This window comes from Taudactylus pleione, unplaced genomic scaffold (assembly GCF_031769625.1).
Source record: "Taudactylus pleione unplaced genomic scaffold, aTauple2 ptg000707l, whole genome shotgun sequence".
Taxonomy (NCBI): Eukaryota; Metazoa; Chordata; class Amphibia; order Anura; family Myobatrachidae; genus Taudactylus; species Taudactylus pleione.
The window spans coordinates 16,405,308-16,512,392 of NW_028285109.1; the positions used below are offsets into that span (position 1 = coordinate 16,405,308).

The 107,085-nt window shown below is 45.0% G+C and overlaps 2 protein-coding genes across 4 annotated transcripts; one reads left to right on the forward strand and one right to left on the reverse strand.

Annotated features, from left to right (window-relative positions):
* Nucleotides 1-20,881: 20,881 nt before the first annotated feature.
* On the reverse strand, nucleotides 20,882-33,421 carry EXD2 (exonuclease 3'-5' domain containing 2). 3 transcript variants are annotated; one of them, XR_015872503.1, is made up of 10 exons: nucleotides 33,337-33,421; nucleotides 32,300-32,645; nucleotides 29,732-29,988; nucleotides 25,902-26,028; nucleotides 24,741-25,018; nucleotides 24,273-24,379; nucleotides 23,935-24,070; nucleotides 23,486-23,842; nucleotides 21,689-22,103; nucleotides 20,882-21,256 (listed from the first exon to the last, which is right to left on the reverse strand). XR_015872503.1 is itself a non-coding variant. In XM_088456609.1 (10 exons), the coding sequence occupies exons 2-10, from the start codon at nucleotides 32,630-32,632 to the stop codon at nucleotides 21,213-21,215; spliced, it is 1,806 nt and encodes a 601-aa protein (XP_088312735.1). In that variant the 5' UTR covers nucleotides 32,633-32,645; nucleotides 33,337-33,421; the 3' UTR covers nucleotides 20,882-21,212. The 3 variants fall into 3 exon arrangements, 2 of the variants coding, with proteins under 2 accessions (XP_088312735.1, XP_088312734.1); XM_088456609.1 differs by having other exon boundaries at nucleotides 21,937-22,103; XM_088456608.1 differs by having other exon boundaries at nucleotides 20,882-22,103.
* A 6,514-nt stretch (nucleotides 33,422-39,935) lies between these two features.
* On the forward strand, nucleotides 39,936-96,374 carry DCAF5 (DDB1 and CUL4 associated factor 5). Its single transcript, XM_088456571.1, has 9 exons — nucleotides 39,936-40,317; nucleotides 65,425-65,568; nucleotides 69,230-69,266; nucleotides 69,339-69,478; nucleotides 72,715-72,844; nucleotides 88,107-88,320; nucleotides 91,034-91,100; nucleotides 92,510-92,637; nucleotides 94,177-96,374. The coding sequence occupies exons 1-9, from the start codon at nucleotides 40,110-40,112 to the stop codon at nucleotides 95,887-95,889; spliced, it is 2,781 nt and encodes a 926-aa protein (XP_088312697.1). The 5' UTR covers nucleotides 39,936-40,109; the 3' UTR covers nucleotides 95,890-96,374.
* Nucleotides 96,375-107,085: the final 10,711 nt, after the last annotated feature.

The window sequence follows — 107,085 nt, forward strand, 5'->3', positions numbered from 1 at the left end:
CCCTTCAATTTTGTCTTCATCAAGTGAAATGCATGCTCAATCGGATTCAGGTCAGGGGATTGACTTGGCCATTGCATAACATTCCACTTTTTAGCCTTAAAAAACTTTGGTTGCTTTTGCAGTATGCTTCGGGTCACTGTCCATCTGCACTGTGAAGAGCCGTCCAATGAGTTCTGAAGCATTTGACTGAATATGAGCATATAATATTGCCTGAAACACTTCAGAATTCATTCTGCTGCTTTTGTCAGCAGTCACATCATCAATAAATACAAGGGAACCAGTTCCATTGGCAGCCATACATGCCCACGCCATGACACTACCACCACAATGCTTCACTGATGAGGTGGTATGTTTTGGATCATGAGCAGTTCCTTTCCTTCTCCATACTCTTCTCTTTCCATCACTCTGGTACAAGTTGATCTTTGTCTCATCTGTCCATAGGATGTTGTTCTAGAACTGTAATGGCTTTTTTAGATGTTGTTTGGCAAACTGTAATCTGGTCTTCCTGTTTTTGAGGCTCACCAATGGTTTACATCTTGTGGTGAACCCTCTATATTCACTCTTGTGAAGTCTTCTCTTGATTGTTGACTTTGACACATATACACCTACCTCCTGGACAGTGTCATTGATTTGGCCAACTGTTGTGAAGGGGTTTTACTTCACCAGGGAAGCAGCCCAGTATCTCTAATACCCTGCGAGTGTCTTCACTGCATCTGCGATTAAAATAATACTCTGGGGGGCGTGGCTTAGCAGGCTATGGAGAAGGACGCATGCCGTGGGAGCTCCTAACTGGCGTCCCACTGTATTCTAGCCAGCACTTCACGGTAGTTACCGGGTGACCCTCACAGAATTCTACATGGGCGCCTCCAGAGTGGTGCTGCATCCAGAGGTGCGGTCTGCAGAGCTGCATAAGCGCCCCCAGTGCTCTCGCGGGTTGTGGCCTCACTTCCCTTTGTAAGCAGGGACCTCTAGTTGATGGAGCCGCTGCCGGGGATACCCACGACTGGGAGAAGGGACCATGCTGTCTCACATTGGGAGCTGCTTCCCCCTCACCTCTGTGCTCATATTAGGCTGCGTAATCTGATTTGCTACAGGGTCAGGCTGCCGCTGATAGAGAACAGCTTCTTTGACCTTCCAGTCTTCTGGTGCTTGGCGGCCATCTTTTCTGGGAGGCGCCCAGACGCAGCAGGAGCTGGGAGAGCTGCTAGAAGAGCTCTAACAAGAGCTGAAATGTTTTCATCTAGTCTGCACTGGATATCAATAGCCTATTCTACACATATTTCTAATGGGCAGTGGTGATTTCAGAAGAATAAAAGTGGTTTCATCATCCTTACCACTTACTTGCATATATTTTCTATATTATTTATATTGAATCACTCTGGTGTCTGCTCCTGTTTTACCAAAGACTCAAATACTGCATGCCCTGGCATTGTGAGCAGTCTACACGTTAAACTTAATGTTGGGATTGATCCTGATTCTCCGTAATCAACTTCTCAATTTCACTGATGATGCTCTGGCTCCCTCCTGCGGAGGTTTGCTGCAATTTCCCTTTCTATTTACTGGCTCAGTTTTTATGGGATGCCTCAATAGGTGTGTATCCCTCCCAGACATGTTTTGGATCCCCTGATAAGAAAATGCCTGTTATGCCATGAACACATTGTGTAGAGGAACCTGACATATGACACCTACCCTTTTCTAGGCCAATATATGTTAATTTCTGTGGAATATATTAAGACATCACTTCATGGGGAGATGCAGTACTGCTAAGAAATCTTCTGCCACTCCAGCTAAATCATCTCAAACTGTGACATTTAATACTTTGTTCGGGGCTACATCAGTTTCTACACCTGAGTCTGTTAGCCAGAGATCCCCATCCATGGCCTTCGGCAGCTCTGAACATGTAGCGACACCTGACCCTTGGCCTCGCCTCGCCTATCTCCGTCTTCCCAGAATGTGGGATCGGAAGTCAATGAGATATTGTCACATCTACGTTTTTTACCGACACGACAGGATATCCAGCAGGACTTGCAACTTATGGACCAGCGTCTGCAGGAAACAGTCAAGAATCATATTGCAACAATTCAAGCAGATCTCACGCATGTCGCTGACCAAGTTGAGTCACTGGAAAACCACACGGAGATGGACAGTAAATTTGTGGACTTAGATGCTGCTTATCACCGCCAGTCTAGACTACTGATTGACATGCAGTGCCGGCTAGATGATATAGACAACAAGGGGCGCAGAAACAATCTCAGGGTCTGATTGGCGCTCTAACTAAGATCTTTAATAAGCTACTGAAGGCAGCTCCAGATTCACAGATTCGGTTTGACTGAGCTCATCGGGCATTGCGACCTAAGAGTTTGCCTTCGGAAAGGTTGCGGGACATTATATGTCGTCTTCCAAAGAAGAAATTCTAAAAAAGGGTCGATTGGCTGAGGGGATATAATTTGATGGCCATCAGATACAGGTCTTTCAGGACTTATCCTGACATACGCTGCAGCAGAGACATCTACTTCGGCCTCTTCTCGATGAACTAAGGAAGCGGAACATTAGGTTTCATTGGGGGTTTCCTCTCAGCATCCAGGTAGTCCATGAGGAGGCTTTATGTGTTCTCAAAGAATATGAAAATGTGCCGATGTTTTGTTCCACACAGGGTCTACCAACAGTCTCCTTGCCAAACTGATTAGACCCTTCGGAGCTGTCTATCCCTGCTACTGCCCGGGAGGAGGTGTGACAGAAGGTCAACAATTCTAGACGCAGAACACGTCACACACCTGCAGTTGAATCACCGGCTGTATCATGAACTCTGTTATCTCTGTCTGGTGTACATACCATCTTAAGTAAATCAGTTTTAACTTGTGTGCTATTTCTATGCTGTTTCTCTCTCATTTTTACATTAACGATTATTGCTGATGTCGTTAACATTTATTGTATTGATTGAATATTATTTTATAGTCAGACTAGGGTAGGATTTTTTTTATTTATTTACATTTTTTCTTCATTTATTCTCTAGGTTTTCCTTCTTATACATACTCTTAGGAACACTATATTTTCCACAGAAGACGTATATCTGTATGTTCAGTTTGTTTCTGTTAAGTTTAATTTAGGCTATTATGATTATTAGAGATGTATCCCATGTCACGATGGGTTCTACTATAGGTGTCATGTACACTATTACCCTCAAACACCCCGCTCTCTGCTCTGTATATGTTGACTGTAATCCCTTTTGGGCTTTTCACAGCTTCTAATGCAGAGATTTCATATTATTTGGTTATCCATTTTTAATTTCTGATGTTTTTGCTCAGTTCTCTGAGCACTCTGAGCCTGATTCAGAGACGGACGCTTTAAAAGGGCTCTCGCTCTGAATCAGGGCGTTTTTTTTTTTTTGAGCGGCCAGGTTGATGGTCGCGATGGTCAAGACCATCGGGACCATCGGGCTTGCGATGAGACCCATGTGGTAGGGTCTCGTGGCCGCAAGCCCCAGAGAGCTTCTGGCTCTAACAGAGCAGGAAGCTCTCTCACTGACATCACTGGTGATGTCAGTGGGGCCGCCCACAAACTGCAGGCGTTTGCTTGGGAACGCCTCCATTTGTGAAGCCACCCCCCGGCCACGCCTACCAAATGGGGCGAGCTGTCAATCACCATCGACAGCTCGCCCCCTTTGGTGCGAGACCTGGAGCGACGGAGCACCCATGGGCACACATCGACCCGGTTGCGAGCGCTCAGCGCTTGTGACCGGGTCTGAATCAGGCCCTCTGTTTGTTCTGTTGTTTTTTCTGTTTGTATCCCCTTGTTTTTCCCTATCTCCCCCTCCTTTTTCCCTTTTATTACAGTTGACAGACGATTAGTTATTGGCAGAATGGGTATGAGCTTCATGAAGATCTGTACACCACCAGGTTTGTTTCATTTTCTTTAAATATGGTGATGTTATCTGTATTCTCCAATAACATTAAGGGGTCTATTTACTAAGCAGTGTTAGGAGACTGAGTGAAAAGTGATAAGCTGCCAGCCAGTCAGCTTCCAACTGTCATTTTTCAAACACAGCCTGTGAGATGACAGTTGGGAGCTGACTGGCTGGCACCTTATCACTTACTTATCACTTTTCACTGTCTCTTATCACTGCTTAGTACATAGACCCCTAAGGGTCTTAGGGGTCTATTTACTAAGCAGTGTTAGGAAACAGAGTGAAAAGTGATAAGGTGCCAGCCAATAAGCTCCCAACTGCCATCTCACAGGTTGTGTTTGAAGAAATGACAGTTGGGAGCAGATTGGCTGGCACCTTATCACTTTTCACTCTATCTCCTAACACTGCTTAGTAAATAGACCCTTTAGGGCCTCATTTATCAACGAGTTTATCACTCAAAACTAGTGATAAATATCACTTTTTATGATAAATGGTGCTCAGCCAATCAGCTCCCAACTGTCAACTGTTAGAAAAATGACAGTTGGCAGCTGATTGGCTGAGCCCCATTTATCATAAAAAGTGATATTTATCACTAGTTGTTGATAAATGAGGCTGTCAATATCCTGGAGAAACGGACTAGACTTCTCCATTTGCTTCATGTAGATAAGGTAGACATTGCATTTCTACAGGAAACGCATTTTAGGAGCGATACCACCCCTAAAATACCATCCCGTGATTTTCATTTTGGCTACTTTAAGCACTACTCTGCCACCAGGGCTAGGCGGGTGGCCATTTGTTCTCTAACAATTTGAGATTGTCAGATGTTCAGGAGGTACCTATAGGGGATGGTAGAGGACTTCTTCTTAAGACCACAATAGCTGGACAGCAATACACTTTAGCGAATCTCTATTTACCTAACACAGGACAATAATTATACCTTCTATTCCCTACCCCATAGGTCATACTCCCGTATTGATTATTTTTTTGTTTGCCATTCACATCTTGAATTATTGGCAGATGCTACTGTTGGCCAGATTATGGGCTCGGACCACGCCCCCATTACCTTATAGTTATGACCTAGCTGCTCTCCACCACGCCACTGGCGTTGGGTGTTCAACAAACAGTTCCTAAGAGATATCAATTGTAGAACACAAATCAAAACATTTCTTCCAACGTAACTGATGATGTTTCTCCGATATCGATATGGGAGGCTCACAAATGTGTCATCAGGGGAAAGTGTATGCAATTGGGATCTTTCCTAAAAAAAACCCAGAAAACTGAATGTAGAGATATGTGACTCTCAAAGATGAAGAATTTGGAATGGGCCCAAAAGAATATATTGGCCTCATATGTGTTTGTGGAATTATAAAAAACGAGGGAGGCACCTAATACTTTGTTATTTGAAGGGGTTAGGAAAGTGTACGGACATTTTAGATATAAATACTATCAGTGGGGGAATCATCCTGGGAAGTTGCTGGCAAGAGCCCTTCGTGCACAGAGGTCCCAGACCTACATATATACAGAAACTCAAGAATTCTGCTGGTGCTCTATGTGTTCTTCGGACTCGGAGATAGCAAAGATATTTCAGACATACTACTCAAATCTATATAATTTGACTCAGACATGTTCGGACTCAGATGTCGTGCGTCACGAGTCGGAGGTTCAGAGGTACTTGGATGATATAGGGTTCCCCATTCTTCCAGAGGCGACGGTTCATGCTCTGGAGCTACCTTTTACGGAGACTGAATAGTCTGAGGCTCTTAAAGTGACCCCACAATGGTAAAAGCCCGGGGCCGGATGGGTTCCCCATCGCTTAGGAAGGGGATGGGCTGCACATCCTAATATTAAACATGATAATAGGTGCTACCATTCTGATACCTGTAGATCTACAGCAAAAAAGAAAGTGGGGAGGAGCAGGTGCACACTATAAGCACTAAGAATATGAATGATCAAAATATCTATATACTGTAGACTGCAATAATTAACATGGTTTTAAATGTAAGGTTTCTTAGTACATGTGTGGCCAAAGATGTTTGCCGACCTTCCACGTCACGGCGAACCTTATATAAGTGGGTCCCTAACATCTCTAATACTGACACACTAATTAATTTATCTAGGACTTACCTATCATAGAGCCCATTAGATGTGTGTACTGCAATGCAAGGACCCATACCAGTTAAAATCACCTGGGGCAGGTAGGAAGAGTGCTAGCCCAAAGAAGGGGTCTCGCCTTCAGAATGTACCTTAAATACACACACACAGGAAAAGGGAGGGGCTGGGCTGCACATCCTAATATTAAAAATGATAATAGGTGCTACCATGCTGAGACCAGTAGTTCTACAGCATAAAATAAAGGGGGGAGGAGCAGGTGCACACTATAAGCACTAAGAATACGAATGATCAAAATATCTATAATAGACTGCAATAATTAAAATGGTTTTAAATGTAAGGTGTCTTAGTACATAATTTGGCCAAAGATGTTTGCCCACCTGCCACGTCACGGCGAACCTTATATAGGTGGGTCCCTAACATCTCTAATATTGACACACTAATTAATTTATCTAGGACTTACCTATCATAGGGCCCATTAGATGTGTGTACTGCAATGCATTATAAGAATTTCCAGGATAGGTTGGTCCCCCTTCTTCTAAGGGCTTGTAACGCCGTTTCGGAAGAGACACCGTTCTCGGTCCAGTCCCTGGGTACTCACATAACTGTCATACCTAAAGAGGCCAAATATCCTTGTTTACTGGACAGTTATAGACCTATCTCACTTTTAAATGTTGACATTAAATTGCATGCAAAACTTTTGGCTAATCGCCTTAAACAGTGGTTACCTAGTATAGTCCATTCCGATCAGGTCGGTTTTGTACCAGGGAGAGAAGCTAAGGATAATACCACTAAGGTTATAGATTTAATATCATATGCGACTACCAATAATATCCCAATGGTACTTCTCTCCACGGACGCAGAAAAGGCCTTTGATCAGGTGGACTGGGGCTTTATGTCGGCAGTGTTTAAAAGATTGGGTTTAGGGAACTTATTCCTTCGAAAAATTCTTTCACTATATAGAGCACCCTCGGCACGGGTTAGGGTTAATGGGGTCCTGTCGGATATTGTACATATTACTAATGGCACGCAACAGGGTTGTCCCCTCTCACCCTTAATTTTGGTGCTCTGCATGGAGCCATCAGGAGCAATCCCAAAATAACGGGTGTAACAGTAGGCTCTCAAGATTATCATCTTGCTCTTTTCACGGATCACTTACTAGCGGTCATAACAAATCCAGTAATGTCTCTCCCCAACCTCATGGGGGAATTTGGCCGTTTTAGCCAATTCTCAAACTTTAAAATTAATTATAACAAGTCCACAGCTCTGAATATTACTGCCTCTCTGGTGACCGTTTTGGCACTCCTGTCCTCATTCCCTTTCTCTTGGCATCCCACCCATCTGAAATATCTAGGTACAGTATATTGATACCACGCAAGCTATCTAGATTATGTGTTTTAAATCATATTCCTCTTCTGAATAGGATACGATTAGACTTCTCACAATGGCTACCGCAGAAATTTTCCTGGTAAGGTAGAATGAATATTGTAAGATTAATGTACTTCCTAGATTACTATATTTGTTCCAAACAGTGCCTATCAATCTTCCTACCCCTTTATTTATCAACTGTTCATAATGTTATTCGAGATTTTGTGTGGAATGGCAGGAAGCCGAGATTCAAGCACCAGATATTGTTCCGACAGAAATTATTAGGGGGTAGACAACTTCCCATGGTTTTGGCATATTACCAGGCTACTGTCCTTCATAGGATAGTGGATTGGTATCGGAATGCGCAAGAGAAGTAGTGGGGTGCCATAGAATCAGCATCTACCAATTTACATTTAGATATTATTCTGTGGTGCTCCAAATTGATAAGAACACCTCATCCGACTGTGGGACCAACTCTGGCGATGTGGAGAAAGTTGAGTACGAGACCAAATGTGTCCTCTGTGATTTCTCCCCTCACCCCTATAATATTTAATCCCCTTTTCACCCCCGGCGACTCGGGGCAAGTGGCATCTCGGTGGACAGCTTTAGGTTTACACAGATTGGGCAGCTGAGTATCAGGAGGAGTAATTAAGTCCTTTGCTGTTCTATCTGAGGTTAGATTGTCTAAGCAAGACCACTGGTTCTGTCTACAAACACGTAATTCTACCTCCTCTTTGGAAGATACAGCCCAATTCGGTAGACCTCTAACCCCTTTTGAATCCATTTGTACAAGTGTTACTAACCCCAAACATGTTGTTTCCACTATTTACCAAATGATCCTGGCTAGTTCTCTTTCTGATGAGACATCCTTTCAGGTAGCGTGGGATAAGGATATGGAGACCAAAAATATTCAGATTAATTGTAATAAGGTATTTCAATATGCCAGTGCATGTTCGTCTAGTTTAGAAGTTATAGAAACACAATATAAAGTTCTAATAAGGTGGTATCGCTGTCTCCCCTTTGCTGGAGATGCAAAAAAGATAGAGGTACAATGCTCCATATCTGGCCGGATTGTCCATTGATTTCATCTTTTTGGACTGTGGTCATAACTTTGGCATTGGAGATTCTGGGTTTTTCAGTTCCCACAAGCCCTAATTTTTGGTTACTGTCAAATACTACCATTCCTCTGTGTAGGTATAAAAAAAATTCTCCTCAAACATATGAACAATGCCGCTAGAGCAGTAGATCCGCTACGCTGGCGATCTTCCCAGCTACCTACTGTTTGGGATTGGTGTCAAAGATTAGATTTTTATATGCAAATGGGTGACGTATTTCACACGGCCCCAGGGGCACAACCTGATTTCACTGCTCGGTGGTTTAGTTGCCTAGACTTTAAACTTACCTCCTCCTATAAAGCACTGATCTCACGAGGCTCAGATTGATTGACATTCCTATATTGCTTTGACAGATTTTGTTATTTTATGCCCTGTGACACCGCTGATATTTTAGATAATGCTGGGTGCCCTGCTAGTAATCACAGTATTTTCATTGTATTTCCTTTACCCCCCCTTGTAATGTTTCTAGTATGATATTTACTAAGTTTTAAAGAACTGAAGGTTCACAATTGTTATAGTATGTGACTTTATGTTTATTGTATATTTATATACTGAAGTATAATTTTTTTGTGCGGTGTGATCCTATTGGGTCCTGTTTGATTGTGCGGTCACGATATTTGCTGGAAATGTAAAAGTTATTTTGAAAAATGTAAATAAAGAATTTATATAAAATAATTCTCAATGTAACAAATAATACAGTACGCTAATCCTCTCAGGATGTCTCAGTCACGCTGGTTGGCTCACGGCCTATGGGATACACATAGTAGGTGTATGAGATAACATTAAACAAATTAGGCTTATCAGAAGAGGACTCTTTAGCCTGGAGAATGCAGGTGTAAATCGCCCTGGATGGAATATCCAAAGTTGGAAATGAATGAATACAGCAGATATAAGTTTCCATCTTGTGTATGAGGAAAAATAAATCTTTGAAAAAAAAAAATGGACAAAATCATATCATACAATAAATATATTAAAAAAGCACCAATCAGTTTTAACAATGAATCAGCAATTAGTAGTGGGTATAGCTAGTGGTGGTGGTGACCGCCAACAGCAGCATGTGTTTGTACCATACTTGCCTCATCTCCCGGAATACCAGGTGGATCTCCTGGACACCCCGGAAGAGTGGGCAAATCTCCGGTCGCTGTATTCGGTATGCAGTCAGGAAGCCGGCGGACTTCGTACCGACAGCCTACTTCCCGATGAGGGTTAAATGACAAGCATCTAAACCTAGACGCCTGTCATTTTACCGACGCCGGGAGAGCGGAATCCCGATCGAAGTGATGCCAAGCACGGACAGCCGCGGGGGTGGGTTAGGTTTAGGGCTCCCATGAGAGGATTTAGGGTTTGGCAGTTGGGAAGGTGGTGGGAGTTAGGTTTAGGCACTTAGAGGGGGGATTACAGTTAGGCACCCCTAAGGAGGGTCAGGGTTAGGGGGTGGAGGTTAGGTTAGTGAATACTCACCTGGGGGCGATCGGGATTTTCACTCATGTCAACCAGCCGCTGTTGGGATTCCAACCGCCGGACGCTTGTCCGGCGGTTGGAATCCTGACAGCGGCTGGCTGACATGGGTGAAAATCCCGATCATACCAATTCCCTGTATTCTGCCAATGTTATGCTTCCCCTTACTACCTGTTACACCTCTCCAGTCATAAGTAACAGTTTCGGGAATATATATTTGCTTTTTAAAGTTGGGGGTAATTCTCGGTGATATCTATATTATATATCTATACTTATATTTATGTGGTTAAAAAACTTATTTTTTATTTTTTTTTATAGTTGGAGGCATATGTAGGTCCAGAACCCTTATCTTCTCTTTGTTTCAGTATCCTGAAACAAGTTGTATGCTTGGTCTAAGCATTGTTGGGGTGCAAAATAGAGTTAAAGGTGCAGACTAAAGTGCACACTAATATTATTTATGGTTTAGACAAAATGGGAAGAAATAAGAAGGAAGTATCAAAAGTACATCGTTTCCATGTGTTATGATTTCTATAGTATATTTAGTTAGTTATATTGTAGGTGAAAAATGTACCGGGAAACACTTCTACAAGGGCAAAATGCAGCAATCTCCTCCAAGATGCCATTACTTTTCATCTCTCTGCTTTGTGTGTCCTGCTTGCTACTCTTGCTTCCGAAAACAAATCGATAACGTGCTTACTTTAGGATTGGCCATTGGTGATTAGCAACCATGGATGGCAACCAGTTTCACCATCGATGGGAGGCCACAGATGTTAAACAATGGCTAATCCCGGTCATGGTCTTTGAATGTGCACAGTTCAACCATTGATGGTTTCTTACTGATCGGTTAAAACCATAGATGGCAGAGATGCAGATAGTCAACCCATTGGGCCTTATTCAGAAGTGGGCACAGTGGTCATATGCACGCAAATGGACAATGTTTTTTTTCTATTTTCTACCACACATGCGTCCCGATTGTCTGCGAACAGAGAGGCAGTACAGATTCCAGTGCACGTACATAGAATTGTACAGGTAGTGTATGGGATGGTGACTGGGAGGTAGCAGGACAGTGGGAAAATCTGGCACAGGTAGAGATCTTATGGGAGTGTTGCATCTGCATCCGCCTCAGAATCAACCTCATTATCTCTCCTTCACCCACCTCTCAGCACGTTTTTTTGTTCAACTTGGCTTATTAAAAAGCTTTGCAGTTTCTAGTGATTTGTATAAACAATTACTCCTTCTGTCACTTCCAAATAGCATTCTCCCATTTTACAATCTAACCCCATCCATTGCACTCTCCTGTCTGATTCATCTATCCCTATGTAATCCCATTATCATCCCTCCATGTGCACAATAACCCACCTACTTCCACCATCTCTCTCTCCAACAGATCAGCTTAACGAAGTTCTTCTTTACCGAGTCACTCTTCCCATTTCTAGCCTGATGACAAAATCTCCTCTATTTCTGGGCCCCACATACAATACTTCTTTCCCCCACCATGTAGCTGAAATCCTCCCAACCTCATTCACATCTCTCTGCTTCTATCACCCCCTGCCCTTTTCCTCCATACTGAAACACTAGATCAGTCTGCAACAAGCTCACATTCAATCATGACACATTACTATAATCACTCGTGTCCCTTTGGCATTACTGAAATGTGGCTCTCTGCTTAGACTGCTGCTCTTAGCTATGAAGGTCTCTTTTCCAAACACACTGTTCCCTCCGCTGGTTGTCAAGGTGTAGAGAAGGCTGCACACTGTCCCTAAACTGTTATTTCGGTCGATCCCTTTTTCTCCTCCTGATGTCTATACCATCCATCACTTCTCTCCAGTTATCTATTGCCCCTCAGACAGAGTCTCTCAGTTATTTGGCAAGGTTATAGCTTGGCTCTCTTACCTCCTATCCACTGACTCTAAACTCCTTTTAATCTCAACTCAGAGGTGAAGAAAATATCTACCAACCATCATGAAGGACATTCCCTTGTGTGCTCCTGTTTCATCTACACATTCCAACTTGTTCTTGTCCCACTCTCTGACCATAACTCATTTCCTTCTGCCTCACCTGGTCTCCTGTGCCAAAATACATAAGCGCACAATACCTCTGTCACCATTGACATTAACCTCTCCTCAGGTCCCCATGACCACTGCCTTGATGCTATCCTTTACTGCACCACAACTTTACCTCACATATCCAGTCCCTTTCTTTAAGTCACTGTCTTCTTGCAAACAATGTTAGCATACATTTCTCGCTCACTCAGTACATTACCAAGACTATTGTGCTTTCACATGTTTAGTCCTGGAGAGGTATTTATTTAACAGTTTCTTATATAGCACAGCATATTCCATTGCATTTTACAATTGGAAACAACAGTAATACAACAAAACTGGGTAATAACAGACAGACAGCCATGGCCAAAAGTTGAGAATGACACAAGTATTAGTTTTCACAACGTTTGCGGCTCATTGTTTTTAGACCTCTGTCAGATGTTAGTATGGTATACTGAAGTAAAATTACAAGCAATTCATAAGTGTCAAAGGCTTTTATTGACAATTACATTAAGTTTATGGAGAGAGTCAATACTTGCAGTGTTGACCCTTCTTTTTCAAGACCTCTGACAGCATGCCAGGGCGAATTACAATCAACTTCTGGGCCACATACTGACTGATGGTTGCTCATTCTTGCCTAATCAATGCTTGGAGTTTGTCAGAATTTGTGAGTTTTTGTTTGTCCACCCAACCCTCTTGAGGACTGACCACAAGTACTCAATGGGATTAAGGTCTGTGAAGTTTCCTGGCCATGGACTTAAAATTTCAATGTTTTGTTCCCCGAGCCACTTAGTTATCACTTTTGCCTTATGGCAAGGGGCTCCATCATGCTGGAAAAGGCATTGTTTGTTACCAAACTGTTCTTGGATGGTTGGGAGAAGTTGCTCTTTTAGGATGTTTTGGTACCATTCTTTATTCATGGCTGTGTTCTTAGGCAAAATTGTGACTGAGCCCACTCCCTTGGTTGAGAAGCATTGATTAGGCGAGAATGGGCGACCATCAGTGGGTATGTGGCCCAGAAGTTGATTGTAATTCGCCCTGGCATGCTGTCAGAGGTCTTGAAAAAGAAGGGTCAACACTGCAAGTATTGACTCTTTGCATAAACTTAGTGTAATTGTCAATAAAAGCCTTTGACACTTATGAAATGTTTGTAATTTTTCTTCAGTATACCATAGTAACATCTGACAAAAAGGTCTAAAAACACTGAAGAGGGCCCTGCTCGCAAGTTTACAATCTATTCGGAATAGGCATTGATACACAAGGATAGAATGATAGAGGATGTAGATCCCGATTAATCATTTTGCAGTGAAACCCATACAAGACAGTGGTAACTTCATGAAAGGATATTCAGTTGGGGTTTTCAGTTTTGATTATGGAAAGCTGTTTTTGTGTTTTATGAGATATATTGTATGCACAATATCAACTATGCATCCAGTATTTTTCAAGACCTTACAGCCAGGAACACAACAAAACTTGATCTTCTTGTATCAGAGAAGGATGTATGACAATAAGGCAATTAGTACGATTTTTCATGAATATGTTGAGCAGTAATGCCATCGGGGCCCAGTGGAATCAATATTTAAGCAACCTCATAGCCTGTATGTTCGTTAGAGATCATAGCACCCAACATGGCAAATTATCCATACATTTAATAAATGACTAGGTAAGAGGTGGAAGTCTCTTGCCCAATTCAATGTGTTGACTGTCAGAGGAAACTTAGGAACTGTAAGCTAAAGAGTTACAAAATCCATTAAGTTTCCAGTGAACATACCTTTAGAAAAAAAAAAACGAAAAAAAAAAACACTCGTTTAGCCTTCATAAACCTGATAAAATGCTAATATCTCAATAATTGTTGCAAACAAAATGTGTTGGTGTACTTTTTTAGATTATAGCCACACAATGTAGGGAAAGAACAGAAAGCAGCCTAGGGTAGAGTAACATGCCTTAAGTGGAGAAAAATAGACATGCAGATGCTTAGTATCATCAGAGGCGGCTATTGTAAGGGGCTGATGAGTAGAAACCTAACCAGGGTTCTTGGCACACAAGGCAAAATGAAAAATGGCACCCCCCCAAAAATAGTTATTTAAAAGCATATACAATGACACTGACTTCCCCTCCAAGGATTGATGGAGTTGGGGCACTTAGACGGAGTGGAATAAGATTCTCTCAGTCCTGGACAAGTTCTGGTGTCTAATGTCTTGCAGTTGGGATATGGGTGAAACAGAGCAGGCAGCCAGTAATGAGTCTTCACAGATTAATTACTGTAGAAATGGCAGATGACTTCTCACGAGTTGAGGTAGGAGGACAACAGGCAATATAGAAAGATTTAATCAAACCAAAAAAAATTAATTTATTCCCCATTCTATCCTAGGAAAAAAAGGCCAATGTAGCTACAGGAAGGGAGGAAAAAGGAAGGTGGAGGTGCTAACAGTTAGTTGGATTGTGCCGTGTCTGCAAACCTACAATTGGGATACTGTAATTCTTGCTTTCCACTTACCACTTTTAGGTTATGACAACTACAATGGCTTGCAAAAGTATTCAAACTCCCTAACTCAAATTTATCTGTTATACAAATGGAAGATTGCTAGACCGTATTTGTATTGCAAACCAGACACACTTAAACAAATTTTAAACTACATTGTCTGCAGATTTAATTTTTTTTAGACTTAAAAATGCTTGCATAAGTATTCAACCCCATGCTGTAGAAGCTACAAGTTTACACAGATGAAATATATTGCCATCAAAATTTACTTTACATTAGCTTCTATCTGTAAATCATTAAATAGGGTTAAGGTTTGTGGATAAAATACCTCCTTATGCAAACATTGGACTTCAAACCCCAAGAAGAAAAAAAAAAAAAAAAAAAAAAACAACAGTTGTCCTGTTTGACCCACTAATTCATAAAATGTAACCTTTATAGAGTACAATTAAAATATGCAAGCTAAATCAGTGAAATATTAAAAACAACAGCAAGTGTATAAAAAGGTGAATAAAGTGATTTTAAAAAAAATTGACCCAATATGTGTTTGTTATTGTACATTAGCAGCATCTGTTTTATATTCGGTGTTGTTTGAGTTTATGCTGGTAATCCAGTTCAATACTAACATGTTAATATATTACACATAATAAAGATTGTTAATCGTACGAGGGATGGCTATAGTTTACACTTTATTGTGGCAGATTCCCCTCCAGCAATATTCTCAATATAGTGTCATATGTATAAACACCTTATTCATATTAAGATGTTATCGGAGCACAGAAGAACAATCTGATATTATAAATCAGTATACTGATTTATCATAGGTATTTGTAATCTACCAAATTCCTTCTGCTAAATCAACAGTTGATTACAGCCACAAAATAGTGTTAGGTTTCATAACATTGCAATCATTAAGCTCTTGTGGGCAGGTTAGTATTGTTTATTAATCTCAGAGGCATTGTAACTTTCTTTGTGGTTTATGGTCTGCACCTGTTCCTAAGTAAAGCTAGATACAAAGCAATAACAGTGTATCTGCCTTTACTAATACTTGTGAATGTGATATATCAACTTCCTTCTGTTGAGTTAACATTATTCTGTGGCCGTAATTAATTGCCAAGTTTTCCAGGAGCGGCAAGTCCAGGATGTGCGTTGATTGATGCAGAGTCCTGGGCTCACAAGCCGGCCACCCTGCCCAGAGGCCTGGCACAGTCCCCCATCAACCACCGATGGTGATGCCAGCCTGCAACCTGTCGCAGTGCTGGGATCACAAATGCAGCAGGTGTCATACACCTCTTGCTGCATTTGCATTATTGCAAAGACATAATTTCAAAGCTGCTTACATGCAGCTTTGCAATTGCAAATCTTGCTAAATCAGACTATGTGGTTTGTGGACTGCACCTGCTGCTTTTAAATACATCTAGTTAAAAAGCATTACCAGTGTATTGCATTATGTGGGCAGTCTGATCAGTTCTCATGGCATATACACATTAACAAATGCAGTCTCTTCATCCCTGTCACAGTATAACAGCCACCCTCTTTAGTATCATACAATCTAGATAAACAGACACATAATACACAGTAGTACCACATTGCCAACACGTGTTTCACAACATTCGCTTCCTCAGTACAAACCAGATTGCATCCTCCAATGGTCCTATATTTATCTGGCCAATTACTAGGGCCAGTGGAGGAACGCTGTTATTCTTCTTTGGCATTTTTGGTCTTACAGTTGTCAAAAGGCTGCAGCCCCTTTAAATACACACAAAAATTTGTAGTGAACACTAATGGTACACACAGTCAGATTTTTCCTTCAGATATGAACGATAACGATTTAAAAATCGTTCAGTCGTTCATATCTGAAGGAAAATCTGACATGCCTGAACGATGGACGATCAACGATGCATGTTCCCGTTTGTCAGATAACGATATCTGACATCTGATGTGTTTGCAGTCAGACTTGGACGATTCCATTCATTTTAATGCAGCCAAAAATCGTTCAATACTTTGGTAAAATCATTCATCTGACAAATCTGACCGTGTGTATTCTCCATAATACCCCTTTGCCACTAGCTCCAATAACCCGGCCACTATATGGCTGGCTTGTGATGCAGGGTGAACGGGTAACCCAGGTTGGTGCGACCCAGGTCTCGTTCTCTGCATAGGAAGAGCCAGCGCTTGGAGAGGAGATCTCCAAGCCCAGGCTCATTAAGTGTTGCTAATGGTATTCAACCAGGCATTAGTGCCGGGTAGCCTTTCTGACAGGGGTCTCAGCCAGGTCACATCCGAGATGGGGACATGATCATCCTGGGTGCAACCCCGCAAAACTAGTGGAAAAGGGGTATTAGGTGTCAAATCCAATTGGTATAATACTAAACACAGTGTTGGTCTTGTGCAAAGAACCATTATTCCAGTTTTTGCTTTTCCGCAAATTTTGAACCTGTGCAAACAGTCATACTGTGAATCTGAAGGAAAGCTGTGAAAATAAAAAAGAGCAAAGTACAATCTAAGAAAATTAAAACACAGTTCTAGACATACGTAATATAGGAAAAGACTACAAAATATCCAGGTGCTTCGATATACCAGCCAGTGAGCATTGCTGGATAAATTGAGGAATGGAAGCTACATCACCCAGGCACTCTAGACAAGGTCATCCCTCTACAACTCAACATCAGAGCAAGGAGATTTGTGATGGAAACCACAGAAGCCAGCTACTTTAAAAAAGGAGCTACAGAGTTGAGTGGCTCAGACTGAAGTGAAGGTGCAGCAATCCCCCATAAATAGAGCTTGGTATACAAATGGCCTGTATGGGTGTGGAGCTAGAAAGAAGTCATTACTGAAGAGAAATCACATCGAAGAAAGTCAGGAGTTTGACAGAAAACAGTGACCCAGCTAGAACATGGGATAAGGTTTAGTGAACAGGTGAGAAAATTTTAGCTTCAATTAAAAACACTGTGGCACAAACCAAGCAAATACCATTCCAACAGCCAAACTGCATGTGCTCCTTACCACATCAGCCAATGATTGCATTAAACGTGTCTGACTGAGCAGGAGAGGGCTGCACCACGGTCTGTGGCTTCTGCAGCAGCAGTAAGACGGGTGGCAGATGTACAGTCAGAATAAACTGGTGTAGCTGCCATTTGAAAGATTATCTTTTCAGATAAAAATTAGTGTCTTTAAATGTGTACATCTTTGGTTAAATACAGGCAAGCAGCATAACCAGCGGTGAGAACCAGGACAAGGCATAATGCTAGAGAAAAGTGGTCACAGCTCAGCTTCCCAGAAAGCAGTTTTTACAGACACATGCTGCAGTAACACTTCAATGCTAGCTCACATCCCCAGGTTTTCCATGTCTTTATAAAAAGACTGCTCAATCCAAAGTCTAAAATAACCTGGAAACCAACTTTTTGTTGGTTGCTCAATTGACGTGAAGAGTATTTGCCTCATTGAGTAGCCCAACCACATCTTCGTGGAAATTCAGGAGTATTATGTGGGAGAACGCTATTAGTTTCACCTGCCGGATTTTGCATGTTTTGGAGGCGGAAACTTATCGTGCGTGCTCCCGATTTACTCAGTATTTCGATTCAAAAACAGGTGAAAACTAGACCCAGCTCATGTGAACTAGGTGAAAAGTGCAGGTTGAATCACTCTGTACCCCAGAAAAAGATGGGTTGACTTTGGAAATTATGGTAGTTTAGTATTAGCCCTAATTGAACTAGTTGAGGTACTTAAGTGGTGGTAATTGCATGCTATGCGCGTCTAGGTAAAAGTGGTGAAGAATGGCATTTTGGGAGAAAATAAGTAGTCCCATGACATTTGGGGTGCTTGAAAATGGGTGCTAACATATTTTAGTGTCTGCAAAGTGACGTTTTAGAAAAAGTGAAATTCTTGTCATAGAAGCACCTGCAATCCCAAAAACAATTGGCCCCTTCTTAGAGCACCCCAGAAGATTATTTCAGCAGTTTTTGAAGTTGCCCCCCCACGTGTCCCAATTTTCAAAGGCTTTTTTTGGGTGTTCCAGGATTTTTATTTTTTTTTATATGTACTTTTTTGGGTGAATTGCACTTTGGGGGAAGGGATTACCAAGGGTTCTGGGTGGACGTTAGTGACATTCATCTTAGGGGTGATCCAATATATTAAATTAAAAATGTATTGATTTGGCACATGAAAGGTTATACCCAGCTTTGGGCAGGCTACACATCCACTGCTTGAATGCTACAAGTTATCTGACAGCAGATGGGCCAATGGCAGATTCACCAAATGAGTTAGTTTGTGGACTGGAGGCTTCCCTTAAAACAGTTGTCAGGGAACAGGGGTAAATTACCCCTCATGTGGTAAAAATGAAATTCCTGGGGGTAATGGACGGACAGCCAGGCATGCATACGAATCATTCTATAATATAGAATGATTCATATGCACGCCCGGCTGTGCCACAGGGTGGCTCTAAGCCGGATGCCTGCTGAGATGGTATTACCAGCGGACGCCCGGCTCCTTCACTGCAGCGCCGCGTTAGCCGGAGGCTGGAGTTCTCTTCTGAACTCCAGCTTCCAGCTCTCTCCATGCGCACTATGGGAGAGAGGTCATGACGTTTCTCCCATAGTTCCAAGGAGCAGCTGGGCAGACAGGACGGCGGCAGATGCAGGAACGGGGGATTAATGACATTTTTTTTTTTTTGGTACGAGCGACACTACAGGGGCATCATATGGGGGGGCACTACTACAGGGGCATTATATGGGGGCACTACTACACGGGCATTACTATATGATTTCTTTACTTTCAAATCAAGGGGAGGGTGGGGGTAACGTCGGCGTATCCAAATATATTTTGGGGTAAAAGGTAAAAAAGTTCCCTGACCCCTGCCTTAAAATGAATGATAATAGAACTAAGTGACACTTCTATTAGCTATGAAATAAAGTAGTAGTCTATTCTGAGGATCCTCCATCACATTTATAACAGGCTACTAAGTGTAGTCCTTTGGTGGTGGTAGGGGGTAATGTCAAACCCACCAAATTTGGCACCCCAATGCAACTGTAATAGAAGCTCTAAAAGGCAGCTTTAGGATGACAGATTATATTCCAGTGTAATGTGCTGTGATCAGCTGGTATGTGTGCACCATGCATTGGACACTAATAATTGCTTCACCACCTCAATGGGTGCAGAGAGCACACACACACACCTTATACCAGGGGTATTCAACATGCAGCCCTCCAGCTGTGGTGGATCTACACATCCCAGCATGTCCTGCCAGTTTTGCTGTTCAGCAATGCTAAAATGGAGAGCCACATGTTGAACAACCCAGTTATGTGGGGCAAATACATCTAGCCATTACCGTGTCAATTACCTTCTCTGCCAACAGCTGGGTTAGGGGTATTCAACAATGTTGAACAATCTTGATTCCCTGACCCAAAAGAGTCAGAATTGATAAATTCTCGACTTAACAAGTTGAATTTCCCCAATCGATGGCTGTAGACTGGCAGAACGATGTATCAGGGCTGTAGATGTATGTACCTTCTATGTAAAGAAGCAATGTTATTAACCTTGGATTAGGTATATCACCCCCCCCCCTAATAGTTTTTCATTCTCCAGGCACTTCCCATCATAAAATGGAGGGAGCTTTATTTATTAAAAAATTTTTAATGTCTCTCTATAAAATCAAATGTCCCGACTGATAAACGCCCAGCCCAAAACCATTGGACCTAGAAACCTGAAAATCGGGGAGTATATGCACTCCATGACATAGGTGCCCACTAAGAATGGATTTTGAGATTCGACTCCTAAAAGGTGCGTACACACTGGGCGATATTACTGAGCGATTGCACGATTTAGACATTGTAATCGCTCAGTAATCGTGCACCTCTGTTGGAAACGATCAGCGATGCGCGCTCCCGCTGGTCGTTCCTGACATTGGCCTGCATGTTTAGGCGATGGACAATCTGCCGATAAGGACATCTTGGCATGTTCAGGAATGATGGACTGTGCCTGCACTTAAAGACTGATCATTCAGTGCAGACACTACAGGTGATCAGGAACGACTACGATTTTGATGTTGTAATCGTACAGTCTTTCCTGATCGCCCAGTGTGTACGCACCTTAAGGGGGTGAAAAAGGATAAAATTTCCTCCCCTTGTGCAATGTCCTGACTGACTCATCGCGGCTGTAGCACAGTTCAGAATTCAAACACCACCTGTCATCCCAAGTGCTGCCAATCATCACTGGCAGTGTGGCTCCCCCATTTGAATAGCAAGGGAAAGGAATGTTACCTGAGAGGTGAGGAAGGGGAATGTGTTACTGTACGTGTGAGTGAAGAATTAATGTGCTACTGGCGAGATGGAAAGTGTAAATATCTAAGGTCTACCCAGGTAAAACCGTGTACAGCAGCTAGCAAGTATATAAATTACACAACATGGCATTAATATTAAACAATTTATGCTTTTGAAGGGAAAAAAAAAAAAAAGGCACAGTTCTTCAGAGTCAAATATCAGATTTCTCCACACAAATACAATAAATAGGTCACATGGGAGAACAAAAAAAAGGCAAACAAACTGATGCACATAAACAGGGAGTTCCCTTCAGGTGTCAGAAATAAAGGCACAACCAAAATTACCATAACAATGGGTGAGCACACATCCCTTAAGAGAAACTAAAGCAATGAACATAAATACATTACAATTAAAAATGTAGTTTCCTTGCGTTTGTGCTCAAATTTGCGATCTTCCATACAGTCTGCGTAGTTGCTAAAGTCAAGCCGCCATTATGTACATGTGGGGACCGCGATTCGGGATTCCTTTAAAACCAGAAAAATATATTTGATACCATGCCGAATCACAGTGCAGAAACCCAATGCACAATAATGACCTGCCCACTTAAATTTCACATCTAGGGTCCTTTGACATTAGACACTAGGTGGAAGATGTACAATCCAATAAACAAAACAAAAACAAACTGCAAATAAGCAGCACAACAGAAATATATACATATAAAATTGACACTTAATAGGCATAGTCCTCTTCATTATTGACACAATTAGACTAATGCAGCACTGGAAACAGGTTCTCAAATGCTGCAAGTAAAAAAATAGCTTTTAGTAGGTCACAATTTTAGTTGACCAAGTCAAAATAAATAGATCAATTACAGGAAAATTAAAAAAAAAAAAAAGTTAACCTTTACCCCACAAAACTGGAACAAGTGTCAAAACCAGGCATGGATTATGTCTAACCTTCCAGTATTGCTGAAGGAAGACTTCCAGCACATTCCATATTTCTTTATCTGTGACTAGCACGGCATTGTGGAGTTTGTAAAGGGAAAGCCACTTGTTGTCCATTCCTGGTCAGAACGGTTCTGGTAAAAGTTAGTATTCTTAGCAGCACTTAACACATAATCAGTCCATTGTCTTGTCTGGCTTCTCACAACAGTCTTATCCTAGCTGGATGGGTAAGTCTTTACCATACTTTTTGATCAGCTTACTGTGGTTATGGTCCACAGACCACTGCTGTGGGAGAAATTTGGGCTGCATGTTGTCCAGGAAATGTTGGCGCCATCGTTTCTCAAGTTCCATTAGGGATTTCAGTCCACCCTTTGCAGAGCACTGCACCACTTTCAGTCCATGCGGGGTATAGGTCTCGTTGCAAATTCTAAGGAAGGGGAAAAAAAAAAAACACATCTTGAACACCTTTCAGTATTAGAGGTACAAATCTAGTTTTTGCTTTCCTGCTTTCATTTTGTTTTATAGAATTAGAGGCGCATAGCCTCCAGCTGGCACCTGCATCAAATGATCTAAGAAACTTTGATTTAGTCAAATAAAATGAAATGAAAATACCACTGGAAAAAAAAAAAATAAAAAAAAATATAATATATATATATATATATATATATATAAACTCAGGAGCATATTTGAAAACCAAATGGCTTTTTGCTGCAACAACTCGCTTGAATCGAATAGGAGTAATTTGCCTCTCTAAATTGTCGTTTCCTCTCCCTTTTTGATTTAGGATTCAGTAGTAGGTTATATATAATTTAGAGAGGCAAATTACTCCTATTCGATTCAAGCGAGATGTTGCAGCAAAAAGCCATTTGGTTTTCAAATATGCTCCTGAGTTTGGGTCACGAGGCCATCAATACATGCACCCCGTTTTTTGTGAAAATATGCTAATCCATTCTCAATAGATAACGTGGCCAAGCGACGTTCATGACGTCCCCGTCCCCCCCAATGTAGGAGCGGGTTGATAAATCCAGTGGCGTAAAAATAACACGTTTGGCCACCGTAACTATAACCAACAGTAGGAGGCATCACATGGGCTAATATCATGGGCTTCCTCCCAAGAGAAGAAGTCTGCAAAGAGTAAGGCTCTAGCCGTCCTAGGAGTTTACACTGGAATTTCCTAATGAACCATAAATTATGGGAAATTGTAGCAAAGAATATCCATGTTTAAGTGCAGAGGACTAAATTAGCACCTCATTCAATTTGATTTAACCACTTGGACTTGAGCACAGACATTCTTAAAACCTGGACTGTAATGGTGTAGTTTGGGAACCCGTGACAGAGGATTCCTTTACACCAGTTTATAACATCCAGTGTCCATTACAGTAATATGGAATTAGGATTAAAGAAACAGAAGCAATGCCCATTCAGATGGTCATTCTATATGCTCAGTACAAGTCAAGTACCGTCCAGCATCTTTGCATTAATTGCAGAAGTGGTGAGAATCAGACAAAGAACACAGATGAGTCTCCGAACTTATACATAAAAAGGATTGTTAATTTCCTCAGTACCTGCCCAGACTCCGTGGAACACACATACTGAAATACAGCAGATACTGTAGTTTTGTGTACCCGTGCAGACAAATTCCTAGGTACAGGTTTGTCTGCTCAATGTATAGGCAAGCATACCATACTGTTACAGTGTAGGAAGCCTTAGAATCACAGAGCTTAGAATGCCATTAGAGATTTGCCATGTACACAGATAATGTAAAATAGACCCCTGGCTGTGGTGCAGCTTATAAGAGTTTCTCCTCACCTAGTCTCCAGTCTTGCAGCCTCCTTTAGAGTTTCTTCTGTAACTTTGTCAGTGGTGAAAAAGGTTCCGATCTCAGACAGCAGCTCCTGTCTGCGGCTTTCTGGCAGCATGGCCGCACTGAGCAAAGCTCTTGCAGCAGATCGCACCTGCCTCCTTACGGGATCCTCCAACATACGCACCCCTTCTTCACACCCAATTGGGGCAGAAAACTCAACAGCCAGTTGTTGCTTTAGGTTGCTGTCATAGTAATTAGACACAGCATGACAAGACATGCAGAGTAGCAGGACATCATGAGAGTTGTGATCCTTCATCTGTATGGGGAAATGGCGCCTGTACTCGTGGGGAACAATGTTCTTCCTGTACGGGGACAGGACGAAGTTGGGAAATTTGTTATATAGTATTTAATAGCTATTGTACCATAGATTAGACATAATAAGCTTTACACTCACCGTATATAAGACTCCCTTTTGCCACAAACCACACACAAATTTTCCTTTACAGTCAGATAATAGTCCACGTTGGACTCTGGACGACCAGAAGGCTCAAACCGCAGCCTCACAACAAATGGTTCACTGCTAATCAAATCTAAGCAAACAAGACACAAAACAAAAAAAGGTCACAAAGGACAGATTCAAGGTTAGAAGAAAATACAGGGGACATTTTTGGAAGTACTAAGAGTACATAAAATACAGAACTGGCCGATTATAGCATTCTTTGCAACAGGTTCCAAGACTAGAAAGGAGGTGAGGGGAGGTGGGAACCATAAACCAGCACACAGATCATTTACCACCAATGCCTTTGTCCAGGTACCACTGGGCCTTCCTTCTATCACAGGTGCATAGAGGCTGTCCATCAGGAGCATGCAGAAAACAGTTATCATACAGTGGTGACTTCCTGCAATGAGATGAGCATGATCGGTATTAAAGAACATCCCAACTACTATATCTCTCTCGATATCTATATACCCGTTTTGCCCTTTATTGTGACCGCTTTAGAATAGGCTATAAGTGAAGTAGCCAGCAAAGACTCATCACTTGTCTACAGCTTACCACCACCTACCCATCTGGTTACAAGCACTGAATATTTTGCCTCCCCATTTTCCACCATTCCCATTAAACTCCTCGGACTGGCATCATTAGATACATAAGCAGGTTCTGTAAAGTCTACCAGCTTTAAGTGACAGAACCCTCAATCTCTGCCCAATCACAGAAAACTCATGTTTATGAGGAGTGGGAAAGAAATAAAATAAAAATACCTTACTGAGTATCCCACGCCCAGAGGTTTCTTTTTGTTCCTGCGGGGATCCCTGCCTTCAGTGTCCTGACTGGATTGCTCACAGGGACCTTCTTTCTTCCTTTTTGGCCCCCCATTTACATTTCCATTGACACCTTTCCCTTTAAACGGAGCATCAATCAACCCTTGGCACTTTCCAAGGAAGTATTCCCAAGGAGAGGGAGACTCTGGAGAAAAGAACCCAAGCAGTTGTAGGAAAAGTGCAACAGAGACCTGGGCATCTCGGGCAGCATAAAGGACCTGGAAAACAAAGCGCTATTAATCTTACAGGCATTAGTGTAAAGTCTTCAGTAATACTTTCGTGGCTAGAAATACACACACACACACACACTTGGCTTTTACAGTGAAAATACAAGTGTACATAATAAACCAGTGTGTTTCCCAGGTCGTCTGTATAAAGCTGGCCACAAATAGTGATATTTTATCCAATCCGGCCGATTCGGACACATTGGAATGACAGATCATGTAAAATATGGCCAAATCCTGAGTAAATCGTGAGTTCCCACTCACGATCAGCGTCCCCGCTGGCCGCACATTGCACAGTCAGATCTGCCGTGCAGTAGGGCAGATCTGACAATCTAGGAGGGGGATGTACTGTGAAAGTCTGGATGCAGGAGAGATCGTATGAAGATTGGACACCAAATTGTATGGAGATCGTGTGCAGAGCTGCCGGGGAGAGTTTCAAGGGAAATCGTACACATCGGCTGATAGTGTGTAGATCGGTATGTGTGTGGCCAGCTTGAAAGTGGTAGAAGTAGTCTCTAGTTGTCGGTGCTAACAGTATATGAAGAGACATTATAACCACCTAATTGAAAACAGAATAAAATGGAGATATTTTTCTTGAGGATCATCTGACTTGCAAAGTCATAAAGAGCCATGAGCCAATACAAAAATTATTTGTGTTATCTGCTTTCCAAATACCCTCAAGTTCCTAATGGTCAGACCTAGATTCTACATTGGATGCCAATATATAAAACAGTTGCCCTCACCTAAATGCTGAAAAAATCTCTGGGTTTCTTCGAGAAACACGTCCTTTTACTGTGTGGAGCCCCATGAAAGTGCTTATAAAAAAAAGGTACACATACCAGGACATTTCTGAACCTTTTGTGCATGCAGTACCCACCTGGTCCTGTGTGAATTCTTCCGCATCCCAGTTACTACATCGAAGCTGAAACGACTTGTCCAGTGGGTGGCATAAAATGGTCTCAGACAGAGATTTAAGACTCAAATTGTTCTGAAAAATGTCTCTCCTGCATAAAGAGAATATATGCAGTGAGATTACGCCATTTAATCCCATGCATTAGGGAGTATTTTAATGTACAGATCAGTTCAAAACATCACAATCCTCAAATCTGCCGATATTACATGTACAACAAATTATGTAGTGTTATGGTGTGTACACGGTACGATATCTATGAACGATATGAATGACAACATTCAACGATATATCATTCATAGTGTTAATTTGTATGCAGCAAACTACCAACGATGCGCGTTCCCGTATTAACGATAAATTATTGTCCATACATGCAGGCCAACTCGAATAATATTGTCAACTTTACCGGTTCAGAGATATGGTAGGATGACTTCACTGAAAGATATCCATCAAGTCGTTTGTTGTACAGATCGTACAGTGTGTACGCAGCTTTACACTATGGTCACTTAAAAAAAAAATTCTAAGGTTGGCAAGACAATTTACAGAGACGCTAATATCATTAAATAATCAAATAAGAAAATGTTAGCTTTAAATTCCCATAATCCCTACTTTAGTAGCATTTACAAAAAATATAGTACATAAACTATGTACCACACTCTAACAGCAACTTTCAGATTAACCTTTAGCAGCTAGAACATGTATATGGCAGCAAGGAGGTTATAAAAGTGAGAACAAGACTAAACATAAGCTGGATTTACATCTACAGTTGTATAGTGAGGAATGTTTATATTCTCTCCAAACTACTCCACGACGACAGTCCTTACAATGGATTAACTCCCTTTTAGATAGGTAAAGGCTGGTATAATAAAAATAAAGGCCACATATAATCCCTCCCTGGAATGGTATTTAAAAAGGAGCTCCTCTTCCCCAGTGAATGAACATCCCTAGCAGTTTCCAAAACCACAACCCACATAAACCACCACAACTGAAATATGGCTGATAGTCCTAGGTGTAGATTTACTTAGAGTTAAATTTTTAAAAGCTGCAGACAATAGTAACTAATGCTAAATCAGGCTTGTTTCGCATTAAATTACTCTTTTTTTTTTTTTTTTTTTTTCAAACAGCAAAAGTATCAAACCCACCATCGGCGGCTTTGAAAATCCAATGTTTAGTAGATCAGCCGCCAGGTCAGGCACGCAGAGAGATATATGTATAAAAATTATTATATTATATAATTTTCTAAACAGAGTCCATAGAGCAGGCCTGGCCAGCAAGTGGTTCTCCTGCTGTTGTGAAACTACAAGTCCCAGCATGCTTTTCCAGCTGGTCGGTGGGAGGGTATGCTGGGACTTGCAGCTGGAAGCCAAAGGCTGGCCAGGCCTGCAGTAGAGGATAATAGATCCAACTGATAACAGAAGACGTGGATAGAGGTCCAACCTGCTCCCTTGCAAAGAGGTCCGACATAGGGATAAGCCCTTTCCACACAAGGTTGTTATCTAGTATACTGGTTTGCTTACTTCATACATTTGGAAAAAGCTTGTGTGGAAGCCGCATAACCTTAGCGAGATCAGAAGCAAACAACTGCTTAGCATTTCTGAAATTCTCAGTCCCAGATATATATAGGTGATTGCAATCAGAAGACCACATAAATACAGCTTTTTCCCCTCTGTTCACTAGCTGTGAGTAAAAGGATGGTAACAAAATAGCAGTTACTATTAAATGTTGATGCAACCTTTAGCAGAAAAGTTGGATTGGTTGGACCACTTTAGCTTCAAAAATATTTTAAATAGGGGGTCATTGCACTAAAGTGCTTGCAACAGTCCTGTAATTACCACTAGGAAAATTACTTCAGGGTCATTCATCTCAGTATCTTGAACCTTTTGTTCAAACACTGTATCCTTCAGCTCCTTAAGCACATAACAGAGGTCCAAAACAGCCACAAACTACCTGATGAAGGGGCAATTTCACTTCACTGTTAGGAAGAAGCGAATTAGTTCTTCTAAAACCAACACTGCCCCCACAAACATTCAGTGCCGATACCTTAAGTGTGGATGAAGCAAGACCATTACCAAGTCAGTCTTGTAGAAAGTGTGGAATAGTAGCTTCAGTTGGATTACTTCTGTATTCACACCATGAAAGCAGTGTCATCCAAACTCTACTACAAGGACAAGTGTATCTTTCTTGCATGAATTTATTGACACTTCTACCTCCATTGTCTCCATTCAATTTCCTGTTCAATATCCAGCCCATTAAGTGTAGCTGCTCTCTCTTTGGGTAAAAGACTGGACCCATAAATATGAACATAAGCCATGGTTATTCCTGAAGGACCTCCTAGGAACACGGGACACCTTGGCCAAAAAAGGAACTACCATCCCTTTTCTCTCCACCATTTCTTCTGTACACAAACTTATGGAGAGACATATTTGGCATTTTTACCCATTGCTTTTTGTTTCAGGAGTAGTAGCTGAAGGACAGATTTAGAGACTATTACCCTGGAAATAGTTGACTTTGGCTTATATAATGTGCCACTACTGTCTCCTTGCCAGAGACGATTCATAGCTGAAAGTGACTTTAGGTTACGCTCTGCAAAAAAGAAACAGTTTTTCCACTTCTTCCACCATTGATTTGCTTCTGGTTGTCCGAGAATATTTGATATGCTTCCCCATCAACTGTTGAACTGCTTTCCATACATCAAGATTCCAGTATGCTATATACACTGAATAGGAGGTGGGCTCCCCATAACAACACAGGAGTCTGTTGTATTAAACATTATGTACCCAAGAGATATTTCTTCTGTCAGTTTTCACCATGAGATCATTCTCGGCATTCCTTGATAAGCTGATGTGATCTAGAGAAGTCAGCTTGTGATCTCATAGCACTGGGAGTACCAACTGTTGCCCTGGCCACCACTTTTTGGGTGGAAGAGAACATAAATGGAGTTTAAGGCTGGGAAAAAAAAAAAATATGGGATTGCAATCACTAGCTGCCCAACTAGAAACATGAAGATGAGCTTAAATATAGAACATCTCAGAGGACTGGTGCGATGTGGGGAGGAAATACAGCACCTTACAGCTGTCAATACAAAATTAGTTTAAATGACTAGGTTCATAATACATAGCAGAAACACTTATTTAAAATAAAAACAAAATAAACAAACTAAGCTTCCTGCCCACCTATATGGAACGCAGCCAACTCAAAATGGCTGTCATAAAATAATAAACATTAATTTAAACTTCTCACAGAGGCACCCTTACCTATAGAGATACTTTACTTGGGAAAGGTCAGTGCAATTTAGAAATTATTCTGCTGAGATGTGCAAAGCTAGAGTTCAGCATCACATCACTCACAGGTGCTCAAACTCTAGCAAGCCAGATGCATTCATACACCCTGTTCTAACATTGGGTAGTAGCAATACAATACTTTCACCACCAGGGAATTCCAGCACCAACGTAGCAGAAACAGGCTCTTAACTAGCGATAGGATTTGGGTTTTTGTTATAGTCAACGCCAAGAGGATGTGTTGAGACAAATGACCATAAGGCTACAGAAGCACAGTGTGCTGGTCATTTGCATTTGCTTCTCCTTGCTTTGACTAAACTCAGAAGCGACCAAGAAAAAAAAAAAAAAAGTTTCATTACCTCCCATGAGTTGCGCACTGTATGATGAACAGCGACTGCATTCAAAAATGAAAATAAAAGTAGCACTACCAGTAAAACGACTGCACATCATTCTTGATACAAGCTAACGAAGCATTCTCTCCCATTCTTGTACTTTAAATTCAAAGTAACACATACATACCTATGTCTCATAGCCAGGTACCGGATATCGACGATACCTTTCACAGAAAGGCCAAAATCATTCATCAGTTTAGAGGCATCTTCCCAGCAACCCACGCCAACCTTCAGGACACTGCCGTTTGCCAGGAGTGTGAGTAAGGTCTTTGGAATGGTGCAGTTAGCAATGGCCAAATGGGGCAAACGAACCAGGACACAAAAGCCACTGTGGGAAGCCATCTGTAGCAGGGAGATAGGATTTGCTCTCCCTTCTACAGATACCTGAACAAAGAAAGAAAACAGACTTCATTATGAAAACAGACTTACATACATGCAGTAACAAGTCCATATAGCATTAAATTACTCAAAGGGCAGATTTATAAAGATAACCTTTTATTGGAAGTTCATAGAAAAAGGGGTTATTAGCTATTCTCCAAAAATCAGATTTCCCCAGGGGTACCTTTCAATTCTGTAAAAATGGTGGCAAAGTTCTATGGGGCTTTTAGTCACCCAATAGTGGCATCTAAGGATGGCGCAGTTTTATTTACCAGCCTCATTGCTGGCTTCAGGCTTTCCCACACCATCCTAACTCCAGAATTAGAGTTGTGAGCTCTCATACATGCACCTGCTGGTAGTAGTTCCATATCACATCAGCACTAGGCTAATGCAATGCAGTCAGCACAGAGGGACGAGTTATCGACACACCTCTCCAGTGACTTTAATATAGGTCAGCACTGAGCCGTCCTGCATCACTGAGTCTAGGATGGCAACAAGGATGATTAAGGTTTTCCACCCCTATGGACAGTTGGGGCCTGGAAGATGGCCGTACACAGGGCCTGATTCAGAGACGGACACCATTCCAATATATACGCAGAACGAGTGATTGTTTGCCATTGCACATGCACGAACGCCAAACTGCATGCGCAGCGAATGCATTGCAATTACTCTCGTACACAGGAACCTCTCACAAAGTGAGTGACAGGTAGGCAGCATTTGGGGGTAACAGGGGGTGGTTAGAAACACACAGGCACGTCTGACCGCTTGAACGCAGTTTCATGGATGTACATAAATTAGTCATTGTGTTCTCCTTTGCAGAATGAGAGCTATCTGCGTGTCAGGAGATCTAGAGTATTTCCGGCTGGCCAGACTTGCCTTACATGCTGCATGATTGCCCCATGTGCATCGATGGTACCGATGTTTACGCTGTTGCACGTCAGATGGATATGAGAAGGAAGCTGTGGCCGTCCTATACTCAGCTAAGCTTAGGAAGGCAGTAGCCTATTTTAGCAGCTGTGATCTGTTAAGAGGATGCAGTAGCAACTGCATTACAGTCAGTCTCTGAATCAGGCCCGCACTCCGATAGTCATATTCCAACAGCATTTACTGGCAAACCTGAAAGTAGTTCAGGTCTATATCGTACCAAACGCAGTAATATTTACAGGTAAGCACATGGATCGCAGGCACAGATAGCAGCATATGCAGGGATCCAAGGTTAATTAAAATCACACAAATTATTTTCCTTTAAAAAATTTCCCAAAAACTAAAGTCAGCTGTAGTCAGAGCAAGATCACCTAATATGCAGTCTACACTAATGTCTAGGTTCCACTGGGTACAGAGAAGCCCAGACTACTCCCACATGCTTCAGTGAGTATCTTATAAAACAAAAGCAGAGGGGGGGGGTGATACAAATCTTTTATTTAGGACTCCAATAGTACTTCACTTTTATAGTGCTAAAAATTTCCACTTAAAACTGCACTACCACAAAGTATTTTACCAAGATGCCTCGGGGGCAGCCACAAGCACTGAGAAGAAAGTTATTAAGTTGCAGCAAAGGGGGTGTGAGCAGGGCTGTAACTTGGTGTGTGTGACCTGTGCTGTTACACAGGAACCTGGGGGCTGCCCATGTGGCTTGCAGGGCCAATGCAAAGCCGCCGCAGTAATCTATTTCCCAGGGTTGGCACCCTGTTACCATGTTGGGAGTGAGCAGGAGGACTAATCACAAGCTGCAGTCTCCTGATTGTGGCTTAAGATTGGTCCTCTATAACCCTGATGCTCCAGATTTTTACCAGTACTGTAAGTGTAACCGCAGAACCCCAGCTAGGGAGAAGTACACAAAAAAAGAAACAGCTTGGTGGTAGTGCCTCTTTGGTTAATTATACATGTATAATTAACCAATTTACTAACATATAGTAATGCTGCTCACACACATGGCGATAAGCACAAGATCAGCCGATGTGTAGGATTTCCCTTGAAATTCTCCCCGGCAGCTATGCACACGATCTCCACACAATTTGGTATCCAATCATCATATGATGTCTCCTGCATCCAGACTTTCACAGTGCAGCACCTCCTAGATTGTCAGATCTGCACTACTGCACATCTGACAATGCGATGTGCAACCAGCAGGGACGCGCATCGTGACCGTCAGTGGGGACTCACAATTTACTGAGGATTTGCCCATATTTTACACGATCTGTCGTTCCAATGTGTCAGAATCGGCCAGATCGGGTAAAACATCGCTATGTGTGTGGCCAGCATAATACAACTACAGGCAGTTAGCAATCTACTGAGCAGGCCATCAAAAAACACATACCCACTCACAGTCCATGCCAAGCACCGGGAACTCATCAAGATCTTTCTTTAGTAAAGGCCAAGCCACTTCCCATTCGTCAGTCTTCGACACTATTTTGATATCGGCCTGCAGAATCTTCTCTACTGCAGAGAAATCAGGGAGTTCTACCTCTGAAGGTTTTTGGAGAACAGGGTCCCAAGTCTCAGTACTCAGCCCAGCACACAAGTCTTTGTGGTCCCCATTAGCACATAACTGCCGCCTCCGTCGATTAAGAAGTTTCCACAGAACAAGACATCCTACTGTAGTACCCACCAGAGAGGCAACGCCAAGTGTTAATCCAGTGTACCTGGGCATTCTGTTGAAACACCTATGAAACAATGAAAAACCAATTAGGCAAGGACATTTTGGGCCTGAACCAGGTTCGCTCACAGCTCAGTTTGCAGCAGCATGCAGAACGCAAATATTTTGTTAACTGAAGGCTAATGTGAATTTACAAAGTTCTCCCAGCCTGCACATCACCCACCAATCTTCTGTATGCAGTTGTCATCAATAGTGTTGGGGCTTACAGCTACCATATGCTGAAACAGCCATCCATCAGCATACAACTGTGGCTGCACATCCCCAACATTCCCAGGAGACTGTTCTTTCCCATGTGTTCATTGTTGTTACCCAATTACAACCTACAAGGGTTCATTTAGCGGCCACAAAGAAATGGCAGAGACCCATCTTACCAGTGATCTCCTAGAGATACGCAGAGATGCATATCTTCATTACAGCGCACTCAACATGCTTAAACACAATAGATGCAGCCATATACAACTCAGAATCAGGCCCTTAATCTCTTTCTGAACTATTTTATGGTGCATTGCACACTCATACTGTGCTTGTAATAGCCTAGACTGAGTTTTGTGCAGTTAAATGTGATAATGTGCATTTGTGCTGCTGCAGTTACTGACCAGTTATGACTCTGTGCATGGCAATTGCAATGCTAATGGGGAAGTGCAGAATAAGCCGTAAGCCACATAAAAGTAAAACTGAACCGCAACAAAGCCTTTTACCGAAAGCAGGGACGACAACCGATGCCTCTAGCCCAGGACTGCAATGCCGGCTGGAAGAACCTGCACTGAGACGCACGCCAGCGTTCCAGCAGCGACCACACACTTCCTGTGACGTCAACGCGTTTTTAAAGGATCAGTCGTCAGTAAACAAAGCGCGTCTGTTAACCCACACATGGCCGGACTCACAGCCCCTGCTCCAGCTTCATAACCCATGCACAAAAAGTGATGGACATTGGACAATAGTCTGTTTAAGGGTTAAAATTGAAAATAAACTATATAGGGTCCCTGATATAACCCCGCTTATTATACCTTCAACATATGCTATGTAAAAAATTTAAATATGGGGGCACATAGTGAGGTGTCAGGGAATGTGGAAGCACAGGGAATGTTGCGGCACACAGTGAGTTGTCAGGGAAGGTGGGAAAACAATGCGGTGTCAGGGAATGCAGGGGCACACAGTGCAGTGACAGGGGATGTGGGTGTACACAGTGTGGTGGCAGAGGAAGCGGGGCACATGGGGCCTGATTCAGCCGCTCGTAAGCAGCCGCTCATTCGCTCCGAGCGATGTTCGCACATCTGCGCATGCGTATGGGTTGTAATGCGCATGTGCCAACCAGTCAGTGCGGTCGGAAATCGTGTGCTCGCAAAATAGCGAATGCCTGCTAATTTGAGTGACAGAATGAGGCGTATGTGGGTGGTAACAGGGGAAGGTGCTTGAAAACGGGGAGTGGAGATCCGAACGCAGACATGCCAAACGGCCAAAACGGGCGTTTTAAGGGTGTGCATAATTAACAAAGCAGCGTCATCGACCACGTCACTTGATTGTCTTTTAGCCTGAACTGCTCGCATGATTGCGGTAGGAAAATGCTACCACAAGAATAGCGAGCAGTTCATACGCCTTTCGATGTACTCGATTAATCTAATCAATAGCGGAGATGACGTATGATGCGAGCGGCCAGGGGGCGTCTTTACAAAATAGCGAGCGCATGTTTCGTTCGCTCGTTCAGACATAGAGGCTTCAACAGACCGCAAAGAGCGAGTGCTCTATTTAAATATCCGGCCCCTTTTTCTGAACGAGCGAGCGCAAATAGCGTCCGGCTCTGAATCAGGCCCATAGTGCGGTGTCAGGGAATGCAGGGGCACACAGTGCATTGACGGGATGTGGGGGTACACAGTGTGGTTGCAGAGGAAGCGGGGCACATAGTTAGGTGTCAGGGAATGTGGGGACACAGTGCGGTGTCAGGAAAGGTAGGGGCACATAGGGCCTGATTCAGAGCCGGACGCAATTAGCGCTCGCTCGTACAGAAAAAGGGGGTGGCTATTCAAATGAACCGTTCGCTCTTTGCGGTCTGTTGCCGCCTCTCTGTCTGAACAAGCGAACAAAACATGCGGACGTTTATTTGATAAAAACGCCCCCTGGCCGCTCGCATCATACGTCATGTCCGCTATTTATTAGATTAACCGAGTACATCGAACAGCGTATGAACTGCTCGCTATTCTTGTGGTTGGTTTTTCCCTACCACTATATTGCGTGCAGTTCTGACTATAAAACAACCAAGTGACGTGGTCAATGACGCTGCTGTATTAATTATGCACACCCATAAAACGCCCGCTTTGACCTTTAAGCACGCCTGCGTTCTGATCTCCACTCCCCGTTTTCAAGCACCTTCCCCTGTTACCACCCACATACGCCTCATTCTGTCACTCAAAATAGCAGGCATTCGCTATATAGCGAACAAACGATTTTCGGCCGCACTGACTGGTTCGCGCATGCGTATTAAAAACCGTACGCATGCGCAGATGGGCGAACATCGCTCGGAACGAGCGTACTGCCGCTTACGAGCAGCTCTGAATCAGGCCCATAGTGCGGTGTCAGGGAATGCAGGGGCACAGTGCAGTGACGGGATGTGGGGATACACTGTGGTGGCAGAGGAAGCGGGGCACATAGTGAGGTGTCAGGGAATGCAGGGGCACACAGTGCAGTGACAGGGGATGTGGGGCACACAGTGCAATATCAGGGAATGTGCGAGCACATAGTGAGTTGACAGGGAATGTGGGGGCACATAGTGCAATATCAGTGAATGTGGGGCACATAGTAAAGTAAATATGGGGGCACATTGAGGTGTCAGGGAATGTGGGTCACGTAGTACAATAATAGTATGTGGGGGCACATAGAGCAGTAACAGGGACGCATAGTGCAATGACAGTGTATATGGGGGCACATATTGTAGTGACAGGGAATGTGGGGGCACATAGTGCAATATCAGGGAATGTGGGGGTGCATTGTGAGGTGTCAGGGAATGTGGGGGCACATAGTGCAATATCAGGGAATGTGGGGGTGCATTGTGAGGTGACAGGGAATGTGGGGCACACAGTGCAATATCAGGTAATGTGGAGCACATAGTGAGTTGACAGGGAATGTGGGGGCACATATTGTAGTGACAGGGAATGTGGGGGTGCATAGTGAGGTGTCAGGAAATGTGGGGGCACACAGAGCAGTAACAGGGAATTTGGGGCACATAGTATAGTAAATATGGGGGCACATTGAGGTGTCAGGGAATGTGGGTCACATAGTGCAATGATAGTATGTGGGGGCACATAGAGCAGTAACAGGGACGCACAGTGCAATGACAGTGAATATGGGGGCACATATTGTAGTGACAGGGAATGTGGGGGCACGTAGAGCAGTGTCAGGGAATGTGGGGGCACATAGTGAGGTGTCAGGGAATGTGGGGGCACGTAGAGCAGTGTCAGGGAATGTGGGGGCACATAGTGAGGTGTCAGGGAATGTGGGGGCACATAGTGAGGTGTCAGGGAATGCAGGGGCACACAGTGCAGTGACAGGGGATGTGGGGCACACAGTGCAATATCAGGGAATGTGCGAGCACATAGTGAGTTGACAGGGAATGTGGGGGCACATAGTGCAATATCAGTGAATGTGGGGCACATAGTAAAGTAAATATGGGGGCACATTGAGGTGTCAGGGAATGTGGGTCACGTAGTACAATAATAGTATGTGGGGGCACATAGAGCAGTAACAGGGACGCATAGTGCAATGACAGTGTATATGGGGGCACATATTGTAGTGACAGGGAATGTGGGGGCACATAGTGCAATATCAGGGAATGTGGGGGTGCATTGTGAGGTGACAGGGAATGTGGGGCACACAGTGCAATATCAGGTAATGTGGAGCACATAGTGAGTTGACAGGGAATGTGGGGGCACATATTGTAGTGACAGGGAATGTGGGGGTGCATAGTGAGGTGTCAGGAAATGTGGGGGCACATAGAGCAGTAACAGGGAATGTGAGGGCACATAGTGAGGTTTCAGGGAATGTGGGGGCACATAGTGAGGTGTCAGGGAATGTGGGGGCACATAGAGCAGTAACAGGGAATGTGAGGGCACATAGTGAGGTGTCAGGGAATGTGGGGGTGCATAGTGAGGTGTCAGGAAATGTGGGGGCACACAGAGCAGTAACAGGGAATTTGGGGCACATAGTATAGTAAATATGGGGGCACATTGAGGTGTCAGGGAATGTGGGTCACATAGTGCAATGATAGTATGTGGGGGCACATAGAGCAGTAACAGGGACGCACAGTGCAATGACAGTGAATATGGGGGCACATATTGTAGTGACAGGGAATGTGGGGGCACGTAGAGCAGTGTCAGGGAATGTGGGGGCACATAGTGAGGTGTCAGGGAATGTGGGGGCACATAGAGCAGTGTCAGGGAATGTGGGGGCACATAGTGAGGTGTCAGGGAATGTGGGGGCACATAGTGAGGTGTCATGGAATGTGGGGGCACATAGTGAGGTGTCAGGAAATGTGGGGGCACATAGAGCAGTAACAGGGAATGTGAGGGCACATAGTGAGGTGTCAGGGAATGTGGGGGCACATAGAGCAGTAACAGGGAATGTGAGGGCACATAGTGAGGTTTCAGGGAATGTGGGGGCACATAGTGAGGTGTCAGGGAATGTGGGGGCACATAGAGCAGTAACAGGGAATGTGAGGGCACATAGTGAGGTGTCAGGGAATGTGGGGACACATAGTGAGGTGTCAGGGAATGTGGGGGCACATAGTGAGGTGTCAGGGAATGTGGGGGCACATAGAGCAGTAACAGGGAATGTGAGGGCACATAGTGAGGTGTCAGGGAATGTGGGGGCACATAGTGAGGTGTCAGGGAATGTGGGGGCACATAGAGCAGTAACAGGGAATGTGAGGGCACATAGTGAGGTTTCAGGGAATGTGGGGGCACATAGTGAGGTGTCAGGGAATGTGGGGGCACATAGAGCAGTAACAGGGAATGTGAGGGCACATAGTGAGGTGTCAGGGAATGTGGGGACACATAGTGAGGTGTCAGGGAATGTGGGGGCACATAGTGAGGTGTCAGGGAATGTGGGGGCACATTGAGCAGTAACAGGGAATGTGGGGGCACATAGTGAGGTGTCAGGGAATGTGGGGGCACATAGTGAGGTGTCAGGGAATGTGGGGGCACATAGTGAGGTGTCAGGGAATGTGGGGGCACATAGAGCAGTAACAGGGAATGTGAGGGCACATAGTGTGGTGTCAGGGAATGTGGGGGCACATAGTGAGGTGACAGGGAATGTGAGGGCACATAGGGCGTGACTCAGTAAGGAACGTAATTCTGCTTATACGCATGCACAGCAGTTGTGAATATCAGCGGTGCTATTTAAACGTGTGCATTAACATTGCGTACGCAGCCTATATACTAGGGCAACATAGCAAAACAATCGGTAACATCGAGTAACATTGGACCCATGAGCACAGTTAAGGAAACACAGACCTCACTCAGGAATTGCTAACTTCTACACACGCTACGAGACCTCAGGCTGCATCTGCAGTGGCTAATTTATGCACGCCCCTGCAACAGCATTGAGACGCACTGGTACGCCTGCGCTGCCCGACCCCCCCCCCCCCACACTCCCCCCCGTTACCACCCACAAACGGCACTTCCTGTCTATCACTCTATAGTTTGCGTACGCAATTCTGACCGAAGCGTCTGGCTATCGCACGCGCGATGCATATGCAATGCATATTAATCGACCGATTGTGTGCATATACGCAACTGCGTTCCTTACTGAATCAGGCCCATAGTGAGGTGACAGGGAATGTGAGGGCAGATAGTACAATGTCAGGGAATGTAAAGGCACAATGAGGTGCCAGGGAATGTGGGGTACATAGTATAGTAAATGTGGGGGCACATTGAGGGGTCAGGGAATGTGGATCACGTGGTACAGGACATGGTCTGTGGGGGCACATAGTGAGGTGTCAGGGAATGTGGGGGCACATAGAGCAGTAACAGGGAATGTGAGGGCACATAGTGAGGTGTCAGGGAATGTGGGGACACATAGTGAGGTGTCAGGGAATGTGAGGGCACATAGTGAGGTGTCAGGGAATGTGGGGGCACATAGTGAGGTGTCAGGGAATGTGGGGGCACATAGAGCAGTAACAGGGAATGTGAGGGCACATAGTGTGGTGTCAGGGAATGTGGGGGCACATAGAGCAGTAACAGGGAATGTGAGGGCACATAGTGAGGTGTCAGGGAATGTGGGGGCACATAGAGCAGTAACAGGGAATGTGAGGGCACATAGTGAGGTGTCAGGGAATGTGGGGGCACATAGTGAGGTGTCAGGGAATGTGGGGGCACATAGAGCAGTAACAGGGAATGTGAGGGCACATAGTGTGGTGTCAGGGAATGTGGGGGCACATAGTGAGGTGACAGGGAATGTGAGGGCACATAGGGCGTGACTCAGTAAGGAACGTAATTCTGCTTATACGCATGCACAGCAGTTGTGAATATCAGCGGTGCTATTTAAACGTGTGCATTAACATTGCGTACGCAGCCTATATACTAGGGCAACATAGCAAAACAATCGGTAACATCGAGTAACATTGGACCCATGAGCACAGTTAAGGAAACACAGACCTCACTCAGGAATTGCTAACTTCTACACACGCTACGAGAACTCAGGCTGCATCTGCAGTGGCTAATTTATGCACGCCCCTGCAACAGCATTGAGACGCACTGGTACGCCTGCGCTGCCCGACCCCCCCCCCCACACTCCCCCCCGTTACCACCCACAAACGGCACTTCCTGTCTATCACTCTATAGTTTGCGTACGCAATTCTGACCGAAGCGTCTGGCTATCGCACGCGCGATGCATATGCAATGCATATTAATCGACCGATTGTGTGCATATACGCAACTGCGTTCCTTACTGAATCAGGCCCATAGTGAGGTGACAGGGAATGTGAGGGCACATAGTGAGGTGACAGGGAATGTGGGGGCAGATAGTACAATGTCAGGGAATGTAAAGGCACAATGAGGTGCCAGGGAATGTGGGGTACATAGTATAGTAAATGTGGGGGCACATTGAAGAGTCAGGGAATGTGGATCACGTGGTACAGGACATGGTCTGTGGGGGCACATTTAGCAGTAACAGGCACGCATAGTGCAATGACAGTGAATATGGGGGCACATCATGAGGTGCCAGGGTATGTGGGTGCATACAGTGATGCTCTCTGACAGTTCGGGCATATAGAGTTCCTGCTCTCAGTATTTGTGACTGGTCTGTGTACTGTGGTTCCTGGGGATAGTGTCAGAGGGAGGAAGCGGAGGATCAGCTGAGGGAGGAGGAGGCGGAGCTCCGTTCGGCCCCGCAAGTTGAGCCTAAACAGATCGGTGGTGTTTGTGCCTATGTCTGCATGAGGAGCCCCGGACCCCTCGGCGAGCTCGCCCAGTAAGCTGCCGCCATGAGAAGGGACAGGGGATGCGGCATGAGATCGGTGGTGGGTTTCCTATCCCGAAGGGGCCTGCACGGAGACCCCCTGCTGAAAGAGGACTTCCAGAGGAGAAGGCTGCAGGCCTGCAGGAACCTGTATAAGAAGGACCTGCTGGGCCACTTCGGCTGTGTCAATGCCATCGAGTTCTCCAACAATGGTGGTAGCATGCTGGTGTCAGGCAAGTGTCACCCGGAAATCTGTAGCAGCCCCAGGCACGCAGTTTATCTCTATCTGCCCGGCCGCACCCCGATATATAGCGCCTCCCTATTGCCACCCCGCCGTACTACCGTCATCCTGGTGCTATGCACGGCCACCGTGTCACTGTCACTTCCAGGCGAGGAAATTTGCTCCTTCCAGATAGTAACTATAGCATGCCCAGGGATGGCATTTACCTTGGAGGCCGGTGCCAAGGGGAGGGTGTTATAATCTACCTAGCAGTAAGTAAACCTATGGCAGGCAAGGCTGAGGATCAGTTTCTGCAGAACCTATCTATATGTCAGAGCTGTATCCTAGCAAAGCTTTTCAAGAGGTTCTGCAGCAGCCAGTTCCTGTAGCTTCTGCTGTTGGCTTGTGGTAGAAGTGTGGCACATGGGCCAAACACATGTTTTGAAGCCTGACATATTGGTGCTGATTCTGAGTTGCACGCAAGTCCAAATGGGGACGTATGCCACGGATATCTGCAAACTGCGCGTGCACCCTAGGAAGCAATCACAGACTGCGCATGCACCGCACTGTGCATACACACGCAGATAGAGTTTTAAGTGTGGACCGATTAGTCTGTTGGTTGACAGATCACTCTTCCCATGAAATATGCATTTCTGTGTTGCTTCCATGCGATGACATGGAACTGATCCGTGTCATGCACGCATAGGCGGACTTCCGTGCCAGTTTGTGGTCTTCCGCATAAATCAGAATCAGCATGTTTTATATCTTTACTTTCATAGGGTGCAGAGTTGTTCCTTCTGTTATATTTTTATTAGAATGAAGACAAGCTCTAAAGCAGGGATGGGGAACCTTTTTTCTGCCGAGGGCCATTTTGATATATATAACATCATTCGCGGGCGTGGTGCAGGCCATGGTCCTTCAATGTGACGTCACACGGGGCAGGGCCACAATCGCCGTTGATTACAGCAATACCCAGAGCATCCTGAGGATGCTTCGGGGAGGTGTAAGGGCCGCGTTGTACCGTCAAAATGTCCTAAGGATGCTTCTGGTGGCTCTGCTGCATAGATTCTGGCCGCAGGGTGCCATTCTGGGCACCCTGCTAGCCAGATGAGGCTAACAGAGAAAAGCTCCGAGGGCCTTATTTGGCCCCCGGGCCTGAGGTTCCCACATCCCTGCTCTAAAGCAACTACTAACTGGTCACATTGTAATTAAGCTACCTACTTGTACATTAGCAGGAACAAGCACAGTATCTTGGCATGTTATTCCAGCTTTACCTTTCACCGAAACATTTGTATACAAACATGATAATAGATGTCCTATTGTAGTAAACCCCCAAAAAATCAGTGCTTGTACAAAGAGGAGGGCGTAAAAGTGCTTGTACAATGATAGAAACTGCATTTCTTCATTTTAATCATATACGACTGCATTTCATTTTTATAAGGATAGAGGAATTCATGGCAAGTACACGAAGAACATTGGATCTGATCTTGAGTAGGAATGGTTATCGACAGTTAACAACCAATGGCTGTTGATTTTTCCATCGATTGTGGAGATCCAGTGGTTCTCCACCATCCATGGCACATAGTTTTTCACATCATGGCGATGGTTTTCTTTTTTTCTAGCGCTGGGACACAAACCCTAGCTCTGCTCCTGATGTGACACGTAAAGCCCCGCCCCCACCACTGATTTGCCCACTGCCCAATGAGTAATTGAGCAGTGATGACCATCGATGGACACTAGTTGTTTTTTTGTTTGCTTTGCTCCCAGACTCAGATTCTGCCCCTTTGTAGCGCAGACAGTTACAAGTTATTGCAGCAGATATGTTCACCTGAATCTGTTTTAACTGAAATGACGATGTTGCTACAGCTTGAAGTTATTTTGTGCAAATAGTAGCTACAACATATGTGTTTAACGATCTCAAACATATTGTGGTTATATATTGTAAAATGTTTATAAACATTGGTAAAACAGAATATGATTGCATCTTCTACAGGGTCCATAGGGACCCACAGGAATTCCAATGGGAATATTATGGTTGGAGACCAGGCACCAAACAGTTAAAGCTTCAGCTCCCAGGATGCCTTGGGTCCTCCATATATACCCCGCCCCTAGCCATAGGACTTCAGTTGTTCGATTGGTGCGGCAGGATCAAAACGCACCTTTGTAACAGGGAACTGCTCTGGCAGTCCTAAGCTTTTATTTTATGATTTATGTTATGTTTTCTGAGTTGGAAGTACTAAACATCTAAATTAAGACGCATATACTGCGACTCCATCTACCTCCGCCGGGCCACAACACCATTAACTGGGCTGGTGATTTCGGCGGGTCGGTAAGCTTGCTAGCCGCTGTGCTGCGACCTGGACTGCAACCAGATGTACGGAGATGGCAGGTAAGGCGAATCCCCGCCGCAGTCCTTTTTTCTGGTGTCAGAGACACACCAGAAGCCGCTGTTGTTACGGCCCAGGATTGTCCGCGTCCTAACTACACCACCGGGGCCGTATCATCTGACGCCGGGGATCGGCAGCAGACGCTTCTGTTGCCACAAGGCCAGCTTACCCGGCTGGTTAACGCAGCCTAGAAGAGGTAGGAGCTCCCCCGGCAGCTCCTCCCCCTACTCAGACGCAGTCCCTTCGAAGGGTTTCGCGCATCTGAGTTGCTTTGCCTACCCTCCACGTGTATATGAGGTGCTCACGGTCCACGCTCAGTGCGCCCTGTAGCTGTTGGTCTCAGGAGGGTTTGGGTCAGTCTCCCTGTATACCTCTCCCTTGGTTAAGGTATATAGTGCTCTATATCCTACCATTCCTTTGTGTCTGTGTAGTTGATTTAGAGCACGATTGTAATTTTATTACATATGCATTGTATGTGACTGTTTGCTAGCTGCTGTATTGCATACTTTTATTTCTGTCTGTCAATTATACCTATCACTGTTTTTTCTCTCCATCCTCTTGGGGTGGAGGTCTTTCTCTGAGTACTCACATTCATTAAGATTTTGTGAAGGCTGTTGCATAACATTGCGATTATTGCCTTTATTTTGAACATGTCAAAAGATAAAGGTATACAGGAGGGGGAGCACTCTGTGTTGGTTTCACGTAAATCTTGTACGGCTTATTTGTCCCCTAAGTACATTAAGGATGGTTTGTGTATTGTCTGTCGTAAAGAGCCACCAAACCAGTCCAGTTTACTTGTCCCTGGACAAGAGCCTTCTTGGGTATCCTCTTTTCCCAGGTAATGAAGCAATTTGTGGATTTTATGACTGTTTCCACTATGCCTCCTTGGATGGGGTGGCCACAGCATGCCATGTTTGCACCTCCTATGCATCCTTCCTGGAAGGATGTTTATGGCCATTGTAGTCAGAGTATGGCACCGTCTAATGTTGATAGCAGACCGGTAGTTACTAAGGCGCGAAAGCACAAGTTAGCTTTTTATCAGTCTGCTCAACATATGGACTCAGACGCATCATCAGAGGATTCCAATGATGCACAAGGTTCCTCTCCAGGGACTAGATCGGGGGAGGACGACCATACATCCACTGTGGATGTTCCTTCTTTGGTGAGGGCCGTTAAATCAATCCTAGACACTCAGGATGATGAACTAGCTCATAGTAAGAAGGCTACAGTGTTTAAACACCATCGGAAGGCGGTCAAAACAGAGTTCTCTGAATCTGAACAGCTCCCTGAGTTTATGGATGAGGCATGGGGTAACCCTGACAAACGTTTTTTTTTTTTTGTGAATAAGAGAATAACATCGTATCCTTTCCCAGCTTTTGTATGTGCTAAGCGGGAGGTACCTCCTACTGTGGATGCTCATGTAATGCATTTGATAAAAAAATGCTACATTGCCTTTTCCGTCGGCATCTTCCCTGAAGGATAAAAAGATTGAGACGTGTCTTCAAATGATTTTTTTCATCATGTGGAGCTGATACTCATCCAGCTATGGCTGGAGCCTGGGTAGCCAAAGCGGTTGAAGAATGGATAGGAGCAATGCTACCAGAGAACAGATGATGTATATCTCTCATATACGGGAATCTGCTTCCTATCTGGGAGAAGCTGCTGTAGATGCTGGAATTTTAGCTTTTAAAGCATCAGCAGCTTCAATAGTAGCACGCAGGGCCCTTTGGTTAAGATCCTGGAAAGCTGATACAGAATCAAAGAGGGCGCTAGAAGTTTTACCTTTCTATGGAAATGTACTTTTTGGAGCAGAGTTGGATAAAATAATAGCTACTGTGGCGGCTTCAAAGGCAGCAGGTCTGCCATCTACGGCACCTATAAAGTCTAGACAGGTTTCTTTTCGCTCCTTTGGTTCTCACAGACGAGCAAGGGAACAGCCTTCCTCTAAGGCGTCTGGTTTTCGCAAAATATTAAGGTGACAAACTAAGAGGTCTGGGCCGGCAAGATTTCCAGCTTCTAAGCCAGGTAACAAACCCTCTGCCTGATGGGGCGGGCTTCTTCCTGGGGGATTCCAGGGTGGGAGGCTGACTTCTTCAGTTTATGCATTATTGGCATCAAACAACAACAGATGCCTGGGTCCAAGAAGTGGTCTCTCAGGGGCAGGGCCGGATTATAGGCAGGACGACGGGCGGTCTTCCCGGGGCCCCCACGCATCCGGCCACATACCCAGAGTCCAGATGAACATTTTTTTCTCCTTTGACGGAGCCGACTTCCGCGGCTCGCGATTAAGTTCCGGGGGCATTTAAATGCAGGGGGCATTTGGCTCGCGATGATTTCTGCTGCTACCTCTGAAACCAGGAGAGGTAAGCAGCTGTATATGTGTGCGTGTATGTATACATTTATATGTATGTGTATGTGTGTGTATATAATATATATATGTATATATGTGTATCCAAAACCAGCATATGGCGGCATTCCTTTCTTGCATGGAATGCTGCTGTATGTATATGTTTGTGTATGTGTGTGTGTGTGTGTGTGTATATGTTAAAATATATGTATGCGTGCACGTAGATGTATATATGTGCGTGTGTGTGTGTATATTTGTATATATAATATATACAACTTTTAGTGATAGGGGCCCCCACATTTGTTTCCCAGGGGCCCCCAAGAACCTTAATCCAGCCCTGCTCAGGGTTATGCCCTCACTTTCAAGAGGCATCCTCCCCAGAATTTTTTTTTTTGCACAGATCCCCCGTCTGGCCTTTCAGGAAGCTATTCACTCTCTGCTACAGGTGGGGGTAATAGTCCCGGTTACTGTGTCGTAACAGGGAATGGGTTATTATTCAAATCTATTTCTGGTTCAGAAACCGAATGGGGCTTATCGCCCTATACTAAATTTGAAAACCCTCAACAGGTTTATCCATGTGTCGAAGTTTTGTATGGAAACTCTCCGATCAATTATTTTGGCAATGGAGCCGGGGGATTACATGGTTTCCCTAGACAGGATGCATATCTGCATGTTCCTATTATACCATCTCACCAGCAATTTTTTATGGTTTGCTGTCCTTCAGCAGCTTTACCAATATCGGGCTCTATCCTTTGGCCTATCTGTGGCTCCCTGGGTTTTTACCAAAATAATGGCAGTCATGACGGCCTATCTCAGGCGTCAGGGAGTCAGAATTTTGCCATATCTGTATGACATTCTGATAATGGCACAGACTCCGGTTGGTTTACAAAACCATTTTCAACTGACCATAACCTGCTTACAAAAGCACGGCTGGATCATCAATTGAAAGAAATCATCAGTTTCTCCAACGCAGCAGGTGGTACATCTAGGAGCTCTTCTGGATTCTCAGGCACAGATGGTGTTTCTGCCAGAGGGCAAGATTGTGGCCCTATCATTGCGAATACGCAAGGTGCTTCGAAAGCGAAGGGTATCCATTCTGCTAGCAATGCAGGTTCTGGGATCAATGGTATCCACCTTCGACATGGTGGGGTATGCTCTTTTCCATTCCAAGTGGAATGGACAGCATCATCGAATGAAGTTCCAGAGGATCCTTCTTACTCCAGAGGTTTGTCACTCCCTTCTGTGGTGGCTGAGAAAGGATCATCTGAATAAAGGGCACCCATTCTGGATTCCAAATTGGGTACTGCTCACCACAGATGCCAGTCTTTGTAGATGGGGAGCAGTGACAATCATCACACCTTTCAGGGAAGATGGACAAATCGGGAAAGTCATCTACCAATAAACATTCTGTTATGAATGGAGGGGTATCTCTTAAGAGCAGAGTCCAGCAACAGTCTTGGGGGCTGGTAATGCTTGGCTTGATGCGGCCGTGTAACAGCCTTGAGGGCTGGTAATGCTTGGCAAGGTGCGGCCTTAGGGCCGTGTAGCAGCCTTGAGGGCTGGTGGCATTTTAAACAAGATGTGGCCTTCGAGCCATGTAGCAGTCTGAGGGCTGGTGATGTTTGAGCAAGGTGATGCTGGAGTGCGACCTGTGCCGCCTGGTTGACACAAACAGCAGTACGCAGGATAGTGTGTACAGGAGACACTGGTGTGCGACTTGTGCCGCTGAGTTGACACAAGCAGCAGTACACTGGATTGCGTGTACAGGAGACACTGGAGTGAGAATTGTGCTGCCAAGTTGACACAAGCAACAGTACGCTGGATTGCGTAAACAGGAAACGCTGGAGTGCGCCTTTTGTCGCCGGGTTGATGCAAGCAACAGGACGCTGGGATGTGGCCCGTGCCGCCTAGATGACACAAGCGGCAGGACGTTGAAGTACGGCCCGTACCACCTAGATGATACAAACGGCAGGAGATATTCTAGACAGGCAGAGGTACTGGACACTCGACTGAACAGGAACTAACCACCAGAACTGGAAACACGTGAAACGCTATCACTGGGATCCGATCAACCTTTGGACAAGATAGAAAAAGCCACAAGAGCCAATCCGGTTAGTTCAGGAATGACAGGCAGGAGGTAGGAGGAGTTTAATGATTGATCACCCGGCGTTTGCATCTCCTAGCAACGCAGCGGCTTGTGACACATTCTAGAACTGCGAGCAGTGTACAAAGCACTTATCAGGGCACAGGACATGCTTCAGGACAAGCCGGCCCAGATCCAGTCCGGCAATGCGACAACAGTGGCCTACCATATTCATCGGGGATGCACAAGAAGTTACGCAGCCATTAAAGAGGTGACAAGGGTTATGATTTGGGAAGAATGTCATCTTCCGCCCATCTCGGCAATATTCATACCGGGAGTACTCAATTGGGAAGCAGACTTCCTAAGTCACCAGGACATACACGCTGGAGAGTGGTCTCTCCATCTGGAGTGTTTCAGCTTCTGGTAAACAAATGGGGTCTGCCAGATATAGATCTCATGGCATCACGTCACAACCACAAGGTGCCCAGGTACGGGTCCAGGGACCAATCAGGAGCCTTTGTGGATGCACTGACAGTAAGAGGGGACTTCATACTGGCGTATCTCTTTCCCCTGATTTCTCTCCTCCCAAGAGTTTTCAGGAAATTGTAGCAGGAAGGCGGAACAGTAATACTGGTGGCTCCGGCTTTTCCCAGACGTCATTGGTTCACCAACATAGAGAATCTGTCAATAGACAGTCCGTATCCTCTTCCTCTATGGCAGGATCTACTAACGCAGGGTCTTTCACGGCATCCGGATTTACCTCCTCTGGCTTTGACAACGTGGCTCTTGAATGTTCCATCTTAAGAGCAAAAGGTTTGTCCAGTTCTGTAATTCCGACAATGCTTAGGGCACGAAAGCCTGCCTCTTCCCTCATCTATTACAGGGTCTGGCATTCTTTTGGTCAGTGGGGTGCCCACAAAAAGTATGATCCTAAGGTGTTCAGGATTTCCAGGATACTGGCTTTTTTCTATGCGTGATTAGACTGTGGTCTCCGCCTGGCTATGGCAGGTTTCTGCACTGAGTCTGGTTCCAGAGGAAGATTGCCTCATTACCAGATATTAGAATTTTTTTTCAGCGAGTTCAGCCTCCTTTTGTTCCACCGGTAGCACCGTGGGATTTGTCGTTGGTTCTTAAGGGGCTACAAGCTCCCCCATTTCAACCTTTGGACTCTGTAGATTTGAAATGGTTGACAGCAAAGGCACTTTTCCTCCTTGCTATCTCTTCTGCACGCAGAGTCTCTGATTTGGCAGCGCTTTCACCAGGATAGAGCTGTTCTTTGTACTAGGAAGAGATACCTTCCTAAGGTAGTGTCTCGTTTTCATGTGAATGAAGAAATTGTTGTTCCAGCTTTTCAGGCTCCAGACCTTTCTGTAGGTGAAGCCTCCCTGGATGTAGTTCGTGCTCTCCGTATTTATGTGGAGAGTACAAACTCTGGGCCTGATTCAGACCCGCTCGCAAGCTGGTCGATGGCAGCTCAGTGCGCACGCGCGAGCGCAAAAAGCACTTGCTCCGTGGCTCACTATAAAAGGGGCGGCTGTCGATGTTGATCGCAGCTCGCCCCGTTTTGTAGGCGTGGCCGGGGGTGGCTTCACAAACGGAGGCGTTCCCAAGCGAACGCCTGCCGTGTGTGGGCGGCCCCACTGACATCACCAGTGATGTCAGTGAGAGAGCTTCTGGCTCTATTAGCTCTATTAGCTTGCAGCCACGAGACCCTACCACAAGGGTCTCGTCGCAAGCCCGATGGTCGCGATGGTCTTGACCATCGCGACCATCATCCTGGCCGCTCGCAATAGCTGTGGGTGGTCACCCACAGCTATGCGAGCGGCCAGGAGGCCGCAACTAAAAAAAGCAGCGCCCGCCCTCATTCAGAGCGAGCGCTCGCTTTTTGCGAGCGCCTCTGAATCAGGCCCTCTGTTAGAAAATGAGATGCTCTTTTTGTATTATGTGGTTTTCACAAATGAGGATGGCCAGCTAATAAACAGACTCTGGCGAGATGGCTACGCATGATGATCTCTCAGGCGTACACACAGGCTGATCTCCCTGTCCCAAGCACGGAGACAGCACATTCTACTCGGTCTGTAGGGTAATCGTGGGTATTTAGCTGTGGTGCCTCTGCTGAACAGTTGTGCAAGGCTACAACGTGGTCTTCTGTTCACACTCTTCTTAGGTTTTATGCCTGTTGATACTTTTACCTCTCAGGATGCTTCCTTTGGGCGACAAGTTCTCCTTACTGCTTAGGAGCATCCCCCACCCTAGGGGAACTGCTTTAGGATATCCCCATGGTATCCCTGTGGATCCCTATGGACCCTGAAGAAGAAAATAACAGTTATGGTAGACTTACCTAGATAACTCATTTTCTTCAAGGTCCACAGAGTACCCACCCTGACGCACCTGGCTGCATGGATACATTTTTTTATTTCGGGCACAGATTCCCTCCTTTTGTGTAAGTGTTTCTGATGTACGATTGCTCTTCCTTCTCCTCTTTCCTTCTCCTGCCTTGAGGCTTGTTAACTAAACTGAAGTCCTATGGCTAGGGGCAGTGTATATATGGAGGAGGACCCAAGGTATCCTGGGAGCTGAAGCTTTCACTGTTTGGTGCGTGGTCTCCAACCATAATATTCCCCATGGTATCCCTCTGGACCTCGAAGAAAAGGAGTTATCTAGGTACGTCTACCATAACTCTCATTTTTTGCAATGTATGGTAGCTTATGCCCCATTTAAGTAGCCCAGAGGTTTTCAAACTCGGTCCTCGGGACCCCACACAGTTCACAGTTTCCAGGTCACCCAGCAGGTGCACAGGTGTACCTATTACTCACTGACACATTTTAAAGATCCACAGATGGAACTAATGACTTCACTTGTGTTTCTTTGAGGAGACCTGGAAAACATGCACTGTTTGGGGTGAGGAACGAGTTTGAAAACCTGTGGAGTAACCTAATCTGGTAGTCTGTTTCCGACTAATATAGTAGGACCACAAGCCTGAGTTCTTACTATTAGTGTGCAAACCTGCAACAGGTTACCGTTAGACAGATAGGAGCCGATTCAGTTCACCGTGATGTACCGCAAAATATTGGCAGCTGCATACATATACACAATATACGGTACACTCAACAATGCTAGTTTTCCTGCGCTCATCTATGTGGTGCAATGAAAAACTAGCACTATGTCTGGCTGAATGTGCCGTTCGTAATTAATTGAATCACCAACCATAGATATCCACAGCATAGAGTCTTCTTGTCATATTGAGAACCAGAACCTACAAGGTCAGATCAGATGCTTGATTTTGACATCACAGTTTTCCTGTTCATTCTAGCACCCTGCACCTGTCTCAACCTGTGCAGTTCCTCTTTCCTACGTGGGGTGTCACTCTCCGTTCAGGTGCTTCTGGCACACTCTGGGCTGTATATCAGATGTTTGGTAGAAGCACCGGAGCATAGAGCGACACCCCAGGCAGGAAAGAGGAACTGCACAGGTTGTGACAGAGTCAGGGTGCTAGAATTAACACCATAGTATTATGCACACACAAGTGTGTAAAAATGAAGTTTACTCAAACCACTTCCTGAACTCATATTCACAATTTTTATTACATCGCTATAAACCAATGGGCATTTTTACAGGATGTAATCCTATGGCATCATTGCATAATTTAAGTAAAAGGGAAATGTTCCTAATTTGTAGTCTAAAAGAGAGAGCCAAACCAAATCATCTTTTAAACAAAAGGTAAAATCATCTTTGTTTAATCCATAGATAATAGAATGAGTGGGAACTCAATTGGCAGGACACCCCTTAAGGGCCCAATACTTCAGGCACTTGATTCCCTGATGCCACTTGAACTGCCATCCACCAATTGGAAACACTGATAGCTGATCCCTTGTGGATTCAGTGAAATTCTTCAAGTTAAAAATCCCTGATTTGCTGATCACGATCATATTTTGGTCGGGATCGGCAAATCAGGGAAATCCAACATGTTGGATTTCACCAATGCCCCGATCCCAGCTTCTGGGGATTGGGGAATTACCCCAATCCATCACAGATGTATGGGGACCTTATGTCTCTCTGCCAACACAAGCAGTATCCCACGCCAGCCACAGCAGTGGCTAGCAGTGAAGGGGAGTCCTGGGGACTTCTTGCTTTGATCACACATCAATTGTGTTGTCAAAATAAAGAGATTCACAGCACTAATTAATTCTCTATTACGTCATTAATTCTCTATTACGTCATCATTATTTGCTTCAGTAACACTGTAGTCTTCGGATGGAAACCCTAGAGGCTAGGATGATTTGAGGCATTCTGAATTAAACTGGACGCCGACAGTGTGCCCGGACACACCTCCCCCAGGTAGTTGAGTTTCAGCAGCTCACGCGGCTTCAGAACCCGCACAAACAGCTGTTGAGAGTGGCTGGAGTTCTGCTTGCAGAGATTCACTGCAGAGGGAGATGGCGGGGTATTAACAGATAAGCAGTTAACTGGGATTATTACTTTTCTGTATTAACCTAGTAATCTATGTAAGCTTATAATATTGTGGAAAAAAAAATATAATATTATATAAAAGCACCACTACTGCACTGTTTCTCAGGAATCTAGGCAGTAACATATAGGGGTCTACTAAAGATTTGTTTGCCTTTGTTTTTTGTGCAAGGAATATGGACTTCAAGGAGTCTGGATTTTTTTGCATTTGACAGAGAGGTGAATTAGAGTCTTATTTAGCCCATTCTTTGTTTCTTTCTATTCAAACAGTGCTACACTTTTTTCCAGAGGAATTTAGGCAACTATCTGTATTGGTTAGACTTGTCTCTCTCTCATTATGGACAAGCCAGACAAGGCTCCAAGTTCCAAAAAACAGGGATCAGTCACTTTTTATACTAGTTCGGTTTCTTTCTTTAAACATAAGAAGAAACATGTATCTGTTTTCCCAGAATTTTCACATTTTGAGGAAATCTTAAAGCCTGGTTAAAACCTTATTCCAAATTTCATATTCCCAAAAAATTTAAGTATCTTTTATCCCTTTTTGGAACAGAATACCAAGCTTTGGGAAATTCCACCCATGGTGGATGCTCCTATTGCTAGGTTGGTCAGGAATACAGTTATTCCCACAACACAGTCTGTAACTCCAAAAGATCCTATGGATAGGAAGAATGAGGCTGTACTTAAATCTATATTCACTTTGTCAGGGGTCTCGATGTGGCCTGTTCTGGCCAGCGGCTGGGTGATAAAGGCTATCAATCTCTGGATGAACCAGATGATTACTGGATTTCAATCAGGGTATTTGTCTGAAGCTAGTTTTTTAGCTGATCAGATTTTGGAAGCTCTAACCTATATAGGTGATGTTTTAATGGATACTATTCAGGTACAGTCTCATGTTTCAGCTTTGGAGATTTCCGGTAGGCGTTCGTTATGGCTTAAAACATGGAAGGCAGACATAGAGTCCAAGCATACTTTAGAGGCATTGCCTTTTGAAGGTTTTTTGTTTGGTCTGGAATTAACTAAAATTATTTCTTGGGTAACAGGAGGTAAAAGTCCTTGCCTTCCTAGAACAACACCAAAAACCAAAATCCCCTAGGTTTCGTTCCTTGCGGACTCACGGCAGGGAAGATTTCAGGCCTTCTGGGGTGTGCCTAGGGGTCTCCAGAGAGGGACCTTCAGGGAATGTGCTGTTCCCGGGACAAGTCGCTAAGCCTCTGGTGGGAGGCTGCGTACTCAAATTCCGGGAAACTTGGATTCAATCCAATCCGGATTTTTGGGTAAGTCCACTAATAACCAGGGGTTCAAGTTTAGATTTCGATGGTCCTGTTCCAGAAAGATTATTTTCCACTCCTCTCCCTGTGGGTGGTGGCAGAAAGGCAGCTCTTATACAGGCAATTTCTGCACTTTCCGATTCCGGCATAATCATTCCGGTTCTGGTACTACTGCAAGGTCTGGGGTTCTACTCCAGTCTTTTCTTGGTATACAAATCATTTCGATCCCTTTATCAACCTCAGGGGGTTAAATGCTAATCTCTATTTGGAAAGATTCAAGATGGAGTCCATAAAGTTAGTAATTTGTTCCATGGAGGAAGAGGAATTTCTGTCCTCCCATAGATATCAAGGATGCCTACCTCCATATTCCTATATGGAGGGGGTCATCAACATTTTCTGCGGTTTGCAGTAGGGCATTGGCATTTTCAGTTCCAGGCTCTGACATTCTGTTTGGCCACCGCTCCCAGTGTCTTTACAAAGGTTATGGCACACATGATCTCCCTACATAGGAGTGGGGGGATAAATATGTTGGCTTACCCGGACGATTTGTTGCTAAGGGCACCCTCAAAAGCCCTATTGCAACAACATCTTCAGATTACCTTAGGCATGCTCCAGAGATTCGGCTGGATCATAATTTTTTCCTAAATCAACATCAGTAACATCGGACCCATACGCACTGTTGTGGTTGACCATGACTTCACTCACAAACGGCTAAACTTCCTGTCGGCATCTACAGCTCAGGCTGCTTATGCAGCCGCAGAGGCTTAATTAAGCATGCCCCTGCAACGGCGTTCAAATGCACTGGCACACCTGCGTTTGCCCGACCACCCCCCCATCACCACCCACAAACAGCACTTCCTGTCAATCAATATCAGAAGGGTCTGCGAAGCAAACGCAGAATGTAAATATCAAACAAGTGCGTGGGAATGCAGCCTTGCGAACCAAGCTGAATCAGGTCCTTAGATTGTCCTCTCTTAAGGGACAAATTTCATCCTTATCTTTTTCAGAGGAAATTGGCCTTCATTCCTGAGGTTCAAACCTTCTTACAGGGGATTCTTCATATACAGCCTCCTTATGTCCCATCGGTTCCTCCTTGGGACTTGAACTTATTTTTGGAGGCACTTCAAACGGCACCTTTTGAGCCTTTGGAATCTGTAGAATTGCGGTGTATCACTTTGAAGTTCTTTTGGCCATTGCCTGAGTTAGCAGCTCTTACTTGTAAATCTCCGCTTCTCATTTTTCATGGGGATAGAGTACTGTTATGTACTTAACCTTCCTTTCTCCCTAAGGTGGTATCAGCTTTCCACAGTAATAAAGATATTGTCCTTCCAGCTTTTCAACAGGATTCAGTGACTAGTGAAGCTTCTTCCTTAGCACTGTTGGATGTGGTTTGTGCGTTACAAATTTACTTGGACTGTACTGCTTCGTTGAGGCATACCAAAAAGAGGCTGGCCATCCTCGAAAGGATCCATTGCTATATGGGTCATCTTCTGCCATTCGGCAGGCATATTTGTCCTCACATGTGACGTTTCTGGCCTCAATTCGGGCCTACTTGACTCTTGCTCTCGGGGCTTATTGGGCTGTACGGCATGGTGCCTCGGTTGAGCAGCTACCCGGTCATCAGTACGCATTTTTACAAAATTTTACCGCTGCCATACATTTGGACGGAAAATTCTTAGAGCGGTCGGTTCTGATGCTCCCCCCCCCCCCTCCCCTCTTAATTGGCTTGCTTTGGTATATCCCAGAAGTAATGGCATCCCTCAGATGGATGAAAAACAGTGTTCGTAAATACGCGCTATAGCGCGTATTTTACCCAGTTTCTAGGACTGGGGACTCACTTTTGTAAAAGAGCCGGGTCCCTGGGGACGCGCTGTGCCGCTGTCAGACTGTCAGGAATGGCCGTGATACAGCTCGTCTCCGGGGACACGACCCAGTCGCCCTGCACACATACTGTAGCTAAAAGTGCCGCAGTCAAATAGGCGCCGGTCGTGAGCCAATAGGAGGTCGCAGACCGGCAGCCAATCAGCAGCGGTTGCTGGTCCGCGAGCTCTGATTGGCTCACGCACGGCGCCAGGTTTGTATGACGGCGCTATTTTCAAGGGCTGCTATGAGTTGCTGTCTGCTGATGTGCCCGGCCCCCCTGTGTGCAGACTGGTCCCGACGGCCCCCCTGTGTGCAGACTGGTCCCGACGGCCCCCCTGTGTGCAGACTGGTCCCGACGGCCCCCCTGTGTGCAGACTGGTCCCGACGGCCCCCCTGTGTGCAGACTGGTCCCGACGGCCCCCCTGTGTGCAGACTGGTCCCGACGGCCCCCCTGTGTGCAGACTGGTCCCGACGGCCCCCCTGTGTGCAGACTGGTCCCGACGGCCCCCCTGTGTGCAGACTGGTCCCGACGGCCCCCCTGTGTGCAGACTGGTCCCGACGGCCCCCCTGTGTGCAGACTGGTCCCGACGGCCCGAACACTGCGTCTGGTCCTGGAGGCCCACCTGGATCGAATACTGCGCTCCGCCCCGGCGTGAACACTCTGGCCCCCCGATTTGAAGGTACTTGTTTTTATTAATGGGAGGGGGGGGGTGTTATTAATGCTGGGAGTAGCGGGTGGGTTGTTATTAATGTAGGGAGTAGTGTGGGGGATGTTATTAATGCTGGGAGTAGTGGGGGGGATGTTATTAATGTTGGGAGTAGTGGGGGGGATGTTATTAATGTTGGGAGTAGTGGGGGGGATGTTATTAATGCTGGGAGTAGTGGGAGGGTTGTTATTAATGCTGGGAGTAGTGGGAGGGTTGTTATTAATGCTGGGAGTAGTGGGAGGGTTGTTATTAATGCTGGGAGTAGTGGGAGGGTTGTTATTAATGCTGGGAGTAGTGGGAGGGTTGTTCTTAATGCTGGGAGTAGTGGGAGGGTTGTTCTTAATGCTGGGAGTAGTGGGAGGGTTGTTATTAATGCTGGGAGTAGTGGGGGGGATGTTATTAATGCAGGGAGTAGTGGGGGGGATGTTATTAATGCAGGGAGTAGTGGGGGGGATGTTATTAATGCAGGGAGTAGTGGGGGGGATGTTATTAATGCAGGGAGTAGTGTGGGGTTGTTATTAATGCAGGGAGTAATGGAGGGGTTGTTATTAATGCAGGGAGTAGTGGGGGGGGGTTGTTATTAATGCAGGGAGTAGTGGGGGGCTTGTTATTAATGTAGGTAGTAGTGGGGGGGATGTTATTAATGCTGGGAGTAGTGGGAAGGTTGTTATTAATGCAGGGAGTAGTGGGAGGGTTGTTATTAATGCAGGGAGTAGTGGGAGGGTTGTTATTAATGCTGGGAGTAGTGGGGGGGATGTTATTAATGCTGGGAGTAGTGGGGGGGTTGTTATTAATGCAGGGAGTAGTGGGGGGTTGTTATTAATGCAGGGAGTAATGGAGGGGTTGTTATTAATGCAGGGAGTAGTGGGGGGGGTTGTTATTAATGTAGGGAATAGTGGGGGGGTTGTTATTAATGTAGGTAGTAGTGGAGGGGATGTTATTAATGCTGGGAGTAGTGGGAGGGTTGTTATTAATGCAGGGAGTAGTGGGGGGTTTGTTATTAATGCAGGGAGTAGTGGGGGGGGCTGTTATTAATGTAGGGAGTAGTGGGGGGGTTATTAATGCCGGGAGTAGTGGGGGGGATGTTATTAATGCTGGGAGTAGTGGGGGGGTTTGTTATTAATGTAGGGAGTAGGGGGGTTATTAATGCAGCGAGTAGTGGGGGGCTGTTATTAATGTAGGGAGTAGTGGGGGGTTATTAATGCTGGGAGTAGTGGGGGGATGTTATTAATGCTGGGAGTAGTGGGGGGTTGTTAATGCTGGGAGTAGTGGGGGGGTGTTATTAATGCTGGGAGTAGTGGGGGGATGTTATTAATGCTGGGAGTAGTGGGGGGATGTTATTAATGCTGGGAGTAGTGGGGGGTTGTTAATGCTGGGAGTAGTGGGGGGTTGTTACTAATGCTGGGAGTAGTCAGGGAAATTGTTAGTGATGCTGGGAGTAGTGGGGGGTTGTTATTAATGCTGGGAGTAGTGGGGGGATGTTATTAATGTAGGGAGTAGTGGGGGGTTGTTAATGCAGGGAGTAGTGGGGGGTTATTAATGCTGGGAGTAGTGGGGGGTTGTTACTAATGCTGGGAGTAGTCAGGGAGATTGTTAGTGATGCTGGAAGTAGTCAGGGAGATTGTTACTAATGCTGGGAGTAGTCAGGGAGATTGTTAGTGATGCTGGGAGTAGTGGAGGGTTGTTATTAATGCTGGGAGTAGTGGGGGGTTGTGATTAATGCTGGGAGTAGTGGGGGGTTGTTACTAATGCTGGGAGTAGTCAGGGAGATTGTTGTTAATGCAGGGAGTAGTCAGGGAGATTGTTAGTGATGCTGGGAGTAGTGGGGGGTTGTTGTTAATGCTGGGAGTAGTGGGGGGATGTTATTAATGCTGGGAGTAGTGTGGGGTTGTTATTAATGCTGGGAGTAGTGGGGGGTTGTTACTAATGCTGGGAGTAGTCAGGGAGATTGTTGTTAATGCTGGGAGTAGTCAGGGAGATTGTTAGTGATGCAGGGAGTAGTGGGGTGGGGTCAGTGTTCGCAAAATACGCGCTACAGGCAGAGAGGGACTCAGATTTTAAAAGTGTCCGGGTCCTGGAGGACGCGCTAGTGTCTCCCTAACCAATCACATCGGCGGCAGCGACTCCTCACCCAATCGCCACCTGATACCTCCATCCTTCCCTCCTTTCGGGTATGACAAGGTAGGAGTGGCCCTAGCTCTCCGCCCTCTTCATTCCCGTCGGCCGCTCTCAGGACACCGCCTGAGACCTCGGTGATACACTTCTCCCGGGTGTCGCGTTAGTAGGGGCCACGGCTCTAGCCTCCACCCTCTCCATTCCCGTCGGCCACACTGAGGCCTCTGTGATACACTCCTCCCGGGTGTCACGTTAGTAGGTGCCATGGCTTTCCGCCCTCTCCACTCCCGTCAGCCGCACTCAGGACGCCGATGAGACCTTTGTGATACACTCAACTCGGGTGTCACATGTTAGTAGGGGCTACGGCACTCTGCTTCCATTAGCCGCACTCCAGGCGGAGCACTGGGCAAACAGAAATGGGCTTCAGCAGGTAACTGCACCCCCTGGGGGCTTCGCATACTCTCAACTTAGGTTACACAGTGTCCTCTTCTCCCAGAGCCATCTAATACCCCACAGGACATGTAGGATCCCCACACACGACGTATCGTAGGGGCATCAAGCCCCAATCATACAGCCCCCCACACACAGTTATGGCACAGATACCACTGACACATAAAACACATTATTAGTCACACACTTCATACATTTTGCACTCGCCCTGATGATCAGTCTCTGTTCCCACAGCAATTGCACTACAAAAACCTTTACATACAACAATTTGAACTAAGTTTTTTTCTCACTGTATAAAAATGTACTTGTAAAGAAAACTATTTAGGATAAAATGACAGTGTCTTTTAAAAATCACTTGGAAGGGCTTATAGTCTGTGCTCATTTCATATGCTTTATTTATTTGGGTGATGTTATGGAAATGGTGTCTGCAGAGCTTCCAACGTTGCTGGCGGGCGCTGGTACTGGGGGTGGTGTGTGGCCAGGCTGCCTCCTTACAAATCATAAAAAAAATTAATGGGGTGCTAGATCTTGAGGGGGGGGGAGTGCGACCGTGTGCTGGGGGAGAGGCTGCAGGATCCTGGTCCTTGGAGGGCCCGGGTAAAGAGTATCTGCTGCCCCCACCTCTCAGCGGCCCAGGGGGCAGGGGAGATCCCAATGAAGACACTAATGGGATGCAGAAGAGATACCCCAAATTATCTGGGTTTTCATCTGTGAGGGATGTAAAGGTTTCTTTAAAAGTAATATATGTAGAAAACCTCGGCTACTGGCATGGATTTGAAGGCTATGCTGTATAAATGTAAGTCATTCTATCTGTGAAAATGTTTTGTATGCTTAAAAATGTACTTATATTTTGGAAGCTCACTGTCCTTAGTTTCTTTGCTTATAATGACTGCTGCAGATTATTCCATTAGCATGGACAACAATATTGCCTGGTGTTTGGTGCCTGAATTTCCATAGTGTCCTATGTCTTTAATGTATGTGGGGTGATCTCATAGCATATGGGGAGTTTAAAAGCAAAAATTGTGATGGGGACCCAGAAAATGTGGAGTAGGACCCCAATTTTTTAAAGTGAGGGGTCCCTGGGACCCACATTTTTTTTCCGCTCAGCGCGATCACTGTGAAAAAGGTAATTAGATTTTTACTCACCGTAAAATCTCTCCCATGGAGTCCATCTGCGGGATGCCCCGGATCCCTGCCTTGTTTGGTTTCATATTAGATACCTGTTTGTTTCTGGTTTCTCAGTTCTTCCGTGGCTCTTTTTTTGTTATACATAGACTGAGTTTATGGTGGAAGGGGAGAGGTTATATAGGGGGTGGGTGCCAGTTTCAATTAGTTAGTGCCCAACTCCACACCTCACTACACATAACCCAGAAGTAATGGCATCACCCAGGTGGACGCCAAGGAAGAGATTTTATGGTGAGTAAAAAAATAAAATTTTTGTTGGGTCAGTAATAATCCCGTTAACCTTTCTCACTCTATTATATAAGTACTAAACTGAAGATGATGTCCTAAATAGAAAACCTTTACTGCCAGAAAACCTTTTTTCTGTTATATATATATCACGTTTTCTAATATATATATATATATATATATATATATATATATATATATATGTATGTATGTATGTATGTATGTGTGTGTAAGAAGGTGGAAGGGTTACGTTTAGGGTGCAGGGAGGTTGGGCTTAGGCACTAGGGGGAGGTTAGGTTTAGGCACCAGGGAGGGAGGTGGAGGGTTTGTGAGAATGACACAAGTATTGGTTTTCACAAAGTTTGCTGCTTCAATGTTTTTAGACCTTTTGTCAGATGTCACTATGGTATACTGAAGTCAAATTACAAGCATTTCATAAGTGTCATAGGCTTTTATTGACAATTACATTAAGTTTATGCAAAGAGTCAATATTTGCAGCTTTGACCCTTCTTTTTCAAGACCACAGCAATTTGCCCTGGCATACTGTCAATCAGCTTCTGGGCTACATACTGACTGACAGCCGCCCATTCTCGCCTAACAATACTTAGAGGTTGTCAGAATTTGTTGGTTTTTGTTTGTCCACTCGCCTCTTGAGGGTTGACCACAAGTTCTCAATGGGATTAATGTCTGGGGAGTTTCCTGGCCATGGACCCAAAATGTTGATGTTTTGTTCCCCAAGCCACTTAGTTATCACTTTTGCCTTATGGCAAGGTTCTCCATCATGCTGGAAAAGACATTGTTTGTCAACAAACTGTTCTTGGATGGTTGGGAGAAGTTGCTCTTGGTGGATCTTTTGGTACCATTCTTTATTCATGGCTGTGTTCTTAGGCAAAATTGTGAGTGAGCCCACTCCCTTGGCTGAGAAGCAACCCCACACATGAATGGTCTCAGGATGCTTTACTGTTGGCATGACATAGTACTGATGGTAGTGCTCGCCTTTTCTTCTCCGGTCAAGCATTTTTCCAGGTGCCCCAAACAATCTGAAAGGGGATTCATCAGAGAAAATAACTACCCCAGTCCTCAGCAGTCCAATCCCTGTACCTTTTGCAGAATATCAGTCTGTCCCTGTTGTTTTTCCTGGAGAGAAGTGGCTTCTTTGCTGCCCTTCTTGACACCAGGCCATCCTCCAAGTGTCTTCGCCTCACTGTGCGTGAAGATGCACTGACACCTGCCTGCTGCCGCCATTCATGAGCAAGCTCTGCACTTGTGGTGCCCCGATCCCGCAGGGAATCAACTTTAGGTTTTTGGTCCTGGTGTTTGCTGGACATTCTTGGGCGCTCTGAAGCCTTCTTCACAACTGTTGAACCTCTCTCCTTGAAGTTCTTGATGATCCGATAAATGGTTGATTTAGGTGCAATCTTACTGGCAACAATATCCTTGCCTATGAAACCCTTTTTGTGTAAAGCAATGATGACTGCACGTGTTTCCTTGCAGGTTCCATGGTTAACAGAGGAAGAACAATAATTTCAAGCTCCATCCTCCTTTAAAAGCTTCCAGTCTATTCTAACTCAATCAACATGACAGAGTGATCTCCAGCCTTGTCCTCGTCAGCACTCTCGCCTGTGTTTACGAGAGAATCGCTGACATGATGTCAGCTGATCCTTTTGTGGCAGTCCTGAAATGCAGTGGAAATTTTATTTTTGGCATTAAGGCCCTGATTCAGAGCCGGATGCTCTGACAGAGCGCTCGCTCTGAATCAGGGCGTCTTTTTTTTTTTTTTATGGAACGGCCTCTTGGCCGCTCGCATTGCTGTGGGTTGCCACCCACCGCTAATGCGAGCGGCCAGGATGATGGTCGCGATGGTCAAGACCATCACGACCATCAGGCTTGCGACGAAACCCTTGTGGTAGGGTCTCATGGCCGCAAGCCCCAGAGAGCTTTCGGCTCAAACAGAGCCGAAAGCTCTCCCACTGACATCACTTGTGATGTCAGTGGGGCCGCCCCCAAAAGGTAGGCGTTCTCATGTGAACTCCTCCGTCTGGGCTGCCACCCCCCCCGGCCCGCCCATCAAAGGGGGCGTGCTGTCACTCAACATCGACAGCACATCCCCTGTGGTGCGAGACCCGGAGCGACGGATTGCCCGTCCCTATCCGGGTCTCGCGCATGCGCACGACGGAGCCAGCTCCGTCGTGCGCATGTGCTCTGTGCTAAGCGCTTGCGACCGGGTCTGAATAAGGCCCTCAATTCATTGTCATGGCAAAGAGGGACTTTGCAATTAATTGCAATGCATCTGATCACTCTTCATGACATTCTGGAGTATATGCAAATTGCCATCATAAAAATTGAAGCAGCAGACTTTGTGAAAACCAATACTTGTGTCAGTCTCAAAGCTTTTGATCATGGCTGTATTATTCCAAGTGTAATCCAACAGTGTGTGTACTCAGTACATCACCCGAGTACTGAATCCTAGTGCCATTCTCCTGTACCAGTCCTGTGTCTGGATCAACTGTGTGTGTACTCAGTACGTCACCCAAGTATTGACTCCTAGTACCATTCTCCTTTGCTTTACCTGTGTTTATGTTCTTCAGTTTCCCACTTCTACCGGATACCTCACCAAAGGGCTGCGACCTGCCTGCTGGGTGCACCTTACATTCATATCCCGATTGGAAGGGTCACTGGTGAACACCTCCCAGTAGATTAGACACCACTCCTTTGGTCAGGTCTAGCCAACATCCGGTATTCGTGAATGAGGAGGACATATATCCAGGCACCTCGCCTCTGGTTCTTTCCCAACCTAGAACCCAGACTACTAAACCATCTGTGGAAGATCTTCTGAGCCCAAACATGACATTAATACTTATTACTGACCAGAAGGTGATTAGGAGAATTAGAAGAACAGTTACGGTATGTGTTTGTGGCATTTATGCTTTAAAGATAAAAAAAGAGACATACTTGCACACCAAAGAGCTAAAGAACAAAATCACTAATAACTGGTGTACAAATATTATCAAAGGTTTATTTCTGGAGTATTATATACTGCTCGCCAGGGCTGCCATAAGAAATTGTGGGGCTCGGGACTGACAAAATAGGAAGCCCCCTCGTCTACAACCCCTCCTTCCCATGGTCTGCCCCCCCCCCCCCCTCCTCCCCGCACAAATAAAAGTGGTAAGATTAGGGAAGGAGGGAGGGGTTCGATATTGGCTTGGATTCCCCCACCAAGTACGGATCCCAGAACGAGACATCATCCATCACGGATATTTCTGTACAGATGACAAAAATTATGTATTGCCATGTTCCGAGATTAAAAATGGAGGGATGATCCGAGCCGAAACCGAACAGCTCATCTCTAGTGTTTGTGTAAAATATACACACACCACTCTTGGGTGTGTGGTTGCGCTGTAATATATGCATGCCTTAGTGTTTGTTGGTATCGTGCATTCAGCCACCCAAGGTGTGCGTATATCAGTGTGCAACCGCACACCTAAGAGTAATATAGCTATCTTTTAAAATGGTCCTGCCATTTTTTTTTTTTTTTCTGTGGGATATTTGTATCTCTGTCAGTGATGTGCTGCTCAGTGGCGTCACTGGGGTCAGTGACAGAGTGCGCCAAACAAACACACTGTGCATGACGCGGGGAAGGAGCATGGCCACATGGCACGCCCCTATTTCATCACACTACGGGTGTGCCCAGCACTCCCGGAGATGCCAGACTGCCCACAGTGGCACTACCGACTCCTCCTCAGTCACCGGGAGCTGACAGTAACATCTCAGTGCAGTGCCTGGCTCCTGGTGGAGGAGCCGGCATTTTGGAGTCACCCCCTCGGAGAGTGACACTGGTTATTGTCTGCACCACCCTAGTGATGCCACTGGTGCTGCTTTTCTTTGAGAAGTCTCTCTGTGAGTTATGTTATTGTTTACACTTGTGGAGTGAAGCTGCTGTGGCTTTGTGATTAGGTTTTGACCACAGTTAAGGTGCCTACACACTAGACGATATTTTGCATGATTCGCCCGATTTCAACGCGTTGGAGTGACAAATCGTGTACAATATGTGCAAATTGTGAGTGTCCACTCACGAAGACGAAGCACGTACCCACGCGTCGTCCGCCGTATCTTCGGATCTTGCCTACAGCAAGCAAGATCTGCCAATCTTGTACACGATGCACTGGAAATCGTTAAGGACGCACGATAGATTGTTGGTCAGATTGGACACTTTTAAGCACTATGGCCCTGATTCAGAGCTGGACGCTCTGACCAGAGTGCTCGCTCTGAATCAGGGCCCACCTCCATAAATATGGAGCGTCCTCCTGGACGCTCGTATAGCTGTGGGTCACCACCCACAGCCTATACGAGCGTGCAGGATGATGGTCGCGATGGTCTTGACCATCGCGACCATCGCCAGTGCGACCAGAAGCCTGTGGTTGAGTTTCTCAACCGCAAGGCCAGGAGTGATTTTGGCTCTATCAGAGCCAAAATCACTCCCACTGACATCACTAGTGATGTCAGTGGGGCCGGCTTCTGACGGTAGGCGTTCCCTTGGGAACGCCTCCGTCTGGCTGGCACGCCCACCAAAGGGGGCGTGCTGTCAATCAATATCGACAGCACGCCCCCTTTGATCAGACACAACGAGCGAAGGAAGGTCCTTCGCTCGTCGCGTCTCGCGCATGCGCACGACGGAGCTCCCTCCGTCGTGCGCATGCGCAGTGCACACCATCGACCCACTTGCGAGCGGACAGCCGCTCGCGAGTGGGTCTGAATGAGGCCCTATGTCGTGTCCTGGAGTGCCAGGGAGAGTTCAAGTGAAATCGTTCACGATATCACATCGTGAGCACATCGTCTAGTTGTACCCACCTTTAGAAGCAGTTCAGGCATGTGATTGCGCCGGAAGGTATGCGGTCATTGGGAAATAATGCACGGTCATGAGATTTAGGACTATATTTACTAAAGTGAGAGTTTTTAGAAGTGGAGATGTTGCCCATAGCAACCAAACAGATTCTAGCTATTATCTTCTAGAAGGTGCTAGTTAATTGTTAAGTAGAATCTGAGTGGTTGCTATGGGAAACAACTCAATTTCTAAAAACTTTCACTTTAGTAAATATACCTCTTAGTGTGTCCAATGATGTTAGTGGGATTTCTTTTGTATGTGTCACTGAAACATTTTTTCTGTAACATTATCAATTAAATGTCTATCCTATATTCACACTACTAGTTCACACAAAACATGTCCCCAGTTTTATACTCCAAAATGTATACATCCGTATACCATATTGATTTGATTCACTTCCTTATTTTACACTAATATGAAGTTTACATATAATAGGTTCTGTTGGTGAGTTTTTCATTTTATTTATTTGCTTTTTATTTATTTGCAGTGTTTACTGTATACTATTTATTATAGTATAGGCTTACAAGGCCTTGTATTATTAGGCATTATTAGCAGAGAGCGACACCCCAGGCAGGAAAGAGGAACTGCGCAGGTTGTGACAGGTGCAGGGTGCTAGAATGAACACTATTATTAGATCGAGAGGCTCTGCCCTACTGCTAAGCCAATTGTTGTTCCTCTGTAATTCATGCAATATTGAGTGTTCATATGACTGTCGATACCTTCCTGTCTTTATGTCAGGTTGACTCTGGCTCAGTGACGTTCCTATTTTCAGTCACTGGACATGAGAACAGTGTAAGCCTATGAAGACCAACATTTTCTTTGCAGTCAAAGATTTAAATCACTTAATTTTAGCAAGAGAAAACTAAATAGGAAGAACCAAAACAATCCATTGCTTATGCAGTGAAATGTAAAGTATGAGTTTTCAGCACTGAGCCTTTCATGTGCTCACTGGAAGACAAGTAATCATATACCTGACACATATAAACAAATAATGAAAGTAGCTTCAAGGCTGTAAACGATTGCATAATTCTAATCGATACAATAAATCAAAGATATTGTTATACTGAAAATGGTAAGTTTGGTATGTATAAACTAAAAATAACAGTGAACATTCAGTTGCTGACGTATGGTCTTGTTACAGGAGGAGATGACCGCCGTGTGTTGCTGTGGCACATGGAACAAGCCATCCATTCTAGAGCCAAACCCATTCAGCTGAAAGGGGAGCATCATTCCAACATATTCTGTTTGGCTTTCAACAATGGCAATAACAAGGTGTTCTCTGGAGGTGAGTGTTCGCTTACTCTCTAGACCTCTATCCACTTGTACAGTCTGTTTTCATTACAATTCATAGGGAAGATAACACATTCTTTTTTTTTCTTCACATTTTATTTTTATTATTCTTCATAGAAAAATCCAGAAAACATGAAGAAGCCTTTTGCATGTTGGATTATTTGTAGATACAGCATACCTATATAATAAGTGAGAAGTGTGTCTGTCTGTCCTTTATGCACGGCCAGAGTTTTGTACCTAGCTCCATCAAATTTGGCAAAGTGGTGTAGTTTGACCAGGACCAGGTTTTTGCAGAGGTTTGAACTTCATCATCGCCACACACTGTCACACAATCCCATAAACCCGAGACACGCTTAAATTACACAGGTTCTGGGGCTGAGGGGCTGGCTTTATACACACACTGTCACACTCTGGAAGGCTCATGAGCAGCTCAGCACTAAATACATTCAGACTGTGGCAAACAGCATAATCAATCCACAATCTTTGATCCTGGCAAAGTTTAGCATATGGAGATTATAACAGCAGGAGAGATTGCCACTGTAGACGCCCCTTTCTGTCGGGGAACAGAACTCCAGTTCTGGCATTCCCCTCCCTGATGGCAGCACGCTAGACACTGTCTTCAATGTTGGTCTGCAGAGTAATTTCAGGGGGTGATTCAGCTGCGGATGCAGTGACAGGGATCACGCATATTCCCGATTATCGGTAATCTGTGCATGCACCTGACCCATACTACGCTCTTGCAGTACAAGTCTGCGATCTTGCACGCAGTCTGGCAGCAGACTGTCAGTGATTGACAGACTGCTGCCGTTTCTGGCAAGATATCGGGCGCTGATGGCCTCCATTTCCCAAGATGGAGGCGTGTTGCCACCCTTGGGGAGAGGCCAGGATCTCCGCAGTCACTCAGCCGGCCGAAGGGATTGCAGATGATCAGATGCTGCGTCCTTGGACTGCTCGGATCAGTAATGCATGTAGGAGGTGTAATGCCTCTGACTGCATTACCATATTACAGCTTTCTCAGCTGTTAACTGCTGCGATAGCAAATCTGTCCGTAGCTGAATCACCCCCTCTGTTCTGCAGTGATTTCTGAAACTCAAGTGATGTTGGAAGCTATACTGATTTCTGTCCTGTAAGTCAGTCTGCTCCTGATATTTCCCATTCCAAACGCTATGAGAATACGCTGCATGCACTGTCATTTACTTCTAATTTGCATAGTTATCCAGGATCTAGGCGAGGACAATGTAAAAAAAATGAAGGTTGCAGGTATACTATAGGGTCCAGTCTTCAGCCCGGGCAACGCCGATATCTCAGTTACAGATGTGTCCTGCTACATCTTTGTCGATCGTGCTACAAACATGAGCATGCATCGCGCCATGCAATTACCCGCAGCAGCATATGCTATGGCGTGCACTGCGATCGCACCAATCATTCCTATGGTGGCGTGGGTGTGAATGCAGTGTGCGTATCTCAATGCGTGGTGCGATTTGCTGCGTACGTAGCAAAGATGTAGCAGGACTCTGCAGTGCATAAATAAGTTGAATATATGCTGCACATCAGGTTGAAGTTTGATTTAGGATTTGGCAAGTTGGAGCCAGGAAAGGGGCATGCCTACTTCATGCCAGGCAGTGTGACCATGTCCTAGTGGAGCGTGACCACGCACCCACTGGGCATGACTGCACCCCCTAATCCTAAAAAAATACCATTTAATTGCCACAGGGATATCTCCCAACCACCCCGTAAATCGGAACAAACGTCCTGGTCATGGGACTGTCTCACCAGAATTGGGATGGTTGGGAGGTATGTATAAAGAGTCAATGACGAGGTTATCAGATGGGAACTATTATAGTAGAAATATCTGCTCATCGCTTCATTATCAACAGTAAATTACAATATTTGTTTATTTACAGAGTGCTAGGACCCAGAAGGTCAGGTTGTAATAACCCATCTGTTCCCTGGTATCCAGCCGACCAAATCATGTCAAACTTGTCCTGGCTTTTCTTTGTTTATATATACTTGTTTAACCCCTTCACCCCTGTGGCATTTTTTGATTTTTTTTTTTCCTACATCAGTATGTACCATTTAGTGTTTGTTGCAGTAGCTATGCAAGCTATATATTGTTGTTGGTTTTTTTTTCAGCAGACCTTGACTTTTCAAAAATAAAAATATTAGTCTGCTTATTCTTTCTAAAGCTGGGCACACACCATACGATGGCGCGACTCATCGATGCAACCATGCCATAAAATGATACATCGGTCATGCCATACACACTGCGCGATCCGGCGTATGGGGGGGAAGGGGTTAGGGCCTCACTCAGTCTCGTCCATAGCAGCCATTGAGTGCTTGGGGTGAGTGAATTTCCCTTGACTCTTCTGCGGAAGTGCTAGATGGACATTTAAACTGATTATTTTATAGATGGTGAGGCCTCCAGCCCAGCTCCTCACTAGTAGTGATTGCACAATGCACCATGCACCTCCATCCCACACTAGAATAACTGCACATGTGCCATCCACTATCTATCGTGGAAGAGAGTTTTGTGTTCTATTGTATGTCAAGGGTGTAGATATATTCAAGGTTCTCATGGGATGTCTAGTAGCTAAACATTGTTTATGTATTTAATTACTTTCTTCCAGAATTGATTAACACAGGAGCAGGACAAGAAAACCTGAGTAATGTTGTTATTGTACATTTCACACTTGGGGCATAGTGGTAGCGTTTATTCCCCTCTTGGACGTTAGCACAGGATTTGGTCAAATGCTGTATTGGATATGGATGACTTTTTTACTATTTCACTTCATTATTCCTCCAAAATGTTCTACTTCCAAGTTTCTAGCAGCTGTGAAGTTGCTTCTCAGCCTGTCATCATAGAAGTTTTATTGAACCTTAAGAGATTTTTAAAAGAAAAATAAATGGATGAAAAAATAAGTGTATGTGACGTATGTGTTACGTAAACCTGGTGCATATGTAACTTGTGCCAGCCTGCATGCATTTAGCAATAAATGAAACTGTGCTTAAAAACCTACAGTTGCAGACACATACAGCATCAGTCCCATAGTGTGTCTCCAGGACACATACAGTACTTAGCTGATACAATTATCAGGTCCCTTTAAGAAAGACTTGGTGGGGCATGTCTATCGTTAAATAGTCAAGTGTACATATATTATAATTTTTAATATTTTCATTGTGCATACCGTACACCAGCCCATCTCTTATTGCATCTGAAATGCTCAGTCCAAATTGACAGTGTTCAGATAATTGTCAGATAATTTTTTTTATTAAAACAAAACTTTCTGCTAGATTTGTTTTCAAGTGGTTCATTAACACAGCATCAGTTTCCTGAAATGTATTACTGGTGTTAATAGACTACAACAAACTATATATCTGCCTCCCTAGGTTAGCCTGTTTACTATAGGGACCCACGATTGTTGATCGTTAATCGCGGGTCGTTATAGTCGTTAGGGGGTTAATGCATGTGTTGGATGCTCGATAACGATCATCCAACACGTGCAGGACGATCAGATAACAATTGTTATCGTTATTGGATCGTCCCCCCGTCTGACCGTGTGTATGCACCATTACAGGCAGTTCAGGCACCAATTATATAAAAATAAATTATTTCTCTATCAGACTTTTTCTTACAGCTGTTTTGCCTTGCTTTACAGGAAATGATGAACAAGTAATCCTTCATGATGTTGAAAGGTAGGTAGCAGTGATGACCATAACTGCCATTCCCAATGTATTTGAAATATTGAACCTATTGTCTCCTTTTAGTGGTGAAACGCTGGATGTTTTTGCTCATGAGGAGGCGGTATACGGTCTATCAGTCAGTCCAGTGAATGATAATGTGTTTGCTAGTTCATCGGATGATGGAAGAGTCTTGATTTGGGACATACGAGAATCTCCACAAGGAGGTGAGCAAAATTCTGTCGTTATTTTAATATAAAGTGCCCCCGTTGTCTGCACACAGCAGAGATGGCCGTTGTGTGGGCTTAACCAATATTTCAGAGAGTGGTTATGAGTTTGTGCCTCTGTAAATCAGAGATGTCACTGTTTCGTAGTGAATTGATAAGCTGTTTACAGGTAGGGTATGGGATGCCAGCACTCAGGATCCCGGCGGTCAGAATCCTGCTGCCGGCATTCCGACAGGGTTAGGATACCGACACCTGCCGGTACAGCCTCACAGCCTACACCAAGATCGTCGGGGGGGGGGGGGGGGGAGTTCTGGGTACTCAGAAACCCCCCCTGCGTGCGCGGGTGATCTCACTGAACACACTTACTCTCTTCTCCTGTCAGCAGTTGCAGCAACGTTGTATCCCTCCCTCTCGAAGTGTCTTTCATACTGTGACAGGGCGGTGTGTGTGCGGAGTAAGTGCGGGTGGGGGCAGACCTTCCCCCGACGGGGCTGATGATTCCTACTTTTGCTCACAATTATGTTCCGGCCGCAAACTGCTTCTCATTCACAGACAGATCTATGAGAAGCAGTTTGCGGTCAAGACAGTTGCACTAATGAAACCCTACTGATGGCGGCCCTGTTCACAACCTTACCACAAATATCTTAATTTCTCATTATCTGCTGAAACTTTTGCACATAGGATGATCCTTTATGTGCCATAATTACTATAAATGTGACATTCTGTTTTCTTTTTAACTGCTGGAATGTCTGAATGTCACCATTATGCTGTGCTTGTGGACTGTTGACCTAAACATGCATTTTCATTCAGTATGTGTAGTCTTTCAAATGGCAGAAGCTGTGAATGTAACATGTAAGTACTTGTTCATACCTGCAGACAGGCGTGTCTGTATACCATGGGTGTAGAGGGGGGGGTGTAGTCAGGATACTGGCCGCCGAAATCCCGACACTAAAATCCCGACATGGGACTAAAGTTAGGTGTCGAAATCCCGACGCCTATCATTAGCCCCATGACAAAATCCCAATACCTGGCATACCGAATGAAGGCAAGTTTGGTGTCCTAGGTTCTAGCCGTCGGCATTAAATACCGATTCCGTAGGGGGTGAAGTAGACACTTCTAGCTACATAACTTGGATTCTTCAATTATAGCAAGCAGTGGGCATATATTTCCTTTACAGGATAGCTCCACGTTTTTGTTATAATTTTCAGTCACGGCGCTCTAATATAGCAGCATTTTATTCATGGCATCCTTAGGCCACACATTTCTTATTGAGAAATTAAATTGTGCTTACCTGTCATCCTTAGGGTCAGTTATGTGCTGGTGCCAGTGGACAGGGCTGCGCTTCAGTTTGTCCACATATTTTATGATTTGGTCCTCGACCACCAAACCCTGGCTCCCCAGTTTAGGAACCTCTGCGATATGCTCTTGTTTTCGATTTAGTTTATTAGTTACATAAACTCTGTAATATGAATGTTAGTAACATTCTCAGATGTATGTGTAATAAGAATTCCCATAACTTCTCCTGAACCTGAAACTTTGTATTATGAAGTGTGACTTGTTTAGTCTATAAGGCCAGTTACAAGGCTGTAAAAATGCAGCCAAGCAATGTACATACCATTTTGGTTTGTCCTGTGCCTAATTTTATTGTACAGGTAGTCTATAATTATCATAATCTCGAGATACATAATAAATCCAAATAATTAAATACCAGTTATTTGCCCAAATGCCTATTTAGCAGTTCAATCTACTGCCTGGGATATATCATTAAGTTGATTTTGAAGAAGATATTATGTTTATTGCAATATATCTCCTCTTATTCTATTCTAGGCTTGTCCATATTTGTGCAGGCCGTCCCCTGACCCCTCTCATACCCATTTTAGTGTCTGCTTGGGTCAACAAACCAATGGAGAAGAGGACTGGGCAAATTAGTGAGGGTTTGCAATCTGAATCACCCAGATCCTAATTGTAACCCTTGCTGGCCCATGGATAGGAAGCATTACAGTATTTGGTAGAAGCAGTCATGAACGCTACCTTCAATCTGTTTAGGATTTTGGACTTGGAGATTGCAGACAAATGCATTCTCTGGTTGACCTGAGAGGCTGATTGGGAATCTAAACCGTACTCTGGAAACTGCCCTTTGATGGCTTTGTTAGAAGTGGATATTATCTTGCAGGCCACAGAAGGAAATAGTTCAGTTCTATAGCAGGTGCAGTTTCTGCGCCTGAACATGTCTTCTGTGACTGTGTGTGTGAGAACGCAGCGGCTTTCACTGATACACCTGCGACACTCCCATAACACGCCCATGAGATGGACGGTTTTTGCGTTCACTTCAGGCTACCGCCCAAGTCACCACCCAGGAACGCCCATCACTTTGCCGCCCCATATCTGATATTGTCTGTCCCGATCGTAACAGCATCTTTGTGCGCGCACTCTGTGTAACTTGCGCCGTAGTGGTTTTCAGAATTCTTTGCACTTGCGCAGTTGCAAATAATCGATGAACTACGTGATCATCAGCATTGCTTGAGAGTTGTATACATCTCTAAATCGGGCCCATAAGCATAACTGAACAAAAAAACGTATCTCTTTAAATGGCTAATTACCCGGGGAGAGGGAGGGGAGGGGGCTGCACTTAGCAGATTACTCTAGAGTAGCTCTCGCCAACAAAGTGATGATGAAAGTGAGGCAGCAGCCTGTGTATTTAATGTGGCATCTTCAGCACCAGTTTGGCCCATTACAGAGCAAAGCTCATTTTTATGTATACAAATAATCCAATGTAACACATAAAGACCAGTGCATTCTTACTCTCTGGATTTATATAAGACATAAATAAGGCTCAATAAGCAGCATGCTAGAATAAAAATGTATAAGTTATAGTTAATGGAATGGTCTGTAAGTAATAGTGTGCAGGAGTTTCAGCTGATGTTTTTACCTTTGCCAGTATGCAGGCTGCAGTTCCAAAAATGGTCTGTAGGGTATTTGCAATTGACAGTGTGAAATGTGATTGTGATCCTTCTGATATGTTGCCAGTAGGCACAATTGTGCCCACAAAATAGGAACACAGTCAACGTTTGCACTCTCACACTTTGCTAAAGAACCCGTAATAATCCATGTAAAGGCTTCATGGAGCAGCCAGGCAAAGAATGAAAATACACAAACGTGTGTGGATGCATGACCTATTTCCAACATGAATACAGAGCAAAATAAAAGACTGAGAAATGTCTCTTTTCCTTTACCAGATCCTTTCTGCCTGGCTCATTATCCATCAGCTTTCCACAGCGTCATGTTTAACCCCGTGGAACCCAGGCTGCTGGCCACTGCCAATTCTAAAGAGGGAGTTGGACTCTGGGATATCCGGAAGCCTCATAGGTGAGTTATTGGGGCTGCTTTTGACTATATAACCAAGAATTTTGCGGTCTTCCTTACAGTCATGTGTTTTATCTTGTTGGCAAATAAAACAGACCTAAGATTATTGGTGCGATTAACTGGAGTGCATGCTGCTTTAGGCATGTGGGTGTTTGATACTGATGTATGCAGGCATATTGTAGCACCCAAGAGTCTCAGACTTTATAGACAGAGTTTTGGGGCCAAATGTAATAGTGAGTGGACAGTGAGTTGGTCCTGGTTGTGGAAATACAGGGGAGAAAATGAGTAGGGGTCCCCAGCATTATCCACATCCAGCATCGGACTCTTTCTAGCAGGGGTGTACTGCCAAGCTGTGGGACCCTTTCTTTGGGTCCCCTGGCCAAAGCATTCATCACCCCTCGCTAGTCAGCCTAGGCTGGGGATCCCTGGAGAGGTGGGGGACCCCCTAGTATGAGGTCCACCTCTCAAGGATACCCCAGGCCCAGACTGAAAGCCTGGGGCTATTCCCCACACCCCTGGTGGTGGTGGGTGTGGAGTTAGTAAACAATTTGATAAATAGTTAGACTATTGTCTTTAACAGGGGGACTACAAGTACCAGCAAGCCTGGGAAATTATGGGCTCGCTGTTATTTGTAGTCTTCCTGTTAAAGAAATAGTCCAAAAGACACACACACCGTGTTGGTAGAACTTTAATAAGCACTCTTACACACTCACACCTACTCACCTACAATCCCTGTAACCATTCACGTTCTCTTTTCCATGTAGCATTCACGTAACGTGTAAAAAAAAATGATAAAATATATATATATATATATATATATATATATACTCCCCTACCCCAGCCCTCTTTGGTCCATGTGGGCATCCACCATCTTCAGAAAAAAATAAATTGACAAAACCCAAGCCACGTCCTCTAAGAACAGTACTTGTCGAATGACTGCTCAGCCACGGAATTTCATAAAGAAATGCATTGCCTGAGCGTTCATTGGATAAGAGAGACAAACCTCCACCTCTCTCAGCCATTGAGCAGTTCCCACCATTGACTTGGTTCAGAACCCTTTGGACACCCCCCTAATGACTAATTAAGAACAAAAAAAAAAAACAATTAACTTCACCCTAAAAAAGACATGTCATTTTTGGGGCAAAAATTAAAAAAGTGTTGGATAATGGCAAAAAAAGTGGGGGACCTGGTACTTTGGGGGGCTATTGGGATGGGACAGGTGTTTTGGGATTGCAGAAGGCTGCAGCCGGTGTATTTTTGAGATTTTTTTAAAATGTTCACTTTATAGACCTCAAAATATACTTGTACCCATTTTCAGGTTCCCCAAGTTTAACCTCAGTACTTATTTCTCCGAAAAAACATTGTTTTCTATCATTTTTCCACACATATGCAAATATGCGTATAACAGCCCTTTACAACAAAATAAGTTCACCAAATACTTTTATTAGGGCTACTACTACTACTATTCTATATTGATTGCTAGGGTCACTGAAGCTTTTTATGGGGTACAGACTTATTTCCCCCAAAAAATATATCTGTTTTGCTTTGTAAAACATTCGCCTATCCGCGTTTTTGCGTGTTTTACAATTGAATCGGGCGAAAAGCGAGGACACGCATGGAGAAAACATTGCATCAAAACAAGCAAATGAGGCGAGTTCAATCCGCTTTACGCCAGACGACACTTTTCACGGCTAATTGAATTCGGCCCTATGTACTAAACATCTCCCGGGGAATATTTTCATTTGCTATGTACCAAGGGGAACTACCAGGGACAGCAGTTGCGGTACCTGCTGTCCCTGAGAGTTATATCCCCGGCATTTAGGAGAAGGACCATGCGCACAAGCCTCGGGCTGTGGGGGAGAGATTGAAAGATCCCTCTCCTGCACCGGAGCCTCCATAGGCTTACAGTCATTTACACCATCTGAAGATGGTGTAAACTACCGGGGCTAAACTCCGAAAAGCTTCGCTCTTTGGAGTTTACTACATAGGGGTCAGATTGTAGACAATAATGGGGACTGCGATCTGCAGCGCTAATTAGCACTTTACAGGAGATTTCTGCAAAATCTCCTGCATTGTGCTATTAGTACATATCAACAATACATAAAATTATGCAGAAACTACAGTCTCTGCATAATTTTATGTAAAAATCAGCTTGATACATAGGCCCCAAAGTAATTTAAAACAAATAATATATATATATATATATATATATATATATATAAACTAGGGATGTGCAGGCTCGGATAGGTTCGAGTTTGCACGCCGAGTTCAGATTTTTCCCTCCAAAAAAACGGAACTCAGAAAGACGCTAAACATCACCTTACATGGACAAACATCATCATTCCTGGACTTTTGTCCAGGAATGATGATGTTTGTCCATGCAAGATGACGTTTAGCCTCTTTCTGAGTTCCGTTTTTTTGGAGGGAAAAATCTGAACTCTGCGTGCAAACTCGAACCTATCCGAGCCTGCACATCCCTAATATAAACCTTTATAAACTGTGCGCTCTCTCTCTCTCTCTCTCTCTCTCTCTATCTCTATCTCTCTCTCTCTCTCTCTCACTCTCTCTATCTCTCTCTATCTCTCTCTCTATCTATATATATATATATATATCAGTACAAAATACCGGCACTCCACAAATGAAAATTTATGCCAGGGTGCTCAATTTCAGATAAGTACATATTATATAAACCTATGATTGGCACTCCATGGACTTAATTTCATATCTTCAAAAACGACACATAGTCCAATCAATCCTTCTGCAACGTTTCGAGGTTTATTACCTCATTTTCAGGCAATATACAAAATATGGTATGTAGCCTCGTGGCGGCCCGTATTGTTAGACACGCGTGGGGAGGGCGTTAGGTTTTGGGAGGGGAGGTTAGAGTTAGGCACCCCTAGGGTTAGGGTTTGGGAGGGGAGTTTAGGGTTAGACACCCCTAGGGGGCAGGGTTAGGTTTAGGCACTAAGAATGAGAGTTAGGGTTAGGCACGAAGGGGGGAGACAGGTTTAGAAACTAACAGGGAGGGTTAGGGTTAGGCTACAAGAACAGAATGTTAGGTGGGGGGGTAAGTATAATTACCTGACCCCTGTCGGGATGCCAACCATCGGGATGCCGCTGTCGGTAATGTGACAGGCGGCATCATGACAGCCGGCATTACATACCCATTCCATATATATATAATACAAAAACTAACCTTTATTTAAACATTTATTTCTACTTCAGGGTCCATAGGGGGTCCACAGGGTTGACCTTGGGGTTATAGCTGGAACAGGATCCATGGGCACCACACAGTTAAGCTTTTAGCTCCCAGGATGCACTTGGGTCCTCCTCTATACCCCGCCCCCGAGCCACAGGCACCTCAGTGTAAGCTGGTGCCCGGCCGGAGTCGGTCACCGCGCAGGGGGGCTGCAGGAGCAGCCCCCAGAAGCTTTTTTTATTTTAAGTTAGATTTTATTTATTTTAATCTTTTTACTACAGACGGCAGCGAAGGGCTGTCTGTACAGACGCCCACGCTGCCGCTCTGATCCCCGACTGGCGCCGCGACGCCAGTACTGATCTGGGGATCGCGGCGGGAGGGCAGAGTCCGTACTAGCCGGACTCTGTCTACCTCCCAGGACTGCTGCCGGAGTCGCCGGGGATTCAGGTAAGCCGCGCGTCGCTGGCTAGCGGCGGCGCGCGGAATGCCTTAAATGCAGTCCTTTAGCCTCCGGTCCTGGGGACAGACCGGAGGCTGCTGGCAGTGGCGGCGGGCCCCCCCCATAACCCGTGGGACCACTAGACCACCAGGGATAAAAGGGCAAGCGGGATGCCAGCATCCCTGGGGTTATGGCCAGCCAGGGGAGGAAGCCTTCCCTGTCAGCGGCTCCTCCCCTCAGCTCAGCGCGCCTTTCAGCACGGAGTCTGGCGTCGCTGAGCTGCAGATTCCTCGGCCACTCCTCCTCTGAGGTCTCCAGCGGCCATTTTCCCAGTGGCAGCGCAGATCTCAGGGAGCACGCGGACCGGTCCCCCTGTGTACCTCTCCCCTGATTAAGGACAGCGTACACAGCACTATAGCCCTCCCAGACACTGAATCTGGGCAGGTTGATTGTAGTGTAAAGGTGCAGTGAGAATATCTTCCTGCATGGTATGTGACTATTGCTAGTGCTGCCGTCTGTGCTTATTTTCTACTTACTGTCAGCTTATACCTATCCCTTTACTTCTCCTACAAGCCCTACAGGTGTGTGGGGGAGGGGCGTTTCTACTGACCTCACTTATATAGATCACGTATTTGTGAGGTCCGTCACATACAGTTGTGTGCTACTCAGTGCCATATTGTGGGCTGTTGTTCAGCACACCGGTGAGTGCGTTTTACTTCTACCCTGGTGCCAGATATATAATATATTCTGTCATGTCAGACGAGGAGGTTGAGCGCTCAGTGGCTCCGGTGTTGGCCTCCTGCGGACGCTGTTCTGCAGGAGTAGATAGGGAGGATTTGTCACAGGATGGCCTGTGTAGTCGATGCCAGGTGGCTCCTGGCCCATCCAGACCTTCTCTGGCGCAGGAACCACCGTGGGCGATGTTTTCTCAAGTGCTGGTGCCTATTGCGGACCGTCTGTCGGTCCCGACTGCTCTCCCTACTAGGGCGGTGCCCCAGCCGACCATCCCCCATTCCCCGGGTATCCCGCAGTTATTGCGGAGTCCTCCTGGGTCTCAATCAGTAGGTCCCTATGCGGGGTTGCCTATGTATATACAGGCTTCCCCTGTGCCGCAGCAGCCTGTGGTACCTTTTCAGGCCCCTATGGCGACTCCTCCACCATGGGTGGATGTGCTCTCCAACTCCGTGCAAAATTTGGCGGCCGCTTCCTCGGCTTTTCAGTCAATGTTGCAGACTGACATGCCTTCTAGGATTTCAAAACGCCCACTCATGACACGGGCTGCTCAGGTATCGGACTCAAAGGGTTCCTCAGATGATGGGGAGGTCCCTGATGACACTGACTCGGACGCCTCGGTCCAGGAAATGGATACCAAGTCGTCCATTAATGTGCGAGCACTAGTTAGGGCGGTGCGAGCTATTCTTCTTATAGAGGATGAGGCACCGGTTCCTAAGTCGAAGTTTCCTAGTTTCAAAAAAACTAAGGTGGCTTCTGCGGTGTTTCCCCTGTCGGATCAGTTGACGGATCATATGGCGGTAGCTTGGCAGGCGCCCAGTAAGAGATTCCTTCCTCAGAAGCGGTTGGCTTCTAATACCCCTTCCCTGAGGCACATTGTAAAAAATGGGAAACTCCACCGGCGGTGGATTCCCATGTCACCCGTTTAACTCGGGGCGCCACCTTACCATTACCGTCGATATCCTCGCTGAAGGATCCCACGGACAGGAAAGTTGAGACTTGCTTAAAGTCTATTTACTCCCTCTCCGGGGCGGTGGCCCGACCGTCCATGGCCATCTCCTGGGTGGCCAAGGCCATTGAGGGGTGGGCCAATGCATTGGAAGATACCTTCCCAGACGACGCTCTGGATGTCCAGCGGGCGTTGTTGGGACAAATGAGGGACGCTGCTTCTTACATTGGTGAAGCTTCTTTAGATGCTAGTCTGCTGACCTCGCGGGTATCGGCTGCAGCGGTGTCTGGCCGCCGATCCTTGTGGTTGCGGTCCTGGAGAGCGGACTCTGATTCAAAGAAGGGTCTGGAGGCCTTACCTTTCAATGGGGTATTACTATTTGGTCCGGACTTGGACAAAATAGTGGACACCCTGGCTAAATCCAAGTCGGCCTTCCTCCCTTCGGCGGCACTGCCTGCTAAGGTTCGGAGTTCGGCTTTTCGTTCCTTTCGGGTTCAGGGTAAGGCGAAAGGTCAGTCCTTCCCGAGACAGTCTGCGAGTAAGACTGCCTCTAAACCCAAGAAGCAAGCCTGGAGTGCTCGGCGCCCTTCTTCCAAGCAGGAAGATAAACCTGCGGCCTGATGGGACGGGCCTCCCTCTGGGGGACCTCAGAGTGGGAGGCCGACTTCTTCTATTTGCCCAGTGCTGGCACAATACCACCACGGATGCCTGGGTTCGAGAAGTGGTCTCCCAGGGGTACGCCCTGTCTTTTCGGCACAGACCACCCCACCAGTTTTTCTGCACAAGTCCTTCTCAGGACAAGACCAAGGCGTTACAGGTTCAGGAGGCTATAGAGTCCTTGCTGAAAGCAGGGGTCATTGTTCCCGTTCCTCTATCACAACGAGGGACGGGGTATTATTCGTCTCTGTTTCTGGTGCAGAAACCCAATGGTTCTCATCGCCCTATCCTCAACTTGAAGTCTCTGAACAAATTCCTCAGAGTTCCCAAGTTCAGGATGGAAACGTTATGTTCCATCATTCTGGCGATGGAACCGGGGGATTACATGGTGTCCCTGGACATCCAGGACGCCTACCTCCATGTTCCGATAGCATTTTCACACCAGCGGTATCTGAGGTTCGCTATCCTTCAACACCACTATCAGTTCCGGGCGCTACCCTTTGGCCTCTCCACGGCACCAAGGGTGTTCACGAAGATTATGGCGGTCATGGCCGCACATCTTCGGAACCAGAATGTACGGCTGCTGCCGTATCTGGACGACCTCCTGTTGCTGGCGAGCTCCCCGGAGGTACTGCTTCAACATCTCCACCTGACGATCGCTTGCCTGCAAGCACACGGGTGGTTGATAAATTGGAAAAAGTCCTCCCTGATTCCATCACAGCGGATGGTTCATTTGGGAGCCCTGCTGGATTCGCGTCAGCAAAGGATCTTCCTGACTCCGGAGAAGGTCGCCTCCCTACAGCTGCGGATACGCAGTTGCCTGAGCCGTTGCCGTCTGTCGGTCCATTCGGCTATGAGAGTTCTGGGGTCCATGGTGTCGACATTCGACATGGTGGAATTTGCCCAGTTCCATTCCCGGCCCCTGCAGGGGCTGATTCTATCAGAATGGAACGGGTTACCTCACCGGATCCGCTCTCAGGTGCTGGTGTTGTCTCCGGACGTTCGGCAATCTTTGGCTTGGTGGCTTCAGACAGCTCATCTGGTCGAGGGGCGCCCATTTTGGATCCCGGACTGGGTCCTGCTCACGACGGATGCCAGTCTCCGGGGTTGGGGGGCAGTGACCGGCTCTTTGTCGCTTCAGGGTCGTTGGTCAGCGGAAGAAGCACTTCTCCCCATCAACATCCTGGAACTGCGGGCAGTATACAGGGCCCTGCAGTCGTCCGGTCCCGCTCTTCACGGAAGGGTGGTACAGGTGCAGTCTGACAACGCCACCACGGTGGCGTATATCAACCACCAAGGCGGAACTCGCAGTCAGGTAGCGATGTCGGAGGTGTCTCGTATCCTGACTTGGGCGGAGGGTCACATTCCGGCGATCTCGGCGGTCTTCATCCCCGGAGTCCTCAATTGGGAGGCGGACTTCCTCAGCCGTCACGACGTGCATCCCGGGGAATGGTCGCTTCACCCAGAGGTGTTTCAGCTACTCGTGGACAGGTGGGGACTGCCGGAGCTGGACTTGATGGCCTCCCGTCACAATCACAAGTTGCCCGTTTACGGGTCAAGGACAAGAGACGCAGGCGCAAGTCTGGTGGACGCGCTGTCGGTGAAATGGACGTTTCACCTGGCGTATCTGTTTCCTCCGCTATCCCTGCTTCCTCGGGTTCTGCGGAAATTCAAGCAGGACGGCGGCATGCTCGTGCTGGTAGCTCCGGCGTGGCCCAGACGTCCTTGGTACTCCGATCTCAGGAGCCTCTCCATCGACGCTCCGTACCTTCTTCCTCAGCGTCGGGACCTGTTGTCTCAGGGGCCCTGCCTTTACCCGGATCTGGGTCGGCTGTCTTTGACGGCGTGGCTCTTGAGACAGCCGTCTTGAGGTCTCGGGGCTTCTCCAGTTCGGTTATTGGTACCATGCTCAGGGCACGCAAGCCTGCTTCAGCACGGATTTATCACAGAGTGTGGCACACTTACTTTCAGTAGTGTGAGTCCAGACATTATGATCCTCAGGTGTTCAGAGTTTCCAGGATCTCGGAATTTCTTCAGTCAGGATTGGATCTCGGCTTACGCCTTGCATCTCTGAAGGTTCATGTGTCCGCCTTGTCCGTGTGGTTTCAACGGCGGATTGCAATACTACCAGACGTTCACACCTTTTTCCAGGGTGTTCTCAGGATCCAGCCTCCCTTTGTGCCTCCTGTGGCTCCTTGGGACTTGGCGGTGGTGCTACGGGTCCTGCAGGGTCCTCCGTTTGAGCCTCTTGAGGCGGGGGAGCTCAAGTGGCTGACATTTAAGACGGTTTTTCTCCTGGCAATTGCTTCGGCCAGGAGGGTGTCTGAATTGGGGGCGCTTTCCTGTCGCCCTCCTTTCCTGATTTTTCACCAGGACAGAGCGGTGCTCCGCACTCGTCCTGAGTTTTTGCCCAAAGTGGTCTCGAAGTTCCACATTAATCAGGAACTTGTTGTGCCAGCTTTTCAGTCCCCTGATCTTTCAGCTGGTGAGACTTCCTTAGATGTGGTCCGGGCGCTTAGAATTTATGTAGACCGGACGGCTTCGGTTAGGAAGTCTGATTCCTTGTTTATCCTCTTTGGTTTTCACAAGAGGGGTTGGCCTGCCAACAAACAAACGTTAGCCCGTTGGCTTCGTTCCGTTATTTGTGAGGCTTATGCACAAGAGGGTTTACCTGTGCCAGCCTCTGTTAAGGCTCATTCCACTCGTTCTGTGGGTCCCTCTTGGGCTGCTAGAAGTGGCGCTTCTGCTGTTCAGCTGTGTAAGGCGGCCACTTGGTCTTCTATTCAAACGTTTTTGAGGTTCTATGCGTTTGACACCTTCGCCTCTCAGGATGCTTCCTTTGGGCGCCGGGTGCTCCTTTCAGCACAGGAGCGTCCCCGCCCTTAGTTGAACTGCTTTGGGACATCCCCAAGGTCAACCCTGTGGACCCCCTATGGACCCTGAAGTAGAAAACAGGAGATATGGTAACTTACCTTTGTTATCTCTGTTTCTACGAAGTCCATAGGGTCCACAGGGCGCCCGCCCTGACGCACCTGGCTTCAAATGGGCTGTGTGGCTGGTCACCGGTTTTCCGTCTCCTATTGCTGTGAGTATGGTTTCTTGTGTGTTCCAGTCTTCCTTCTCTCTGTTCCATATTCTCCTCCGGCCTAGGCTGCTTACCAACTGAGGTGCCTGTGGCTCGGGGGCGGGGTATAGAGGAGGACCCAAGTGCATCCTGGGAGCTAAAAGCTTAACTGTGTGGTGCCCATGGATCCTGTTCCAGCTATAACCCCAAGGTCAACCCTGTGGACCCTATGGACTTCGTAGAAACAGAGATAACAAAGGTAAGTTCTTACCATATCTCCTGTTTTAAATGTTCTATTGCATTTTCGCCAGTAGATGGCAGTTCACACATGTTATGTGAGTATCCTTGTTGCAGATTACTGGCAGGTCCTGACAAGAAGGGTTCCAGACTTCACAGGGAGCTACATTCTTAAGATTTCTAGCCTTGCTTGGAAAGCAGGACTCTTCAAACATGACACCCTATTTACACTGTACTGGGGCTGGGAATACAACTGCAGCACTACAAAAAGTCAGGCACTTGGTTTTGTAAAACCACAGTCAAAACAGGTTGATCTTATAAGGAAGAATCTTTGCATTGTACGTCTATGTATGTTAATGTTTTCACACCCTGACGGAACATTAAACTTTTAGAATACACACCGTTGCTTTTATCACGTTGTCACAGTACAGGCAGCCATTTTGTGGGCTGAACCAAGCAGTGTTCATGGAATGCAGCGTAGAAATTTACTTGGAACTAGGCTCATCATTGAGGCTTTAAGCAAATCATGATACTAGTTCCAAGGCACTTAATAGGCTGCATTGCAAGAAATATCGGTCGAGTCACCAAAATGGCTGCTCCATGACTGAATGTCTGTTAGCTTATACAGTGGTATCCTGCTATTTGTTATCATAGTTTTACACAAGTAAGTTTTTATTCTGGAACAAATGTATGTAACAGCTCTAAAGACAAATGCTTCCAGATTCTAGACCAGGGTGGGCAATATGGGGCTCCCTAGGTGTTGTAGAACTACATATTCCAGCATGCAGTGCCACAGTTTTGATATTTGGCCATGCTAAAACTGTTGCAAGGCATACTGGGATATGTAGTATGGCCATTTATTGCACACCCCTTTTCTAGACAGTGCTGTTAAAAATTTTAATATTTATTTATAATTCGAAATATTAAAATTTACACCTATAGAAGTCTCTTGAATTTCAATGATGCCATATAAAGCTGTGCTACCACCTAGTAATAATTTTTGTAAGTGCCCGGAGCTACATACTGCCATTCTCCCTGGGCTCTGCGGGGTGTATACTATGTGTTGAGCAGGAGGGCCAATCATAAGCTGCAATAGTGCACATTTAAGTAAGCCATCGAAGATATGGACAGTTGGAGGAACTCCGTAAATTTTGAGGTAACTAAAGCCACTGTTTGCTTCTCCCACCACCACCTCCATGTAACTACAACATACCTTTCACTTTAAATGTTTTAAAGCCTCCGAAAATGATTGCATCACTCCATAGTCATATCTAGGGGTGTGCAAGCAGTGCCGTCTCCGAGTGCAAAGCTGAGGAGGTGGCATTGCTACTCTGTTGGCATCTGTATTTGGCTTGCAGTATGCCTGGAATGGCACACAGCAGCTTAGAGAGCCACCCATGAGTAGCCAAGCGCTTCCTCTGGGGCGCGCCTGTCACAAAGCTTCATGATGCGACCCCCTCTACCATGATGTCATGACGTCAGGTGCAGGGGCGAAGGGCTGGCCCAGGCTGCATGCGTGCCCTGCTTTTGGCATTGCCTCAAGCATTCTTTATAAGTCCTGCTGTTGTGAATGTAGTTAATTATTAATAGTGTTCAGCAGCTTCTATATTGATGTGAGAAATATTTATTCTGCCAACTTTGAAGATTGTGGAATCTCACACAATTGATGTAATCCCTCCTGTGACACCATCTACTTTAGAGTCTAGTATGTCCCGGTCCTAGGACCTGATTCAGCAGTGGATATTAATACAATTTTAATTGCATTCTTTTAAAGAACGCATCTGTGATAATATGCTAATAGTCACCTGGCTCCCCAGTATATAAGTACGCCCTCCAGCACCTTCACATGTCGTCTGTCGTCGGCAAACAGTGAGAAAATCGGTAACATCATTGCAGATTGGTGTTGGAGCTTCTGAGTAAAGGTGGCTAAACACTAGACGACTTCCAAACCACGTCAGTTATTTCCCTTGATCTCCCCGGCACTTCCGGACATACAATATCTTACTTTAAACTATGCAATCTGACCAACGACCTACCGTGCGTCGGTAAAGAGATTGCCAGATCTTACTGCATGTAGGTATCTGAGGATATGACAAACGACCCCGCAGGACCACGCATCGGGATCGTTATTGTTCGTAGACACTGCATGGTTTGTCGTTCTGATGCGTCGAAATCTGCCAAATCTTGCAAAAAAAATCGTCTAGTGTTTTGGCACCTTTAGTCTTACCTGTCTCAAATGCACCCGCACGCCGGTCACGCTGAGATCTGTGTGAAATGGCGCTCGACCGGTCCGTCACACCTGCGTTCGCCTAACAACCCCCCACCGCTGCCCCCTGTACCTCCCCCAAATGCTGCCAAGCTTGCAATCACCGTATGGTTGTTTCTGCGTGATGGCAAAACAATTGCGTACGCATTGCGACTGCAGCGCATTTGCACCTAGGGAGCCCCATATTGGCCATATTGCAAATCAACGGCCAAATTACAACCAACATCACTAAGGCCCCTAGTGTTCACACTGCATTTTTTTTTTAAATTGAGTAGTTTTTATTGAATTTTCAGAAACAAACAAAAAATACACTTATAATAAATTAAAAATAAAACAAAACAGGGTAATACAATTGAGCAGAGAAAACGGCACATTACATCATTGGGACAATAAAACAACATCGCAGTGTAAATAAATATATATATCTATATATATATTTTAAAAAGTGTGTCTGCGCACATGTAGCAATTATCTAGATGGCCTGCATACTCTGCAGCTTCTTAAGATTTAGAAACAAGACCATATTCAAACAAGACTGGTTATTATCAGACAGACATAGGGCCCTGTTCGGAAGCCTACAATCTATAGAGGTCTATTGGTTTTCCTTCTTGTTGCAACTTTTATCTTCTGTCTGCAGTCTAGTCCAATTGAAACCGTATGTGCTGCAGGACAAAAGTACATAGAAAATTGGCTTTATCCCTCCAGATAACCAAATAACTTTACAGAGGACAAACTTTGACTGCTAGCTTCCATTTACATTACTCACCCAAAGTGTCCTCAACAAGATGCTTTGGAAAGATTCAAGTTTCATTTGTATGGGTGACTTTATTTTTTTTCCTCTCTAAAAATGGTGCACTAAAAACTGTTTCACGAGGTATCATAATTACACAGGACCAAGTGTTGCTTATATGTGAATGAGTAATCCGTGCATGCCTTTGTACAGGAGGTAGCAGCAGGCCACTGTAATTAAATCCCTTACAGTGAGATTAGTATGACATATCTTGTGCTGACCTGTCTTCCATTTGTCATCATTCCCTATGATCACAAGTTGGAATGGGCTATAATAGTGTCTTTCTCAGATCAGAGTAACTACATCTACCAATAAAGCATTTCAGTCTGTTATACAGAAGGAGAACTACACTTTTACTTTTCTACGAATGTCAGACAGCTATGTTTACTTAGAAAATTATTTAAAGGTTGCTATTCATATTCCTCCATCGATGGAAAACGCATACCCTCAGCCTGTGTATACATGGATTTATTTAATCAAGATATGTGTATACAGATTAGACATCTGGATTGGTTTGTTTAATGTGCAAGTAATGGATTTGTGTGAAGAGAAGGTGATCTCTGTGGGTAAGTTATAACTAGCAATGGATTAAAACTGAGATTCATCTTCAGATTCGGAGACCTTGTTTAAGTTTTACTTTGGGACCTTGTTAATTGTAGTTAAATCCCTGGCTGCAGTCAATTGGCACCATACATAAGTGTCTGTCAGCAAAGCTGCGTACTTTCAGTATTCTCTGATTTTCCCTGCTCAGCAAGCACCAGACCACACACTTTCCATGGCCGTTGTCATGTGAGTGTTTAGATACTATGCCGTTAGTATTGCCTGAGAGAAATTTGAATGAGATTTGGAGATGAGGATTTAAAATTGGTGTCTTTTTTTTATTTATTTATTTATTTATTTATCATTTCCACCTTTAAGGGGTCTATTTACTAAGCAGTGTTAGGAGACAGAGTGAAAAGTGATAAGGTGCCAGCCAATCAGCTCCTAACTGCCATCTCACAGGCTGTGTTTGAAACATGACAGTTGGGAGCTGATAGGCTGGCACCTTATCACTTTTCACTCTGTCTCCTAACACTGCTTAGTAAATAGAACCCTTAGTTATTTGAATGTAATTTGGGCCAATAACTGCAAATGGTTGCTAATATCTGCAGCCTGTGAAAGAGGAGTGCATGGAGTTATTTCGTCCACTCTGAGTAACAGATGAACGCATGGAGTCACACCAGACACTGGGTGATGTAATTCCTCACTTTGGGGGACTAAATTAAATGCAGTGCCCGTGATGTGCCACTCCAGAGTAGCACATTGCGACCAGCAACACCACTAGCTTCTCCTTGAACCCTATAGATGCATGTGGGAAAATTAGCAATGTTGCAGGTACCGTAACGGCCAAAGTTGTGCGTAGCCGAGTATGGCGGCATTGCACGGCGACACATCGTCCGTTATTGAATTGACCCCTTTAAATTGGATGTAAATCCAGTTAGAAGGGGCTATTGTGCACCTGGGTAAAACCATGTTGCACTGTAGTGGGGGAGCATATTTAAATTGGGTAGCCCTAGCTAATGACTGATAATGTGTAATGCTTAGTTTGCCCATGCCATAAAATTTTGAAGGGGAAATCGATCAAACAAAATTGTCTTCCAGACTAATACGAAAACAAATCTGCTACTTAGAAAAGTTTGTTTCCAATGTACAGACCTTAGCGTATATGTTGCTGTTTAACAATGTATATATAAAAATGTGCCTGAAAGGTACACTTGATCAACGTAAACTTATCTAACGATACGTGCTAAAAAGTTTGAATACGTGCAGTAATTTGAGTACTTACATTTGTACTGGGGTCAGATGCATAAAATGCAGTCTTTTCAGCAGGATGAGTAGAATGCCCCCATCTAATATTGCCATTTAAATGCTACGTATTTTGGTCAGCAGAGTAATTTGTGTTGCCCGTGTGCCATACTAGTCATTTGTACAAATAACTTTAGTTAGAGAGTCTTCTCAGCATATTGCTAACAAAAACTTAAACTAGAGGAACTAATAAATATATTTTATTTTGGCTGGTGGTTACAAGTTGTTGCTTGCTTTAAAACAAAAAAAAAAGAAAAGATTTGATTGTGATGAAGTAAACACAACCCTGAGTCAGACTCTGAATGCACCTCAGTCTGGGTTTCCGGTGAGAGTTTAGTGGCCTTTAGGCAGAGGTGGAGACTGATAATACAAGTTGTGGCATTCCAGAGATAAGGCACATGATCTGGAAAATGATCTGTGTGTGAGAGAAAAGGGTCAGTGAGCGAGAGTCTTGGGCCTATCAGAGGAGGTTAAGAGCAATGGAGGAAGAAACACACTGAGCATTACCTGTAGGTGTTCTACAAGGTGATTTACATAAACTAGTATGAGATGCAATCTGGCACGTTGGCTAACTTCCCCACCATCCGCCTTTATGTACTTTTTTTTCTTTTATTCTGTTCAAAATGAAAATTAACTTTTTAAAGATTAGGGTTTCTCCATAATCTCCAGTAGCTGTCAGCAATGTTGGCGGAAAAAAGAAATACATTGTGTGTGTATATGATTGTGTGTGTGTGTGTGTGTGTGTGTGTGTATATGATTGTATGTGTGTGTATGATTGTGTGTGACTTTATCTGAATGTGTGTTAATTTCTTACTTACGTTGTTATCTGGATTTCAGGATCTTAATTCAAAACTTGATCCCAAGTGCATCCAGCTGTGCCATTTATTTCCAGTATATGCAATTAATATATATAGAAAATATAATTTTTACATGTGTCGTATGCGTTCAACTCCTACCTCAAACATTGCAGTGTATAGTATGAAGATTGTTTGGAAATCATTATATATAATAATCGTTTAATAATAGGGTTTGTGAAGAAGACTATAGTTATGAAAGCAAATCATTCTCTCTGTCACTGTCATCTTAGCTCTCTCCTACGCTACGGTGGAAATCTTTCCCTGCAAAGTGCAATGAGTGTGCGGTTTAATAGCAGCGGGACTCAGCTGCTAGCACTGCGCAGACGGCTGCCTCCTGTGCTCTACGACATTCATTCACGACTACCCATATTCCAGTTTGACAACCAGGGTTACTTTAACTCTTGTACCATGAAGAGCTGCTGCTTCGCTGGAGACCGAGATCAGGTGATAAAATAATTACATGTTCAATGTTATATGCAGCTCACACTGTAATGTATAATCTATCGGGGGGAATTTAATTGCCGCCAGATAATTGATCCCCGGGGCTATTCAATTAGCCCCGAAGTACAGCCCACGGCTACTATTATTGGGAAGGGGGTCGGGACTTCAGCTGGTTCCTAAGAAAAAAACCCAGGTAAATAACCCGTTTTCTTGATGCTGGCAGCGAAAAACACATAAGTCCATGAACTTATCACGAATTCTGTGTTTGCGCTCGAAAATAGATATTCTGCTGCAATAAACGGGAGCTAATTGAGTAGCACAAAAAAAATTAAAAATATAAAATGAAGGATAAAAAAAAAAAAGTGCAAAACTTTTCACAACGAAAAAACTATCAGGGCTAATCGAATTCCCCCCTATGGACTCTCCGGTGATTAAGATTTGCAGAGCACGTGCAGGGCGAAAACACGCAAGATTTGTCCATAAAACTCTTTTATTAAGCACCGCATCAGCCACGTAGAGTGGAACACGATCGCTTGTTCTCTTGTAGGTTGGTGAGGTTTGGTGTGTAAGACATGCTTATAAACATTCTAGAGCCTGTTTTTTGGTAGTTGTACATTTAGCATTTATCATTAATCTGAGGCCCAGACTGTGTAACCACAAGCCTTACCCATGCATTCACATCACTTCCCACTCTCTCCTGTTCTGTCTGCATTTGAATAGGAGCTAATAAGGAATGTACCGTCTACCTTTAGGCCAAATTCTGTATAAACACAGGCAGCTGACAGTTTTACTGTAAACCGGCAGACAGCAGAGATGCTCAAGTCCTTCTATGAGAAGAATTCCTAAACACTGCACCCTCAATGGAGATCTCCGGCAGCACAGTCCCATACTTAGCTTGCTTATGGATTACAGCTGTGGGAGCTTTGGCCTAGATAAGCATGTACATTTATTATCTATGTCAATTTGGATAAGTAGTGCAATACAGAGATGAAACTTGTCAGTGATAATTTTCCAGCGTGCTCTTCCGTGTCATAGTCCAAGGAGAACGCCCCCGGTTTTCTTTTTTTTTTAATCTTTTTCACATAGTGGGCAGTAGCAAGTTATATATTCATGTCCACTTTCTTGTTTTCATATAGTCCTGTATTTTCAAATTTGCTTCCATGTAAGGCAGCCTTCTACCTACCAATGCCTGGAGGCTTCCCCACCCGTCTAATTGCTTCCAGTAATGAAATGTAGCCCTCATGAAATGAAAGCTGGACTCTGGTGTTCATGGCTTCTGTTAACATTCCTTTCAGACCTCTCCCTATTACAGCACAGCTCAGAGCTCTTATCAGGTAATCTGTCAGCACCCTCCTGCCCTGTGGCGTGTGAGTGGCAGGAGGTAGAAGATTTTTGAGTCCCAAGGCATTTCTGCAGCCCCCGAAATGCACTGGGCTTGTGTACAGAGTATGCTCAGATGATGGAGTGCTCAATGGGAACAGCTAATGATTCACTCACTGTGGCTCACTTCCAAAAATCTACAGGAACACACTAGAGGCCAGTAAACTGCATAACCCATACTAGCTCAATACACCAATAGGGCAGGAAGAAGATGAAAAGTGTGCTTTAAGGATGTGCTCTCAGACTGGCTCAAGGGGCAATTTAATGTATTACTAGTAAATACACAGAAAAACGTGGTTGTCATTTGTACATATTAGTAGTATGTATTTGGGATAAATCTACACACATTAGGGGCTAATTTGTAAACATTTTGGGGAAATGGCTTCAGTGTGATTCCCACGAGTCTGCTCATTTCTTAATAGCGCCGATAATTTAAAAGGCAAAACTAGGTTGGTTTTACCTTTTACATTTTTGCCAGACTCGCACCAAAACCTGCATCTTGTAGGTACATTTCCCTCTACCCCCAAGGTGTGTGAACAGAGAATGTAATGCAGAAAGGTTGAGCGACCCTCTTCCAGATCAGCTTCGAGATATTATTTATGTATATAGATTAGAATCTATTTGTTAAACAACCACTTGTGGATTAGTTATATGTTCTACCACCACACCACAAGTAATGCCAACCCGTGTCCTACACCCTGTAAGAGAATGACAGGCTAAACATGTGCCTCTGCTCGGGCTGCTGTCACGGGACATTGTTTAAATGAATGGTTTTATCTTTTGCATACATAATATATTTTTAGATTCCGTTATTTATGTATCTGGGATAGTAATCTAGTGGAGAGGCTGAAACTGTTCTGGGTTAAACCTGCTTTCCCCATAGCTTGGATGAAGTAGTAGCAGACCATTAGGGAATTAGTATGACTGTCAGGATGATGTAATTGTAATTTTTTTTTCTTTATTACTGGTCCTTCAGCATAAAAAGTCACTGAATGGAAAGTGAAGTCTAACTCGTCTGTGTTATGTAAAACACGCATACTTGTATGTAAGTCTGTGTAATGCATTCTTACCAAATATATCTCATTGCATCCTCCAGGAACTTTGTGCTTCTGCAATTCCTGATTATTATATTTTTTTTATATGTTTTCTTTTACTGGAAAACGTTGATACTTCTCCCCATTGGTGTTAGCTTCTGTATGTAATGTTTCCCAACTGCACATATGGTATTACAAAGTGCTAGTGGATGATGTGACGTGTAGAATACTATTTCCTTGTGCTTAAGAACTGCCTTGATATTTTACATATATTTCTGAATTGTTTTTTTTTTTTTTTTCAGTACATCTTATCTGGTTCTGATGATTTCAACCTATACATGTGGAAGATCCCATCCAGCCCAGAAGCAGGTTTGTGAATGTAAATGTGAGTCTGTGGGTTGGTCTTATTACTTTGTGGAAGTCAGCACTCAGGTCTTTCAGTGTTCAGGCCGACCTTCAGTTTTGGTCGCTGTACTCTGGACCTGTCATAGAAACCTGATTACGCCTCAGGTGCATAGTGTCGCTTGCAACTTTCCGAACACATCGTCCAGCTATACATCATTCTTCACTGCTATTCTTTATCGTTTGTCTATGTAATATTAAGCACAGTACACACTTTGTTCTGATAGAGTGGGGTTATGTACTAATAAATGACAAAACAAAAGGCTCCTTATATAACTTGCATTAGATTCATGAATACTATGTGGGCTAAACCAGTATTCCGCCTGAGAATTCAGCAGAGGCATGAGGCACATGAATATTGGATTGGTCTGTTTGCAGCCATTAGATGCTTTTGCTGAGTGTTGGGTATTAGTTATTTTTTTGTCATGTTAATAAATAATTCACCACCCTTCCCATGTACTTCTATCAAGTGTTGTTTAGTGCACCTGTGAGCTACTCACAGTGGAGGCAGCCATTTTGTGGTTGGACCAGATGACATCACTGAGGCATAAAGTACTTTGAGCCTCATTGGCATTATTAGTTCCTAGTGAATTCTTATCTGCATTCCCAGGATTATTGGTTCAGAACGCAAAATGACTGCACCACTATAAACATGATGGGTTCCCTGAGCGCATGGCTAGGTGGTGCCAGCTGTCAGAGATCTGCCTTTTATTAGCATTTCAATACAGTGACACAAAAATGTAGCATGGTCTGTAATCAAGTAGAGTTTTACTAGAAGCAAAATACTGAACATACTGTGTACATTGCAGTCCAGTTGGAAAACTGTTCCTTCATGTATCTATCCAGTAATCTCTGCCAGACTTTCTCTTTGCAACCAGCTCACTCCCTTGCTGAGATCATGTAGGTCTCTCGAAAAGTAGACTGAAATGAATCCCATCAGCAGAAATTATATCTGTTCGAGAAGCTGAGAATTATTTTAACACTTGTAACTGATATTATTCCAGTGTACTCTACTCCATGAAGTATTTGCATTTGTACATGTTAACAGATTATATCCACATGAAGCATAAAGAGGCATTATGCCTGCAGGCACAAATCAGATAACTTCTTCCTGAGTAAAGGAGATTATTGCATCACTGTCGAGCATTAAATGGCTTGGCACAGATCCAGAAGCTACTGATCACCCAGTTACACGCTCAGGACATGACGAGGATTTCTTGGAGCCGTGTAGATGTGCCCAGCGATGTCCTGCAGCTGAAAGGGCACATGTCTGGCTGAAACGTTACTGCTTGTTGTTTCTATGTCATTTTTTCGTCATGCTGGTTTTCTGCAGTAAATGAATCGGAAGTGCTTAGCTTTTCTTCTGCTTCTTGTAGGTGGGCCAGGCAGAGTTGTAAATGGTGCTTTTATGGTACTGAAGGGACATCGGTCAATTGTGAATCAAGTGCGATTTAACCCTGACACCTACATGATCTGTTCTTCAGGTGTTGAGAAGATCATAAAGGTAAAACTCTGAATAATTCATATCCACATATCACTCAGCAGCCCTATGTAAGACAGTCACATAAGGTGATCTCACCACATACATTAGTAGCAGAAGTCTGCCATTGTGTTTGCATTCTTAGTAGCTCATAATTAGGTTTGTCAGTTTGTTAGTAAATGATCGTGGTTATACAGTAACCAACACTTTCCACCAATGAGAGTAAAATATGGTCTTTCCCTCTTCTATACAGCAGAGGTATTTTAAGGTCCCTTTCATGGTGCTGTGGAGATAATGTCTCTACCTTCACTGGAGGGTATGCTGGAGTCATATAGCTCCACATCAGTTGAGGAGCCATATATTACTTAGAAAGTACTGTCATTGAGCCCTGCACTGCATATAACATGACATTAATGCATGAGGGATTGTGTCTAGTAATAGCCAAATATAGGATGATCTGTAAATGTATGGGGGCATTCCATGTAGATTGCCCATCTATGAGATCACGTGAGAGTCGCTGGAACACATGACCAGCGTGATACGCAGCTTGTGTGTGATATGTAGGGGCATGTACTGTACAATAATAGAATAAGTTAATTTCAAGCTGTATCATGTAAAAATTAAAAAACTGTTATTCTAATGTGTTGGCCAAATAATTGTATGTTAAGCACCTGCGTAGGCATGTCATGCTAGAGGCATGGTCATGTCACCAGTAAGGTGTAATTTCCAGAAGTGCTATGCAGTCCCCAAATGGGTAACACTGAGAGGGGGTTTGGGCAGGTAGAAAGCACCCAGACCTATTTTAAGGGTCTGGCGGGGCAAAATATAGTAAGAGCAAATGGGGCTCCTGCCCAATCCATGACTTTAACATTCCTCCCCTTCCCTGAAGAAACTTCTGCAGTGACATTCGCACCCATGGCTGCACCCATTCTCTACTGTGCAGAGCTGGACTCAACCACCTACAATCCGGCAGCCAGGACTAAAGTCCTGCCTCTTAGGAGGGCTGTACAGTTCCTAGAACCAGGACAATTTTATCTAAATTGGGAGACCTGGGAGGTATGAACATAGCAAGTGATATTTTAGAATGTAAGCTCTTACGAGCAGGGCCCTCTACCCTCTTGTGCTTCTCCCTACTTTAGTTTCATCTACTTCTTACTCACCACTAGGGCACCTAACACTTGGGTGCTTATGCTCTGTTGCTTATCTGGGTGTTATGGTCGCTAATGTAGTAATATATATTATCCATGTCCTGATCCTGTATTGTATTGTTCTGTAAGTCGCTTGTCTACAACTTGTTTATGTACTTTGTAAGGCGCTGCGGAACATTTGTGGCGCCATATAAATAAATGATGATAATAATATATGTTACACACGCAATATTAAAAAATGAAGTTAATTTGCCCAAATGTTGCCATAGCTGATTTTAATTTTTCTTCACTAAAACCGTATTCATTGATATTTGCTATAAATGTGGTTAGAAATAAAAAGCCCCGTGCATTATCTGTTTTGCTTTAACCTTACAGATGAGAATTATTCTTGATTATTATTATATATATCTTACAGATTTGGAGCCCGTACAAACAACCAAGCTGTTCTGGAGACCTCAATGGACAATTAGAGGACGATTCACGTTGCTTGTACACGCACGAGGAGTACATTGGGCTTGTGCTCAACAGTGGAAGTGGTTTGTCCCATGATTATGCCAACCAGTCAGTCCAGGAAGACCCCCGCATGATGGCATTTTTTGACTCACTGGTGAGAAGAGAGATAGAAGGTTGGAGCTCTGATTCTGATAGTGACAGCACAATTCTACAACTCCACCCTGGGGTCAGTGAACGTTCAGCTTATAGCGATTCAGAGTCATCCGTTTCTTTACCGCCATCTCCCGCACAAATCCCAAACGAGTCAGATGATGCTCTCAATACCGGGGAATCGCAGAGATCAATGGAATCTCCTTCTACAAGACCTGGGATTACATCCCAAAAGTTACGGCTATTAGCATTGAGAAAATACCAGGACAAACGTCTCTCAGCCCTGTCCAACAACACAGACTCTGATGATAATGCTTGTGAAACGGAGGCAGAGAGTGAACCTTTTCCTCGTCCCCGTTCCCCAAGTCCTGAGGAAGACCAATCTAGCAGCAGCAGTAGCAGTGACGAGGAAGACACACTTAATGATCGCAGGATCTCAATGCGACAACGCAATGCCTTAAGGCAAAAACAAAAAATGCAGAAGGAGGAAAAGGCTAAATTGAATTCCGAAAGCACCCCAGCTGTAATTGGTGAGGATGTGTATGATTACCCTCAGATTACAGTGGATGAACTTTCTACATCTACTGAATCATCCCCGGACCGAAGGAGTTCTAGTGCAATAGATCGAAAGTCTTCACTATGTTCTAGTATCGACTCTGTGGAAAGAAAGATCTACAAAGCTTATAAGTGGCTCCAATATTCTTATATATCTTATTCTAAAGGTAAGGATGGAGAATCTTCTACTGCGGATGGGGACAGTGAAGAAGTAAGGCCTGGAACCAGCAGAAGGAGCAGTACATTACCGCCACCAAGGGAAAACGATGGCCTTTTAATTCCACAAGAACATAAAGATCTTCCTACTGATGGCAAAGAACCGTTGCATAAAGACTCCTTATTAGACAGCCTTATCCCATATAAGAGGCACCAAAGTCAAAAACAGCTCTGGTTGGAGGAACTAGAAAATTCTTCTCAAGACACAGGGTCTTTAGAATGTTCATCTGAGACTAAAAAACTAAATGGAACTTCTGTCCACAAAGAGCTCACATCTTGCTCTGAGGACTCTTGTGACCTACATGACAGTAGCATAGCACAAATAAGCAGCGAATCCAATCAACTCACAGTAAACCAGCAATCCCCCTGTTCTGAGAGTAAAAGCACAGACAGCAACTTAAGGAGCCAGGAGGGTGAAATGAAAGATGAGGAGGCAGATGTTCCCTGTGCTCACCAGAGCAATGGTCATTTGCACCCTCATTCCACAGACTCCAATAATGGTGGACTGAGTTATGGTGAGCAGGCAGCAGGATGCTGTTGTACGCACTCAAGTACGGACAGTGTCAGCTCAGCGCAAGTGGTGGCATCATTGCACAAGGGCATGTGCCTAACACAAGTGGGCTCTTCTAGGAGTACAAAAGATAATGCCACATGCCATACAGACATTGGAGGTTTGCAGCCTCCAAGTGGACTGAAAAGACCCTGGCAAGAGGAGTCAGAGAATTCTTCTTCCGACAAGAAAATGAAAACCTAAGTACCCTTCCCCTCATATAGCTGAGGAGAAATACTTATAAGTGTGTACAATCTGATTCAGAAATATTGGGGCTATGTGTGTCTGATTGCTTAAGCCATTCTTTGGCTTTTGAGGCATAGCCGGATTTAGTTTGCACTAAAGGAAGCAGTGTTTTCTTTAACCTATTTTTATAATTTCTTCTCTCCTTTTATGTTAAGACTAGAGTGATCTGGCTTTTGCCAACGTGGGGCAACAATACTGCTAGATGTAAAACATAATAATAATAAGGTTGGCGGCTCTTGCAAAGTGTCTCCCCCTAGTGGTGTGCAAGTGTTGCAATGCAGTGGCAAAACCCTGAAATGTAACACTCTTAATAAATATTTTTTATTTTTCTGTACATTGCCAAAGCAAACAAACACACACTTGATCCACTGGATCTGGATATTTGTGACAAGAAAACTTTAGGTCTTACCCAACAAATTAAAGAAAACCCTTCTTTTCACCCATGTCTTGTTTGGGTGTTTTTTGTCAGTTGTTTGGGGTGTTGCACTCATTTAACAAGCTGCCTATTTGTTTAGTGCTGTCAGTAAACTGCAGAGGGACGATTTTTAGTTTTCAATTATATAGGGACAAATAAACTTGGTACTACAGCTCTGAGTGATATAGGTGGAAAAAAAGTATTCAATTTAATATGGGTAATAATATTACAACCCTTTTCCACTACTCAAATAACCCAGGTAATTACTGGGTCTACCCGATTTTTGGCTAGGTGTAAAAGGGTCTTTTTAACCCAGGTCCGGTGTAAACGGCTGGACCCAGGTATAAGACTGGTCCAGGCCCCAGTGTGAAGGGGGAACAACCCGGCTCTAACCTGTGCTCAGTGTCCCAGGTTGGAGCCAGGTTTTTCTTGGAAAAGGGGTATCGATTTAATCTATTGATGATCTTCAATGCTGCTGCCAGGAGAAAAAGGGCAGGGAGGCACCAGTGGGAAAGCCAACATTATTGGTTAATAACCACACTGGGTGTGCAGTTCCAATATATATGTGTGTGTGTGTGTGTATATATATATATATATATATATATGTATATAACACCAGATTCAAGGAAGAGTGTATTCAGTACAGTGCAATATAAAAAGTCACTTCAGTGCGTAACCGGATTAAAATATGGAGTCCTTTATAACATCCTGAGTAATAGCTATTGTATGCACCCTATCATTCTTAATAAAGGAAACGGCCAGCAATGGTAGAGCTTGGCCATTGTCTGATGCTAGTGTTGGAGTATTCAGACCAACAACACAGTCTAGTACAGGCTCAGGAAATATTACATTTAACAATCAACAAATCATGGATTCCTTACTGGCCGGCAGATGTACCACCCTCTATATGCCCAACACTGTGCTTACTCCAGGATATACATGGAATACACTATCTTGAATATGGTTGTACCAATGATTTTTTTGTTTGTGTCCTGTTATGTGTGTTTTATTAATGTTTTCTTTTGTGATATATGCAGTGTGGTTATTAACCAATAGTGTTGGATCTCTGAGTGCACCCTGCCATTTTTCCTGAGGAATAAAATACATAAGTCTTATGTCTATTTGTATAAAACAGCTGTGAACATATGTTTTACAATCACTAGTCATCAATGATAATAGCTTTCCCTACAGTGGCCATTGTAGGAACTACCTGATCACTATCAGAGTTACAGGTAATATCACACATGCCGACTTTTGAAAGAGCATTTTGGGGAGATTATGAAGCACCACCTATATGTGCAGCGCAGGAGAGGGGCGTCTGCTGCTCCATATGAGAGAAATGTAATAAAACTGACTTATGTCCAACTGTACATGAGCCCCAAAGCAGTTACTTAGTTCTGTTTGTATAAACTATGTCTATTTCTTTACTTTCAAAGCTATATACCCGGTAGATAATGGTGACATGGTCTGTAAATGTGAAAGGAGCCTGTGCTTTGAACCAAGTATTTAAGTTTTACAAGCCATGCATAGTTGTCATGGTAAAATAAAAATAAAAAATCTGCAATGGTTAGAGAGAGGGAGCCTGCACAGATGGCCAATAAGTCTACTCTGTAGCCCATGATCCCACAGACGAGAGCGGTTTTACCATTGGTATGACTGCATTAAATAAAAGTATTGCTGCTTACCATGTTTATCCCTTTATGGCCATAGTCTACCCATCTTCTAACGGCTATTCCCAGCAGAATAACACGCTATGTCACAAAGCACTCGTCATCACAAGCCGGGTCCACGAACATGATAATGAGCTCAGTGTAATCCAATGGCTCCACATTTACGAGATCTCAGACCAATATAGCACATATGGAATGTGGAGGAACAGGAGATTTGCAGTATGAATGCAAAGCCGACAATTTTGCAGCAACTGTGTGATGTTATCATGTCACCAAGACTTTGATACTATGGGGCATATTCAATTGCCGGTGAAAAGCCGTGATCGGCGGAAAAGTTTTGCCGATAACATAATTTCGCCAGGTAGAGACTTTCCGCCCGATTCAATTGTATAGACTTTTCGCGTTAGCAGAAAGTCAATGCATTCAGATAGGCGAAAACAATTTGCCTCTGAATTGAGGTGAAAAAAAGTACAGTTTTGGGGTGCAAGGTTGCGGGGATACCCCTGCATCCTTGGACCAGTCCCCCAAAGGTAAACTGCATAAAAAAAAAAGAAAAAAAAAAAAAAAACTTTAGATCACCCCAAAAAACTACTTTCATTTTGGGGGTGAAACAAAAGTGGGGGTATAAACTCAAAAACTAGCAAAATAGACTCCAATCGGGGTCCCCAAGTATGCCCCAGGTGTTTGTAAGTTTGCAGGTGTTTACGGCAGGTGGATTTTTAGCAATTTTCAAAACTTCAATTTAACAACTTTAGAATATGCCAGCCCCCATTTTCAGGTATCCCAATTTTGCTGGGACTACTTATTTACTCAGAAGAAATCTTCTAAATGCTATTCTTCAGCACTTATGCAAAGACGCCAAATACCACCTATTGAGACCATTTAAGTACCCCAAATACTTTCAGCAGGGCTATTCGGGGTATCCATAGTGATCTCCCATATCAGTGCAACTTTTGGGGGGTGTCAGGCTGATTTCCCCAAATCTGACAGAATTTTTTCGCCTATTTCAGTTTTGCGAGGTCCCGTTTTCGCTTCCTTTGCAATTGAATACGGCGAAAAGCGGTGACGAGCGCAATACTTTTCCGGGGGCAAAATCAGCGATGACGGCGGAAAGTGCACCATGCGAAAAGTCCGGGACTTTTCGCTGGCAATAGAATATGCCCCTATGCTTGCGATCTAGTAAAACAAATGCCAATTATAAGCAACTAGCTGAAGTATTCGGCGTTGCCCGGGTTTAAATGTTCAAGTTATTAAGTTTTATTATGTGATGTCGTCCAAATCCATCCAGTGGAAGGCCCAGAACAGGCTCCCCGGGTCAAAGTTCTGCCCAGCGTACACTAATGGGAGGTCCCACTAGGACCCTAATCCCCCTAAAACCTAGCCATGATCCAGCTGGACCACCTCGTGTTGGGGGTGTCTGAATGCATAACTAAACAATCATACCAATTAACTTTATATGTAAGATTTTGAGCAAAGATTTTCTATTTATAATTTATTTTTATTTTTTTTGAATCCTTTGGTTGTTAGTAAAAGTACAACAGTTCAACTTTTACTTTATCAGTGCTGCACAACACAACTGGACAGTAACACATTTACATATTTAGAATCCAATAATTGTTTATCGCGTATGTTTGATTTTTTTTATTTATTTTTTCTGGCTAATGAGTCAGTCTCAGAATAAACAGTACTTTATTTAATCATAAGGAAGATTTTCTCTATCCTCCCAACTCCCTCTCTGCTTTAGTCCACTCATTTATTTTTTCTGCGTAGCATCCAAGATAGAGCAGTGCTGACAAATGTCAAAAGTAAATCCTTGAGTTAATTAAGTGATCTTATTTTCCTCTGTAGCGAATATAAAGCTTTATATTGTAGAAGCTAGGAAATGTGAAAGTCTTCCTTAAGGAAAGGAGTTTTTGGACACACAAAGATAAAATACTGCAACCCCGGAGCATTAGCCTATAGAAGCATTATGAATGGTGTTATAAGACCTATTGCCAAAATCTAAATTTCTACATCAGGGTCCATAGGGTATCCACAGGATGCCTTGGGTATAGGTGATGACGTCAGGAATCGGGCACCATAGAGTTAAAGTTTTCAGCCTCCCAGGATGCACTAGGTTCCCCCTCCTATACCCCGCCCCCGAGCCAAGGCTTCTCAGTTTCGTTTGGTGCCCAGCCAGAGTCGGATGCACCTGTTAGAGGGGGGCTAAGAAGAGCCCCTGAAGTTTTCTACAATGCAGCTGTGGCTGCACATCTGGAAGTACAGCATGGACAGTCAGTACTGATGTCCATGCTGTCTTCCCTACACCCCCGCCGGTACCAGAACGCCGGTACCAATCCGGGGATGCTGGTAAGCATCTGGGGTCACAGCTAGCGGTGACCCCAGATGTTTGGGACCATGGCTGGATCTAAGGGGGACAACAAGGTAAGCAGCGGGGTCCCGCGGTGGGACCCTGCTGAACATGGTCCAGAGTCCCCAGGCAGGGGGATGCATGCCAGGGGAGCGCGCCTTCCCTGTCTCACAGCCGGCGCCTCCCCCGCTGCACACAGCCCCCTTTGCAGACGCTGACTGGCCCTGTGGCAGCGCTCCTCCCCCAGGCTGGCCTGCTCTATGCTCCTCGGTGGCCATCTTTCTCAACACATGGTGAACGCTGCTGGAAGCTTGGATCAGAGACATCGCGGTCTGGGTCCCCCGGCATACCTCTCCTCCACTTGGTCAGGTCTGTGTATTCAGCGCTGTGTCCTACCAGGCTCCGTGTCTGAGTAGTTGAGTATCAGCGCTGATAGTGCAGGAATTGATTTTCTTTGCATTGTATGTGACTTCTGCTAGCGCTGCTGCCCAGAGGGGCCAGGGTTTCTATTCCAATCTGTTCTTGGTGCAGAAACCCAATGGGTCGTATAGTCCGATCCTCAACCTCAAAGCACTCAACAAGTCTTTGCGGGTGCCGAGGTTTCAGATGGAGACCCTACGGTCCATCATTCTGGCGCTGGAACCTGGGGGTTACAGGTTATGTCGTTGGACATACAGGACGCTTACCTGCATGTCCCTATTCTTTTCCGCCATCAACAGTTCCTCAGGTTTGCAATCCGCAACGACCACTTTCAGTTCCGGGCGTTACCTTTTGGGCTGGCGACAGCAAGTGTCTTTACCAAGGTGATGACGGTCATGGCGGCCTCTCTGCGGCTGCAGGGAGTCCGCATGTTACCGTACTTGGACGACCTTCTGTTGGTGGCAGGATCTCCAGAGCTCCTTCTCCGCCACTTGGACCTGACCATTGCGGTACTGCAACGGCACGGCTGGTTGATAAACTGGCAGAAGTCCACCCTGATCCCATCTCAGAGGTTTCTGCACCTCGGAGCCTTATTGGACTCTGGACAGCAAAGGATCTTTGTGACAAGGGAAAAGTTCTCTGCCTTGCAGTTGAGGGTGCGCAGTTGTCTGCAGAATCGCCGTGTGTCTCTGCACTCGGAATGAGGTTACTGGGCTCCATGGTGTCTGTATTCGACATGGTGGAATATGCCCAGTTTCACTCCAGACCTCTGCAGCAATTGATCCTGTCCAAATGGAATTGACTGCCTCAGAGTCTCAAATCCCAGACGATGGTGCTCACTCCGGAGGTTCGCCTGTCTCTAGTCTGGTGGTTGCAGACGACCCATCTCAACAGGGGCGTCCGTTCTGGGTGGCGAATTGGGTCCTGTTGACAACGGACGCCAGTCTTCTGGGCTGGGGATCAGTCACGGGTCCACACTTGTTCCAGGGCAGGTGGACTCAGGCGGAAGCAGAGCTTCCAATAAACATCTTGGAGCTCCGCGCGGTTTTCAGTGCTCTCCAGCAGGCACATCGGGTTCTCCAAGGTCACCCAGTGCAGGTCCAGTCGGACAACGCTACCACCGTGGCCTACATAAATCGGCAAGGAGGAACCCGAAGTCGGGCGGCTCTCGTAGAGGTGTCCCGAATCCTGGTTTGGGCGGAGCGCAATCTCCCGGCCATATCAGCAGTCTTCATCCCGGGAGTCCTAAACTGGGAGGCGGACTTTCTCACTCGCCAGGAAGTTCATCCGGGGGAATGGTCTCTGCACCAGGACGTCTTTCAACTTATGGTGGACAGGTGGGGTCTTCCAGAGATCGACCTCTCTCGCACAAGAGACGAAAAGGCGTCTCTGGTGGATGCTCTGTCCGTTCAGTGGACGTTCCGGTTTGCTTATCTGTTTCCTCCGTTTTCCCTTCTTCCACGGGTAATCTGGAAATTCAAACAGGAAGGAGGGACGCTCCTGTTGATAGCTCCCGCGTGGCCCCGGAGGCACTGGTTCTCAGACCTCCAGGGACTGTCCGTGGACATTCCTCTGCGGTTGCCGTTACAACCGGACCTCCTGTCACAGGGTCCTTGTCTTCACCCGGACCTGACTCGGCTGTCTTTGATGGCGTGGCTGTTGAGACTGCCATGTTAAGATCCAGGGGGTTTTCCAGCTCTGTAGTGCAAACAATGCTCAGGGCTCGTAAACCATCCTCTGCAAGGATATACCATCGAGTGTGGCATACGTTCTTCCAATGGTGTCGGCCGAGAGGTTATGCCCCTCAGGAGTTTCGTCTGTCTAGAGTGTTAGCTTTCCTACAGGCGGGACTGGACCATGGGCTTCGCCTTGCATCTCTGCAGGTGTCTGCCCTGTCCGCCTGGTTCCATCGTAGGATTGCTGCAATCCCTGATGTGCGCACCTTTATGCAAGGTGTTCTCAGAATTCAGCCACCTTTTGTTCCACCGGTGGCGCCTTGGGATTTAACTGTGGTCCTGAGGCTCTCCAGGGACCGCCGTTTGAACCACTGGGCTCAGTGGACCTCAAATGGCTGACAGCTAAGACAATTTTCCTTCTGGCCATTGCTTCGGCCAGACGTGTTTCTGACTTGGGGGCTCTCTCGTGTAGACCCCCTTTTCTGATTTTTCATAGGAACAGTGCGGTGCTGCGCACTCGTCCTGGTTTCCTTCCTAAAGATGTTTCCAGTTTTCACATCAACGAGGACATCGTTGTGCCGGCTTTTAACTCACCCGATCTTTCAGTGGGTGAGGCCACTTTGGATGTTGTACGGGCCTTAAGGATTTATGTTGACCGCACTTCTTCGTTTAGGGAGTCGGACGCCTTGTTTGTCCTATATGGCTTCCGTAAAAAGGGTTGGCCTGCTTCAAAGCAGACTTTGGCAGGCTGGATTCGTATGGCCATTTCAGAAGCCCTTCCGGTTCCTTCCTCGTTGAGGGCTCATTCCACTAGGTCTGTGTGTCCTTCGTGGGCAGCTGGACGTGGTGCCTCTGCAGTCCAGATCTGCAAGGCTGCCACTTGGTCCTCAGTCCATACTTTTGTGAGGTATTACGCGTTTAACACCTTTGCCTCTCAGGATGCTTCCTTCGGGCGGCGTATTCTCCTTTCAGCACAGGAGCGTCCCCACCCTTAAAGGATACTGCTTTGGGACATCCCCAAGGTATCCTGTGGATACCCTATGGACCCTGATGTAGAAAATATGAGATATGGTAAGAACTTACCTTTGTTATCTCTATTTCTACGAAGTCCATAGGGTTCCACAGGACTCCCGCCCTGTCGCACCTGTGCTGCAGATGGGCTTTGCTCTGGTCACCAGTTTTTCCGTCTCCCTCTGGTGAGAATGTGATTCTTGTGTGTGTCCAGACCTTTTTTCCTTCTCTTCCTTCTCCTCCTCCGGTCTATGGTTTGGTACGTAACTGAGAAGCCTTGGCTCGGGGGCGGGGTATAGGAGGGGGACCCTAGTGCATCCTGGGAGGCTGAAAACTTGAACTCTATGGCGCCCGATGCCTGACGTCATCACCTATACCCAAGGTATCCTGTGGAACCCTATGGACTTCGTAGAAATAGAGATAACAAAGGTAAGTTCTTACCATATCTCATATTTTACATATAGCTGGTCATAACCTGTTTAATGAGGGATTTAATCACAGGTTAAAACAGACCACAAACAAGGTGACTGTTTTTCACCAGATTGCCTGGTATGGTAAAACTGAACAGATTTCCCGGGGGTTCACCTTACTTGTCGGACAGTAACCACACATACATACAGGCTGATGGAATTTCAAATCTTATGTCAATTTTATTTTCTTGCTGGTAAAAGACTTCATTGACAAACAAATGGGCATAGTTACGGGTGTATATTTTGTCTGTTGTGTGTCAGGGGAGTGTATTGAAAATCATTGACTCAGATTTTAAAATATAAACTAAAATAATAATAGACAAAATATGCATTTAATTTCAAACTAGCTGGAGTACCTGACGTTGCCCGGGATTTTAAAAATGTTTGTTTACACATCATCCTCCAACCAACCTCTCCTTAGGCAGGCCTCACGAAAAGTGAGACAAACTTCCCCATCAACAGTCCTAAGGTCTTCGAAGGAAGTAGGACCTGTAACGGTGTAAAGCATATTTCGGAGATAGAAGCATTCAAAATGTGTCTGATGTACAGTGTAAACACGGCCAAGAGCTTCTGTTGCTCTGATATTAGGATGATCATCTACAGCGATTCCCTGTTTTCTGCGCATAAAAACTTTGGGAGAAGCATTCCATGTGTAATATTTGGCAGCTCACAGTGCAGCAGGGTCCTTGCAAAGTCATCATTTTGACACAGTTGGAAGAAAGAAGTCAATGTCGTTGCGTAATTTGGTATAGTCAGAGAGCTGAAAATGCTGGCAAAGCCTGCTAAAGCTCTCTTTAATAAACATTAAGATCATGGTAAAACTTGACAACACAAAACGCTTGCTCCGAGGCCCTACCCATATGCCGTGAAAAAATAGTAGATTAGCTAAATCCTTTTCTAATTCTGTACCTGACCTGTAGAGGGCGAATGCTATGCAAAAATTGTGTTTTTTAATTAATTAAAAATGAACAGTAATTTCGATTTCAAATTTTTTTTAGTTGCCTCCGCCATGTTTTAATACGCTTGTATGTAAAATTTCACAATCTTGGCTTGTAAACTGTGGATTTGTATAGAAAGACAGAATGACAAATTTTCGCTTCTATATAGTAGAGATGTATTTGTTAATCTTGAAGATGGTTTAATGGATTGTTGCCATCACACTGCAGAGGCAGCTATATTGTGGGGTGAATCTATATTCATATGAATGCAAGGGCATACTTGCCTACGCTGACATTTTGGGGCGTCGTACTGGATTCCCAGTGCAGGTAGACCACCTTCTCGTAGCAGGACCATGATTGTGCAAATTGTATGGCTGTACCTTTCTGCACTTGGACCTCCCCTCTGGGAGGTCTCATAGCAGAGGTCCATAAAGTATGCAAGTTTCATGCAGCGTACTCATTAGAAACCACTGAGGTAGGAAGTTGAACGCACTTCCATGTTAATTGTTACCAATTTCACACACGTCTGTTCTGTCATTGGCTGATTGGATTTTCCATACCGGATGCCACTAATGATGTTCAAGAAGTGAATAAATAAATAATAAATAAATGTAGGATTATCATAAAGATATACATTTAGGGACAATTACAAAAATGTTTATCTTGATTGTTTTCCTTTTACGTATTAAGTCGAATCCACTTTAAAATATTTCACAAAATAATTATAATTCTCACTGTAGTTCTCTTCAATTTAAACCTTAATGTCATAAGTTTCTAGGAATTTTTAGGTAGTTTATGGCATCACAAATATGTTGAAAGTTCTACTTATGGCAGAGAGGAGACCTCTGACTGGCATTTTGTGGTACGGTTATGTTCAGTGTAATGCACAGTTTTCTCTTAATGGATTTTCTTTTTATTTGCTGTTATGTTGTTTGGGTATATGGGTGAATGTTGTATTGGGTGAAGTTAAGAATACAGCAATTAGTAAACAGTTATCTGCTGTGCAGAAATAGAATGTGCTTCTATATTAACAGAATAAATAATAAAACCTCAAGACTGGGAGAAGCTTACAAAATGGCAGTTAACAAATAAATCATTTCTGGCAATGCATGCACAAGGATGGGTCTATAATAAGGAAAGTGACGCCTTTGGGGTCGTAAAACATGGAATTAATTTCAGGAAAGTTTTTATTTTTCAGCTGGGATATGTCCATCACTGCGTTTTAATGTTACTGTTCAGTATATATCACATGGATCAATTTGACTGGTATACTATACATAAATCACCTGTGTGGTATGTAATGTTGACATGGACTTTAGGTCGACAACCAATATGTTGACATTCGAAATTGTTAACATTTAACATGCTGACACCAGAGTGACGACAGTCTTTCTTATTTTAGTCTACACCTAAAAATAAGCAATAAACCCCATCGACATTTTATCCATGTCAACATTTTTGGATGTTGACATTGGTTGTCGACCTAAAGTCCATGTTGACATTCTTACGGATCCCATAAATCATGGGGCCTGATTCAGAGATGTACGCTAATTCAAATGCAGATGCAATTTCGCACGGTTCACAATTACGAAAATATGGTAATGTTCCTAAATCTTACCGAGCATAGGGCCTCCCACCGCTGCCTTCTCATATGCATCCGAGAGTGTGCACCAGTGTAATCATCAGTAACATCGACGCAGAACAGGAAGCCGTGCAGCAAGTCTGACCTGTCTTAAACACTGCGTCTCTCCTGACACACAGAGAGCTCTCATGCTGCGAAGGAGATCACAAGGATAATTTATGCACGCTCATGAAACTGCGTTTCAGACACGCCTGCGTTTGCCTAGACGCCCCCCTGTGAGAGATGCATGTGACTGACCTCTCTCTGGGCCTGATTCAGACCCGGTCGCAAGCGCGTTGATGGTGGGCCAGTGCACACGCGCGGCGTGCGCGAGCCCCTGTCGATGTTGATCGACAGTTCGACCCCTTTTTGGAAGCATGGCCGGGGGGTGGCTTCACAAACTGAGGCGTTCCCAAGCGAACGCCTGCCGTTTGAGGGCGGCCTCAATGACATCACCAGTGATGTCAGTGAGAGAGCTTCCGGCTCTGTTAGAGCCGAAAGCTCTCTGGGGCTTGCGGCCACGAGACCCTACCACAAGGGTCTCGTCGCAAGCCCGATGGTCTTGACCATCGCGACCATCATC

Bases quoted from the DNA above. Each gene is read 5' to 3' on its own strand.
- EXD2 (XM_088456608.1), bottom strand. From the start codon at position 32,632: ATGCCCAGGTACACTGGATTAACACTTGGCGTTGCCTCTCTGGTGGGT. The intron at 29,989-32,299 runs GTATGTGTTTTT...TTCTTTGTTCAG, and splicing joins TTGGCATGGACTGTGAGTGG to GTATCTGTAGAAGGGAGAGC. The intron at 24,071-24,272 runs GTAAATGATCTG...TTGTTTGCTTAG, and splicing joins CCTGGACAAAGGCATTGGTG to ATTTGATTAGCAGTGAACCA.
- DCAF5 (XM_088456571.1), top strand. From the start codon at position 40,110: ATGAGAAGGGACAGGGGATGCGGCATGAGATCGGTGGTGGGTTTCCTA. The intron at 40,318-65,424 runs GCAAGTGTCACC...GTCTTGTTACAG, and splicing joins TGGTAGCATGCTGGTGTCAG to GAGGAGATGACCGCCGTGTG. The intron at 91,101-92,509 runs GTTTGTGAATGT...TGCTTCTTGTAG, and splicing joins CCCATCCAGCCCAGAAGCAG to GTGGGCCAGGCAGAGTTGTA.